This window comes from Setaria viridis, chromosome 9 (assembly GCF_005286985.2).
Source record: "Setaria viridis chromosome 9, Setaria_viridis_v4.0, whole genome shotgun sequence".
Lineage (NCBI taxonomy): Eukaryota > Viridiplantae > Streptophyta > Magnoliopsida > Poales > Poaceae > Setaria > Setaria viridis.
The window spans coordinates 48,362,179-48,493,654 of record NC_048271.2 but is presented as its reverse complement, the minus strand read 5'-3'; the positions used below and the strand labels follow the sequence as shown (position 1 = coordinate 48,493,654).

Genomic DNA, 131,476 nt, shown 5'->3' with positions numbered 1-131,476 from the left:
TCCGCGTGAACGACCGTGTTTTTTTTGTGGTGATGATGTGGTGACATGGCCCATGGGAGCCGGAGGAGGAGGAAGCTTCATTTGGACTCCGGAGGGACGTCAACTCCAAGTTAGGTCGGTTCCTACTCCTCGAGCTTAAGAGTGGTGGTTAGCTAGGAAGTAGTAGGATATAAGGACGGACTGGCTGAGTGAGATGGCTATCTTAACTTAGTTTATGACAGGGTAGGAGGACCGCCATTAAGCTCAAAGTGATATGACAGGTAGGTGTTATATGTTTGGAATGTAGCAATATGCAGGAAAGCTTATATAGGGTGCTCTGCGGCTACGCAATCCTCTTCTCTCTAGAAAAAAATAAATAACAACCAAGCACATTAATTCAGCCGGTCCGAGTTTAACCAATCACCACTTGCCCCACACTTTGTTCTACTTTAGACACGCTATTTCCAGCGGCGGAGCCGGGATTTGAGACATGGGTATTCCTAGCTAAAAGAAATTATACCATCCAAGCTACAGAGGCAAATATATTCGTCTGAAATAGGTTACTTTTGCCCAACTTCATCCCTAACACATGTCTTTCACAACCTAATTATCATGTGTGTTGTTGTCGTCGGAACATGACTCAAATTAGTAATCGAGGAACATCCATCTTACACTGCATGGATTGATATGCTAGGCCGAGGGCTAAGCATGGAACGCGAAAGCTTGGAAACCTTGGTTTCACTCCTCATTAACGCGCTTCTACAACTTGCCGGAGGTGCACCCTTATTCGATCCATCATCATGATGTTGCCTGAGAACGCCAGTGCACTACAACTCCATCTAAAGATGCGTGAAGTTGGAAAGTAACAACAAGGGTTAGGGATTTGAGAAAGGAGAATGTATTTTGGGAGAAATCAAAGAGGGAGAGGTGAGAGCAAGTCTAGCGAAATCCCTCGAACCAAAGCCCCTAAAGATCAAATGGGGTTCTCTCTATTTTGTAAGGGTCACAAAAATATCTCTAACTCTAGCAATAGACCCCATGGATAGAGGGCTCTTTGAAGACCCCAAGGAATGGAGGGTGGAGGGGGATTTTGGAGGCCTCCCCAAAATGGGGAGCCAAGTAGAAGGTCTGCTAGAGTGCTTTTTTTTTTTACTTGACCCTCTAAACTTGAAGTAGGGATTGTTTAGAGGGTCTGCTGGAGTTGTTCTGAGGGCCCGAACTTGGATAATGCTGAAATCCGTTGTGTCTATGACAGTCGGTACTTTTGAGGGGAACATATTAGGCCTTAGCATGGATGACACTAGTTGGTCCAAGCTGCACAGAGAAACAAGAATTGCTGAGTATCTTCCACTTACTAAATATACACATGTATATAGCATGTACATATTTGATTTTTACTGAAAAATCTTGGTATTCCCGGGAATACGTAGACATCAATGTGCCTCCACCCCTGGCTATTTCTAAATTCAAAATTGTAGATATTTTTATTGGCAACTTGTCCAAATGACAATACAAGTATCCAGTGATACGATGGGCTTTGCTACGGTACTCCAAAATAACTGTGAGCCATCGATCTGGATAACTTTTATCACATATTACCTCCTAGGAGGTAATAGTAATATTTGTTTATTTATTTTAGGAAATTAGAAAAATCGGGAAGATATTTTTTCAGTTTGATATATTAGGTGGTGTTTGGGAGCACTCCACTCCTTGCTCCACTCCATCGATTCCGAAAATTTCGCAGCCAAACGCGTCTAGCTCCAGCAACTCCGGCTCCAGGAAAAAGGTGGAGCGGGAGGGTAGATCCACGTTTTTTGTGGAGTACCTCGAGAGGTGCTCCAAAAACCCCCTTTACAGACCTCCTCGTGGAGTTGGTAAGTATTTACCCACCATTGCCACTCGTTACACAGGTTACCGGTTCGCGAAGAAAAAAAGCCTCCCGTCGCGCCGTGCCGTCCTTGCCTTCCACCGCGCCGCTGCCGCGCCGCCCGCCCTGCCGCACCGCCCCTCGCACCGCCCCGGCCGCTCGCCGCGCGCCCACCCCTGCCGCGCGGCCCTGCTCGTGGCCTTCCATTCCCTACCAGCAAAGGAGAAGAAAGGGAGAACTAAAGGAGACTGACAAGTGGGACCCATTCACATGGGTATAATGGACTTTACACAGCAAGACCTTCTGTTTCCGGAGCTGGATATGTGTATTTTGCCAAACATGTGGACAGCTCTGGTATTTTTTTTGAGTTGGTGGAGTGGAGCTGCAATGTGGTGGAGTTGGTGGAGTGGAGCTAAAAAATTTGGAGTGGAGTGCTCCCAAACACCCCCTTAGTTGTAATAACGTGAACACGTGATGGATGACATGCAGAATTAGATCTAATGCGTTTGGCATGTGTTTGCATACGTGAGTGTAACATTTTTTTTTCTTTTTTGGAATGACACGTGATTGGTGCTTTTTTTTTTTGAATCACGTGATTGGTGCCTTTGCATACTTGAGTTTATATCTGTTTTTTTGGCACGTGTTGGAACCAACGTGAGTTTGTAAAGTTCTTTTTCCCAACATTATGTTGCACACAGGAACCCCAGAATTTATTTGTTGTAATTTTTTTAAATAGCACATGATGGATCCCATTGATATTGAATTCCCAGCTATAACGTGCACTCATATGTAACAGGCGTGCACTCATGTGTAACATTTTGTTTCAACGTGATGGATCCCTACGACTTTACGTGATGCACACCTGACATTTCCCAAACAGGATCTAACTTGAGACGTGGGTGACGGACTTGAAAAAAAGAAACCTTCCCCAACAAGAGTGATCTACGTGTAACAAACGTGTCTAGCTACCAGCATGCAACAAACGTGCACACTTGAATCCTACAAAGTAGGGGAGATCGAGATTATCATGCATGTATACATGCAAACATGCGAGTTCCTCCGGGATCCACGGAAGCAGTGTGCGGTAATTAGGATATTTAGCCGGCTGTTTTTTTTCTTTTAATTAATTATTTTGTTTGTCATAATATTCAAGGGCTCAGATTTTTTTTTTGAGACCGGGCTCAGATTTATTTAAACTCTTACCTTCTAAGAGGTAATCGGGGTACCGTAGCAAAGCCCGTGATATGATAGTTAGTATAATGTTGTACTACTATTGCACATGTTTAATTCAAAAAAGTGCATTATTATCAGCTTGCCACCATGTTTATTGTTGGTTTATCAGAAACCATATGTCATTAGGGGAAAAAGTCTTTTGTCAATGTTTAGCTGTAGTGACTATCAAGCAAGGCTTATGTTCCGAGCGAGGAGATGACACGGTGTGCTAAACAAAAAGCATGGTATAGTAATCCATTCATCCATTATTGTAGAGTATATTTTGTTCTGAAAAAAAACTGGTAAAGGATCAACGTCATATCAAAATCACCTTAGAATACGTACGAATCTATTGATATGGATCAAAAATATGTCATATAAAAGTGGACGGAGCGTACTATACTACAGTACTATTTCGAACAAAAGTCGCACGTGTAGAAGAAGACACGCCCGCACGTCATATTCGAACAACCACTGCATTGTTGACCAGCCACGCTCTAGGCACGGACTTTCTCCCCTGTGTCTGCTCGGTGTTTCACGCCGCGCGAGGGAAAAGTTGATGAACATATTCCACTCGGTGTGCGAGTGCAACGGAGGCAGCGGATTGGAAGCAAGCGCAGCGTGCATCCACGAGGCCACAAGCCCACAACCCCACCCGCCTCCACTTGCTCCCATCGGGCATATGACCGAGAGCTGGATTCTGGATTCTCTGCAGCCACATCCCATAGGTCAATCAGATATGAGAGTCAACGGGGATGTCAAGACCCCCATTTATATATGTTCCGTATCATCTAAAATGATCTGAGATATTCTTTCATTCATGCGTGTGTGGCTGCGTGCCCAGCTTAATTACCATGAAAGGCTCATCATGAGGTTCGACGTCGAGCACAGGAAGATCGACGGTGCCAAGCCAGACAATGATGCTGATGTGTATCATCAAAAAATCTCCACTAAACTCCAAGACGCTGCATTAAACTGGCTTTTCGCTTTCAGAAACAGCCACAATGAGCAGAGACCGGATCGTGTCCGTCAGGGCTAGGAGCAACAAACGCCGACCCACGGTGCCGAAGCTCTCTCATCAACAGCAGGAGCGGATAGACCTAGAGAGGAGCACAGGGTTCCAAGTGTCCACCGGATCCGACCCCGTGGACTTTCCCGTGCGTCGCGCGTGAACGAATGGGGTTTGGTTTTCGCTTCACGCCCTTCCCCGGCCTCCCCGCCCCCCCCACCCGCACGACGTCGCGAATGGCCCGTCTCCACTTGTCGGCCGAGCCCACTTGGCCCCGCGCCCAACGCCTCGCCAACACCTGTCCCACCGCCCCGCTATAAAACCCGCGGCGCCGGCCCGAGTCCGGTCACACGGCTGCATAATTGTGCTCGATAGCCGGCGGCCCCCGGGGACGTGACACATCGCACGCACGAAGCCTGCCGCTTTTGGCTCCGCCCGCCGTGCCGCCCGTGAGGCCGGCAGCTTTGCATGAGGAGGCGGAGGATGGGGGCACTGCACATCGTCGGCGAGCCCAGGGTCACCTTCCAGCAGCAGCCCACCGCCGCCGCCGGCGGCGGCGGCAAGAACGGCCACGGCGCCGTCGTCGAGGAGATCCACGGCCTCATACGCGTCTACAAGGACGGCCACGTCGAGCGCCTCCCGGCGATCCCCGACGTGCCCTGCACGTGGGGAGCCACGGCGCCCGGCGCACCGGGCGGCGTCGTGGCGAGGGACGCGGTGGTCGACCGCGCCACGGGCGTGTGGGCGCGGCTGTACGCGCCGATGGCGGCGGCGACGACTGGGGCCAGGCTCCCCGTCGTGGTGTACTTCCACGGCGGCGGGTTCTGCGTCGGCTCCGCGGCCTGGAGCTGCTACCACGAGTTCCTCGCGCAGCTCGCCGCGCGGGCGGGCTGCGCCGTCATGTCCGTGGACTACCGCCTCGCGCCCGAGCACCGCCTGCCCGCCGCGTTCGACGACGGGCTCGCGGCGGTGCGCTGGCTGCGGCACCAGGCGGCCGTGGCCGCCACCCGCGCCGCGGCACCCGACGAGCTCTCCTGGTGGCGGGCCCGCTGCGGCTTCGACCGCGTGTTCCTCATGGGGGACAGCGCGGGCGCCAACGTCGCCTTCCACGTCGCCGCGCGGCTGGGCCAGGGCCACCTCGGCGCGCTGCACCCCGTCACCGTCAGGGGCGCCGTCATCGTCCAGCCCTTCTTCGGCGGTGAGGCCCGCACCGCGTCGGAGAAGACCATGGCCCAGCCGCCGGGTTCCGCCCTGACGCTCCCCACCTCCGACTGCTACTGGCGGCTGGCGCTGCCGGCCGGCGCCGGCCGCGACCACCCCTGGTGCAACCCGCTGTCCCGGGCGGCGCCGCGCCTGGAGACGCTCCCGCTGCCGCCCGTCCTCGTCTGCGTCTCGGAGCAGGACATCCTGCGCGACCGCAACCTGGAGCTGTGCCGGGCGATGCGCAAGGCCGGCAAGAGCGTGGAGCAGGCCACGTACGGCGGCGTTGGGCACGCGTTCCAGGTGCTCCACAACTGCCACCTGTCCCAGCCGCGGACGCAGGAGATGCTCGCGCACATCAAGGCCTTCGTCAGCGCCAGGTAGCAGCAGCAGCAGCAGCCAACCGTCGCCCCCGTTCGCCCGTCGCTAACACTCGCCGTGTTAATCCACCCGCCTCCTAATCCAATCGAAGAGTAGATGCCGTGTAAGCAACCTTGTGAAGTAGTAGTAGTAGTAATACTCCAGTGTATGTGACTTTGAACTACGTGTACTCCAGTTCAGCTGAAAAGCGTCCAATGCCCAACTCCGATTGTTGTAGCGGTGTCGGAAAGCAAAAGGCTTGGCAGAAACCAAACAAACAGAAAAACAGTGTACGACGTGGTCGCTCCATGGATATATGAATATGATTGCTGTGCATTTCTTATTGACACAAGCAAAGCCAAGCTCCCTGATACTGTTTTTAACTCGCCTGCCGCCGTAGTCATCGATCCGTGGTGTCGCGGCAAGGAAACCCACGGAATGTCCAGGGCCAAATCATTGCATCTCCCTTGCCCCCTCCGGTGCTTTCTGCTTTTCCGCGGGCATCATGAAGCGAACAAAACAAGTGTTTCTTTCCCTGTCTCCGTGTTCGGAAAGGCGATCAGGGTAGCTAAATGGAGGCCGGCTCTGTTAGATTATACTGAAATTCTCCAAGCACGATCGATTACTACTGAGCACTGACTACTCCATTTGGCGACAGCATAGAATCTCTCCGGCCGCTTCCCAACGCGGCCGTGCCATGATGGGCAGGTGCCTTGCGCCCTCAGGCCATCACAAGATGCCCGACGAAGCCGCGACCTGCAGGCCCTGCTGCGGAGAGCACGAACAACCAGGGGTAGACCGCTAGTGCCATCAGGGACCAGGCACACCGGGTCGATTGCATGCGCTGCGAGCCTGCGACCGCGGGAGGCCGGGAGCGCGTCGTCCCCCGCTTGCTGCGGATAGCCTATCATTGGCTTGGCCGGGCTCGCCACCAACCGCATCATGCCCGCGGCTGATTTTGCGTGCAGGCAGGCCAAACATCATGTATGATCATGTCCGGGCAAAGGTTCAGGGACGCGTATCTGCAACAGGTAGCGAGAGTGTTGCTTCGTCAGATGCTGCTTGTAAGCGATCGATGGTCATAATTCTTGTCTGTTGACATGTTGTTGTATCAGGTCAAAACGCTTTATCAAAGGATAGCACTTAGTACGAGCATGGGCCCGTGGATGCCAATGAGTCTGTTGTTATCCGTTTCCAAGTGGACTAGACAGGCTGCTGAAAGTTCAGACATGGTTATCTGAAAACTGACACAAGACCACTACTCCTCACCAAACCTAAAAACTCTGAAGTTTTTTTTTCCTCTCCCATTTTCTCATTTCCCGACGAGAAACGGATCAATCAGCTGGCCGGAGCACGTCTCTGTTCAACCTTTTTGTCCTTTCGAAGTGGCCGCTAAAGCTCTCTCGGAATTCCGTTAGGAATCCGCCGCGAGACGCCTTTACGGTCAGCGCGGCGGTGAGCGCATGACACTTGACACCACTGAAATTTTTCTCCCAGCAGATGCAGATCAATATCGGCATGGCACCGGAGCGATCACGATCCGATATGCCGACGGATATTAGAGATCGGCTTGTATCCCCGCCCGAGAATCTCAATCTGCCCGGCAGATCTCCCGAGAATCCTGACCTCACCCCCCCGCCTACTCTCTGGCCACCTTCAACACATTCAGAGTACTGCCCTTCCCTGGTCAGAGAGGCGTTGCGTCGATCGCCCTCTTGTTTCTCGCCAAGACATCGCCGTCGGACGAGGCGGAAAAGGCGTTGTTCCTGAACAACAATATTCCCATATCTCTCGCTGATGGAACTGCACACCCGTGCAGTCTCCTGGACGTATTGACCGGCGTGCCCGCACGCGTGCGGTTCGGTGCGGGCATTTTGTTTGCTTTCTCCCAATCTGTCAAACCGACATGGCGGCGATGTCAAACCGAGATGCTGCAATGCAGCGTGATGGTCGTGGTTACTGATAGGTCGGCTGATCTTATCCCATTTGCTACCACGCTTTGGAACTTCGTCAAGTTGCGCACATGTGTTTGAAGATACATGCATCGAGATCAACGGTACAATATCTTTGAGCAGATCATGTGAAAGAATCAGAATAGCGCAAGAAAGGGGATGGGAAGCAAATGAAGTATTCAGGCACATGTAATGTAACCGAGTTGAGACATATCCTTCTATCTTTCGTTCAAAAGAGAGCTGATCTTGGCTGAGAATGATCACGCTGTGGGCACATTAATTCTTGGGTATCACGCGGCATCAGCAGCAATACTTCAGTACTGTCTCAGGAACTCGAATATATCTGGAAATCTAAGCAAGAACGTCGCCATGCAGGATGGAATCCTTCATGGGAAAACAAAACGGATAGCGCCTATTAAAGACAGGATCAGGTGTGAACTGAAGATCATTGGATCAAGAAGAACAAGGGTGTTGGCGCGGACCAAAGGCGCGCTCTAAAAGCCTGATGACGAAAAGACGGGGGCGCATCAGGAATTCGTCCCCCAATGGCACAGATGCGCCCATGATTATGAGTACTAAAGCGAGGGCACGCACGGGCAAAAGCGGCCGATCTAGATGGCATTCAGCCCCGGCTAAGAATCTCGCGCTTGCCGGATGCCAACTTGACAGGGAATTGGAGCAGCATCGGCCACTACTCCTTTTGGCTCGGAAGGCCTTTGGGGCTTTGACCGCGGCATCTAAGAATGCCATGTCCTCTTCTTCGTCTACGGGATGGATGCATCGATTGGCTCCAATGCTCCATTATGGACACAAGTAGGAGCTTCGCTTTTGGAATTTCTGAGTCCCACTGAACACTGATTGACGGAAGAATCCTTATTCCAAAGAATTTTGCTCGCATTGGGCAGTTGGATATTCGCGTTGCATCGTCCTGATGCGCGGAGTCTTCTTCTTCCAAGGCTGTAGTTTATGCAAGGAGCCATCAAGTGTTTGCACTAGCTAGGTGGTGAATGGAAACAAGTATTTGCCTCTCGATTTTCACCGTCCTATCACAGCACGGAGCTGTTCTAAGTGGACTCGCAAGTTTCTAGTCCCTTCATGAGGAACCTGTTTTAGGTGAATGGAAGTAACCCGCTTTTAGGTGAAGAATATGTGGACACTCTGACCACACTTCAAAAGCAAAACCAGGCCTCAAAGTCCAAGTTTGCTTCAGTATGCTGCTATGCCAAACTTGAACATGAGTAACGTGTTTTAAAGTAGCTGCAGCTGTGGTCAGCCCTTCGCTTTGCTGCAGCTGTGGCTGCACAAGCCGCTCGGCTGCTGTTGGCCGGCTGGCTGCAATTTCTGTAGCTGCTGCTACAGCAGCAGCTCTTTCTTGTGACAGCTTAGCATTTCTAGAACAGAAATAATTTGCCTGCTTTATTGGAAAGCATAAGACCGGTGATATCATCAGATTTACATGACTAACTGTACAAGTCTTCAACAAAACGCAATGTCTAAACATAGCTTATTCTAGTGATTAAGACAAACAAACTGCAATGCCAAACTAATAATCTGCAATCTGGACAACTGTGCTTCAATCCAAAGAATCATTATGGATTTGAGCATTGCAAAACACTCAGATGGAGACCTGAGCCATGATGAACTAGATCACTTGCAGATGAAGCTGTACTGACCGTGCAGCGGTCCGAAGACTGCACCTGTAATTTTGTCTGTTCTCCTTGACCCTGGACAATAATTCTGATCCTCCGCTCCTTCAGCGAATACAATCGTACGTACTGTATATTTGGATAAACGAAACATAGTTTTTCATGAGTCTTCGGGCCGGGGAATCTGCAAAAAGAAGTGTCCATTTCAACCAGAGCACGGAAGATCCGTCCAAGTAGTAAAAGGAGCTTTGCCTGGTCAGAATGAGAAAAGGCTACTGCTTTTCGCCAGAAAGATGAGTTGAAGTAACAACTGAGGAAATCCTCAAAATAATTTTCGGCCCTGAACAAAAAACTGAGAAAAAAAAATTTATTTTTATTTTTTGAATAGGTGAAAAAGCTTTTATTCGTTGTACAACATCTTGACTATTCGTTGAGGTTGATGCTGAGGTCGTCCTTGTCCTACACGAAACAGAAACTATTAGCTATGGTGAAAAATACTACAGCTACATTTGTTACTAGCATATACTCCCTCCGTCCGCAAAAGATTGCAATTCTAGCACAGTGTCATAGTTTTGTATCTTAAATTTGATCAATTATAGATAAAAAAGTATCAATACTTATGATATCAAATAAATAGCATTAGGTTAATTATGAAATGTATTTTTATAATAAATTAATTTGGAGTCATAAATATGAATAGTATTCACTAGAAATGTGGTCAAACGTGAGCTACTTTTGATGGCACGCAACCCATAGTTGCATTCTTTTCCGGACGGAGGGAGTACCATATAGGCCAAATAAAAAAGATAATAATAAAGAAGGTATTCGTTTTGCCAAGGCGAGCGGCGCCGGCGGGAGGTGGGACCTCCTGCAGTGCAGCATCGGCGTGTCGGCGATGCACATGGAGCTCCTGCACAACGACCGCGTCATCATCTTCGACCGCACCAACTTCGGCCGCTCCAACCTCTCCCTCCCCGCCGGCCACTGCCGCGTCAACCCGCGGGACAAGGTGCTCCCCAGGGGGACTGCACCGCGCACTCCGTCGAGTACCACGTCGCCTCCAACTCCTTCCGCCCGCTCTTCATCTTCACCGACACCTGGTGCTCCTCGGGCACCGTCGCGCCCGACGGCACGCTCGTCGAGACCGGCGGCTGGCTGGACGGGTACGGCAACACGCGCACGATGCCCGCGTGCGCCGGCGGCGGCGTGAGCTGCGACTGGTTCGAGAAGCAGGACGCGCTCGCCGCCGGCCGCTGGTACGCTACCAACCAGATCCTCCCCGACGGCCGCGCGTTCATCCTCGGTGGCCTGAACCAGTTCAGCAACGAGTTCTACCCGAAGGCTGACCCTTCTGACAAGTCTGTCATCCACATGCCATTTTTGGAACAGACGAGGGATCCCGAGCTGAACAATCTCTATCCCTTCGTGCTTCTCAACATAGATGGCAACCTTTTCATCTTCGCCAACAACCGCGCCGTTCTCTTGGACTACAAGAGTAACAAGGTCGTGCGGACGTACCCCGTGCTGACCGGCGGCGACCCCAGGAACTACCCCAGCTCGGGCTCGTCGGTTCTGCTCCCGCTGAAACCCAACCCCACCGAGGCCGAGGTGCTGGTCTGCGGCAGCGCGCCAAAGGGCTCCTACCACTCCAGCCGGCGCCGTCCCGTCACCCCAACCTTCGTCCTGGCGCTGGCGACGTGCGGGCGGATCAAGATCACCGACGCCGCGCCGGCGTGGGTCGTCGAGACAATGCCGTCGCCGCGGGTGTGGGCGACATGATCCTGCTGCCGAACGGCGCGGAGGTGGCGATCATCAACGGCGCGACGGACGGCACCGCCGGGTGGGACGCCGCCAAGACCCCGGCGTACGCGCCCGTCATCTACCGGCCCGACCACCCGACGGGGGACCGGTTCGAGCAGCACGCCGCGCCGACGGGCATCGCGCGGATGTATCACTCCTCGGTGGTGCTCCTCCGCGACGGGCGGCTGCTGGTGGGCAGCAGCAACCTGCACATGTACTACAACTTCAGCTAAGTGCGGTTCCCCACCGAGCTCAGCCTGGAGGCCTTCTCGCCGGAGTACCTCGACACGGCCAACGACGTGCTCCGCCCGAGGATCCTGCACCCGTCCCCCACCGGCGCGGCGGCGAGCGTGAGCTACGGGGCGAAGATGAAGCTCAAGTTCTCGGTCCCGGCGGCCTCGGGAACAAGAAGGCGCGGCGGCCTCGGCGAGGCGTCGGTGACGATGGTGGCGCCGTCGTTCACGACGCACTCGTTCGCGATGAACCAGCGGCTGTTGTTCCTAGAGGCGACTAACCGTGTGTTTGTTTACTGGGTCGGAACAGGTCGGACCCCCTTCGTCCCACGTTTGGTTGAAAAGAGGATTGGGTTGGGTCCAACCCATATGTGAATATTCCTATAAGATTCGGATCGAGGTTATTCCTCCAAAATCAAGGGATCACGCCGACCCACATGCACGCCGTGTGTCTCCGTTTCCTCGCTCGCCCGTCTGCCGACGCGCTCGCCGCCTCCCCGCCGGTTCTCCTGCCTCGCTCACTGCTGGAGTCCCTGCCTCCCCGCCGATTTGCCCTCCCTCGGTCGCCGCCGGAGCGTGGGGAGGAGCGAGCGGCTGGGGAGGAGAGAGCGGCCGGGGAGGGGAGCTCCGCCCGCCGGCGGAGGCGGTGGCCGGCGCAAAGGGAGGAGTGGGGTGCGGAGGCGGCCGGCGGTGCGGGAGAAGCTGGGGTGCTGGTGAGGTGCGGCGCGAGGAAGGAGATAAGGAGCGGCGCAGGAAGAAGAAAAAAAGGAACGGCGGAAGGAAAAAATGAGGAGAATAACAGGTGGGGCTCGCGGCTGACAAGTGGGGTCACTACTAACGGTGTTAAAAGGACATCCATCCCAACCCTCTCGATCTCTTCAACCAAACAAAAGACGGGTCAGCTCCAACCCACTCATCCAAACATGGGATGGGTCAGCTCCAACCCACAAAAATGGGTCGTTCCAACCCAACCCACATCGTCCCAAAACCAAACGCATGCTAAGATGGTGGTGGTGTGCGGACCGGCCAGCACGTACCATGCGTCCGTGACGATGCCGGCGACGGCGGTCATGGCACCGCCGGGGTACTACGGGCGTGATTGGTTGCTCCAGGCATGGGGAGCCGGTATGGAGGACCGGTCCAGGCTCACAGGAGGCAGGCTGAAATCGTGCACCGAGCTGTGTTTGGTTGTCTTTGTTGTTGGTCCAATATGAGATGGAATCGTGTTTGGTTGCATGTATGGATAAGAGTTTTGGGTGTATGTCACATGGGCCCTGCGCGCTCACATGCACCATGCCATCCCGGCTCGCGAGGGAAGGTCGTTTTTTGGCGGACGGAGGGATGCGGGATGGGAGGGGTGGAGTGAACGAGAGGGTGCAGCCATATGATACGGGGAGAGCAACCAATCACGTCCAAGTGCACGGGATGATGCCGGATGGTCCTCCGGACGCCACCATCCCGGCTACCAATCACGCCCTACATGGTGTTCATGGTGAACGGGCTCGTCCCCAGCGAGGGGATCTGGGTCCACATACAGTGAGCTAGAGCGGCTAGAAAGATTAATCATAGAACAATTTGTTGAATTTACAGTGATATTAAATTCCAATTTATTGTCCAGCTCCAGCCCCGCGTTGCCGTTGTTAAGACAGAGAACCTGGTAGCGGTAATGTTAGCGTTGACAGTCATTGACTCGCTGCGTTCATATCGGGCCCTAGGTGTTGATACATCATGTAGCGTATGCTGTGATTGTCCTATGATCAGTACGCTAGTACGCACAACACAACAGCCTACATATCATTTGCTAGCTCCAAACTTGAGCAAGAGAAGCCTACAAACCCGAACTCTCATGTTGCTCTGTAAAAACCGGATGACCTATATAGTCTGCTGAACTGCATGATTTGTTTAAAAAAACAGGAAGAACTACGGGGAAAGGTGATGTGGTTGTTTCTAGTCTAACAGTTACTGCTATCGGCACTTGCCAGTGATGAGCCCTGCCCTAGGATCATCACAAGGTTAATTACGTGCAGCTTGACCATCAAGCCAAATGCCAGGCTAGAATTTGACTTTTTTGCTATTGACGATAACTTGCGAAAAGTCCGGTTTACACCTTCAAACTATCACAAAAGTCCGATTTTTCAAACCTCAACTACAGAGCTGGACACCAAGGGCTATTCAACTATTTAAATCTTGCAAATTTGGTCTTTGGATGGTTTCAAAGACGGTTTCCGACATATAAAAATTAAAAGGATTACAATTTAATCTATAAAAAATCATAAATAATTCATTGTAAATCAGAAAAAGATGAAACACGTACCATTTTTTTTTCTAAAAATGTAACGTATACGTTGGCACTCTATTTGAAATTATTTGGACTCATGTTCTTCGTTTTACTTGCTCTATTCAGAATGGGAACAAATAAGATCAAAATGACTCCAAATGGAGCATCAACAGGTAGGTTGCATTTTTAGAAAAAAATATTAGTAACATTTTTATATTTTTATAATTTAGAATAAATTTGTTATAAATATTTTAGATTCCAACAATTTGAAAGGATTTTGATGTCGCCTAGAGGGGGTGAATAGGCGAATTGACAAACTTTAAACCAAATTCAAACACCTTGAGCCTTGTTGCCTGGACAAACCGGTCAGACCGGTTTCCTAGACCGGTCAGACCGGTCTGAGGCAGTGAGGCACACCAAATTGATGCTTGATCCCCTCTTCGACTTTTAGCACCAACAATCTTAAATAGTGTCACTTGTAGATGATATTTGGCAGAATAAACTTGTCCCTGCACATAGGAATGACACACCCAAGTAGATCGCAGCGGAAGCACAAGTCAATGCTAGAAAATAATAAGTAATGCAAACCGTAAAGAGGACACAAGGATTTGTTTATTCGAAGTTCAAATTCAACCAATGAATCCTACGTCTCCGTTGAGGAGCCTATTGAGATATGAGTCTTTTTCAACTCCCTCCCAACAAGCCGGGTCTCTTTCAACCACTTTCCTCGTCTCCACTAGTTGATCTTTTTCCTTGCGGAGGCAAGATCGCAGCCTTCACAAACTTGCCGCTGCTCACCACACGTTGGGAGCTAGCCAGCGACACCTAGCCGTCTAGGAAGCAAACCTCCAAGAGTAACAAATGCTTCAAGGCTTTCTCAACACAAACCACAAGTGCTCAATCTATGGATGGCTCTTCTTAGCTCACAATTGCTCTTAACTCATTCTCTCTTCCACCCAACTCACAAGATTTCACTTAATTCACACAACCTCACAAAGAGGGGTTGGGGAGAGCTTTTGTTGGCTTTGGCCTGGATTAGAATGGTCTAGGATCACTGTTTTTGCCTCAGGAGCAGCAACCTCCAAGAGTGGAGGTCGTGGGGGTATAAATACCCCAAAGAGCAAAAATTAACCGTTGGAACACTGGGCAGACCGGTCAGACCAGTCTACTAGACCGATAAGACCGGTCTAACTCGAAAACTAGCTGTTGGTACTTAGACCGATCAGACCAGTCTGGCTGAGCTAGCCACAATGCTCCTAACACTCACTCTTGTTGACCTAGAGGTTAAACCAACCCTTGTTATGTGTTTTGTAATCTTTTAACTCACTCAAGGGTATCTCTCAGGGTGAAACTCACATGGGTCAACTAAGAGCATTTTTGGTGTTGTCAATAAGCTAATGTTGCATCCCTCTTGATAGTACGGCATACCTATACTCAAGATAAAATATAAAAATCATATCATCCTCTTGAGTTTGTAAGTCTTCATTCTTGCCATACTTTGATCTTTGGATACTTGAGGGCTTCCAACATAATCTTCAACTTGAGCACATCCAACTTGAGCTAGTGACTTAAGGCTTCCTTTTGTCCATAATAAAGTATACTTGAAGTCTTCTTAGTCACTCCATTTTACCAACCATGATAGACTAGATGCATTGCATTGCTTCCCTCGGTAAGGCCTAGAAATGATATCTCGAAACCCCCCGATACTAGCTATTTCACCCTAGCAATATGCCCATGGCACAAGCCGTCGCTTATCCAAAGCTTGATTAGTCCCTCGTCTCTAGTACCTCATTTGATTTCTTCACCCATTCTTGCCACATTGAGTTTAGATTTGCTTTGACACCAATAGTTAAATCCCATTTGAAGTCTTCTTCAAATGCTTGATTTAGGTTGATAAAAGAAACTTCCATGAATTGCAATCTTCCACTTAATAAGACCAATATGTAGATCATAAGCTCGTGTCTTTTAGCATATCCTTATGAAGTCTTGAAATTTTTCTTCTATGAATATTTCGAACTTTTCTTGATGACCCCTTTTCTTTTGGTAACACAAGCTAACAATTTGCTTGGTAAGTTATAGATCAAACTATAAAAACTCATCTCCAAGCATCATTCAACTCTTGCTTGCTGTTGTTCTTTAATTTATCTTTAAGGGATCACATACTTGCTTGCTACCTTCATTATGTGCCATATGATACTCATTCACTTGATAAGTCAATATTGCAATATGAGTATAAGAATAAACTCCTGCTCACAAACTTAGATAAACAAGTTAGTCCTTTAATTGTTTTGTCATCCAATTCACCAAAACCCACTTAGGGGCTTAGATGCACTTTCACAATTTTAATTTTTTTGGAAAATATAAAAAGAATCTAGAAACCACCCAAAGGATGAAATTTGTCTGTTTTTTTTATGATTGGATGGCCTTCCGTATTCGATTTCATTCGCAGTTTAAGTTGAAAATCATACTATCATATTGGTGGGTGGAAACTGAACTTTTTCCTAGTAACTTCTATGGAGGTGGTGAAGAAAAAAAAAGATCAATGGCATCACACAGGACATTAGTGACTTCATACCCATGGGTTTTTCCCACTCACCCATTCATGCCATAATAGACAGTGACCAAACTTTGTTGAGGTCTGCAGCGTTGTGGCAGACTAAGGATTTGGGACTAATTACTCATATCACAACAAAAAAAATTGTGCATATTGATCCTGATATTCTTTTGCCTCACCATAAGGGCACAACTTGCTCCTATGTAAGTTGTTCCTAGTCATGAAAGCTGCTTAAAAGCACAATATACATGAGCTTCACATTCTTGCTTGCTCCATAAAAAGGGAAATTTAGATCCTGTTTGGATCCGTCCTTGATTGTGGAAGATGGCTTGTAGCTTTTGAGACCGTAAGATGAACTAGCTTTAGTTATGCTAAGAGCTCATCCAGACGTTAAACTTCTCTTAGATAATTGGCTGGGTAGTCTCTGAGTTATTGCGTCCCCTCCTTTTCTTTTGGGCTTATAGCTATGTAAAAACTACTTGTAAATAGTCCGCCATTCTTTTTACTAAAAAATAGGTAAGGGCTCCCTGTCTTTCTGTAAATTAGCTAGAGCTTTTAAGCCTCAATGCATAAGTTAGCAAAAGTTAAGGTGTGATAGCATGTAGTATCACAAAAGTTGGCTTATATATTTGGATCAGGTAGAGCTTTTACTTCACAATAATCTGAGTGGATCTAAACGTGCTCTTCCATAATATCTTATGTATTCCATTAAAAAAATCTTATGTAAATACAGAGAGTACAATCTTTTTATAATACATGCAGCCGGTTTTGCTTGTCATCTAAATATTCCGGTTACTCTTTTGATTTTTTTACTTTGTTTTTTAAGCTCAAAATGTTTCATTTCGCAACGTGGAAATCGAGCTCTACTTCTTCCTGTCGTGTAGGTCTGGTCGTCTGGAAATAATCGAGACCACATAGCACTCCTGCCATAGCAATCACGGTGGGTGGTGGCACCCGTTCCCGCCTTTAAAACCAACAGGAGGTGTGATCCGAATTTCCAGCTCGGCGGGCATGGCTAGCCCGCACGGTTTGGTGAGCGCCATAAAACGCCAAGGGCCGGCACGGCGCTCGATCGCCCGTGCTCCACGGCCATCCAATCCGCCCGAGCACATCCACTGTTGGTTTTCGTCACGTTCCGCCGTTTGTTTGTTGCTAGTCCCTGCTTTTTTTTCCCAGCCACGCCGAGAACGAACCCCACGGACGAAGCCCACCATGGCATCATTGCATGCATGTACCCTGAGCACGCTCCGGCCCGAGACCCGGCAGCAGGCCGAGTACTCGACTCGATCTCCCTCTCCGCCGCATGTTGCCACATGCCAACATGCGCCGTCGTCGGGACGCGCCCCCCGGCAGCAAGGCAAGCGAGGCAAGCGACGACGTGATCTGAGCCGCCGCGCGCTTCGCCCAACCCGCGTGGCGCCTAGCTAGCTACTCAGTATATGCATGGCCTGGTGTGATGGTGGTATAGGACAGTCGCCATGGGAGTCTCCGTTTGTCTCGTCCCGTTCCTGTCACGTTGCGGAGCTTGGGGCTAGCACGACCTTTTTCTGCGAGCCTGGCTTCTCCACGGCGTTTTCGCTCGTCCCGCGACGCAAAAGGGGTTGGTTTTGTTGTTATTGTTCAGGGGTGCACGGTTGCTTCACGCATATCTAGATGGCTATAGGAGTACTTGGCTAGATCGACGAAATCCGACGTCGCGGTCTCCGAACAGTCACGCTGCGCCCGGGGGCCACCATGGATAAGGCACCACCACGTCATGCCGTGCTCTTGGATGGTTCAGCCGCGGCAGGGAAGTACGGGTACTTCCATCCGCCCTACCGACCGTCAAGAACAGGGGCGAACGGAACAGCAAAATTACCGGGCCGGCTGTTGGTCAACTCATGAAAAGATGCTGGGAAAACCAAACATCGATCATTCAACTATTCAAGAACCAATGCGCAACTTAATGCTGGGCCATCTTCACCAAATCAAAAACCGTATCAAAGAACCCAATCTGGCCAAAGCTAATCACTGGGTCGTCTGAACGAAATTCCATCCCGAAGACCTGAGCGTGCAGTAGCTGGAAGGTTTATTGTTTAACGTGTGATAATCAGGGGGCGGAAATGGCCATCAAGCCCTGTGCGCGGCTGCGTATATATACACGCTTGCTGCTCACGGCCTAGCTAAACACCAGCGCTTAGCCAAGAAACAGAATCAGAAAAGCCTGTCCCTGATTCGACGCCGCAGCATCGTGGCCATCGTTACATCCACCATGGAGCTTAGATTGGTTGGGGAGACCCGTGCTAGCCGTCGCCACCTCGTTCTCCTCCTGCTCCTAGCCTGCGCCTACGCCAGCGGCATTGCACCGGCGAGCGGCAGCGGCGGGAGGTGGGACCTCCTGCAGCGCAGCATCGGGGTGTCGGCGATGCACATGCAGCTGCTGCACAACGACCGCGTCATCATCTTCGACCGCACCGACTTCGGCCGCTCCAACCTCTCCCTCCCCGGCGGCCGCTGCCGCGTCAACCCGCGGGAGCGCGCGCTCCCCGGCGGGGACTGCACAGCGCACTCCGCCGAGTACGACGTCGCGGCCAACGCGGCGCGACCGCTCTTCGTCTTCACCGACACCTGGTGCTCCTCGGGCACCGTCGCGCCCGACGGCACGCTCGTCCAGACCGGCGGCTGGAACGACGGCTACCGCAACGCGCGCACCATGCCCGTGTGCGGCGGCAGCGACGGCAAGAGCTGCGACTGGTCCGAGAAGCAGGACGCGCTCGCCGCCAACCGGTGGTACGCCACCAACCAGATCCTCCCCGACGGCCGCGCGTTCATCATCGGTGGCCGGAGGCAGTTCAGCTACGAGTTCTACCCCAAGGCTGACCCTTCCGATACGTCTGTCATCCAGATGCCATTTTTGGTACAGACGAGGGATCCCGAGGAGAACAATCTTTATCCGTTCGTACACCTCAACATAGATGGCAACCTTTTTATCTTCGCCAAGAACCGCGCCATCCTCCTGGACTACAAGCGGAATAAGGTCGCGCGGACGTACCCCGTGCTTGCCGACGGCGACCCCAGGAACTACCCCAGCTCGGGCTCGTCGGTGCTTCTCCCGCTGAAACCCAACCCCACCGAGGCAGAGGTCCTGGTCTGCGGCGGCGCGCCATCGGGCTCCTACAACTCCACGAAGGGCAGCGCCCGCACCTTCGTTCCGGCGCTGGCGACGTGCGGGCGGATCAAGATCACCGACCCCTCGCCGGCGTGGGTCATCGAAACAATGCCGTCGCCGCGGGTGATGGGCGACATGATCCTGCTGCCGAACGGCGCGGAGGTGGCGATCATCAACGGCGCCGCGGACGGCACCGCCGGGTGGGAGGCCGCCGGCACCCCGAACTACGCGCCCGTCATCTACCGGCCCGACCGCTCGCCGGGGGACCGGTTCGAGGAGCAGGCCGCGACGGGCGTCGCTCGGCTGTACCACTCCTCGGTGGTGCTCCTCCGCGACGGCCGGCTGCTGGTGGGCGGCAGCAACCCGCACACCTACTACAACTTCAGCGGCGTGGAGTTCCCTACCGAACTCAGCCTGGAGGCCTTCTCGCCGGAGTACCTCGACCAGTCCAACGACATGCTCCGCCCCAGGATCCTTGATCCGTCCCCGGTCGGCGCGGCGTCGAGCGTGTCCTACGGCACGACGCTGAAGCTGCAGTTCTCGGTCCCGGCGTCCGCGAGGAGAAGGCGCGGCGGCGCCGGTGGATTTGGCCTCGGGGAGGTGTCGGTGACGATGTTGGCGCCGTCGTTCACGACGCACTCGTTCGCCATGAACCAGCGGCTGCTGTTCCTGGAGGTTGGCAAGACGGCGGCGGTGCGTGGGCGGGCCGGCACGTACAACGTGTCCGCTACGATGCCGGCGACGGCAGTCCTGGCGCCGCCGGGGTACTACATGGTGTTCGTGGTGAACGGGCACGTCCCCAGCGAGGGGATCTGGGTCCACATACAGTGAGAGCGATGGAGTGAAGGGGGAAAGGGGGATATAGAGAAACTCTATAGAAATTGATTGCTGAATTTCATTTGTTTCGTTCTGCCATTTCGCAGTACAGGTGTAAGACACAAAAAGTCCCTGGTAAAAAAAGGTGCTAATGGTAGCGTTGACAGTCACTGACTCACTGTGTGTTCCGGTCCTTCAGTCCTTATTGACATGAGATGAGATTGGAAAGAAAGGGAGGAGAATGTCTGTAAAGCTGGGCATCAGAGAGAGCTTCACGTGAACACTTGCACACGTGACGCGCCTCGACCGCATCTGCTCTTGGCTCTTCCGGCGTACGCGCCATGCTCCATAGTCCATGGACCGTGCAAGCGTTGGTCTGCCTGCCATGCATTCGTGCGTTCCATACGGATCGATGACCCGCTGGTACAGTAGTAGTAGACAGAGAAGAAGATGGCAGCTACGCGAGCAGGCGATGCGTTCGGTTACAAGCACTCATTCCTACTACTCCTACTGAGCCGGGAGTACGTGCGCCGTTTGCGTGAGCTCGGGCGCCGGCCGGCCGGCGGCCGGTGGGCTCGGGTGCGCGCGGAACGCGTGTGCTGACGGGACGTTGGCGCGACTGTGCGAGGACGGCGGTCGTCACGGAGGCCCCCCCGCGGTGGGCGGATCTGGGCTGAACTCAGTTGGCACAACACGAGTGCTAGGCAGCGACGCCGACAGAAGCAACGGAGTATCGCCGGCGTGCCGAGCGAGACTGGACCGCAGCCACCAGCACAAGAAGATACGCGCGGCCCGCGCCTGCCCAGTTGCATCACGAGCTTGCTGGTCATTTTCGCACGCTGTTCCATTCCAAACACGAATCATGAATCAAGCCTTCACTGACCAGGCTGTCGTTTTTTCCGCCTGTCGGACCTATTGGATGAGCATTTCCATTTGGAATTAGAGAACCGCCATAATAACTGCAGAGAATTAATTTGCGTCTCTGGCTGGCTGTTTGGAGGAGATGCTGCGTGGTCCTGCTACCGGTCCAACTGGCCCAGGCCCAGATATTGCAAATTTGCAAAGCCACATTTAAAACGGTCATTCGGATCGTTGGCACTTGGCAGAAAACACTGCCCGTGTATGATTATTCTGTTGCTAATTGCGTGCGGTTCCTTGCTTACACACATGGACCGGAGCTCAGAGTGTGCATTGATGCTTTTGTGTAGTTGTTAGATTTGTTCGCAGTGCAGAAGCGATCGAGCGAGCTACCGTTCTACGCTTTCTTTGCAACTAACTGGATGCGCCGGTGTCCTTTCTGTGTGTTGAGCAGAATTGCAGTACTAGCAGCGGCACCGCACCGCACCAGCACCACCATGCCACCAACCGATGAATGGCCCGGTAAGGATAATTAGGCCCACGCCACACGCCTCTCGCCACGACCCAATCCTGGGCCTCCTCTAGGATTGGGTATTTGGGCCTTGCACGACCGCTTCGTTCGTAGTCTCTCTATCTCGTAGGACTGAGGCAACCGAAGCAAACCAAGGAATCTGTAGCCAGGAGTCGCGCCAAACACATCCTGCAAATGTTGCGCGGGAGAACAAACAAGATTGAGCACCAAAGGTGCCTTAGGGAGCCTACCAGAGCAAGGCACATGTACACCCCGAAATGGCACGGACACAAACAGCCTAAAAGCTCATGAGGCGGCCGTCAGGGCGGCGCACCAGATAACCACCGTGTTCCAGTCCCGTCGCCAAATTCTCTGAACTGAGCCGCGACCACCTAGTTCCCTGAAACTTCACTGTACTGCGACACTGTCTTAACTTTTAAAAAAAACTGCGACACTGCCGTGCTGAGTGCTGACATCGGCATGACGAACGAAGAAAGCTTGATTGGTTTCGAAGAATCTTCAGCTCTTGGGGTTCCCTTCGTGCAGGACAAGAGAACAGCAATGTCGTCAGAGGCGGCTAAAGCAGCCGCAAGGGCAGAAAATGGCAGCGATGAAGCTACGGGGCTCACGTTCACCGATCCAAAGGTGCCCTGTGGCGTCGAGGCGGATCACGGGCTCCTCGTCCTGTTCCGACGCAATTATGGGGGCGCTCTTGTCGTGCTTCTCGCCCTTAACACTGGCCCAAATCCTGATGAGTACGCCGCGTACAACATTGTTTAGGAAGGGAGGAGAGTCTGGTCTCTGGTGTGTGCTTGAGATCCCGTCCCGTGGCCGTTGAAACGACAATCTTGGTTACATCACATGCTAGTCCAACCTTAGAACATGTCAACTTGGGACCTGAACACTCGTTCACTCAGTGTGTTTTTATCGTCTCAACACTCAATCACGCAGTCCAACCTAAAGTGACTCAAGCCTGAGAAATGAACCATTCGCTTTAGCGCCTAACTTTTTATTTCTTCTTTGGAAGGGCAAGTGGCCAAGTGGGCAACAGCTTGACAAAGTTCAGATACTACCTGAAAGTTAGCCAATGAGTGAAGTTGCCCGTGAAGAATGTTTCAGACATAACACATTACTATATTCTAAATTTCGCATTACGCTAACTAATTAGGGAAGTTGGCCATTTTTCTTCAGAGGAAACAAGTGCAGATTGCCGAGGAACCACTTGCATTTTCACAGTGAATTTGCGCAACTTGCACTGTGCTTGCATTCTCGGGCATTTCACAGTGAATTTTCGGGTATTTCAAGAGATTTTGCCGAATTGCGCTTGCGTGCTTTGACAAAAGCAGCTGGATCAATAGTAAAAGCAACTGATGGAACTCACAGGCTGACATGTAGGCAGCCGCTGTTTATTCATCCTCTGCATGCCTGCATGGCTGCATTGGTCTCTTGAGTTTGTGTCTGAACCCAGGCACATCAATGTTCATGACATACTACGGTGACAACTGAACTGAGCAGCTCGAAAACGATGGCACCTTCCTTGCGAAATGAAAGTATGACAATTTCACAGGCAGTGATTTGTGACGCGGCCAAGTCTGACAAAGACCTGAGTTTGGCCCTTGCCTTTCAGTCCCTACCCGATGAACAAAACAACCTGGCAACACTCGTCAATCCAGTGCACATGTTCGCCGTTTCCCGGTACAGTTTTTTTTTTGGGCGCCTGTGATGACTCCCTATATTTCACCAGTCTAGCTAAAATTGCATGGTCCAGTACAATGGCAGTACTAGTGTCACAAAGATTGCCGGGCATGGGCGTGCTCATGTATGGATGCCGAAAGCCCGTTAAACGATAAGAACAGCGAGTGAGTTATGAATTTTCATGGCTGCATATAGAAGTGGCAGGAACATGAACTGAAAGAAATATTCCTTGCAGGACCATGAACTGAAAGAAGTATTCCTTGAAAGGCTCAGCTCGGTCCCCAGCTTTTGTGAAAGCGCATTCCATGCGCGCCGTGGGGCATTCGGTACAACCACCATCGCATTTTGGGTGTAACCGGAGTAATTTTATCGGACTCTTGATTGGATCCAGGTTGCTGGCTGGCCCTTTCCTCGCTCCTATAAAGAGCAGACGGACTTCTCGCTGGCCTCCACAGCAGCTCAAACTCAAAGCAGCGGCGCAGCTCTCTGCTCCACGTCCTCTTCACCTTCTACTACACAGGCCGCAGGCGCAGATAAACCAACAACGCAGAAGCGAAGCGCCATGGCTCAGGGAAGGTGCAGTGCGGCGTCGAGGTGCCTCGCCCTCGGCGGCCTGCTCGCCGCGTGCCTCCTCCTCGGCGCCGCCGACGCGGCCACGCACAGGGTCGACTGGTCCTTCAACGCGGACAGCTGGTCCAGGGGCAAGAGCTTCCGCGCTGGGGACGTCCTCGGTGAGTGGCCAAGCTAGCCAGACTGCTATCTCATCGTCCGCGGCGAGGTTTGGTGAGATCTCCAAACTCTCATGGCTTTCTTTTTTCCTGCGTGCAGAGTTCAACTACGACCCCTCCCTGCACAACGTGGTGGCCGTGGACGCCGGCGGCTACTACGGCTGCAGCTCCTCCGGCAGGGCCTACGGCTCGGGGAGCGACCGCATCACGCTCGGCCCCGGGACCAACTACTTCATCTGCAGCCTCAACGGGCACTGCGGGATGGGGATGAAGATGGCCGCCAACGCCAGCTGAGGTCCTTAGGCTGGTTGCAGCAGGGGGACACTGAGTGCTGTGGCATGCTGGCATCCGTGGTCCGATCGTGAAGGAACTCAATCGTGTGGCAGCGCACGCCCTGCGTCACTGTGTGGATACGTGCCGATACAAGTTTTCATGCGTTATCTATGTGTGGAGTGGTAGGTGAGGCATGATGTGTGTATGGTTACTGGCCGATACTCAGCTTTATTGTTTGTTCGAAGCAGTAGCCTCTTTTGTTTGTTCATTCATCGTGACTTTGCATGCAAACCCCATTGAAACGGTGGCGCGTGATAAAATGCTGGATTGTGCAGAAATTTTAAACTCAAAGCAAATTGTGCACAGTTCAGAAAGGAAAAAAAAAAGACCCAAATTGTGAATACACAACACGCATCGGTGTCAATTGTCAAACGAGCCAGCCCAAACCACAGTCGGTAGAACTCCATCGGGATTGGGCCCACTTAAGGCCCAAAACGCCCCAGCCAATCACATAGCAGAGACACGTCCCATCTCCACGTCACCGCCAAAAATGTGAATCCAGAAGCCGTCCGCTCGGCTGGCCCACCTGTCAGACACGCGGCTCCCCGCTCCTAATTCCCAACCCAACTCCACTGGACAACGGGGGTGGGATCTCGTCGACTCGTGCCTTCCCCGATGGCTCGCTTCCTCCTCCACCGCCCTCTCCTCCTCCTCGCCGCCATCTCCGTCGCCATCGTCGCATCTCTCGCCCGCCCAGCCGCCGCTGTGCGCCCCTTCGTGCTGGTCCTCTCCGTCGACGACTTCCTCAAGGACTCCTCGGCGCACCCCTCCCTGCCCTCCGCCGACTCCGCCGGCGCCGACGCCGACGCCGACGAGTGGGACGACTTCGCCGACGACTCGCCCGGCGCGGACCCGCTCCTCTCCCCTTCATCCTGGGTTCCCCTCCTCGACCCCGCCAGCTCTCCCCCCTCGGGCGATGAGCCGGACTCGCCGGCCGACTCGCTCTTCGTCGCGGGCGCCCGCGCCATGCTCTCCGCGGCGTCCGAGGGGGATGACGCGGCTTTCATCACGGCCGCCGCGCAGATCGAGGCCGCGGCCACGGCGGGGCACCCGGGCGCCCAGTCCGCGCTCGCGTTCCTCTCTGGCGCCGGGATGACGCGCCCGGCGTCCCGATCGCGCGCGTTCCTGCTGCACAAGTTCGCTGCTGACGCGGGAGATCTTCAGTCTAAGATGGCCATCGCGTACTCCTACTTCCGCCAGGAGGTGAGGCGGTCAGACCCGTTTGCTTCTACTCATTCGTACACACTGCGTATTCTCATGGGGGTGGGGTGTCCGAGTGATCTCAGTTAGGTTAGTTAGCGCACTTGGAGAATTGAGAACGAATTCTCGTCAGATGTTAGCTTTCGTTCGTTGGGGTAGATTAAACTCGCGAAGGTTTAGTTCCTTGGGGTAATTAGGCCCTACTCCCTCCGTTTCAAATCACAAGTCATTCCAACTTGGAGAGTCAAACCATTTTATGTTTGACCAAAATTATAGAGAGGATCATAAAGGTTTATGGCACCGAATAGATATACTATGAAAATATATTTAATAAATTATTTAATGGTACTTATTTGGTATCATGAATAAACAACAACAACAACATAGCCTTTCAGTCCTAAGCAAGTTGGGGTAGGCAATTTGGTATCATGAATGTTAGTACTTTATTATATAAACTTTGTCAAACTTGAGATGCTTTGACTCTCTAAGAAAGTTGGAATGGCTGATAATTTGGAACGGAGGGAGTACTATAGTTGCAAATTGTTTTATTTTCTACACATAGTCATACCTACTGTAATTTGGTGTAGGCTTTACTATTGTTTGGTGGTAGATATTGCAAGTCCACTTCTTCCCCAATGTGTAGTGTGATTTTCATTTTTACTGCAACATATTTTTGCAATTTTGGCACGAAAACACTTGATCATACATAATCAAATTCCCCTCTTTATCCTCCCACTGTTCCAGAGTTTATGCAATGGTAGGGCTACCAACTTTTGTCTGAAAGTAATGCATTCCATGAAACCAAGCCATCTTAGAAGGTGGAGGTTATTTAAGCAGCAATAATCAAGTTTATGATATTATCATTTTTTTTTGTGTTGATACTGTGAGTAGTTTGCTTTTATTTCATGCCTGTAAGGCATGCTGTAATTGCTTATACCTTTCTATCCTGTATCCTGACAGTGGATCTTAATTGTTGTGTTCTCTTTTCATTAAATAGAATCCAAGTAGTCTTCTTTTTTTGCTCTTTTTTAGCAAGTATGGAATTATCCTCTAGAGAATTAGTTATGCTCCCTGACCAAACTTCTAATTCTTTTTGGTTGCTTGCATGTATCGCGCAATCTGCGATAAGCTTAAGTTCATTTACAAAAAGTAGGATTTGCTCAAATTTGATTCAGCTATAATTTGTCAGCAATCCACAAGGCTTACCATTTTCTGATTGTTTCTGCCCTTGTATTGATTGCGTATGGTACACTAGTTATTCTAACCTAATTATCACCATGGAGCTTGTTCTTTTCAGATCATATTCGTGGTGTTTGTTAAACTAGATTCCTGCCAAATCCTAACATTGTTTTTTTCAGATGTATGAAGAAGCTGTTACACTATATGCTGAACTTGCAGAAGCTGCCCTAACAAGCTCCTTGATATCAAAAGAGCCACCAGTGATTGAACCAATCCGCCTCCACAGTGGGACTGAAGAAAACAAAGAGGCCTTGAGGAAGTCCCGGGGTGAGGATGATGAGGATTTTCAAATCACAGAGTACCAGGCACAGCGAGGCAATGCTGGTGCCATGTACAAATTAGGGCTTTTGTATTACTATGGACTCCGAGGGCTCCGACGTGATTATAGAAAAGCATTTCATTGGTTTTCAAAGGCTGTTGAGAAAGGCGACACACGAGCAATGGAGGTTCTGGGTGAGATCTATGCTAGAGGTGCTGGAGTGGAAAGGAACTATACTGAAGCTTACAAGTGGTTGGCACTTGCTGCAAAGCAGCCGCATTACTCAGCCTACAATGGATTGGGTTATCTATATGTCAAAGGATACGGGGTGGAGAAAAAAAACTTGACAAAGGTAATTATGTGGTAGACTTTGGATATAATTGCATATCTGTAGCATAATGTAATTACTGACATTAGAAAGCTTAAAAATGCTGCGGAACTAAATGTTTTACATAATTAAAATTCACTCTAGCTTCTGTCATTTTGTAATGGTTATGGTATTTTCTAGACGGCTAGCTTTATCTATAGCTTATTTTGATAGATAGTGCTGTTGTTCATGGAGGAACTTAAATGAGTGGCTTGGTAATAATAGCAATCTTGATCCCTTGTTCCACAAGTTGGCATGGAGCTTCAAAGATGAAACATGTTAACATCACAATAAATAATTGTTACGAAGTAATTTGAGTAACATTGTATTTTTTTCTTGTTTAATCTACGTGTTATATCCAGCTTCCATAGTTTTCAACCAATCCTAGTGAGGAAGCATGTATTCTTAAGAGAAATGTCATGGTCCACATTTTTGAGCTTGGCAAACAGATTGTCGAGCATCTTCTTCACGTCCACGGCGGAAATTGACTCACCCATGGATCGAGAGCATCTCTGACACCAAAGATGATAGGGTTAGTTGATGGGAACAGGATAGCAAAAGATGGAGCTAGTTTGCCCTTGCTAGAGGCTCTGAACAGCTATTTAGATGGATTGGTGTATTGTTTGAAATTAAATATATTTACGAGATAACTTTTATTGGTTAGTCCTGCCACCACTAATTGTGTACCATTTTTATCATGAGATTTGCCAAATTTGATGGTAATTCGACAAGCAAACACCAATTGCATGGGACATGGTCCACTGCATATTGAATTTTATGGTGTGCAATCTGAAAACAAGATTTGAAGGGAAAGTAGAGAAGTGGGTGGCATCTCTTGTGGATTTTTTCCAAGACAGACATATAACCACTTTTTTTCAAACAAAAGAAAGAACTGCATCATATACTACTATACTATGTCTGACAACGGAGGCGCAGATATAAAAAGTAAAAAAGATATTCTCCAATAATCTAAATACTCATAAACTTTAAGGAACTTACCATTCTTTTTGTTGTTGCAGGCAAGGGAATATTTTAAACTTGCAGCTGACAATAAGGAAGCTGGGGGACATTATAACCTTGGTGTGTTGTATCTTAAAGGTATTGGTGTAAAGAGGGATATTATAGAAGCATGCAATCATTTGCTTCAAGCAGTTAATGCTGGGCAACCAAAAGCTATTTATCAGGTGGCGAAATTGTTCCAGAAAGGCATTGGTCTTAAGAGGAATCTCCATATGGTAAATGACTTAGCTCCTGTGATGTTTTAGTTGGTTAAATGAAGTAGGATGCTCCATGAGCATTATGGGGTCAGATCATCATGATCTCTGTTAAAAGGGCTTTAGGTAGAAATTTGGTTCCTGAGTTTTATGAAACTTAAAATGTGCAATGTTGTGAGCTGACTTCTTCACATTATCTTGTTGGTCTTCTTGATTGATCCTTTTATTCTGACTCAGCGTAGGAACCATTTACTTGCATTTATTTATGTGCAGTGTTATAAGCATGCAGACATGGTTTTCCATAAAACATAGCATCAAGTGACAATTCAGTGGGAACAACATACTGTCTCTAGAGAAAATGTTGAAGTGAATGAATAAAGTAAAACAAAAACAAAATCGGTGTCTAACCATAGGTATAAAACATAAATATAATGTACAAAATTACATGTGTAGCGATGTTATCCATAAAAGCATGGAAAGTTAAAGCCAAACAATAATTGTGTATGTTCGTCCTTTCTCATCCATGAGGAGAATCCAGGTTTGCAGCTCTTTACTTTTTCTTCTTAATAACACAACTCGCCTTGTCTGAACTGTTTGTGTAGATGTCTCAGTCCGGTATAAATAATTCAAAACCTAGACATATTTGCAAGCATCGTTATTTGCTTCCTGCCAAGACTGCAGCAGCCCAGTGACTTCTTGGTGATGCTATAGCTGACGGTCTGACAGATGCAACCTATCTGCTCTATTAACACTAAATGACACTAATCGTTAAAATACCATGGTAGATGTGCAGAATTTTTGTCTCATGCATGCCCATTGGCCATATAGGCACACCCACCCACTTCTGCTGACATGTGCCTTTTTTCCCTAACTATTTCTCTTGAATGAATGTTGATTCTTTCACCAGGCTGCACTAAAACCCTTGCCTGTATTTTCTGTTTTTGTTTTTTATCTTGCTAAATTGAATGTGTCTTTGCATTCATATCGCTATATCGTTATACTATCTCTGTTCCAACATGTAAGGTGTTTTAGTTTTGTCCTAAGTCAAAACATCTCTACCTTTGCCAAAGTTTTTATAAAAGTATATTAATGCCTATAACATTTAGGAAGCATGCAATTATTTAAGAATGGATGGAGTATGCAATGTTTGATTCTTTTGGTACTAATCTTATCAGTGTTTCAAATAGGGGAAATAAAAATTTATTAAATAATAACTCCAGTTGTCTCAGCTACTCATTGTAGGGTCTTTCCTGTTTCAGGCAACGATGCTGTACAAGTCTGTTGCTGAGAGAGGACCCTGGAGTTCACTATCTAGATGGGCTCTGGAATCTTATTTGAAAGGCGATTTGGGGAAAGCGTTGCTCCTATATTCCAGAATGGCAGATCTTGGATACGAGGTTGCACAGAGTAATGCTGCCTGGATTCTGGATAGGTATGGTGATCAAAGTATTTGCATGGGAGAATCTGGTTTCTGCACAGACATGGAAAGACATCTTCGTTCACATGCTTTGTGGTGGCAAGCATCTGAGCAGGGTAATGAGCATGCTGCTTTATTGATTGGTGATGCCTACTACTATGGTCGGGTATGCATTACAGTCCCCTGACTTGCTAAAATACATAAAGTTGGTTCTGGCTTGTGATACAATTTTGAGTCCATATGTTGTCCTATTGGGTTTTTCAGATGATCACAGTTTTCCACCTGGTATCTTAAACAGGTTCACATATTTTTTTAAAATATATATTTCCATAGACACTACTTTTTGTTGAAGGGGTGGTTCTCACTATTGGTTTACCTGTTAACATGACCCTTGTGTATTAATATCACAAACATTATTTGAAATGTGATTAATAATATATCATTTTGACATTACGAATTTTAGAAATAATTTGGAACAATATAAAATACCTTGTTCCTTTGCCAAATTATGCATTTCAACATACATGTTTTGTTAGGACGATTTCAAAAGGAAACTAAACATCAATGCGACATCACGTGTACCTGTATTTCTCTGTTACAGGGCGTAGCAAGGGATTATGAACGTGCAGCAGAAGCATATATGCATGCTCAGTCACAGTCTAATGCTCAGGCCATGTTTAACCTTGGCTACATGCATGAGCATGGTCACGGACTTCCCCTTGATTTGCACTTGGCAAAAAGATATTATGATCAAGCTGTTGCGGTGGATTCAGCTGCTAAGCTCCCTGTCATGCTTGCTCTTACAAGTTTATGGCTAAGGAAGAACTATGCTGACAGTTTTTTGGTAAGACTTTGTCCTCTATAGTATGTGTCATGGAGTTCCTGGTTTCATATACGATATATATATGCCTTTCACTCTTAAGTCTTACTTATATTAAGTTCCATTCTAATTTGAATTTGACTTGGGATACCTTATATTGTGCTTTATGATTGTCCTCGAAGCCTATGAAATCAATGTTTGTGCATAGATTCAGCTCTTTCCTGGATACCTTGATGGTTGTTGACCAGTTCCCAGTGATAATTTGTTTAAATTGTATTAAATGAACTCTGGCCTGAGTCCCTTAAAAAGGTTGGTTGGTAAAGCTGTCTGGGTTCATTTGGAGTTGTCAAATGTCATTATTACAAAAAAAAAAAGGTCGCTTCAAGTTGGACCATCTTTCTGAACATACTGATGTTAAACACACCGATGATAGATATAGTCTTGCCTGGCCTGGATTTGCACAATTACAAGAAGCTGGTTAACACCAGTTTCACATACATACCTGGATATTGTGAATGTGTTTCCCCCCTGTTTGACAGTTTCTTCTGATTTTATTTCGTTTAGCATCTTTGCCTTTGTGCTCCAGTTTCCAGTACTCAAAATGATTCAAGACAGTAACCCTTGAGGCCTGGATTGGGTAGTTAGGACTTTTAGCATAGTCCAAGGGGATTGAGCCTTCTATCCAAACAAACAATAGTGTTGATGCCTTGCAGAGGTGCCTTTTACAGAGTCTTTAATTGATGAACTATGACGATTTTGTGAACAAATAGCTCGTTTGTGTATTGGAGTTGGTGAAAACATATGGATAAGAAAGATGGCTTGTAAGCTAATATGGCAGACCAGAAAAACTTTGATCCCCGTATTTGGAAGGGTCAAAATGCTAGTCTTTGCTAATTCCAAGTACACTATATGTAGCACACCTTATTACTACCTCTGTTGACGTTCGTTAGTTCATTTTTGAGCTAACCATCCTCATATATTAGAGGATGGAGGGAGTAGCAATTTAGATTGTCTGGGAATTTTTTTACACTAGGGTTGGAAGTTATTTCTAAAGCAACCAAGTAAATTTTGGAGAACATTGTGTGTGAACCAGTTGGGCTAGTTGTTCAGGTTTTTTTGCTAGTTTCCCTATTAACCGTGAAGCTGTAAGGTTTTTAGGCCTGGTTTCCCTTGTAAACTTGGTCAACTCTATTTTTCAGTAGTGCAATGCAGGAACTCCCTGCCCTTTGAAAGTTTTTTTAAAGAAAAAACCCAAGAAGCACGAACTCATGAATTTAGTTTTTCTTTTTCAAGTATGGCATATGACATGTTGGATATGTTTAAGCCCAATACACTGCATGGAAAAGGATGCTGGGTGCCTAGTTTCTGATGTGCGTTTGATGTGTTTTGTAGTCTTTTAGTGATGGCATGTGATTGGTTGTAGTATTTGTGCTTGTTAGCATATTGGCAATTGTTTTTTATTCTTGCAGTACTCAGCAAAGAATTTCCAAAATTTCAGGTTCGTTTTATTGATTCACTGCCGGAGATATATCCCGTCGTTGAGGAATGGGTGGAGGATGTTCTCATGGATGAAGGGAATGCAACAATATTGACTCTCTTCGCTTGCCTTGTAACTGTCCTGTACTTGCGAGAGCGTCAACGGCGTCAGGTGGCTGCGGCCAACCCCCAACAACCTGATGGTGCACCTATGTAATGCCGGTTTACATCATGATGCGAGGTTCCTGTTGACGTGATTGCCTGAGGTACATACAACGGTTTCTTCTCATTCAGAGATCTGAAGTTTTGATGAATATCTTAAAGGATTGCGAAACAACAGTGCACATAATGGAGTTGTGGATCACCTCCAACATCTAGTGGCATTTTCCCAGGGATTTCGGGTTGTAAAATGTTAGCTTCTTGACATCACTTTGTGTACACTAGAATTGATTAGGGTAAAGACTGAATCAGACATGAAAGCTGCTGGAAACTACGATGATGATGTGCTTCCAGGCTTCACCTCACAAGACTGACAAAGCTATGCTTGTAAAGGGCGACAATTCCTGAAAACTGTCTTCTTAGAAATATTGCCTTTTGTATATCACAATTGTTCAAAAGTAGGATTAGTTTTTCTCTTGTGCATGGACATCGAATTTCGACATACGCGAGAAAGGTGTGCATATCTGGAACAGGCAACTGTGCCATGATCGGCTAACTTTGGTAGGTCTCAACCGGCTTCATCACCAGCTTCCAGTGAAGCCCTACCAGAAAACGGCTTCATCGGAGAAGCCCCGGATTTTACGGCTTCATCAGAGAAGCCCCGGATTTTGCGGTCACTGGAGCTGATCGATGGAGCAGGAGCCAAAAATATTGGCTTCCCGCGGCTCCGCCCCTTTCGCTGGGCCACTATTCCAAATTTGCCCAGGGAGACGGGCGAGGTGGCCGGCGGGTGAGGCGGGGCTCGAGGTGGATGACGGCGGGGGCGAAGCGGGTGCGGTGGTCGACGGCGGCAGATGCGAGGCGGGGGCGGAGGTCGACGGCGGCGCGGATGAGGAGGGGATGGAGGTCGACGGCGGCGGGGCGACGGCGTGGGCCCCGGGGAGAGGCGGCCAGCAGCAAGCGCGGAGGGCGCGGTGGCGAGGCGCGGCCCGCGGGGGAGAGGCCGGCCGGCGGCAAGCGCAGGGGCGCGGCGTGGAGGCCGCCGCCGGCCGGCGCCAGGGGAGCGGCCTCGTCGGGCAGGAGCCTGCGATGGTAGGAAAGAAAGAAAAAGATAGGAAGGAGACCGGATAAGGTGGAGGAGATAAGGTTGAAAAGGGATGAAAAATTCTGTTAAAAAAGAAAAAAAGAAAAATAATTGGTTAATCTACCTATCAAGCCACTAATTATTTTTATTAATCCTTTTTCCTTTCAGAATATGAAATCATAGTATAAAATAAAAGGAAGACAAGGAGAAAGAAGAAGGAAGAGGAAAGGAGAGTTGTATAGATATTTCGTCTTTTTATCCATGTTACATAGTTAAAGAAGTCGTTTGGTATCTAACTAGACCAGTTGAAGCTAAAAAGCTGCTCCATTAAAAAGTTACGGTCGCACCTATTTTAGCTACAGCTACAACCTCGTTAAACGAGCTCTTAGGATGTAATTGGTTGCAAAGGAGGGAGCCATCCATGATGGATGGGCTGTACCGGATGGTGGGAGGCGGGATAGAGCGATGCAAGGAGGTTTGTTTGGTTGCACTTTACTGCCGTCCTGAATCACGCGAGCTATTGTTTGGTTGCACTGGATGGATCGTTATCGTGTATGACAAGAAACATTCGAGTTTGGTAGGTTGAATGGGAGGAGATCGGAGCACCCTAGTGCTATTTTGGTGAGGTTACCACCAATGTTCATGAACATGAGCTGAAGTTCTGACTTTTATGGATTCATCTACCACTAGAACGAATTGAAATATAAGTTTATGGTTTGAGTCTTGACACCTGATTCCTATCTCAATGAAGACTATAGGTGTCTATAGAATACAGTTCTTTATATACACATACAACAGGGTACATGATTATTGATGAAAACCAAGCTAAATTAAATCTGATCGGGATACTTAATCTGGGCTGACTATCAGCGCAGCTGAAACGTACCACGTCCAACACTCGTTTGCCTTGATCTTCATAGTAGTGAATCGAGGTATGAGTAGTTATAGCGGCGGCCAAACTGAAGTAAGCTGCCGTATATCCTATCTGAGACTCCGACATAAAGTGTGTCCGTGTCGGGGCTGAAAGACATACCAGATACATCACCAAAGAAATCCAGCTCCTGTCTCTTGTTGTAGTCACTTTTGATATCAAAGATGTGGACGAAGTCTGCTGCCTCTGCCATCGACAAGAACTGCCCGTCTGATGTGAAGCGAATAGATCTTATTGCTCCAACGTTGCCTCTCAAGACATGGACAGACTGGGAGAGATTTCTAGCATCCCAAATCCGGCAAGTTTTGTCCTGGTTACCAGTGGCGAATGTCCGGCCATCTGGGTTCCAAGCCGATGCAAAAGAGTAATCCAAGTGACCTTTCATGGAATGAATAGTCTGCTTCCAGATGCAAGACATGTTAACTTATAATCAATGAAATGGCAGATATTCTGAATATGTTCTAAACTTTAAACCTACTTTGCAACAGAACACTTACCTTTCCTGAATTAGCATCAATAAGCAAAGCATCTGTGTCATCACCAACAATAATAACAAGCTTTCCATCAGGGCTCAATGAAGTATGCTGTATCAACAAAAGAAACAAAGGTACTGAATCAAATAGGCAAAAATGCAAAAAATCTCACAAGCACCACATGATCGTTTTTAAGTCACATTTGCACTGAACTCGGAGACAGATGAAATATGTTCTTGTACTATCAGAAACACAAATACAACAAAGAAGTGTTTATAGCTAGCATTGCAAAAACAGAGAGTGCATATCTGAGTTCTAGGTGAATCACCTCTGATTTTATTCCTTGCACACTGGTAAAGAAAAGAAAAGGGACCAAAATGCAACAGAAATTTCATTCAACAAGATAGAATTGCAATACTAAGAATTCTCTAAATGTAGAGAGAGAGTTTGGGAAAACACCACACACCCTAATGAGGTGGGGGGGGGGGTGTTGACCTCTATTATACCAATATGGCTTGGTATACAATGGCTTGGTATACAAGGAATACAATCAGGTATACATGGTAAGCTATAAATCAGCTATATACGGCTATACATTGCCTAATACCCGCCCACAGTCGCAATGGGAGGTTCCCGGATGCAAAGACTGGACCTAAAGTCAGTGAACAGCTGAACTGGAAGGCCTTTCGTCATGATGTCCGCGAACTGATGGGACAAAGGCACATGAAGCACTCGGACCTATCCCAAAGCGACCTTCTCCTGGACGAAGTGGATGTCAATCTCAATATGCTTCGTGCATCGATGATGAACCGGATTGGCTATCATATAGACAGCACTCACATTGTCACAGTAGACAACAGTGGCCGAAGCGAGGGGGCCTGGAGCTCCTGAAGAAGCTGTCAAAGCCAGCAGCACTCTGCAACAGCATGAGCCACAGCCCGGTATTCGGCCTCAGCACTGGACCGAGACATTGTGCTCTGGCGCTTGGAGGACCAAGACACCAAGTTATCCCCAAGATATACGCAGAAGCCGAAGGTGGAGCGTTGAGAGTCCGAGCAACCAGCCCAGTCTGCATCTGAGTAGGCTGTCAGGGACTGGACAAGGCCGGTGCCGATGTGAAGCCTGGAGGACAGGGTGCCCTTCACGTAGCGCAGGATACGCTTGATCAGCACGAGATGAGGCTCGCGGGGATCGTGCATGAAGAGGCACACCTGCTGAACCGCATATGCCAGGTCAGGTCGAGTCAAGGTGAGGTACTGGAGAGCCCGTGCAGGACTACAGCCGTCCTTGAGCTTGTCGCCGTCGGTCGTCTAGAGCTTGGCATGAGTGTCAACAGGAGTCGCCGTAGAGTGACACTCAGCCATGCCGGCATGCTGGAGGAGGTCCAGGGCATACTGTCGCTGGGACAAGAACAAGCCATCGGGGGAGCGCGTGACGGAGATGCCAAGGAAGTGGTGAAGATCACCAAGATCCAACATGGCGAACTCGGAGTGAAGACGAGCCATAATGTGCTGGAGTAGTGTCGAGGACTAGGCGGTGAGGACGATGTTGTCGACGTAGAGCAGCAAGTAGGCGAGGCCCGTACCCTCCTTATAAACAAAGAGGGAGGTGTCCGAGGTCGAGGCGACAAAACCAAGCTATCTGAGGAAGGAGGCGAACCGCTGGTACCAAGCCCGAGGCGCCTGCTTAGGCCATACAATGATTTCTGCAACAGACAGACATGGTCAGGGGCGGCGGGTTCGACGAAGCCAGGAGGCTGTTGGCAGTAGATTGTCTCCTCGAGATGGCCGCGAAGGGAGGTGTTCTTCACGTCCAACTGGTGAATCGGCCAGGCACAGGAAGTGGCGATGCTAAGGACGGTTCGGATCATTACCGGTTTGACAACCGGGCTGAACGTCTCGTCATAGTCGATGCCGTGTCGCTGGGAGAAGCCGCAGACCACCCAACGCGCCTTATGACGAGCAAGAGACCCATCGAAGTTGAACTTATGTTTGAAGATCCAATTGCCCGTCACAATATTGGCGCTAGGGGGGCTGCGGAACGAGACCCCAGGTGTTGTTGTCGAGGAGCGCCTGGAACTCGTCAGCCATGGCCGCACGCCAGTTTGGATCAGCCAAACCGCTGCGGTAGTTCGCCGGAATGGGCGAGGGCGAAGTCGAGGAAGCTGTAGCCGTGAGGTTCCTTAACTGCACTCGCTGGATGGTCACTGTAGCCGAGCGAGTGACCGGGCGATGCAGCACAGGAGGTGGCGACGGTGCTGGCGCAGGAGCTGGTGATGCAGGAGCCGGTGGTGCAGGAGGCGCCGGTGGCACAGGAACCAGCAGCGCAGGAGGCGCCGGTGGCGCAGGGTCCTGCGCAGGGGCAGGAGCCATGGGAGGCTGACGACTGTAGACGAGGTGGAAGTCGCGCCGTAGAGGAGGAAGAATCCGCTGGTGCGCCCCAGCGGATGGAGGTGGCCCGCCGGCTAAGGAGCGGCGCGGCTCGGCCACAGACCCACCCGGTCTGGGCTGAGGCAAAGCGGCCTGGGGCGGCAGATGCACAACAGAGCCGCGAAATAGGATGGCAGGGTCGTCGTTAGGAAGCTCCTGCAAAACAACGGGTGAGGGCTGCGACTGCTCAACGTCCAAGGACGGAGCGACCGAGGTAGCAGCAGGAGGACCAAAGGGTCTCGACAGGAGAAAGTTGAGCTGAGACCAGGGGAGGGATGGGAGGAGAAGGGAAAGAACAACTCATTGAAGACAACGTGTCTAGAGATGATGCGGCAAGTGGTCAGCTCAAGGCAGCGGTACCCCTTGTGTGAGGAAGGGTAGCCGAGAAAGACACAGGCGGTGGAGTGAGGAGCTAGCTTGTGGTGTGCCGTGGCAGCCAGGTTGGGATAGCATAGACACCTGAAGACGCGCAGGTGGGAGTAATCAGGGGGCTGTGCATAGAGTAGGCGAAAAGGAATGTCATTCTGAATGGCAGAGCAAGGACGCCTATTTAGCAAATATGTGGCGCAGGCAAGGGCTTCGGCCCAGTATGTGGCGGCCATGTAGGATTGAATCAGCAAGGTGCAAGTCACATTATTGAGGGTGCGGAGGACACGCTCAGCTTTCCCATTCTGTGGAGACGTGTATGGACATGAAAGGCGCAGTTGAATACCCCGAGAAGTCAAAAAAGATGTGAGGGTCTTATTGACAAACTCGGTCCCGTTGTTAGCTTGGATGCTTCGAACAGGAAGACTGAACTGCGTGTGAGCATAGGCGCAAAAAGTAGTGATATGCGAAGCGACTTCGGACTTGTGAACTAGGGGAAAAGTCCAGCAAAAATGTGAATAATCGTCCAAAACGACTAGGTAGTAGCGATAACCAAAAACGCTAGCTACAAGAGAAGTCCAAACATCACAACGAACTAGCTCAAAAGGTGCAGAACTACGAGAACTAGAATGGGAAAAAGGTAACCGCACATGTTTGCCTAACTGACACGAATGACACAAAGTATGAGTCTCTTTAATACGAGGAATTTTGTCTAAGTGTGTCGATAGCGGCAGGACCAGGATGACCAAGACGAAGATGTCACAAACTGGAGGAGATGGTGAGGCTGGCATGGGGTGCTGCAATGCTAGCGGCTGAAGGTATGGTGTAAAGGTCGCCAGCACTATTACAGCGAAGAATCATGTCTGGTCAGAAAATCCTTGATAGAAAAACCAAAAGCGTCAAACTCTGGTGCAGTTATTATCCCTAGAAAACTGACGAACAGAAATCAGATTACGAATTAGGGAGGGAACGACAAGAACATTGTTAAGGCGAAAGTGGGAGTTGGGAGTGGTAAGGGTGGAGTTGCCACGGCACGTGATAGGTAGGGTTTGACCATTGCCGACTGGAATGAAGGAGTGAGAGGGAGGGAGGCGGGAAAGAAGAATACCATCCGAAGAGGCCATGTGGCTGGAGGCACCAGAGTCGACCACCCAGCCACCGTTCTGCAGCACCATCTGGTTGAGGGCAGCAACCAGCCCAGCCTGGTCCCAAGTTGGTGTCGGGGGGGGGGAGGGGGGCGCCTGGACAGGGGCGTAGGCCGTGTGGGCCTGTGGAGGAGGGCTAAGGAGGCCCGGGGCAGAGGCGCGCCAACCCCACCGCCCGTCGGGTATTGGCCGCCGGCCTGCTGGCCGCCTGGAGCGTCGTAAGAGCCGGCCCCAGGGCCGCCGTCGGGGGAGACGCCTGGAAGCCGCCGCCACCCTTCTTCTGCCACCGTTTCTTGCCGCCGCTGCCAGTCTGGACAGGGCTAAAAGGCGAGCAACACCCACCCGTACAGCCGGAGGACAAAGATGATGAGGAGGTCCCAGCGAGGAGGGCGGTGGAGTTGGAGATCTTCTCTCGTTGGCGAGGCGGAGCTTCTTCAAGGCGAGCATGTCACGAGCCTGGGCGAAGGACGGGAAGCTAACGGTAGAGTTGGCGATGTCGTCGGCGGTGTTGGAGTAGCGCGGGTTGAGGCCGCGGAAGAGATTCAGGACCAGCTTGGGGTCCTGAACGGGGTGACCAATGTCACGGAGAGCGTTGGCGAGGTTCTTCAAGCGCTGGCAGTACTCCGAGATGGAGGAGTCCTCTTGGGTCATGGAGTGGAAGTCGTGGCTGAGGAAGATCGTCCAGGATTGCTTGTTGGCGTGGAAGATGCCTTCAATGGCGAGCCAGGGGGCCCGGGCGGTCTGCTTGTCGTCCTCCATGGCGAGGTCTGGGACGAAGTCGTCGACAGAGCCGAAGATCCAGGAGCGGACGCAGCAGTCCGCTTGATCCCAATCGGGGTCGTCAGGACGGGGCGCCACGGTGCCGTCGATGTGCGACTTGAGGCTGAACTTACCGCACATGGACATGAAGAAGAAAGCTCACTTGGAGTAGCTAGAGGACTTCATCGTCAATGTCATGGGAACGTGAGACTTGAAGGAGATCGTGGCGTAGGGGTGGCTGACAACCGGCGGCGCTTGGTGGAGGAGGAGGACGCCACCAGGGGGCAGCGCTGGGCCATCGTCGGCAGCAGGGAGGGAGCCAGAGCCGCCCGCAGGCTCAGGCCCAGTGGGAGGCGTGGTGGCGTCGCCGGAGGCCGGCAGAGTGTTGTCGCCAGGTGCCGACCTGGAGGCGCCGATGGGCAGGAGGCCGCCGCCGGACAAGGAGGACTCAACAAAGTAGTCGTTAGCCATGGGAGGGAAGGAGGGGGGAGGAGCGCCGGCGCAGGGGAGGTACGCCTAGGGTTAGGCGCGCCGGGGAGTGGTGGAGCGGAAGGAAAGTCCCGGGACAGATTGATCCCGGTCTCGAGATACCATGTAGAGAGATAGAGAGATAGAGTTCGGGAAAACACCACACACCCTAATGAGGGAGGGTGACCTCTATTATATAGCCAATATGGCTTGGTATACAAGGAATACAATCAGGTATAGATGGTAAGCTATAAATCAGCTATATACGGCTATACATTGCCTAATACTAACCTTGTTCATTTTACTACACCATCATCAATTCAGTCTGCATGTTTTCATAGGGATGTCAACAAGACAGTAGCAAGACCTAAAGCAATAAGTATGTTCAACCAAGTTTACCCTATCATGTTATAAGTTGGTCCTAGGAACAATCTCAGCTAAAAACAAAAATACTGGAATGCTATTAGAAATGATGGTGTCGAAAGAATGCTGGAACATGTATCTTTGGCAAAGTCCACTGTAACATGCACCGCTGCAAGAGACTTCTGCTGGCAGATATGTAATAGCTGAAGGAGAGAGCTCTCAGGGGTTCCTGCCACATACTTGGGTGCTGAATGTCTAGATATGCTTTTATTCAATTGTAAGCCAAGTAATGATTCGGCTATTGATTGATATCATTTGTCCTTTTAGCCTCTTGATAGGTTGGTTTCCTGGGTTCTTTGCATCCTTGTATTTTTCACCTTATATACCTTTCGTATATTTGCCATTTTTATTAATCTAAATATTCTGGAAAGGCAGACTGGCCACAGTGGTAGAGTATATCCACTTGTGTCCCGGAGGCCCTGGATTTGAATCGAGCCTCCTTGCAAAATAAGAGACAGTAAAGCTGCTGTGGGAGCTTTCAGTTGACAGGCCATTACACGGGCCCGAATATAGGTACTCTATTAATTCTGAATAGTCTCAGAAGGATCCCTTGTGGAATCATGGTTGGTAGAGACTCCAGTTGACAGGCCACTACCCGGGCACGAATCTAGGTGCTCACAGGTCGTGTGGTATCGGTACTCCCCACTCTTGAGACAAAGCCTAAGGAACTTGTTCTGCCAATGCTTGAGGTTTATTTTTAGGACCCTTCTCTAATGTAAATAAACAAAATTAAAGAAGTCAAAAATTGGGAAAAGTAAACAACTGTACTTACATTCACTGGCCAATCAAATCGGAAATGCTTATACTGCTGGTATCTTTCCATATCATACTCCCTTACACCACAATCATTGTTGGATGCAATGAAGTGAAGAGCTCCACTGAAAAGAAAAGTAAGATTATTATTATTATCATTATTATTATTATCATTATTATTATTATTATTATTTTATTTTTTTTGTGGGGGGGGGGGGGGGGGAGGGCGGGGGGCTAAGGGAAGGGAGATCAGAGATAAATTCGAATTATCAGTTAAAAAATGTAAGCAGAAGTATTGATAGAAGGAGTAGGATTGAGGAAGCAGTAGTTGAAACTAGGATTTGGATCAAATGCTCTAATTTTAGGCTCTAACTTCTACTTTGGAGTAGCTCAAAACAGAGAGTACAAGCCAAAAACCGGAGCCCAAACAGGGGTCAAATGGGCCTTTATTCCTGATGTGTGTTTCACAAGGCTAAATGTCTAACCACACAGGATGATCATCTACCTAGATGTGTTGAATATCTCCAATGCGTTGGTAATTGCATTATCATCAAATGTTGTCCTGCAGCAAAAGCTTATTCCTTCTCGATCTAGGTGCTGCATCATAATTACAAATGATACTATCAATAAATTATCAGTATTACAAGTTCACCAATATTTCATCATTCCCTAACTTAAATGTAAGTAACATGGAAAATTTACTTTGCATATTAGCTCTCCTTGGAGACCGCCAGCTACTAGCAAATTATCCTTCACTGCCATGGTACTGATTTGAGTATGAAAAAAACCTTCTAATAAGCTTCCTGGGTGCTTCTGCAATAAGATAGTGCAATAGGATGAACATATGTGCTAATGATTCAAAGGGAGAATAAGTAAAAAATTGTTTCTCACCTCACTTGGCGCAATATGTCCATGTACATCCATAATTTCTGTGTCCAAACCACTTAAGGCTGACCAATGAAGTACAGAGTAATGCAATAATAGGTAGACATCATGCTTCGATGTGGCCCATACTAAATTTCTCAGCTGTAGGTATAAAAAATAGTTAATTTTCCCCTTATTGAACAAATAATATTTATGCACCGGAAGCAGACTAAAATAGTTAGACTTGCCACAATTAGTCTGTCCCCCTTTGGCCCTGCTTTATATTGAAAGCAAAAGAGAATGCTGGGTTTACCAGCTTTCCAAACGAGTTCAAAGTAGCGACATTCCTTCACCACACCATTACCGCTGATGATTATGGGATACAAAGGAGCTGACATCTCTACCGCTAGTCTTCATAGTTTATTTACCCAAAATGAAAAAATAAAGCTGAATATTGAAACAGACAGATCTTTAAACAGGCTAAGCCTTCAATTCAACTCGCTGTCATGTGGGAACTAATCAGGGTTATGGAGAGTATTTGTGATACAGGCTAGCCCTCAGTAGAGGCTCTGAATAGCCCTTAGACGGATTTATGGTTCAACTTCTGCTTGGATTAAACTCAATTGCTGAAGCCATTGATATAAAGTGAGTGCCTAACAAACTGACTAGCAAATCAACTACTTATCCTCCTAACTAGATATCTTAACTAAGTGAAGACAGCGTAATCTCTAGTCAGCTGTCGATGTTGTGGGTGTTCACCAGCCACTTCACTTTGCATGTTGGGAAGGGGACATGAATCATGGTCAATGTAACCCAGCTGGATCCAGGCTGGGATAGTGGCGCCCCATTCCTAACCAGTTCAGACAAGGTTTGCTCACCGCATACGGTGCTAATAAGTGCAGCCGATTAATGCATACACAACAACTTGACAGTGTTTTTGTATGATACAGAAAAATGAAGATAAAATCCAAGGGCTACGATTTTCTTGATGATGTGTCTTAAGCAGAAGACATTTTCTTATTCAATAATATAGGAGAGAGGGATTCACTAATTGAATTACAATATGCTGGTTATGCTTTTAAAAATAAGTACTGTACTGCAGCATTTGCAGATAAGTGAACTACAGTAGCATTTCAATTAGATTAATGCAATGTTTTAATTGATCCTGCATGTACCCAATACCCTAGGGAAAAAATTTCAGGCATCTGATGTGAAGTATCTCAAACTAATGATGACTCTGGTAATTATTTTGCAGAAATTTCCTTTAACAAACAAAGGCAGGATGCAAATATGCTAGTGTCAATGCACTCACCTGAAAGTGTGAGATAGTAGATTTCACTGATCTAGTATTTTGTCTGAATTCATAATATGTTCCGCCCTTCTCGGTAGATTTGCATGCCTGCTTTAACACCAGAATAACACCCAATGTGATGGGTATTTTTTTCCTATGGAAAGTAAGTTGATTTATAGGGTGTACCTTCATTGCTGCTTCTCCAGAATTAGGTATATTCTCATAGTTTTTGTACTGCTCTACCCGAGCCTGCCTATATGTTTCTCTTGTGATTCCCATCCTTTCCCAGGGTATTCCTTGAATATCTTTGCCATTTCTTGCATCTACTGCTGATATGTCGGGGACCTTATGCTAAATAAAATAAAAATTTCAGAGAATTCTATAGACTGTACAAGTAACTAATGCAAAACTTCAACCAGATACAAGTTTTGGCTCCAGTTAAACTTAATAACACTGTGAATAATAAATTAATAACTCAGTAACCTTTTCTTATGGTCCGACATTGGAATGGACTTCAACATTATGTAAAATTGTAAATATAACAAATTTCCTGAAGATTGAGAAGTAAATACCAGATACACAGAAAACAGTTATAATAAAGAAATTTGGAAAGGGCACAGATGTTGTAGAGGAAATCAGACAACAACACCAATATCCTTTGAAAGATAGTGACACTACTAATCATAGCAGTAGTTCATCATTGCCTGATGTCTATGCATTCTTTCATTGCTTACATTCATTCACAACTCACAGGTTTAAAAGTTAAGTAAAATAGCTCAATCAATTTCCATAGCCTTCAAAAGTTATGTTTGCCAGCAGAACCCACCACAGGAAAACTAAGCATGCACAAAGTACTGCTACTAGACATATCTCCAAAGATATAACAAATACACGATGAAATTAATAGGTACACACCGATTGGTCCTCGTCCTCTTCTTCCTCGGCATCAGAGTCCCTAGCCACGGGCTCTTGGTACTCATCCTCCTCCTCCTCCTCCTCCTCCTCCATGTCATCGACTGGCTCGTTCATGTCGTACTCATCCTCCATCTCCTCAACATCGCCGTAATGGTAATCGGACATGCCTATATCACAGCCAGGGGCGAACCCAGTATAGGACATGGGTGTACACCCGATAATTTTTGCAAAAGAAAAGAATCGAAATGAATAGGCATAATAATTGTATACGCTTGTACTTGGATCAGATCCGAATACAAATAGCTTATATGTTATAATTTGGGTGCTCGGTTCCGCACAGAAGGCAAGGGAAGGGAAGGGGTGGGCGTACCTGCCCGCCACCAGAGAACAGCCCAACGAATACCTGGCGAAGGGCCCGACGAAGACCAGGGCACCTGGCGTAAGGGGGCGGCGGCGCTCGCCCCAGTCGTCGCCGCTAGAAAGAAAGGGCAAGACAGATACAGCGGGGTGAACGGGAGAAGGAAAAGGCAGCGGGGAAGGGGGGAACGGCTGGACGCAGCAGATGGCAAGAATATTGCAGATTCTTTTAATGATTTAATTTCGTAAAACTATGTTTATTTGCAACACTTGTTAGCTAGAACCTGTGACGACCATTTCACAAAACTTCAGTTTCCTGATCCCTATATAGAGAAAAAAATTAGACAACCGGAAATATAAAGCATTTTTTGTTTCGATGGGACCAAGTTTGACTAACAATTACTCAATTATTAGTAAGTAGTTTTTATGCAAAATTGATGTTATCAAATTCATTATTCATAATTAAAAGTACTTATAGATATAGTTTTGTACTTGTGAAATGAGCGTAGCTCCGTTAGTTAGATTCATGTCCACTCATATTCATGTCTGGCTTCTCTACCAGTTTTCTCTATTAGTTTTTGTTGAATCCTATTTATTTTTCTTTTTAAAAATGAACTTTACATAAAAAGCTAAAGCTCCTTCGGAAGTTCGAAAACAGCTAAGAGCCCCTCCAAAAGCATTAAAGAAACAGTTTGTTAGAGTTTCATCTGAATCTGATCTTTGAGATTTTTTGAGAAAAGTGATTCTGCAGCTGAAAGTGATTCTCTCTGATTCTCTAGTATAAACTCTTAAAATTAGGATGGAAAATCACTTCACAGAATCAGAAGAAACTACTTTTTTCAGCTCGCAGCCTCTTAGTTCATTTCAGAGAATCACTTCACAGAATCAGCAGAGAATCACTTATCTCTAAAAAAATTGTTTGGCAAGATTCCTGCTAAATTCAACGGAAATTCAGCTCTGTCAGCTCCGCCAAACAGGGCTAGGGGCCTCCTATATAACTTTCGGAAGTCAGTTAAGCATTCTAACTTTAAAAGCCCGTTGAAGCCCAATTAACCTTTTATATGTATTCAACATTTTCAAACACACAATTCAAACATTTTAGAAAAACTTTCAATATTTTTATATAAAATGTTGAAATAGTGCAATTAAAATGTTTAGATATTGAATTCAAAATGTTGAAACTATGTGTTCGAAATGTTGAATTTTACACAATCTAGAAATTTGATACGCACATTTTGTGATGGTGGCGGGGAACCAGCAGCCCGCACGGGAGGGAGGCGGCGGCCGGCAAGGATTGTTACCACACGGATGGCGGCTCGCACGCGAGCGAGGCACCAAGCTGGCGGTGATGGACGCCCGCGCACGGACGGCAGCGCCACGAGGAGCAGGGTTGGCGAAGGGAGGCAGCAGAGCCGCCAACTCATAGGAGAGGACGAGATGATCGAAGAAGACGAGTGGGAAAGAAAGGGACGAGGCGGCTGAACCGCGGCGAGAGGAGTGATGATGACACTACGTGTCGACCTCGTCGGAGTACATTGCCAAAGGAGGGGGAGATGGTACCTGATCGGAGTACGGCGCCGTTGCCGCCTGGGAGTGAGGGGGAGGCCGGGGACTCATTCACAGTTTTTCCGGCTGCCGGCGAGTAGAGATCGTACTGGTAGTCAAATGAAGAGTACTTCCGGTTAGGGGTGGATCCAGCATGGGGGCTGGAGCCCCCTACCCCGCGTAGCCCATGGAGCCCCTGCTCCCCCCTAAAAATTTCAGCCATGGATGAAAAGGAGGAAGAAGAAGATGAGGAGGAGGAAGAGAAAGAGAGGAGGAAGGAGGAAAAGGGAAAAATAAGCCCCCCTCCTTTCGAATCCTAGATCCGCCAATGCTTCCGGTTCCGGCATCTCAAAAGTTTTGCCTACTAGCAGTAGACAAAATTTGATTCAGTTTGACGGTAGGCTTTGTGCATTGATTCCAAATACGGTGCAAATCAACAGCAACAGATTGCTATCAGCTTTGCATTGGAAGAGAGATGGGAGTCCGTTGATTGGAAGGGAAGAGCGCCATGGGCATCGGTGCCACCATGCTGGAGTGATTTTTGCCTCAGGAGAAGAAGAAGCTCTTTCTCTACCGGGTGGCCAAGATAATCTTCAAATTTTGATCCTCGTGTCGATAGTTAGTGGTGTTTGCTTATTCGCCAGTTAAAAATACAGGCACAATTTGGCACAATCTTGATCGATGGTTCGTTTGCTATGAACAATATCTCAGATATCTCAGTCCTTTACTTGTCCTGAAACTATTCAGCTTGGCAGCCACTTGCTAACAACCCCTCCAAACAAAACCGCGTTACATAGATGATAGTAGCAGGTAATATATGACAGTGGAGAGTGTGCCGAGCATCAGACACCAAATGCATACGAACAGTTACACTGATGGAGTGGTTGAGACGGGCTGGTCTCAGTCTCACCTTCAACTTGAGTACTACACGACACCGGCAGAGTTTTGACGTTTTGCTTAAGAGCGGAATTACGGAAGGCCATGTCAACCCGACTGAAGTCATCGAGCAATATACAGTCTCATCCAAAGCAACCGTATGCAGGAAAGGGTGTGCACGAGGATCAGAGTTTATGTTATTCTCATGGATTAGCTTGCTCTCATCCAAATCAAAATTTTATGTATGCGTCTACATCAAGGAGTGCAACGAGACAATCATGGCACAACAGAGCTGAATGCAAGTAGAATCGCAGTTGGTAAGCAGACTGAATCGCAAGTTGTGCGGGTGAATTTATAATGCCTGAATCATGCATTTGCTGTCCGATGGGTCCAGAAACGGCGCTGCTGGTTGGTGGTAGTGCAAATGACCCACTGCTTCTATGGTCATGCGTACATGCCACTGCAGTGTGCATTAGTGCTGTGGTATGTACGCTAGTTTAAACAGTAAAACCGAACCGATTTTGTTCAGAAGAAGATTTTAAACGTATGACACCATACCCAACTATTTGACGTGCATCTCATTTCTGTTTCTACGTCTCTATTTTGTAAGCAGCTAGTAGTACTAGTATCACTGTCAAGAAGCATAGGACGACGCTCGCCGCCGCCGATCGTCCTGCGAACCTGAGCCGGCATTGACGCAGCGGGGTCGGCCGGGCATGTCCGCCCGCGCCTTTGAACGTCCCCATCATCTCCTGAGTCCTCGGAACCCACCCCCGCGCGCACCCACTCCGGCGGCCTCGTGGAAGAGCACCGCCGCCCACCCTGACATCCAAGCTCTGATGCCGTCGTCGCGGATCTCGAGCGTCCCGCGCCACGCGCAACACGGCACGATCGTGCGCCACCGGCGCGCCACATACTCGTCGCATCAGTGTCTGGCGGCCAAGATCGACCTGAATAGTGGCAGGCACCGAGAAGTCTCCCCGGTCCTCGCGCGTTGGGCCGCCGTTCGCCTCGACGGCGCCGGAACTTCATCCAGTGAGCCATGGCGCCGCCGGCTCCCGGGCTTCGTTGGCAATGCCGGCTCCAGCGCGGTTCGTCGCCACAATATAATGCCCGCGCGCGTGGCAGGCGAACCCGTCTATATGAGAGAGCAGCGCCACAGAGGACAGAGCATGATCTGCCGAACGAACCGCGTGGTCGCCATGGGCGACAGCGCGAGCGCACTCGTCCGTTTGTCCGGTCGCCGAGCACGCAGAACGGGAACTCATTAACTTGCGAGCGCACTCGTCCGTTTGTCCGGGCGGAGACGGCCGCCTCCCTGAGCTGCGCGCGAAAGGCGACCTCGAAGTTGAGCTCGTATGGGTAACCCGCGCGCGGCGGCGAGGTGCGGGAGCACGAAGAGCAGGGAGAGCGCGACGTGGGACGACGGACATAGCGGGAACTCCGAGAGAGCCGGCGTCCGTGGATAGCACGCCGCCGAGCAGGTGTTGGGCAAGGGCTCTAGGAATTCGCGGCGGTCGGAGATGCCGTGAAAGCGCGGAGCGGCGGAGGTCAGCGTGGGCGGGGTTCTCTTCGACGATCCCGCCGGCGACTTCCGAGGTCCGACTCTTGGGGTGGACGGTAAATGAAATACCGTCCACCCCTTAGCCTCTCCGGCCTCCGGGTCGTTGGATCAGCCCCGTGCGGCCATGATCGACGATGCGCTGCGCGGATTGGAACTTGGAAGGCAGGCTGCCGACGCGCGCATGCAGACGGGTTGGACGTACGGCCGCGCACGCGAGCAGCGCCACGGAGCACGCCGCGGGCATGGCCGGGAGGATGCGTTAATAATAATAGCTGCCCACGGGGAGAATGGACGGCACCGTGTCCAGCTCGGGCGACGTGAACCTGCCGAGCCCCTCCGCCGAGGCCTTGTCCACCTTTCGCTCCATAGGCCTCGGCATCGTTGATCTCACCACCTTGCTAGGTCGTAATACATCCGAAATTTCGAATCAAATTGTGACATATATTGCTCATCTAATTTTGGACCGAACATTCAAACTAAAGTGGTAGCATTTCGTATGTATGCTCTTTTCTTAAAAATAAACGTGGCAGGTGCATACCATGGGGTTTTGCCACTGCGGGCTCATCATGAACAGGCTCTACAACTGCATCAGTACCAGCCCGTTCGACGCGGCCGCCATGGACGCCGGCCTGTTCCCCGTGCTCCGGCACCGTTACCCGCCGCACGTGGTGACGCCACAGAACGAGTCGCACGACGCGATCGTGCCCGCGAACTTCGTCGCGCCACTCAGCACCTTCGGCCTCGACAACTCCTCCTGCCCGAGCGTGCCCGCCGGGAGGGCCGTCCTGCAGATCGACAAGGAGCTCACGTCCTCCGGTGTGCCAGCCGGATCGCGGCCATGTTCGCGTCGGGGCCGGGAAATTTCCGGAGGCAGTTCGCCAAGTCCATGGTGAAGCCGGGAAGCGTGGACGTCCGGTTGGGCTGCATGGCCAGTTGGCCACTGATAAAAAGACTCCTTCTATAAGGAAACAGAGTCCTGGGTCTCCAGGGGTGTTTGATTCCTGTTGCTTATTTTTAACACATGTCACATCGAACACATGTCATATCGAATGTTTAGATACTAATTAGGAGTATTAAACATAGACTATTTATAAAACTCATTACACAGATGGAGCTAAACGGCAATACGAATCTATTAAGACTAATTAGTCCATGATTTGACAATGTGCTGCTACAGTAAACATTTGCTAATGATGGATTAATTAGGCTTAATAGATTTGTCTCGTCGTTTAGCCTCCACCTGTGCAATTAGTTTTATAATTAACTCATATTTAGTACTTCTAATTAGTCTTCGAATATTCGATGTGACACGCATCAACAGTAACCAAACGCGGCAAAAAAAAAAGAACGGCTTTTAGGCAAAATGCAAACAGATAGTTCCGTTTGGGCTGACCCATGTCAGGAACCAGTCACGAATTAGGCCCTGTTTGGGCTGGCCATTGTCCATCACGAAATCAGGACCATTACACGAGAAGCTTGCGTTGTTCCCAGGCCGACAGAAAGGAGGGGACGTGCCGCACTGCCGCCTGCCGGTCTTGGAAAACTAAAAATTTGGACGACGGAAATATTGCTGAGAGAATGAGGGAAAGAAAGAGATATATCAGGCGAACGTGGGTCAATCCAGCAGACAAGTATAAAATGTGTAACTTTGTATTATGTGTGTGGGAAAAATAGTCAACAGTGGTAATGTTACAGAGGTGGGGAAAAAGAACTGCTATAAACTCGTCTGGGTGACAATGCCGTTGGGCCCCGGGGCCTTTTCTTGGCTACCTTGAAGAAGAACAGCTCTTTTAGGGTTGGAGAGCAGAAGCTGTTGCATGTCCTTCGGCAGGACGCTAAAAGCTGCTTGGAGGTCTCCCTTCAATTTCTGGCACGCTGCTGCTGAATCAGCACTTCCTCTTCCGGAGTTCTGTAGGATGGAGAATAACAAATAACATTAGGACCTCCACTAAGTAATGTCTATAGAACAGATGACGGAATGGTAGAATAGGGATTTTGAGCAATTAACTGCCCAAGATATTCCTTTGACCTCTAATTCCCCATATGCTAAACTATTAAGAAATCCGATGCCCATATCTGGTGCAATGAACTCTGGTTGCTGGTGTAGTGTAACCAATGACAGCTAAACAGTAAACACAAAATCTCAGATGGTGAAAGCTGTAAACCATCAATGTGAGGTCAGAAATTAACAAAACTAACTTTTCTTCGGAGAAGAAATATTGGGAATGGATTATTCCAAAAAATAAAGTATCTGGGTACAGAATATAGAATTTAATCTATCAACCATAATCCACAAGGAATCTTCATCCTGTTGGTTAGTTCACTAGTTACACCAATGCAGGCAGTTACAAGATTTTTGAAATTAGAGTATTCCATCTAATGGCATTCAATATAGAAAACAGAACTGAAGATTAATATAGTCGCCGTACAGTAGAATAGGCATTGAGACATTAGGCCAACATGTTTGTCGTTCTTCGAATTAGGAGACAGTTAACATTGCACTTATTAGCTCTCAAGTGGTAATTCTGTTGAAATATAATAAAATAATCAAGCTATATCAATTATTGTGGAGAGCCAGATTTCTAGAAGGCAGGGCAGTCCGAAAACAATGAATTGCTTAAATATTGTGTCACTATCCAATATTTAAAGTAAAGATGCCCTGCCAATCTTTAAGTATGGGGGAAGGGCTATTCATGGTCAAACTAATAGAAAGATGGCAGACTAGCACCAAATATGTTTATTCTCTTGATGCTGAAAGATGGTAACTTGAAGTTTCCATTTGATCAGAATTGAGCAAACAAGGTATTCTTATGGCAGCTAGCAAAAAAAATTCTAGTACTTATTTTTCTTCCTAGGAAGCTAATCAAACACTGCTAATGATGCCTGACGGTGATCTGCTCATTCTAAATTTCTAATAACTTCAATCATGCTCATTCTGATATTCTGAGGCAACTCACATGGATAAATGATGCTGAATCTTTTCCTAAAGGGGTTCTGACTTTCTGAGTATTAGGACATTTGAGCCCTATGGTGCTGGTAAGTAAACAGCAAGGTTATTCTCAGTTAATTATCGCAAATTATTATTTCAATAATTTTAATTCCTAGAGTTCACCCGATCATGCCATCAGATATTTGTTAGGAACTAACAGTGCACCTTATCTAGTCAATTAGAGTTTGAATCTAAGTCCAACTTAAGCAGCCCCCAGAAAAGAAAGTCTTGAGATAGACATACGAGTCTTATGTTTTGTGTTAGGATAAGTTTGCAGTCTTAGGTGACAAAATAATAGATACAAACCTATGCGATTTTTTCTTTGTTACTTGTACGTTGGATTATCAGCTGTTCTTGGCTCATGTGTCAGAATACAGAACTTGTACCAATGATCGGATTTAAAGTTCCACACCTAATTGCTGAATAAATGCCTAAATAATGTTATGCTATCATATGTTAAGAAATGGCAAAACTCAGTAGATCATAATTTCTTAAAGAAAAAAAAGAGAAAATGTGTGATTAAATACCTCCATCTCTCTAAGAAGATACCGCTCAACAGCATTAAAAGAATCAATCCTCTCCAATTCGGACATCTTTGACATTAGCTTTTCAGTGTCAACATTCATGCGAGCCTGCCTCCAGAGCCTCTGTTGTTCTTGCTCTGCAGCAGCACGTCTTTGTCGGAACCAAGGCATGAAATTGGGGCCTTCCAGGAATCTCCTGATAAAGATGCGAAATATAAGTCATGCTTTTTTATTATGCCAGTACCTCAAGTAAGAAACCTAGTAAATTTCTTCACAAACAAAAAAAAATCCAGCGTACCTATATAGATCCAACCAATTGGATCTCATCCTTTTGGACAAAAATTTCCCTGGACCTCTAGCTGCCAAACCATTGACAAACTCATCCGCGTGAAATGGTGGTAGCAATGGTGGGTCAACAAAAGGCGAACTCCCTTCTGATGGTGTTGTAGTTCTCAGATACGGCCCAAAAGGTGCAAGGAAGTTTGTTGTCAGCTCCAAGAAATGTCGTCGCAATATCTCATTGTTGACTACTGACATGGACTCTTCAATCCTCGGTGACACCCCAGCGTCAATGAGCCTATTTAGAACAGAAGTATCAGGCTTTGTGGTTGGCCCATACGTGCTCCATAACGCTTCCTTGTGCTCTGTCATGAGAGAAAGAGGACCTTCTCTTCTCAATTTGATGGAATTCAATAGGCTAGTGGGAGAGAACTTATTGATCGAAAGTTTGTCAAGCTTGAGCTTCCCGGGTGTCCCATTAGTTCCATTCCCTGGCAATTGGCCACCCACTGGGAGCACCCTCGTTGAATTCGGATTGGGGCTTCCCACAGCCACAACATTGGGAATGCTCTTAAGACTCTTCAAGAAAAACAGGTTGGTCACTCCAAGCACCATTGGCGGGAAGACCTCACCTTCTGCAAGCGCATTCAGGCGAGCAAAATCCGGATCATGGATAGTGAAATAGGGCCTGAAGTCCACACTATACAAAAGTGGAGCAACAAGGCTAACAAGCCCAGCCACAGCCTCTGAGCACTGAGCTGGAGACGGCGCGACAACCAGGACGGGCTCGCCGACCACCATGAGCTCCCAGAGCGTCCATAAGTGGAGGAGTAGGCCGCGGAACGCGGCAAACAGGTCTGCATCATGAAAGAGCCCGTATGGCACCGAGGGGTTGGCGGGCAGCAGCGCGGGCGGCGGACCAGGGTCGTCAGCCGCAGGCGGTAGGTGCACGCGCAGCGCGGCACTGCCGATCGGGAGCTCCATGGGCCTCCCCGGCGCCGGCGCGGGCCACGCGGCGACGTACGACGCCACCATGGCCAGCGCGCTGGGGCCGACGTCGAAGCAGAGCGGGCCGAGGATCTGCAGCAGCAGGCGGAAGAGCGACGAGTAGGGGGCGTGGGAGAGGATGACGACGGACTTCTGCTCGCCGCCGCGGGGGAGGCGCTCGTCCTGGCGCTGGCGGTTGAAGACGAAGCCGTAGAGGAAGGCGCGGCGCGGGGAGGACGGGTCCGGGATGCGGAAGGAGAAGAGCGAGTCGTGGACGGAGGAGCGGTGGCGCGGGAGGTGGTGGGACATGGAGTCCGGGAAGGAGGAGAAGGCGACGAGGCGGTCGAGGCCGCCGCCGGCCGCCGCCAGCGCGTCGGGCGGGAAGCACGCCTCCACCAGCTGCCCGCGCTCCAGGTCGAACCGGATGACGCAGAAGGCCCGCGCCCACCGCGCCAGCGCCGCGGGGTCGGGGGGCGGCGCCGCCGCCGCCGCGGCGTCCGCGTCCGCCCCGCCCCGCAGTGAGACGGACGGGATCCGGTTCATCCCAGCTGCCTCCGGGGAAAAAAGGATTGGGGATTCGGGGAGCGGCTGCTCCGGCCGAATTGGGATTGGACTCGGGGGGGCGGACGCCGCGGCGGGCGTCACCGCGGAGCCGCGGGCGGAGGCGTGGAACGGGTAAAAGGGAGCGGCCGCGGCCGGATCGGGCGGGCGGGCGGGCGGGCGATGTCGGCCGGGCGGGCGGGTGGTGCGGTGTTTTCTCGGTGGGGTGGAGTGGGGCGGCTGGCTGGCTGGTGCGTGCCTGATGGTGGGTGTGGGCGTTACAGCCGCGCGGGGCTGGATCGGCGTGTGCGCCAGGCCGCCAGCCAGATGGGATCAGCCTGATGGTGATGGATTGATGTCGCTCTGAAAGCAGATCGCTTTTCGTGTTTTGTTGCTTTGTTATTTCGGTTATTATTTCGTGTTTTGAGTGAGCGCCTGTTTTTGTTGGGAAATTGTCCGAGTATGATTCCGATTCGTTAATGTAAACAAGCAACCATGTCGAAGACGGGTGTATGCAATAAGTTGGCATCGTTTCGGCGCAGAGTGTAACCCGGCAAAGAAACACTCCGTAGCCTAGACGTGAATGTTTATCTCCTTTTTGCTCAGGTCATTTTCCTTTATGCATGTCCTAAAGGCTTTCTTTTGTTCGGGCAATTTCACATTCTGCCATCGAATAGCTATAATTCTTATGATATATCATTGATGCGAGGCTGGTTGTATGGTAACCTCATAGTGATATATTTGGTTTCAATAGTTCTTTTTAGGTAGATAAGAGATGTATCATTCTTTTCCACGAATGTATTACGAATTGGTTGACTTCTTAACAATACTTAGCTGTGATTAGTTGAGTTAGAACAGTTTGTCTCGTTTAGACATTTTGTTTTATTGTAGTGGTTATAACGAGATTTTACTCTAGTCAACTAAAAACATGCACCAATGATGAAAGAAGGGATCCTAGTCAACTAAAAAATGTGCATAAGTGGATAAAAAAGGTGACAAAATAGGTATTCTTGTAGCACAAGTTTTAATATATCTTAAAAACTAATATTTATATGTTTACAGTGCTACCCATGGCATGGCGCCTCCACTCAGCAACTGCAATCGCGAGAGAGGGTTGCACAAGAATGACATATCCATCGTTGGTCCATCCTCGGCTTCCAGTCAGCTAGAGGTCTAGATTCTATTCTACAGAGCTAACCCCTCAATGACTTCAAATGTATACTGCCATCCAAAAAAAAGATTACTATAATGATAAATAAAACGGCTTGCCCGTAGTATTGCAAGAATAAGTAGCATTACAACTTCCATGAACTTATGGTGACAGCACAAAATGAAGTAAACACACGCTTTTCATAAAAAGGGTGACTTCCGGAGCTTTCTTGTTTGGAGGCTCGCTGTCCATAAATATCGTGTCAATTCAACTCTTGGACTGACCGAACTCATGTTTGTTTCCAACAACACGAGAAATAAGAAAAAAAACATACTCCTACACCAGACTCGATCCTTTTGCTGTTCAAGTGCTTCGCTGGACCTAATAATCCCCAGCGCTCCCAGCTGGGATGTTGTCTGGTTCCTAACAAACCCCACGGACATATAAACACACGTTTCTTGACCTCTCTCAGCATTCTGGTCACGTCCTTTACGCCCCTTACTTTCCCGTGTCTGCTTCAAGCAAATCCTTTGATCTCACCCCTGCAATGCATCTCCTTGAACTGCGGCTTTCGGAGATGAGCCGATGTGACGGCCTCCATGAGCCGCCTGGCTCATAGTCCACACAGCTCTCGATCGAAGCTGGCAAAAGAAGCCCGGAAAAACGATGTCCGGTGGGGGCGGCCCGGGCGGCGCGCGGCGCGGGCGGCCAAGTGGGAGATGCGGCCGTTAGCCAACGGAAGGACAAGGAGACCCACGCGCTGGCAGCGGCAGGGGATCGGATCGTCAAGCTCATCAAAGGCAGAGGGGCGCTGCCGAAAGCGGGGTCGGGTCGGTGGCGGGCCACGCCGCGGCCGGCCGCGCCATCAGCTGACCAACTCCTCCCCACCTTCCAGCCGCCGGGCCCCGGCCTCCCTCCGTCCTGGCTGGTCCATCCACTCGCCCCCGCCGCCCCGCGCACGGACGCTCCCGCCGCCCGTTTCGCCACCAACGAACGGCACCGCCGTACTACCGCAACGGATCGGAATCGTTCGTTCGCTCGTTCCCACTCTTGGTGCGTCCTCCAGTTCGCCCACCCAACAACATCTCCGTGCTCCGTGGCCTTTACCTCTTGGAATGTCCCAGCACCCGTCCAAGCCACGCAGTTAAGACCTGGAACAGACTGGCGCTCGTGCGTGGATGTGTTCCCGGCTGATCAGAGTCCTAACGTTAGCATGCTCTTTGCAGGGAGGGTAACTGTTACTCCCACTACTGGAAACGCATGTTCCTACCAAATTCCGCGCGACGTGGTACTGGTTCTGGACTTCTGGTGCTCGTAGTGCGGCACGTGCGAGCTATTGAATGTCTGAAGCTGTATGGCAAAGGATGTGGAATTTGTGGATCCCGTCCCAATCCCATGTGGGTGTTTACGGGCTCCATCCAACTTTGCAACCGCATTCATGCAGCCTAGCTGGTGCCTGAAACGGCCGGCCTCCGTCCTCTGCCATAATGTTTCTTCAGTTTTTTTTTCTGTTCAGGGGATGTTTTGGTGAGTTTCCCCTTTATGATCAGACACGGTAACCTAAATAAGCCACGGAATTATAACGTCGATCTCCAGCTGCTTGTGTAGTCTTCTTTGTTTAATTGTACTACAAATCAAGAAACAGCATGCAGGACTGCCTGCCTACAAGTGTACCATTATGACTAACGGGTACCGGATTTTACTACCGCTGCGCTGATGCTGAAATGTATAAGCCATAGCTCTTCCATGATTCCGAACACCTTCTTTTTCCCTGTCGACGATTGTTACCTCCTGGGCAAATCGGATATGCGTTTTTAGAGCAACTCCAAGCTCAAAACATTCTTTCCAAAACTATATATTGAGGGCTCTACTAAATATTTCTTTCCCCAAAATCATATCATCCCACAGCAGATCCCTAATAATAAACTCCCCAATACGTTAAAACTTGCCACGTCAGCATGTGTAGCCCCTCCTCCCCTCTCCAACCACCACCATTTGGACCTTGTTTAGTTCACCACCAAATCCCAACTTTGGGACTATGCAAAAAGAAGATTCCCCATCACATTAAACTTGCGGTACATGCATAAAGTACTAAATGTAGATGAAATTAAAAACTAATTACACAGTTTTGTTGTACTTTGCGAGACGAATCTTTTGAGCCTAATTAGTCAATGTTTGGACAATAATTCACAAATACAAACGAAACGCTACAGTATGCTACAGTGCTAGCACAATGATTTTGGCACTCCAAAATTGGGCAACTAAACATAGCCTTGATTCCTCGCCATCGTGATGGCGGCATTCTGCCGTCGCTGTCACACGCTGCCGCAGAGCTAGCCATCGAGGAAGACGAGGCGCGCCAATGGCCAGGGCGACCTTGTCCGTCACTGGTCGCGCCCGTCGTCGTCGTCCTCGCCACACTTTTCTAGTGCCTCCGCTTGGCGGCTGAGCCGCGCCGCGAACATCTTGGCCGTTGAGGCCACCGTCCAGGACCGCGCGCTCGAACTGCTCCGCGGTGGCGGCGTGAGCCGGCTCGTGGACGTCCCCCTCCCGACGAGCCTCTCCGGCGCGGGCGTCGAGGCCTCGGCACTATGCGTGCACAACAACGCGCTCTGGGCCGATGGCGTCCACGCCACCGCCCGCGCTGGCACGTCCGGGGTCGCGTTCTCCATCCCTCTACGCGTCCTCCCGGCCCCGTTCGTGCGCCACGTCGCCGTCGTCTTCGTGCGTCGGCGCGGCGGCGGCCGCGTTCGCCGCGCCGCTCGGGTACGTGCTAGCGGCGCCCGTGGCCGGCTTACTCGGGCTTGGCGGCGCCGCGTCTCACTCCGGACGCTCGGCGCGCATGTGCATATCAACCATGCAACCACAGTGCTTTGCTCGAGCCCTGCACAATGCCAAATTCAACCTCATTTTTGCCTTCACCGACCAATCCAGCATGTGTGCCTTCTTGATGCACATCCTGCCAAACTGGGCAAACGCAGCACGATAGCATGATCATGTCCGTGGATGGCCAAGGCCTTGTTTACTTCACCCCCACTCCCAACTTTAGCACTATGCAAAAAGAAGATTCCCCATCACATCAAACTTGCGGTACATGCATAGAGTACTAAATGTAGATGAAATTAAAAACTAATTGCACAGTTTTGTTGTACTTTGCGAGACGAATCTTTTGAGCCTAATTAGTCAATATTTGGACAATATTTCACAAATACAAACGAAACGCTACAGTGCTAGCACAGTAATTTGGCACCTCCCAATTTGGCCAACTAAACAAGGCCCAAGCCATTGAGCATCACGTTGTAGCAGCGCGTATCCCTATCTCTGTCCCGACACTGGTGCGCGGACGAACTGGGCCCGCGGGCAAATGGATACGCGCGACGCGCGGCAAAGGAAGCCGGAAGCGCGGGGCGACTTGGGGGAGAAAGGATCTCGCGCAAATATGCGGCGCGCGGGAGTCGCGATTCGCGTCTCCGAAAATATACGGCAGTTTGGAGAGCTGTTGGAGAGCGCTTTTTTTTTCTGTATTCTTCTTAATTAACAGGGTGTTTGGATCTTTAATCCTGACTAAAATTTATATCACATCAAATATTTGAAGGCTAATTAGGAGGACTAAACACGAGCTAATTATAAAACTAATTACACAAATGGAGGCTAATTCACGAGACAAATCTATTAAGCCTAATTAATCCATCATTAGCACATGTTTACTGTAGCACCAGATTGTCAAATCATGAACTAATTAGGCTTAATTCGTCTCGCAAATTAGTCTCCATCTGTGCAATTAGTTTTGTAATTAGTCTATATTTAATGCTCCTAATTAGTATCTAAACATTGGATGTGATAAGGGGATGATTTAAAGGTTCCTCTGAAGTTGCTCTTATTACCTGCAGACAGGGCATCTCATTCATCGCCACGGAAGCCCTGCATGTCAAAAAGAAAAAAAAAGGAATCAGAGCCTCTTCATGCCTGTTGATTTTTGGAGTCGTGAGCACCAGCCTTTACCTCGAGACCAATCCGCCGGACTGCACGGTCGTGCTCACCACTCGCGTGCGGCATACCCAGGACTTGCCAGTTGCCCGTCTCGGCGTCTCGTCACCCCGGGCGACGGCCGGTGCAGCGGTTCCAAATTCCAATTACCCGCCGCCCACAGGCCGCATCAACAGGAAAAATCGTAAGCTAGCCGGCTAGCCCCCGTCCTTCCCCCTGCATTCCGACGTGAAAAAATCAAAGCTTTTTCTTTCGTCCATGGGGTCCAATGGCCCGCCTTTCTCCCTCGAAAGGTGAAGGCCAGAGAAGCTTCAAAACAACTCATCCATCATCCTGCCAACCCGGCAACCCCTCTCCCCTGCCATCTCATCCCCCACTCTGCCTTTGCAGGTCGCCGCTCGCGGCGAGCGTTCCACACAATTTCCATTTCCTCCGGTCTCGATCGGCAGCGAGGTTCTTCCAAGCAAGATCGCGACTGTCCATGCTGCGGCCCTAGGGGTGGTGGTGATCGAGGAGGACATCGCGGCAGCCATGGCGGCGTCGGCGTCGGCAGCGGCGGGCAAGCTGGCGGCCGCGCTCCACCGGAGGACGCACCGGGTCACGTCCGCGCTGGCGCACGCGGCCCTGGAGTGGGTCCTCATCGCGCTGCTCCTGATCAACGGGCTGCTCGCCTACGCCATCGACAGGTTCGCGGACTACTTCGGGCTCGCGCCGCCGTGCCTCCTCTGCTCCCGCGTCGACCGCCTCTTCCAGGCGGACGGCGGCGAGGCCGGCGGCGCGCGGTGGCTGCGGGACGCCCTCTGCGGCGACCACGCCGCGGAGATCTCCGCGCTCGGGTACTGCCTCCGCCACCGCCGGCTCGCCGAGGGCAGGGAGATGTGCGAGGGCTGCCTGTCCTCGACGAAGGAGAAGACAAGAGATGCAGCGGAGAAAAGCGCCAGGGCGTGTGCTTGCTGCAAAGCCGTTGTACGGACTTCTTCGCGCGAGCTGGAGGGTACAAGGGAAGAACACGTCGAGGAGAAGATAACTGAGGAAGTGACAGACGACGACCAAGGCTATGTTCTGCTGGCTCAAGAAGATCATGAAGAGGAAGAGGAGGAGCAGGACGAGGTCGAGAAGCAAGAGCGGCAGAGCGAGGTGGAAGGACAACATCAACAAGAAAAAGACGAGGCGATGGCTGCTGTTCAGGATGAATCCTTGGAAGTCATGGCTCAGGGTCAGGGCGAAGAGATCGCGCTGGAGGACGACCGATTGGTACCCGTTGTGGCGCTTGATGAGATGACGATCGCCGATGATTCGGGTCTGCATCGCGATGTTGAAGAGGCGGATGGAATGAATCAGGTAGCAGAAGATGAGCAGGATTCGAGGGATGTGGATATCGGAGTGGTTCTGGAGGAGAAGAGGATGTTGGATTCCTCGGTTGCAACGCCGGCCGATGTGATCGAGGACTCTGTCGTGCCCATCAGCCCCATCCCTTGTCCAGAGACCGTAGCAAGCCCATCTCATCCTGATCATAACTCCAACTCCCAAGATGATGAAGATGTTCCTGAAGATGCTGTTGAAGTTGGAGATTCCACAGCTGAAGAAGATCACATCTTTGTGCCTCACGGTACTTTCTTCATACTGTTTCTCAACATCGTGCTCCATAGCTTGTCAATCGGTAACCATGACACTTTTTCGGGTTCAGTCTCAGAGACCGTTTCTGAAGATGACAGAACGGCAGAGGTGGACACGAACTGCGAAGTATCAATCGGAAGCGATATATGCGAACGGGAACAAGATGACCATGTCGTTCCATTCCAAGACTTGGCAACGCATGAGGAGCAGGTTGCTCCACTGGCTGGTGCAGATGATCAGCCATCGCCATTGGAGATCCTAGCCTCAACTGAGCAAGGTACTAATAAATGACTGAACACTACTTCACCTACAGTTTCCCCACAGAAATAATGTTGATACTTGATGCCTTTGTGTACTAAATTCTGCTTTAACTTTTGTTGTTTTAGAAGCAGGTGAAGCCGAACAGGAGGAGATGACAACGAACACGGGATCAGATTACCAACCAAACGAACAGAACGAGGTGGAAGAAGACAAAGCACCTGAGACACCGACGAATGGCGTCGCCGCACAGCTCTCGGACAGGATGTTTCTGCTCGAGAGGAAACGGTCACTGTCGCTCTCCCTGGACGGGAGCGTCGCAAGCGAGATGGAAGGCGGCGAGCCCTCCACCGTGGACCAGCTGAAGTCGGCGCTGCAGGCGGAGCGGAAGGCGCTGGGCGCGCTGTACGCGGAGCTGGAGGAAGAGCGGAGCGCCGCGGCGATCGCGGCGAGCCAGACGATGGCGATGATCAACAGGCTGCAGGAGGAGAAGGCGGCGATGCAGATGGAGGCGCTGCAGTACCAGCGGATGATGGAGGAGCAGTCGGAGTACGACCAGGAGGCGCTGCAGCTTCTGAACGAGCTGGTCACCAAGCGGGAGCGGGAGAAGCAGGAGCTGGAGAGGGAGCTCGAGCTGTTCAGGCAGAAGGTGCAGCGCTACGAGGACAAGGAGAGGCGGAGGATGGCGAGCTTCAAGGCCAATGGCGGCAGCCCCAGTGGCAGTGGCAGTGGCACCTCCGTGTCGTCCAGCGGCGAGGACAGCGACGGGCACTCCGACGACTACTGCGAGCTAGGCGAGTCTCCGGACGGCGGCAACATTCAGATGAGCTCGTCAGATGCTGCTCTTAGCTCCATGAGGGATCCGGACAGCACGAAGCACCTAGTGGCTCTGGATGATTCCTTGACGTACTTCGAGATGGAGAGGCTCTCCATCTTGGAGGAGCTCAAGACACTGGAGGAGAGGCTCTTCACATTGGAAGACGACGATGTCACCGCCAATGCCGCTGCTGGCCATTCCTCCGGTGATATGGACTTGTCGGCCGATGTGCTTCATTCACCTGAGGACATCCTCACCGGTGACAAGGCAAGATGCAGAGGCAGGACTTCTATCAGTAGAGGGAAGAGTCTTCTGCCTCTATTCGATGCAGTCGGCAATGAGACTTGTGATCAAATGCCATCTGCAAGAGTAGGAGAGGCAGATCAAGCTGATGATTCGGCGACAAAGCCGGCATCCGTGCTTGCCAAGGAGCAGGAGAGGCTGGCAATCATAGAGGAGGTTGATCATGTGTATGAGCGATTGCAAGCGCTGGAGGCGGACAAGGAATTCCTGAGGCACTGCATCAAATCCCTCAAGAAAGGAGACAAGGGCATGGACCTACTTCAGGAGATCTTGCAGCATCTTCGGGATCTCCGTAATGTGGAACTTCATGTTAAGAATGCTGGTGATGCCATAGCTGCAAATTCAGTGTAGCAAGTTCATCTATACGTGTGGTAAGTTTTGTTAATAAATGTTAAATGAACCCTGGTTACTGAAACAAATCTTATGCTATCTTCCTTAAATGATCAGATAATTGCATTACTTCGGCTGTTACCTGATCTTTCTTTCTTTTTTTTTTTTTGAAAAAAAGGACTTTGACTGTTGCCAGCAATAACTTCTTGATACAATTATCCTTTGCAGATTAGACTAGATTAGTATGTATTCAGTTGATTGGATCGGAAGGATCCAAAGCACTGCATTGGTGATGGTCCCTCTGCAAGGTGATGGCTGATTTTAAGGGAGGCTCTGCTCATTTTGCCTGTGGGCTGGAAGCAAGCCGACCCTTTTTGTGCTGGTCCAGCACTACCAACTTTTTCTGTTGTGGTGGTCGGTGGTAGGAATCATTAGGCCTTCCAAAGCTGCACAAAGCTGAATCATGGTGCCAGCTTCTGGACATGTTGAAAACAAAAGAAAAATGTTATCTAGAGTGAGTGGAGATGTGGAGATTTTTTTTTGGGTTATTGTTGCTTTTTCAGATGTAATCTTTTGTTTAACTTTCAGATTTGTTTTTGTGGTGAGGTAGGCAGTGTTCATGTATTTGCTGTATCCTTTTTTTTGGTGAGGTTGTAGCTTGTCTGGTTGGTACGTGCAGCTTGTTCTTTTGTTTATAGCCAGTAGGAAAGAAAGCTTGTTTATGACGAAATCTTATTGTAGCATGATTGTCTAGTTCTTGGTGTTTCTGCTTCAAAATTTGTTAAATCATAAGCTCCCATCCTTGTAAGGAAGCTGTTGATATATTAATATTATATGTCTTATGATAACCACGGCAGACTGAACCTTCTCATTCTCAATTATGCTGGTTTGGATGGGTGGCCCTGAACTGTCCTGACTCCTGCCTGATGCCAGCTCGTTGAAAACCAGGCACTAGTTATGAAACGATTGACGCAATAATTTGACATCTGGCATCTGGGCTCTGGAGGGCCTACATAGTCTAATCTTGCTGAACTTTGCCCACCGAACTTTTTACCTGGGCTAAAATCAATTCGAGAGCTACACGGTCCATCCCATGAGCCCAGTAGCTACGGGCCTTTTTGGATGGGCCGTCCATCCAAAAGCATTACCTGTCCGAAATAATAAGGCTCCCTTTGGCTCATTTTTGTTTCACCACAAATCACACTATAAATTGATGAAAATCACAATAAGATGGTGAGGGGTACGATGAACATTTGACCTCTTCATCTAATCATGTAAAAATAGGAGAAGTCATTTTGCCAAATATTTTTTAAACCGATTCCAGTTCCATCCCAGAAGCTACTTCACTGGAGGAAGTGGAGGAGCCGTAAACGGCGCTATTTTTTTTAGGAGCGGAGTCTGCTCTAAATCGCAACAGTACCACCAGCAGCTCAACGATCGATTGCAACGGCTACCGATCGCAAATGCTGCATTGGAAAATGCGCTGCACGGGCGCACGGCTGTCCTGTTCCTGCGTCGGAAGCCGGAACAACGGCCTCCTGGCCTACTACTCCCGCAGGCAGCGCTGCTACGATTTCCCATGCGCACTCGCCTCCTGAGCTGGGGAGCGCGCCCCTTCGCCTTCCGGTGGAAACACTCCCTAGCCTCGCTGCTCATATAAGAAGCTGGCCAAAGCCTCTCACACCCGCGCCACGAACTTGTAGTAGTAGCCACACTCCACCGCCACCTCTCCTTCCAACATGTCCAAGAAGCTTCAGATGGGTGCCAAGCAGGCGAACGCTGCTGCCGACACCAAGAGCGCCGCGGCGGACAGCGCCGTGACGGCGAGCGCCATCGTGGCCTCGTATGACGACCAGATCCGCCCGCTCCTCGACGCGGTGGACCGGCTGCGCCACCTCAAGGTGACGCAGGAAGGCATCCAGCTGCCCACCATCGTCGTCGTCGGCGACCAGTCCAGCGGCAAGTCCAGCGTGCTCGAGTCCCTGGCCGGCATCAGCCTCCCCCGCGGCCAGGGCATCTGCACCCGCGTCCCGCTCGTCATGTGGCTCCAGGACGACCCCTCCGTGGACTCCCCCAAGCTCCAGCTCGAGTACGGCAGCGGCCGCGTGGTGGCCACCACTGAGGCCAAGGTCGCGGACGCCATCAACGCCGCCACAGCGGAGATCGTCGGGAGCGGTAAGGGCATCTCCGACGCGCCCATCACCCTCGTCGTGCGGAAGCGGGGCGTCCCGGACCTCACGCTCTTCGACCTCCCCGGCATCACGCGCGTCTCCGTGCAGGGCCAGCCGGAGGACATCTACAACCTGGTCACCAAGATCATTATGGAGTACATCGCCCCCAAGGAGAGCATCATCCTGAACGTACTGTCGGCCACGGTGGATTTCCCAACGTGCGAGTCCATCCGCATGTCGCAGCAGGTGGACCGCACCGGGGAGCGCACGCTCGCCGTCGTCACCAAGGTCGACAAGGCCCCCGAGGGCCTGCTCGAGAAGGTCACCATGGACGATGTGAACATCGGCCTCGGCTACGTCTGCGTCCGCAACCGCATCGGCGACGAGACGTACGACCAGGCCCGTGTCGAGGAGGAGCGGCTCTTCAAGTACCACCCCTTGCTCTCCAAGATCGACAAGTCCATGGTCGGCATCCCAGTCCTTGCGCAGAGGCTTATGCAGACACAAGCCGGCATCATCGCCAAGTGCCTCCCCGACATCGTCAAGCAGATCAAAAACTGCCTCAGCCGCAGCATCGTCGAGCTGGACCAGATGCCGCAGGATCTGAACAACATCGCTGATGCCGTCAGGGTGTTCTTCCACAACGTGAAGCAGGTCTGCAATTCACTGGAGAAGGTGCTGGTGAGAGGCAAGTTCGACAAGTATCTTTATGAACGGGAGTTCCATGGCACGGCGCGCATCGCCGAGATGCTGAGCGGATGCAAAGGGCATCAACCTCCCCAACTTCCTGCCCCGATCAGTGTTCCTAGTCCTGCTCAAGAAGAAGGTCGAGATGATCGATCAGGTTCCTCAAGACCTTGTCAACGGCGTCTGGGAGTACGTCAAGGACCTTGTGATGAACTGCTCAAGCACTCCGACAACTTCCCGCAGATGCAGTCATCGTGCCGCAGCGCCGTGCAGAGCCTGATGGACAAGGTGCGGGTGCGCTCGGCGCAGCACGTCAAGGAGGTCATAGCGATGGAGCTGGTGGGGGACTACACCGCCAACCCTGACTACATGAAAACATGGTAAGAGATAATGGAAGACGAAAGCATGGTAAGAGATAATGGAAGGGTTTGAGAAGTTCATGGAGGCTGTGGAGGACAGGTCGACAGGGCTGGCCTGGGGGGGGGGGGGGGGGGGGGGGGGGGGTGTTGCGGCTGTCCCAGGCCCCAAATCCCAGGGGCTCCACCCTAGGTGTGCTTATTGTCTTGATACGCAGGTCGCATGCAGCATAGCCCAAGGCTGGTGAGCCATAATTATTGCCCTGCTGCGCAAGTCGCATGCAGCATGGCCTAAGGCCGGTGAGCCATAATTATTGCCCTGCTGCACAAGTCGCATGCAACATGGCTCAAGGTCGGTGACTCGGTGAACCGTAATTATTTACGCATGTGGCAGCTCCACAGACGAGTAGACGACGCGATTGAGGTGATCAATAGACTCGATCATCTAATCGCGATTAGATCCAATTTCTGATCCTTTCCTTCGCTCGAGCCTGGTACTTTGTACTCAACCGCCGCTCAGGGGCTAGGGCTGCCGCCGCCCGCTGGTTCTCAGCTTGTTGCTTGCGGTTGGCGCTTGCGTAGGTAGTACTCACTACTCAGCAGGGACTCTGGACTCTCCTCTTATGGCGAATAACCCCTGGGTATAAACGACAGGTCACGCGGAACGACGGATGGGCAGAGATCAGATAGGAGATCGTTAATTCGCTTATGTGATCAGTTGATTCGATTGCTAATTCTCCAGTTCTCCATACCATTAATTATTAATTCACTATCACAAGTTATTTAATCTTAACTGATTTATAACTATTGTATATTTATAATAATTTTAGTATTGTGGGATATCATGCTATCTAGAAAATATGAATCAGGTAACGAGAAAAGGAAAAGAAAAAACGTGTCGATGAGTTGATAGAATCACATAGCGGAGCTATGGATAAATTTTGCAAGAGTAATCAGGGCTCTGATAGGAATACGGGCGCTTTGATGAACCCAGATGGGTTGGCAATAGTTGTTGTGGATGAACCAATTAATGGGAATCAGGAAGAAAATGTTAACATCAACGTCGATGATAACAATGTAAGTGACTCTAAGAATACAGTAAATGCATCAGGTGCACATGCACAATTTGCTAGTGTTGATGAGCAACCAGTTTACACTTTAGATATTTATAATCCAAGAAATTGGGATAATGTTGATAATAAAGGAAGAGACATATTAGTCGAGAAAGGGCCTACAAGAGAAGAAAATATCAAATTTCCTCTAGATGCTGCTTCAAGATATTTTTCATATGCTTATTATTCTAGAAAATTAAGCAATGGAGAGGTACATGATAGAAAATGGTTAGTTTATTCGAAGCATGTTGACAAAGTTTTTTATTTCTACTGTAAGATCTTCAAGTCTAGCATTAGCAAGAGTCCTAGTTCCTTAGCAGGTGATGGGTTTAAAAATTGGAGGCATATCAGTGAGAATCTTAGAGAACATGAAAATAGTGTCGAGCATATTAGTAACACGAACAGTTGGAATGAATTGAGAGCTAGACTGTGGAAAAAGGAAATAATTGACAAAAAATTGCAGTAGCAAATTACAAAGGAGAAAGAACGGTTGAGGCATGTTTTGTTAAGAATAATAGCCATTATGAAATTTTATTAAACGCAATTTGGCTTTTAGAGGAAGTAGTGAGGAGCTTTATAATGATAATAATAATAGTAATTTCTTAGCTTGTGCTGAGAGGATTGCAGAATTTGACTTGGTAATGTAAGACCACCTTAGATGTATTTTGAACAAAGGACGTATTCAGAACAAAGAAATTCATTATCATTATCTCAGTTATAAAATTTAGAATAAGTTGATATCTCTTTTGGCTTCTGATATTACAAGTTCTATCATAAAGGTTGTTAATAGAGCTAAGTATTTCTCCATTATCCTAGATTGTACCCTGATGTCAGTCATCAAGAATAAAGGACTGTATTAGTTCGATGTGTTAATTTGTCTGATAGTAAGATAAAAATCGAGAAGTACTTTTTGGGGTTTTTTAAGGTGGATGACACATCTGGTTTGGAGCTTTTTAATGTATTGCTTGAATCTATGGAGTCATTTGACCTAAATATTAGTGACATAAGGGCTCAAGGCTATGACAATGGTTCTAATATGAAAGGAAAACACCAAGGGGTACAAAAACGATTAATTGATATTAATCAAAGAGCATTGTATATGCCATGTGCGTGCTATAGTCTAAATCTTATTCTTTGTGATATGGCAAAATATAGTGGGAAAGCTGTTTCATTTTTTAAATTGTTCAACGTATATATGTATTATTTGCTAGTTCTACGAAAAGGTGGAATGTTTTGTTTAAACATGTTCCTAGTTTAATTGTGAAACCATTATCCAATACTTGTTGGGAGAGTCGAATCAAAAGTATTACAGTAATAAGATATCAAGCTACTGAATTAAGATTTGCTTTGTTTGAGTTACATCATGCTTATGACATTGAACCTAAGGATAAAAGTTATGCAAAAAATTTATTTGATGCACTTGACAGCTTTGAGTTTCTACTTGGTACGGTTATCTGGCATACTATTTTATTTGCTATAAATAAAGTGAGCAAAAAGTTGCAATCGTCAGCCATGTGCATTGACTCTAGTTTGAAGCAAATACAAGGTGTAACGCAATACTTTGAGAATTACAGAAATAAGGGGTTTTCTTCTAGTTTGATCATCGCCAAAGGTATTGCTACAGAAATGGGTGTAGAGGCATCATTTTCAGAAAAACATCATGCTACGAGGAAGAAATAGTTTGATGAGAGTAATTGCCAAGAAGAAATTTTTGAAGCTGAGAAGCCTTTTGAAGTTAATTTTTATTTTGATTGATATGGTGATCACTTCTGTGAAGAACATATTTGAAGAAGTCATGGTGTTTAAAGATATCTTCAGACTTTTATTGAGCTCAAGCACTTTGAAGTCATTAAATGATAATGAACTTGAAGAATGTTGCACTAAATTTTATAGAAACTTTTTCTTTTGATGGTTCATCTTATGTTGAGGTATATGATCTTATTTTTGAATTAAAGATTATGAAATTCACTTTGCCAGATGGCGTAATGTCCACTATGGAGATTTTTGAGCATGTCAGAAATATGGATTATTATTCTAATGTCTTCATTGCTTACCGACTCTTATTTACTTTGCTTGTGACTGTCGCATCGGCTGAAAGAAACTTTTCAAAGCTAAAGTTATTGAAGAACTATTTGAGATCAATAATGACTCAAAAGAGATTAAATGGTTTGGCAACGTTATGCATCGAGAAGAAATTGTTGGATGAGATTGGCATCAACTCTATCATAAGTGACTTTGCATCGAGGAATGTTAGAAAAAACTTTTAGATAGCATGTATAAATAATTTGATACGAATATTACTTTCGGATACATTTCATATATATTTCATATATATTTGTTATAATATTTATATTAAAGGGCTCCGAGTTTTACTTTCGTCGTGGACCTCCAGGACCGGCCCTGCAGGTCGAAGCCCACCAAGATCATCCTGGAAGGCTTTGGCGAGGTGGACGTGTCCCATCTGAGGGTGCATGCTGACTTGGCAGGGAAGGCGTTCGACCTGAGGGCGCGGCTCACCGCGTACTGGAAGAGCATCGTGCTGAGGCTCGTTGATGGCCTGGCGCTGCACGTACTGCTCAGCGTCAAGCTGCTGGTGGAGAAAGACCTGGAGGAGGAGCTCGGCAACGAGCTCCTGGCTAACAAGCTCGCCGTGGTGGAGAAGATGCTCGCGCCGTCGCCGAGCACTGGGACGAAGAGGGAGCGCCTCAAGAAGAGCATCGTCCTGCTTCGCCAATCCAAGGAAGTGGTGGCGAACAATATGGACAGGATCAGCGCGGCTGGCGAAGTGTAGGCAGGCCGCCGTGGTGTGCTTTTGTGTGGGCTTGCTGTCTTTTGGGTCGTGAGTTTCGTGTGGGCTTTGTTGAGGTGCTTGTTGGAGACCTGGCTATATGCTATCTGCTTTTGTTATGCATTTCCTATCGCTTGTTAAGTAAACTTCATCAGTGTCCATGGCTAGCTTCAGTTTGTAGTAATCTTTGTCATGATGCTTGCTGACAGCCTGCAATTTGTTGATAGAGTTATGCATTTGCTATCAGTAGTTTTTGTTTCGTCAGTTCCAAGACTAGATTAGGACATTTAGTTCCGTATGAACGATATTCTGGTTTGGCTGCCTCTGCCTGCTATTTGCTGTTTAATGTGTGCGCTTGCTGCCTTTGTGGTGGTTCGTTTCGGTGTGAACTTCATTAAGGTGCTTGCTGGATACCTGCTATGTGCCATCTGCTTTCCTTATGCATTTCCTAGCGCTTGTTAAGTCTCTCCTGCTTGCTTAAGTTTGTAGTGATATTTGTCATGGGCTCATAGTGCTTGTTGACAGCCTGCAATTTGCTGATGAGTTATGCATCTGCTATTACTAGTTTTTATTCCGTCAGTGCGAAAGACTGGATTCAGGCATTCGGTGTATGAACAATATTCTGGTGTTTGGCTGCCTCTACCTGCTGTTTGCTGTTTTATGTGTCATTTGCTTTTGTACACTGGTATATGCTTACTATGCAGTTTATGTAATAAATGTTTATGGCTTCTTAGAAAATGAGTGACGTTTTGCCATGGGCCGTGCCGGGCGTTTGACTGGCTGGGCTGTGGACCCAGCATACGAACATAGTACGTCCATTACAAAATCCTAGCAGCAATACATAACCTTGCACCTCCCTACTAGAAATTCTTTTGCCTGCTTCTCCTGCAACCTCTCAGTACCTCTCCTGAATCTGACTCCCTGCATGCATGATCTCCACCAAAATTCTCTCGGTTCGACTGCTCTACTTGTTCCCAAACCCTAGTACCATGCCACCTCGATCTCCCTTGGAAGGAACCTTAAGCTACTCGCGATCGTGTACTCGGTGAAGGGTTTTAAGTGCTTTCTGTGATGGCAGATGTGAGTTAACCTAAGTTCATCTTAGTCAACCCTGTTTTACCTTTGAATTTAAAATTTTATATAAATTGAGAATATAAGATTCATATGACTAGATTTCTTATGAAATATAGTTTTCATAATATATACCACCTTCATTTATCAATGTAACCCATATTTCAAACTTTGTAAATTTTGACAAAGAATTAGTTAAAATATATGATGTTTAGTGTACAAAATTACATTAACAGATTCATATTCGAATTAATTATGGAATAATGTTAATTTTGTAGCAAGTAAGAGAAATTTGTGTCCAAATCTAATCTAACTTCATTGTTTTAGCATACCCCTTACAATAGAGGGAGTAATTATTTTCATCTAAGATAATATGTTTATATATATATATATATATATATATATATATTGCTTGTTAAATGTTATGTTGGAGATCGTGTTGATGTCCAAATAGATTTTATATTTTTTATCAAAGGAATTAGGCCAATCTCAAAAGGAAAGTTTTATCATGTTGTTTCTAGAAACCCCAAATCATCTAGAGTGCTTTGAGCATATGAATGAAACAACCGCCTCCAATGCATAGTGTCATTTTATTGTTTCATATGCTGGCCATATAATTTAATGCATGACTTTTGGGATTGGGGGATTGCTGGATGAACTAAAATTTTTACCCACAATGCCAACGCGGAATACTTTTCATTTTTTGGAAGCAATGTACACACAATTTCAGTATTTCACCTAGATGAAACACCTCTCTCCTCTCTTTATAACTATTGTGACATATCAATATATCATCAATATTAACAATGGGCAATCATTAGCGCATTATTTTTTTTAATCGTCTTGGATTCAAGGTGGGTGTTATGTACTCTTAAAACGACATGCTGTACCCTTGGCCGGCCAGCTGGACCTATCTCCTTGCCTAAATAATTTTGAAAGGCCTTTTACAATTCAACATGCTTTATGCTTGTAACATGCAACTTCATTGCAAACATAGCATGCACATCTAGAAATGAGAATACATTATACATTTAGAGTTACCAATCGTCTCTTTTGCCTAGCTATATATGCTCCCCTTAAATGCTGAACAGATCGCATGTGCAAGCCTGACATAAAAGGATATCATGCCAACTGGTATTACATGCTCAACTTCTTTTTGAATAAGGAATAGGAATAGTCTTTATTTCAGTCTCTGCATGAGTAGTGCACTCAACTATTCATCATTACAAGTTGTAGCCTTCCTGATAAACCATTGCTACCAAATAGCAAATCAAAAGGTAAATACAGCAAACCCAAGCGGCACCAATTAAGCACTCATAAGACATCCACCCATGCTTCTGGGTAAACTTGACACAAGCCTTATCTGTACTCCCTCTTCTTCTAGTTAGACACGGCATTAAGGAGCATACAGAAGCAAGACGAGTTGGAATGACCAAGGTGACTATGATAGGAATGAAGGAGAGAATGGCTATTAATGTTTTCAAGAGAGTAAACACGGAGCACAAACTTGCATGATGACCTGGCAACAGGGATTGAAATGCTGAACATGGTTGCAAAATCCAAATTGAACCTTTGAATTCCCTGATAGGACTCCAGTACAGAACACGTAAATGCAAAGTGATTAATTCAGAATTGATTCAACAAATTTACGTTCATAAAGGGTCCTTCCCTGCTGGGCGTTGCCGTGCTGGTAATTCTACTCGCAGCATATATACTCGATCTCCTCTCCGGCCGCCCGTCTACACAGAACACATATACCGTCTCCACAGAACACAGGCACACAGCATTGTCCTCTCCTCGTTCTGTCCAACAAGCGCGAACTCGCCGACGACGGGCGATTGCATGTCGGATCCCGACGACAAGGAGCTCGCGGCTCAGGCGACCCAGCCGCCGCCGGTCTCTGCCAACTCCGGTACGTCCTGTGCAATGCAACTAGTAGGCAAGCCGCCGTCCCGTCTCTTTCGCCGTGCTTATACAAACCCAAATAGATACAACGATATGTCGATATGCATGTAGAACAAGAGGAGAAACCTAGAAGGTTCTAGAGTGTTCTAGACAGAGAAGGGTGCCAAGGAAGAAGATGAAATCAGTTCTGAGAGATAGGATCTAGCAAGACTGACCTTCGGTCGCTCCAACTCTTTGATCGATGTTCTTTGTTGGGAGTTCTTCATCTATGTTTGTCTTAGGGAATTCTTCGAAGTTTTGATCCCCTGATGTTACTGATTTTTATGAGAGATCATGCGACATTCGAAGTACGCCATCTCTGATACTGTGCTTGAAATGGTGGATGGAGCAGGAGGATGGAAGCCAGCTCTGTGCGTGGTCCTTTCTGAGGTCTTCAACACGGGGACTATACTGCTAAGCAAGGTTGCAATCGACTGGGGCACGTTCGTCTTCTCTTTGCTCTTCTACCGCAGCATTTTGGGCGCCATCTTCACCCTGCCTTTTGCCCTGTTCTTCGAGAGGTCAGGATGTTTCTCCTTCATTTGTACCCGCCTACTATTATTTTTCTTTTATGGAAGCAAGCTACCCTTCCATTGACTCAGATAAATGCCAATTCCGCAGTGGGAAGTGGAAGGACCTGGACAAGAGGGCTCTTGCATGGCTCTTTCTGAATGCACTTGCCGGGTATCTGATGAACTATCCTTTGGACCTTTGCACTAGCAATGTGAAATCGATTTTTCCGAGTCCCTTCGCGATTACTCCCATCGTATACGTACACGATTCTCCTTCCCATCAAAATCGCCACTCATTTTGAATTTGTTACGCCTTTTTTGGACCGACTAGATCGGGAGAGCGCCGGAGCCAGTTCACGTTCCAAAGATGCGGCAACCGCATGCAGCTGGTTCCGTGTTCTTGAGGATCCCCATGGCTTCCATCCTCTCTGAATTTCTGATGTCTTGTCCCTTCTTCCCTGTTGGCCGTCGTCTCCTTCAGAGTGATTTTCATCTGCTGCTTAGCGGAACCCCGAGCTAGCTACCCTTGCTACGCAGGACGACCGAGCTAGAGGTGCCAATGCCTCGATCCGAAGAACTAGATAGAGTACCAAAAGAATGCGACCTTTTTGGCATGAGCCACAAGTGAAATAGACACAATAGCATGATGCAACTTACAACGTTGTTGCTGTGTTTCTGGATCAGATTTTCCCTGAATTCAGTCTTGATCGTTCACCAGAGTTTTTTTTTTGAGGGCATCGTTCACCAGAGGTTGCACCTAAACATTCACGTGAGAAAAATTTATGTCAAGTCTACCATGCATAGCCCCTTAAAAATCAGTGCCCGGACTTGTACTTGGGTGGCATCTTGGGAACAAGAAGCACTTACTGCAAAATTTCTTTACAAACCGAACACTCAAATATGGACTTTATTTGCTCTCACGTGCGCAGAAAACGGCACGAGACAGCCTTAACTGAATAAACCACACATTGTCTACTATAGTCTGGTGGTTTTTATTTGTTGACAGCCTTAACTGAATTAGGATGCTGAGTACCTTTTTTGTGTGTTTGATTCAGAAGAAATGATGGTTATCGTGTATTGACAGTGATTAAGAAGAAATGATGGTTATTGTGTATTTTTTCGAAAGGAGAGAGCTTTATTGATTAAGTGGCATCAATACAAATAAGAGACTCAATATAATTCGGAGTATCCGAGAAGGACACCCTGCACTCTTTTTTACAGATGGCTAAGTGAGCTAGCTCATGCGCAACTTTATTCTGCTCTTTCCTAATCTTGACGAAGCACACACTTGATAAGAGCTTCACATCCTAAGGGCATCACGAACTATGGGCGCCACCAGCGATCTCTCAGTAATCCCCGTTCTAACATCTCCGTATTAGCATGAGAAAATTTGAACTAGATTCGGCATCATACCTGTCCAAGGTTGCAAGGAGCCAATCTGGTCCTGTATTACACAAATCCGGTTCTGCTGGTGAGCCACCTTCTTTCTTAGTTCACCCCTAAGAGCTCGGGCATGTGGGCAGGAGATGACAGCACGAAAAACATCCTCTACCGAATGACCACACAGCTCATAGCTATATTCCTATTTGAGATGTCTGTATTGCTTATTCCTTCTCGTTGGTAGACCATTGTTTACAACCTTCCAGGCAAAAACTCCGACCTTTGATGGTACTTCTGCGCCCCACACCTTTTTCCACGGAGCCCGTTCTCCTTCTGCACTAGAATGACGCCCATCTCATACTTTTCCCGCATAGCCAGCTTGTATGCACTTCTAACCGAGAACATGCCTGTCCTCTCAAAACTCCACGCAATCCAGTCTATGCACGGAGTGGACGGTAGCTTGATCTTCAAAATTTCATCAACATCACAGGGATAGAAAAATCTTCTGACAACAGCTTCATTCCAACTATTGGACGTCTGGTCGATGAGGTGAGAAACACGTCGTAACCTACACATTCTCACACTTTCGATTGGCTTCATACCATACGGCCGGGGAATCCAGTTGTCTCGCCATATACGTATGCAATTGTCATTCCCAACCCGCCAGGTTACACCCTTTTTGAGCAGTTCTAGACCGTACTCGATAGCTCTCCATATCTGCGAGGCCTCCCCAGCCACCACCGTGTCCAAGAGGTTTCCTGTAGGGAAATATTTTGCTCTTAGGATATGGGCACACAGACTTTCTAGGAAGATAAGTAAATGCCAAGCATGTTTAGCAAGAAGAGCCTGATTGAACAACATCCAATCTTTAAAGCCCATCCCACCAAAACCTTTAGGCAGAAGCATGGTCGTCCATGGAACCCACTACACTTTCCTTCTGCCCTTCTCTGATCCCCACCAGTAAGCACGGATAGCTTTCATGAGGTCCTCACACAGGCCACCACTAAGCTTGAACACGCTCATTATATAGTTCGGTAGCGCTTGTGCTATGGATTTGATAAGGATTTCTTTCCCAGCTGCCAACAACTCATTTTCCTTCCAAGCAGTCATGCGCTTCACAAACCTCACCACTAGGGGTTGAAAAATTCCTCTCTTTATGCGTCCCTGGGGTGTAGGCAAGCCCACGTACTTTTCTTCAAAATCCAACCTCTCCATTCCCAGGATGCTACGAACCTGTTGGGCACCATTCCCTTCTCTTCCTTCCCGCACCAGCATGGAGCATTTGCTGGGGCTTAACAGCTGTCCCGTGTTCCTCTCGAAAATAGCTAAAGCAGCCTTGACCTGGTGCGCTTGCTCGGCAGTAGCACGGAAGAAGAGCAGGCTATCGTCAGCGAACAGTAAGTGGGAGATACTCGGAGCTCTCCTACATACTTTGATTCCCTCCAAGCGTCCCATACGCTCATAATGCTTCGGTAAGACAGAGAGGCCATCAGCGACTAAAAGAAAGAGATAGGGTGAAAGCAGATCACCTTGCCGTAGACCATGAGACGGGGCAAAGGGCACCAACAGAGCCCCATTGAAGCGGACTGTGTAGCGAACAGTGGACACACAGGTCATGATCCACTGTACCCACTGACTTTGAAAACCTAGCTTCTCCAACAATTGCTTTAAGTAGCCCCAGTCAACTCGGTCATACGCCTTCGATAAGTCCAGATTATATGCACAAAATTCTTCCCTATCACCGGAACCCTTCTGGATTGCATGTATGCATTCGAACACAATGATGGCGTTGTCTGTAATCATGTGGCCAGGAACAAAGGTGCTCTGCTCCAGCGAGATAATTTCTCCTAAAATTGGCCTCAACCTGTTCACCAAGCACTTTGAGATAACTTTGTAGATAACATTACATAAGCTAATAGGCCGGAAATCCTTTAGTTCCTGTGGGTTATTTCCTTTGGAAATAAGCACAATGGCTGTATTTTCTTGACAGCCCTAGTCACGTCTTCCCGCAATGTGTCCCAATGCCTCTGGAAGAAACACGCCGGGAAGCTGTCGGGCCCTAGGGCCTTGAAGGGACCCATCTGGAATAGAGCGTCCAAAATTTCTTGATCTGTGAACTTGCACAGCTGCTGGTTATTGCTTCTGTAACCTTGGGCTCCGTTAAATCCAAAAGCTCTCCCAGAATAACACCCGGGTCTGCTTCATATGACCTCATAAAGAAATCAGTAGTCATCTGCTTAAGCCCGTGCGCCTTATCACACCAGTTGCCCTCATCATCTTTCAGCTTCTTAATGCGATTCTTACGTGCGCGCCAAGCAGCTTGCCTATGGAAATAACCCGTGTTACTATCTCCTTCCTTTAACCATGCAATGCGCGAGCACTGCAACCACATCATTTCCTCCCGGTACAGTAACTCATCCATGCGATTAGTGACTTTACGGGTCATTCCTCCCAGCTGATGGACTGCCCTTCAATTCCTCAAGCTTTGCACGCAGGGATCTGTCACTGACCCAAAAGTTTAGCTTACTCCAGGAGCGTAGAGCACCTTGCACACGGCGTAATGCCGCGGCAACACCCCCCAAGCCCTCTCTGCACGGCGCTGTGCACCAAGCCTCTTTGATTTCGTGTGCTAGAGACTCCAACCATTCCCACATAATCTCATAGCAAAAGATCCGGGGCTTGTGCCGTTCCCAGCTCTCCTTTTTGATCTCCAACAGTAAAGGGCAATGGTCGGAGCGAGACGACACTAGATGGTGCAGGGTAGCATTTGCAAACAAATTGCGCTAGTTAGTATCCGCAACAGCTCTGTCTAAACGCACCTTCACATTAGTCATCCCCTCCTTCCCATTATCATACGTGAAAGGTAAACCCACAAAACCCAAACCCACTAGATCACAATCATTCAAGGCATCCCTTAACTGGGCCTTCTTGTCTCTCCGGCCTCTCACAGGCAGAGAAGTATTCAAAGCCCCACATCGCCTCATTAAAATCACCCAAAACTAGCCAAGGCAACTCCGAAACCAAGCGCAAGCGTCTAAGACTTTCCCACATGCGATGGCGGTTCTCTGTTATAGGTTCCCCGTACACAAAGTTACCCTGAACCCAGGGCTCATTAGCACTAGCCCGAACAGATACATCAATATAACAAAAGTTCTTCTAAATTAATTTAACTTCAATTGACTCATGCCAAAACAGGGCTAATCCCCCACTTCTACCATCACTATCAACTGCGATACAGTTCTTAACACCTAACCTCCATCTCAAATTTGCTACCCTATTTTCTGAATTACGGTTTCACAAAGAAAACTAAACTTGAGCTTTTAGCTCTCACAAGAGCCACTAATTCTTTAACTGTCCGAGAGAGCCCGGTCCCTTGGCAGTTCCAACACAAGGCATTCATTACGCCTGGTGGGGCTCATCCTGAGCACCCACTCGGTTGTCCGTAGTCGACGGCGACGATCTCTTCAACGAGCCTTGCACCTTCCTTGTTTCCACATCTTATTTGCGCCCACTACTTCCAGATACAGCATTCATGTCCACTTCACCCGGTGGCACATGGAGACCATCCGAGCGCACTCCACCCTGCTGCATCTCTTTCAAGGACTTAGCGATCACCTCCAGCTTCAGAGCGCTCATATGCTTCTTTGGCTTGTTGATGTCTTTAGATGCACCCGGGCTCTTGACAGGCGACCTGCGTTAGCGCGCACCGCTGGCCTTAGCCTTAGCCGTAGCAGCTGTTCATGAAGGCTTAGTGGCGCACCAGCCGTCTTGCTCATCATTAACTCCTCCTGAATAGATAGGGAACCATCACTCGAGCCGTCGTAGGAGTCAATGCCAGAGACCATTTCTGGAAAGCCCATCATAGCATCCTGGCTGCACCCTGCCACCACTGATGGATCAATGTTTCCGTTGGGAACAGCCATATCCACTACCATCTTCTGCACGCCATTTGCTAGGCCATCCGCAACCTCCGGGGTAACAACAAACTTAGAATTAGAGCTCTCCTCCACCCGCCCTTCTGTCGCCAAACCGTCTGCTTCTTTGTCCTCCTTCTCCTACTGCCTTTTTGGGTGCTGTTGCATCCTTCCATGACGTCCACCATTCAGCGACGAGGAGCCAGAGAAGGATATAACCTTATCTTTCTGCGTACCACTGAAGTTGAGATCCCTCTTTGCTGGAGGGACCGTTGCCTGGAAAGAGAGCATCCTAGCTACCTCCCTCTTGAACGGCAAAGCACGCAGTTTTGTACCAAACCTCGCCTTGCCCTCATACAGCTCCTCATCCAGGCAGTCCCTCTCAGCATGGCCAATGCGGCCACAGCAAAAGCAGAAATGGGGAACATTCTCATACTTCACCATAAACTCCATCAGGCCTCTCCCCCTGACTCTGATCTGCACACTATTCTTCGGAGCATCAGCCAGGGCAAAATCAACTCACTCTTTTGAAACCCTTTATTGCTTCTCCCACCTCTAGAACTCTTCCAACTTTTGCACCGAGGGCACTGACAAAGCCTATGGACATCACGCCCACAGGTATATCATACATATGATCCACAGCGGAATAGATTCAATGATCACCTCAGACAATCTGGCCAGACCGTCATAGCGAACCACGATCAGAGCATCCCCCTTGAAGCTCCACGAACCTCCCCTCAGAACGAAGTTGAGCGAGCTCTCTGGTAGGAACTCCAGCAGCTACCTGTTGTCACCCAGGACTCTAGAAGTCACATCGCCCCACACATTGCTTAGCTCCGAGAACAAGATCTTTGATTTGGCAATGCGGCTGGAGTAGTATCTCGCCACCGCAAACCACCTCTTTTTCGCACCACCCACAGGTTCCTCTTCCTCAAAATCATATTCGAACTCTCCTTCCTCCAGGTCTTCTCCCGCTGGACCACCATGAACTATAAGCCTCCTGTCCAGATTAGCCTCTTGGGATGCGGCCCCTAGTCCATCTGTGCCCTGACGACGAGTCTCTGCCTTGCCTGAACCTTCCGGCTGCCCGCCGGCACATCCATCTTCTCGCCCAACTGCTGCTCCCATGGATCCATCTCCCTCCCGGACTTTCTCGTCACCGACTAGATTGTTCCCCAACCTGGGCATATCATCGAACCTTGGCTTCGGGTGGGCAATCTCCTCATCGGAGATCCCTTATCATCCCCACCGCAGATCTTAGATTGAAACCTAGGAGGAGACGAAGAGGTTGCGCGGCGGCGGAACGACCAAAGGAGGTACCAAGACCCGAGAGCCTTCCTCGGTTTAAGTAAACCCTGCACGACAGTATCGCGTAAAGGGCCCGGATTCTGCATAGCACTGTACGACCCGCTTGAGCCGTCATAGGCCTAGACGAACTTGAATAGGGAAATCCACGACGGATGGGTTGAGGCATCCTCCTGGATCAAACACGCAGCCGAATCCGTAAGAGGACTCACCGCACAATGGTGGGCGTCAAGAATGCCTCTCGATCCACCCGCCACGCCGCATGCAGCGCGGGCGGTGGCGCAGAAGACAGACTGCGCCCTCATCACCGGGATGAGGCGCAAGAGCATCGCCATCTCCAATCACATCCCCATCACCCAGCAGACGAATGATGCCAGAGGGTTGCGGATCTTAGCGGCGGCAATGATCTAGTTCGCCGCTGCATCACCTGTCGCCCTCTCCGTCATTTCCGAATCTTGCACAATCCAATGCTACCTGTACATGTTGGCCATCATCGTCATCGATGTGCGATTGTAGGCTGAATTTGCCGCACATCGACTTGAAGAAGGAAGCCCATTTGGAGTAGGTAGAGTTCTTCATCGTCAGGGTCACGGGAACATGGGATTTGACGGAGACGGTGGTGTAGGGGTGGACAACGGCCAGCGGTGTGGAGTAGATGAAGCCGACGCCGCTGCCCTGCGCCGTGTCATCGACGGTGGCAGGGGACGATCCAGAGCCGAGCGAACGTGGAGTGCCTGCGCCCATGGCTGGCGCGGTGCTGGCACCGAGCGCGGGCTGGGTGCCGACGCCCACGACGGGCGGGGTGCCAGCGCCGAGTGCAGGCATGGAGCTGACGCTAAGGGCAGGCACGGTGCCGGACAAAACGGATTCGACAGTGGAGTCCATGATCGTCAGGGAGAGGAAGGCAGGGCACCGCCAGGAGGACAACGCGCGGGGAGGGGAGGACGTGGCACGATGGAGTCATGACACGTTTAGGGTAGAGGGGAGCGGAAGGAAAGTCCCGGGTCAGATTGATTCAGGTCTCGTGATACCATGTAGAGAGATAGGATTGAGGGAAACACCACACAAACTAATGAGGGGGTGGCCTTTAATATATAGCCAATGTAGCTTGGTATGCAAGGAATACAATCAAATATACATGGTAAGCATAAATCAGCTATACAATCTCTAATAGTTATTGTGTATTGACAGTGATATCTTTAAGTTATCAGATATTCATCGCCCATGGCCCTGTACTACTTCGGGCTACGGGACACAGCTGCCTCATATGCTGTGATCTTCGCAAGTATGACTCCCCTCGTTACTTTCGTCCTGTCCATACTGCTTGGGTAAACACCATTCTCCTCTAATATAAAACGCTTACCATACAACCTTGTCCTTGAATAATTTTGAATTAACAGATTTGCCTTTTGTCAGCCAATGAAATATGTGATCACCGTATACTGTTATCTTACAACTTACAAGCTTCACACGCACATGCTTTTTTTCCCCTAAACCTAATAATCATTCTTGTTGAGTTGAAATTATACCACTTTAAGCATCTAGAAATGCACCCCTGTCAAAGTGAATTTCATCAGTATGTATATGCCTTCTGCAGCATGGAGAAACTGCGCCTCAGGTCCAAAGAGGGCAGTTCAAAGGTTACTGGAGTAATGGTTTGCTTTGGTGGGGCTCTACTGATAAGTCTCTACAAAGGAAAAGTTCTGCTGCTCTGGCATGCAATTGTAAGAGCAGGCCATAAGGATTCCAATGGAGCTGCTGGTCAACACCATTTGAGAGGCACCTTGCTTTTGTTGGGTAACTGCATATGCTATGCATGTTGGTACCCCATACAGGTAGGTTTCATTGCAGCTAGTTATTCTCTAGGTCTTCCATTGTAGATGGGTATTCTCTGAACAAAGGCTCATGCTGCTCACCTTCTATTTTTTCCATCAACACGCATACCATAATACTAGTGTTTATTCTAATTCTTCTTGGGTCTTCAATTTCAACATTTGAGATCTGACTGGTAATAACGCATATATACAATGTTTTAGGTGAAAGTTCTAGGCGTATACCCATGGAAACATTGGTCTTCAGTGGTGACCTGTTTTTTCGGAGGTCTGCAAACATTTGCCATAGGAATAATCATGAGAAGGGACAAAGTTGCCTGGCAAATAGGATGGAATTTTCAACTACTCACCATTGTCTACTCAGTAAGTCTTCTCAGAATGTATAAAATGTTTTTTTTCCAGAATACTGTGAGGAATCCTTTGCTATCGTGTAAAATGTCATGACTTTCCACATATTTGTTTACATCTCCGTGATCTTATCATGCCACAACCTACTGCAGGCCGTTATTATTTATCATGCAAAATCAAGCAACACTAGTACTCTAGTAGCCATGTGATTATTAACTGGTGAATTCAGCATTTACTGAAGCTAGCAGATATGGGCATATCATAATATAAGTTAACTGTTAACAGTTCAAATATGCGGAACTTGCCTGTGAGAACCCTATGGTTGAGGACTATCAAAGAATACCACTGGTGACTTGAAATATTCAAAATACTTGCCCCTAGAAATTTTGAACCTAACAGTTTATTTCATTTGGAACTGCAGGCTGCGCTTGGCACAGCAGCCAAGTATTGGCTGAATCTGTATGCTGTGGAAAAACGAGGCCCTGTGTACCCACCAATGTTCAGCACATTATCTGCAGTGTTCATCATAATTCTAGGAACACTATTACTAGGAGAGAGCCTCACTGCTGGGAGGTAAGTAACAATTACATACCAGTTCCTTGAAGTTGCCCTGTTTATACCTTTGCTCATACTCCAGTAGATTTAATAACTTCCTTACTAAAAGGTAGCAGAGTTGTGATATTTTTGTTGAAACAACATCATCTCCAATTTACACAGCTTACAAAACCCTATATGAGTTTTTCTCTAAATTGGTAAGGGTATTTAACTATTAGAATGTTGATATTTTATATCCGTTTTAATTTTTATCTGATGCTTCTGCCTTCTAAGATCCAACAAAGTGCTAACATTATATTATTAATCCAAGAAGCATTACTGGTTTCAAGCTATACATAAAGGTGCAAAAGGAATATTTGGCATAAGCCACCCCAACTAGATATTGAAGAGGACAAAATCCAATTGGATGATGATGCCTTGTAAATGTGCCATACCCACCGTGCACCAAATTCTAGTGCCATCTTGACTTGCTGAAAGACTCTTTCAACTGCCTGAAACTCTTAACTTGAAATTTTTCTCCTGTTCCTTTTGAGCCATGTCTACCAGCATACTAGAATCATTATGGAAAGTAATCCTCTTCTGTATATAATTGCAATGTCAACCAGGGAAGGAAGAGGACTTGCAGATGTGCAGGTTGCATCAGGCGATATATGGGGTTTGGGGTTGAAAACACGGAAGAAATGCACATAAGAATATATCTACTCAATCATTTTTATGCCATAACTGATACATTTTACTGTTTTACGACAGCTTGTTGGGCAGTTTCCTGGTTTTGAGCGGCCTTTATATATACATCTATGGAAAGGCCAAGGAACCACAAGCGAAGACTATGTCAGGATCAAGGGACAAGGAGCTTCAGGTGTAGCCTATGCGTGGTTCAACGAGTGAAGATACAACATCTGGTCCTTGATATGGCGAGACTGACTGTGGGTGTCAGATCTGGTCAATAAGGGGAAAGTATTCTAGAAGACTGATTAAAACCATATGTGCATAGTGGTTTCCTAGCGATGAAGAAATGATGTATGGCAGATCTATATCGTCCAACTATAGCTATGATACAGTACCAACTAATGCAAGCACTAAGGTAACTTGTGCTAAAAATATATGCGCCTACCACTCTACATTCAAAATCCACCACAACTTCCACGCTCATCTGAACTGTCCCCTACAACAGATGTATAATTGATTTCCATGTTCTGAAAGTTGGGTATGGATCTCTAGGGTGTCCTCCATCATGTACCCCCTTAGTTTGGGGCTTTGGGCCAAGCCTGCGTGCTATTCCCTCATAATCATAGCCTACTCTTGGCATGAAAAATACCTAGCCACCAGCTTTCCCCCTGCATCACCCTATCTGACTACCCCATCACTCCCCCACACCGTCCCTCGCCAACCTCTCTGTCCCAGCTGCTGCCCCCCATCTCCTCCTCTACTGCTGACACCAGGATTAGACACGACGACGAGAACTGTTCCCTTTCTTGTGCCACCCATACTATGCTGTTTGCATAAACAACCTTCCTTAGCTATTGAACCCACGCAAAACTTCAGGGAAAACATCAAAGACCGGTAAGGGATATCATTAGATTGATATGAAGGTCCTAGTTATGTGAGTTTGTGACATTCTAACTGAAATTAGCCAGGTACCTTATTAGAAGAACATTAGTTTCTACTTTTTCTTTTCTGCAAATAGTTTGACCACATGGAGATAATCCTAGTTTTGCGATGTGTCACATCCTAATTGAAGTGAATCATAACTTAATGAGTCCAAAATCAGTTACTACTTTTTCTTTGGTAAACTAGCACCCATACAGTAACCATTAAAGGGAAACGTGTACCAGGATTTAGCATACAGCAGCAGCAAGTATTCCAAACGCAAATAAGTTCACTTCAGGAATGCAAAGTGCTGGGTGTTAATCTGCATGTAACTTTGTACAATAGGCAGCAACACCTAATAATAACAGTGGCATCCATGTTAACGGGGGAGACAAGGCTACTGGTACCATTCCATAAGCTGACATTAGCTTTGAACAAAGCTGCAAGAAACACAAATCTATATTATCATCAACACTAATATTTGAAAAACTGCATTGTTAGAAAAATTGAGAGAGACGCACCTTCAAATGTATTGCTGCAGTGATCAAGCATGCAAGTAGAAGAGCCCTCCTTGTCCAGCTACCACAAAACTGGATCATCATGGACACCATATTGTCGGACATTAGTAAAGCCCTTGGGGCAACTGGCAGCAAGCATGCCGACTCAGTATGCATATTTGCTGAGTCAGCAGAGTATTCTATTCTTCTGCTGCGCCGCAAATACGCAATAGCCTTTTCTGCAAACAGGCCATATATAAGGACTATTACAGGGACAAGCACCAGATATAGGAATGGTAGTGTGATGACAAGCACATCTGGGTTGCTCAGTTTGTTGCCTGTGAAGCCCCCGTCATGAAATGGCATGCTCCATCCAAATAAGTACATTTGAGCAATTTCTCCATCTTCAGATGTTGCGCAACCCCAAAACCATGGCATTTCGATGAGCCAGAGAACATATATTACTAGACAAAGCCAGAAAGGCTTACTCCTTGTGCCCTCTATTAAAAACCAGATCAACCAAAAGTAAGCTTTCCTCAGCTGGATTGGGGATGACAGAACAGACACAGCCCACCTTTGATATGATGAACTTCTCCTAACAAAATGATACAATAGTTTGGGGGTGAGTAGCAATACAGTGGTGAAGCCCATATTACTCCACAAAAGGACTTGGTACATGTCTTCCCACTGGACTTCAAAAACCAGATAGTTGAGCCAGGGGCGTGTAGGAATAGCCATCTTACCCTCAACTGAAAACGGCCTCTGCTCGCTTGAAATCTTTACACCATGAGAATCAAGAACAAACACCTGCAACCAGTAGCGAGTAGGGGATGGACTTCTGTAATTTTCAGCATTCCATTTGGCATGGAACAAAGGTCTGTGAGCAGAACTGGCAACAAGCTGCAGAGGTATCTCCTCAACAATCTTAAACTCACTATGAGAGTCAAAGACTCTAGCACTCACATTACGGATAACTTGATGAGAGAAAACAAGGACATTTATATCATTTCTCATCGACCCCTTTTCTGATTCCAACATATTCATACTTCTTGAATCTGTTGGATATGTGACCAAGATGGAAGTTTTGAGTGCATGTTTCAATGTGTGATCTATGAAGGAGACTGCACCACCATCTATTGCTAAAATCCTCATCAATCTGTAGTCCTTCCAGTCTCCAAGTTCCCATTCCCAAAAGCTTGACTTGTGACCTTCTATTGTTCTCATTTCATGATGCCTCCAAAGCTGCTTACTAACTTTTGCATGCAGATGGCCACATAGGTATGCTGAAATTGACTGCCTTGCAAACACACTTTCATATCGCTGGCCTTTTTCAGATGATGCAGTGAATGACATAGGGAAATGTCCGAAAACAACTTTTGTAACTGGAGCATTGGAATGATTGGTCCAGTATTGAAGCTCTGAATTTACTGCTTCTATCCTTTTATCAGTTGGATGACCAAAAAGATTTGCAGGAAAACGGATGCCCACACTCATTGTATCATCAATACCCAAAAACTGGTATCTTCTATCTCCCTACAGTGCCTTTTAGGACAAAATTTAGTTTCAGAACTGCAGGGGTTGTTAACATAATCATGAAAATACAAATGCACAAGTAGTCCCAAAGTATGTTTCATAACTGGCATTGGATATTTCACATTTAGTACACAAAAGGGTGATACTGAAAATGGGATATTGATTTACTAGTTAGCGTCAGATTACTAGTCAATAATGTTCAATATTCATTATATGCCAGTAAATATGTTATAGTTTACACCTTGAGACACGAAATGATAATAAGTTTAGCTGAAATTTGACTATCCATTGGATTTGAGTACAGAATGGTGCTTCACAATACCTTGAATAAATTCAATGATGATAAACAGTAAGAGCTGACACAGGGATAAGTCGTACCTGAAGCAATATACTACTGATGGTGCTTAATCGCTTAAGTTGTGAGTTAATGCTATAAGTTGAGAAGAAGTCCAATTTTACTCCTCTATATGGCACTCCATACGTATCATGATTGCCTCTAATATCAAATATCCTGCTCTTATCAATACCACCTCTTCTAACAATTGCATCAATAGTTTTCTTGTAGGTAACCCATTCGTATTCATCTTGTCTTGAAGTAGTTCTTTGCTGATTCTTGGCATCTTATTAACATGATATGAAGAAGTGAAGTTAGAGTATGCTAATAAAAGGTCCATAAAACTACAATAAAAGCAATACAGGTCAATCAGATTGATCATGTGTGTGCTTGGTGCTTATCCTATTAACTTATTATTCTTGGAGGGCCTTTCTATCTACCATACTTGCATGTACTTGGTGCTATTAAAAGTTCTCTTATGACTGGATACACAAAAATGTAGGTATCAAGAGAGATCTTTTAATATTTTTCTTGAATACACAGGAGAGATGCGTAAGAGATCTTTCAATATGGCAACAATGTAATATCATTTCCGATGTAGTTTATCATCAAAACCAAATTTTGTTTCTATATACAAATGTTCTGCCTTCATACCTTATACTGTAATAAAGGCTTTATTCTATTCTGTTAGTAGATATCCTGTAAGAACAGTAACGATTTGCACTCCAAATCAGAACAGTATGATTTACGTGGTTGTTAGCTCTTAGCAGGAAACAAATTGGACTTGGTTCTCTTAAAAGATGCAGGAGTAATAACTCGAGTTATTAAAGTTTATAATTTTTTAAATATTTTGTACTACAGGTTTCTGGATGCTATGCCAATTCGGTACGTTTTAAATACATTTGGTCCATTTTTACTTTCTGAAATCATTTTTCTCACCATAAACTAATGGAACTGTCAATACACTAGCAAGGAATAACCTATAGTTGCTATAACGTACCATTTGGTCTTGTTAGCCATACATTTTGATGATTAAATGCATAGTATGCCTTTAAGAGCAGTACTGTTACGGAAAGTTTATTATGTTAGCGTTCTGTTAGGGAGAGTTCGCAATGTGATCATAACATAAGTAACTAGGACAGCCGAAGCTACAATCATACCATGTCTATTCAAGCTCCCATCTATTTTTGTTTAATTGAGTATTTGCACAGGTACATTTATATATGTAGTTCCTGCATATAGCCAAACAAGTGATAGCTCCCTGTATAATCCTAGGCCAGAAATGTATTCATATTGCCCAAAGTTACAGAATCCACTTCACGCGGCAAAATTCAGATCCAGAAAGATGAGAGCAGAGGGCTCACCAGTGATGTCACCGGTGACGAGGAGAAGGTGAGGCCGGATGGCGCGCAGGGCGGTGCCGAGCAGCGCGAGGTCAGCGGCACGCTCAGTGCTGTACGCGCTGATGTGGAGGTCGCTGACCTGCACCACCCACGCCACGTCGCCGTCCATGGGGAAGACCGACCTCGACACCGACGCGTCGTCGTCGTCGGCCGGTCGCCACGAGGAGCATAGCGGCGGTAGAGAAACGAGGAAGAGGAGTGCGAGAAGAGAGAGCGGGAGCTTAGAGGCCATCTCCGCGGGGAGGCTGCAGGTGCGAGGGTGGGGGATCGGCGGGGAGCCGTGGTGTCGCTGCCGTGCCGGACTGGCGGTGTCCGATGCCGCCTTGAGGAGGAAGAAGAGTGCCCGGGCCGTGGACCTAAAGAGGAGTGCGAGAAGAGAGAGAGAGGTTTGGCCCAGTCGGGTACTACAGCCCAATTCGAGCAAGACATGGGTCAACTACAGCCCACGATGGCTTAAATCTTCTTCCTCCGCAAGCCGGCACCGGCACGGCATGTCCCGCACGCCGCAGCCTCCTCCCGTCCTCCGCAGCGATGGCCTCCGAGCTCCCGCTCCCTCTCTTCCCTTCTCCTGCTGATCCTTTCCTGGCTCCTGCCGCAGCCGTACGCCTCGTGGCGAGCGGCTGACGACGACGACGCGTCCGTGCTGAGGTCGGTCTTCCCCATGGAACGGAACGTGGCGTGGGTGGTGCGACCTCCACATTACGACCTGAGGGCCGCCCAATCTCGCGCGCCTCCTTGGCACATCCCTGCGCGCCAATCGGGCTAGTTGTGTTTCTCCACATTACGGCCTAATAACAGTCTAAGTTCTGCTCGTTTGAAAACGATAGTTAAATTCCCTTCTCATCCCTAAATTCCATTTAAAAAACTTGTGTGGATTGAGTTGGATCTTTTTAGATTTTATTTGGATCTCATGTTTACTAAATCTAAACATTTATCTAAAAATAAACAAACCTAGCTAACCTACCTAATCTGCTGGCCCGCTAACCCCTTCGGCCTGGCCCGCCAACCACCGCTCGCCGCCACCTTCGCCCCTTCGGCCTAGCCCACGCGCGCTCACACCGTTGCCGTCCCGCGCCAGCCTAGCAGGCCGCACGCCGGCCCATCCCGCGCGCTCCCGCTCTCTCTTTCTCTCTCGCTGCCGCTCGAGCCCGCCTGTCAGCGTGTCCCGCTCCTGTGCTTCTAACTCCCCGTGCCCATACGCTCACGCGCACCACACGTTCGCGCTGATGGGACGCCGCATGCCTCACCGTCCGCGCTGGAGCGCACTACCGCACTCGTCCGCGCGCCCATGACCTCACCCGCACCTTTTCCCTTTTGCGCTGGCGGCCTCGGATAAGCTCCACACTGCTCGCACCGCGCTGCCGCCCATCCCGGCCGTCCACATCGCCGGTGCCGCGCCCTAAACCCTAGCGCACCGTCGCACCTTCCCCAAACCTTAGCCCGCGCTCCGCCGCTGTAAATAGTGCCGCTCGGGGCCTCTCCTCGCCACCTAGTGTTGCCCGGCCTTCGAGCCACTGGCCGTCGTTGCTTGTAGGGGGGGCCGCCGCCTTGCCTCGCCACCGGCCGCCACGGGTTCGGACTACCGGGCCCCCGCGCGCCGCCGCGGCCGGGGTTTGCCCTATGCCCGTGCACGCGTAGCGCCGCGCCGTGCCATGCTCACCACCGCCCACTACCGCCGCGTGCTGGCCTCGCTGCACCACGACGTCGCGGGTCACCACCACGCTGTGCCGCCGCCGCACGCCCTGTGGCTGCCACGAGGGCATCTATGTGGCTCTGCCACGTCAATAAAGCACTCCACGTGGCACTAACGTGTCCTAGGGCCCGAGCCCATATGTGGGGCCCACTAACCCGTGGGACCCACTAATCGGTGGGGCCCACCGCAAACCGGTGGGACCTAGCTGACCATTGACCGGTCAACGCTGACGTTAGCGGACACGTGGCACACCCTCGTGCTGCCACGTGGCCCAATCAGTTGCTAATCAACTCATTCATGCACACATTGTACGTGATATTATGAAGTGCTAATCAACTTATTAAGTGTTTAAATTCATTCATGCACACACATTATATTTAGGTACAATGTGTATGTGTATAGCTACAAATAAGAGATCATGTATGTCTCCCTATAATTTGTGAGCTCAAATATTATCATCTTGCACATTTAATGTCTACATCAGAGGACGAGATCATGTATGTCTCCCTATAATTTGAGAGCTCAAATATTATCATCTTGCACATTTAATGTCTACATCAGAGGAGGTTTTCATCTTTCACATCTAATGAGTCTATAATTTATCCTTGATATATCAAAGAAGGTTACAAGTACTAAAAAACACCATTGTAAACTAGTATACTACCATAAAAATATACTACCATAAAAATATCATTATACAGAAAAATACTTTGTATCCCAAACACATAGAAATTGATATCAAATTCGTACAAACAATATCATTTTACATTTCAATAGTACAACCACAAAAAAGAAAAAAACCATTTAGTTTTATTCTGAGAAAAAAAGAAAATAGTTTTCCAGCTCCCACCTAAGGCTTCTGCCATCGGCGCGCTTCTCGCCTGCATCCCACGCCCAAATTTTGGTGGCTGCGAAGACCCCCTATTGCCCTCCAGCTTGACGGCTCCTGAAACAGTAGACTAGGGACAAAACGGTAACTTTACCGAGGACTATATATTTGTGAATCCCCTCCCATTAGGCCGAGACCTAGCCACAGCCACCTCATTTCGTTTCTGCCCGCTCTATATCCACTCCGCCGCCGCACCTCCTCCTGCATCCCCTCCGCCGCCGCCCTCCTAGAGCCACTCCGCTGCCACCCTCGCATACAACCACTACGTCGCCGCCCAGATCCACTCCTCCACCGCCCAGATCCAGTCAGCCGCAACCCAGAAGCGCGACATTCAATGGAGATGGAGGAGCTGTGACCTACGACGTCCACCCCACTAGAGACGGAGACGTAGGAGCCACACCACTACGTCGAGCCGCACCGGAGACACGATGATGACCACGACGTCCACCCCGCCTAAGGCACCCATCGACAATGCCTAAACGGCCCGCAACACGCCTTTGGCCCCCGAGCCCAAGTTCTGTCGATTGCTTCTCCTTTTAGGGTTTAGGGTTTTGTTCTTCAAATTTACTTCCCCTGTGTAGCACTAAAACACCTTCTAGTTCTCTAGGTAGGCCTTCTACTAGATAGGATTTAGGGTTTAGGGTTTAGGTTTAGGGTTTAGGGATCAATTCAACTAAAATTTGTTTACAAATAGGGTACTAAGAAAGGCTACGAGCCTTGCAAATCGAGGAGAACAACAGGAAGATGGAAGCCCTCGGTATCCATACCATGGCCTCTTCTCTTCGTAATGCAAGTTCTTAGAATCCGAATAAGCAAACACACAAGAATGTTCCTGGTGAGGGGTCAGATTCATCCGAATATCTTCCCGTATCTAAAGAGGGCCAGGAAGACGATGATGAATGTGTTAATACTAGCTTAGAAAAGGTCTCTTCTCATCTTGGTTGGGGTTTTTTACATCACGCTATCCGATATATATTCTAATACTTATTTTCATTCAAGTTCTAATAACAGATTGTCCCTTGTGTGTTAGGAAACTGACAACAATAACAAGTAGGGTCGACCAACCAAGAAGAAAACCAAGATGCCTCTAGGTGGAACGAAAAGGGTGAGGGCAACTCCAGGAAGCTATACAGTTTCTGGAGTTTCAACAAGGTCTGGAAAAAAGTACAGCACCAACTTCCAACAAGACAGTGCTGAGGATCAGTTAAATAAACCTGAGAACAATGGCATAGCCACTGTGGTGCAAGGCAAAGAAGAACATTGTCCCGCAAGTCCTGTTCTGGATTGGTCTGTTTTTTATGACAAAATAATGCAGATGAACATGCAGTCTCTGACCAGTTACAAGTTGTTCCTAAAGGCAAGTAACAGATCATGCACTGTATCTTAAGAGGGCTAGGAAGACGATGATGAATGTGCTAATACTAGCTTAGAAAAGGTCTCTTCTCAATCTTGGTTGGGGTTTTTTACATCACGATATCCGATATATATTCTGATACTTATTTTCATTCAAGTTCTAATAACAGATTGTCCCTTGTGTGTTAGGAAACTGACAACAATAACAAGTAGGGTCGACCAACCAAGAAGAAGACCAAGATACCTCTAGGTGGAACGAAAAGGGTGAGGGCAACTCCAGGAAGCTATACAGTTCCTGGAGTTTCAACGAGGTTTGGAAAAAAGTACGGTACCAACTTCCAACAAAACAGTGCTGAGGATCAGTAAAATCCACAATCCGAGAATAATGGCATAGCCACTGTGGTGCAAGGCAAAGAAGAACATCGTCCCGCAAGTCCTATTCTAGACTGGTCTGTTTTTGACGAGCAAACTAATGCAGATGAACATGCGGTCTCTGACCAGTTAGAAGCTGTTCCTGAAGGGTGGTGCGCAATGTCTTTGTTGTATATGAATTTTCTTTAGCAGAGTATCTCTTTTTCTCTAGGCGTCTGTTATGTGCGTGTTGTGCCAAAATTCGGCAGCGTGATTACTAGCTACCCCAGTGGTGTTATGTCTATGTACGTAACTGTGTAATGTAGTCCCTACGGTCAATTTTAGAGTTTCAGATTTGAACAGGGTACTGTCAGAACCAGAATTCACATTACGAGTTACTGAATGCGTACCAATCAGCAGTAATGGAGAAGAGATCGTCAGCAAATGCATTCCAACGGGACACCTCTGAAGAAGATTGTGCTGGTTATCTGAAAAATAAATTGAATATTGTTAACTCCAAGAACAGGTCCCAATGGAGTGATATGAGCGAATTGATGTTGCATATACACAGGATACCGATCGTTTTTGTTGGTCACATCATGAATCCTTTTCTTTTTCCAAAGTAAACAGTAGGCCGAACACTGTTTTAACTCAACAAAGATATTGCAACTGCATTGCCGATCACATGGCACTTTGTACTTCAGGGCGGTAGCGCAGGCTTGGTCTAATCAACTGCCGCAAGAATCTGCCCATGTAGATGAAGCATCATGTCTCATTCCAATTCGGTCCAGGACCAAAGACAGGGACATGACTAATACATGTACTGTCGGCCTGCTACTGCACCTCGCGACCCGCAATTTAATCCCACAACCCGTGCAAGCACGCGCGCACTCATTGAAAATTTAACACTTTGCTTACCAAGTCCCTTTGCTTGTCCGGCCCAAACTGATTGCCTGAACAGTGATCGCCTACATCGAACGGATAAGGCGATCACGACAGGCATGGCGCGGCGTCCCTCTCGGTGAGCTAGCTTAGCTTAGCAGCAGGGCCCGGCCTGATGGCCCATCAATCGATCGGGACCAACCACGCGAGTCCGTTCATGTCACCCCCCACGTGCCATCTCGTGGCCTCCTCGCGCACTCGAGATGACATGCGCGTGCGCCTACAAAGCACGACCCGCGTTAAGCGCTATCGAGCTCCCTGTTGATCGCGGCACCGCGCTTGCATGCGTTGGGTTGGGCCAGCGACAATGAGCTCTGTCGAGGGGTTCCCACGACGATGCGGCTTTGTGCATTGATCCGGGCATGCCGTCACTGCCACGGCACCATTTCAAGCAGCGGGCTCTCGGCTTAATTTCCAGCTGCCGGTTCCGATCCATGAACAGCGCGCTTGGTGGCACAGTGGCGTGGGGGTTAAGTTCCTGTCGCTGGTCATCGCCTCAAGTTCAATGGGGGAGAAAGTTTGGACCAGCTGTGCAGACAGTGCCGTCATGTCTCGCCTCGCACGGTTGCGTTTTTCCTTTCCGTCGTCCAAGTATATATTGTAGACGAAAGTGACAGACTGCTTGCTTGCAGATAATCGCGAGGACCTGCCCATTCCAGGGCGGCATATCTGACCTCGAAGAGCATGAAACGGATAACGGGGAGGCGCGCCCCGGTTCCCAACGAGACCTAGCTAGGGAGGAGCCGGATGCGGCGGCGGCGTAGCACGGGCGGACGGCAGTCGGCATGGCCGCGCCGGGCAAGGCCATAAAAACGGCGTAGGCTCGCCATGCCGCCGTGGCGACATACGATGATCAGTGCATGCACGCACCCCCGGCGAGGCCATCCCTCGCTATTTGGGACCAACCGAACGAGCAGCAGCAGCAGGCGAGGATAAGGCCGATCCCGCCCGCGGCCGCCGCGGTCACCGCGTGGGCCGCGGGCGGGATTCGGTGACCGACCGACCGGGCAGCCGCGTGCGGCTCTGCGGGGTGGGAAAAGAACCCAAAAGCGAGGAGGGGGCGTCGCGCGGGCGGGCGCATCGGGATGCCCGAGCAACGCACGCACGCACGGGCTGGGGGGGGGGGGGGGGGGGGGGGGGGGGGGGGGGGGGGGGGGGGGGGCAACCAGAGCAGCGACCTGCCGCCGCGGCAGGCCCGTCTACACGAGTCAAAGGCGCCCACGGATCCGAACGGATTCGGAGCCAGAGGTCGCCCAGGACCACGAGCCAGGACGCACTTGAGAACGTGCACGAGATTGCAAGTCGGCAGAGCAAAACGTAAACCATGGCGGTTTCGATGGTAATCCAGCGCTCGAAATCAATCCCTCGTGGGATAGATATCATAACCCTATTTGGATGGGCATGCAATGATGCGTGATACTCATAACAGGGAAATTGTAGCCTACTTTTTCCTTCCTGATGAAAACCCAAGCCTAATCCAGGCCATCGGAGGACTTTCCTTTTTAGACGTTGGTTAGACTGGGATGAAAATAATCAGACGGCGGTGGTTTGTGGGGCTGCCCCAAGAGACATGCGCATTTAATACCCTGCTCGCCTCTGTGGACACGAAGGGAACACGGCAGGGCCCGCCTCCAGGCCCATCTGACTCAGCCCAGATTGGACTGCAAAGCCACCTCACACACACAGTCAAGAACACAAAAATCACAGGCAAGCACGCCTCATCTATAATCCCATCCCCGCCTCTCCATGGGATTTGGGGGCACCATCCTCAATCATGAGGAGAAACAGCAGGCGAGGTGCATGATTACGCGCCGCTGCAGCTAATGGTTGCGCCGTTGAAGGAACACGCGAATGGCTCCAAATGGTACTTGCGCTCTTGAATCTTTGCTTTCTTACGAGGAAATCAGTGATTAGGTTGGAACGCGGTCTTTTTGCAGGGAAAGAAAAAATGATTTGCTTGCATGGTCTCAAGAAAGAATCCAGCCGTACACCCTTGCATTGATTAAACTCACATGGACTCGGTCCGCGAAATCACGAATTGTGACCATTTGGGAATTGCTACTCCTAGCCTTGCACTTGTACACGGCAGTAACTCATGGTAACACGGTAAAATATATGTTGTAATTAAGTTGTTGCACATATTAGGTCTATCTATAATTAAAGTGAATGTATATCGAATTTCCCTAGCACGTAATATAAGTATCTTTCTCATAAAAAAATACACTCTATCTATCTTAAATAAATGATATTTAGAACAAGCAATTAGTATCATCCTAAATGTTACTATATACTTAAGGACGAAGAAAGTATCTCGATGTCCGTGGAGAAATTTTCTAAAGGCAACCCTCCTCTGTTGTACGTGCGCTTATTCCTCTCTATCATTTTACCCACTTCATGTGAACTGTTTTTTTACACGAGCAATAAGGAAAGTATCACCTTCACCATCGTGACAACATAGAGAAATTAATACGCCTTTCATCTAAAAATATAAGTATTTTTAGGTTCCCTAAAAGTCAAAATAACCTTCATTTTATTATCACATCCAGTACTCTTCATCGGTTGATAACATCATTAGCTTGATTTTTTTTCTCTCATCCAATTAGTTTTTTGATACATTATCTTTTAGTCTCTATGATCATCGGATGTTTGGATTCTTTCAAGCTTTTCAGTATGACCCAACATTTTTATAGGCATATTTCAATTTCTTTTTTCCCCAACCATACGCAAGATAATGTTATTTGTATCTACAAACTAAGAGGATTTGAAAAGTAGGATTCTAGTTACAACAAAAGCTAATTAAAGAGTGTCATACAAAACCACACAATTCTAAATAGTGGTGGAAAATTATTGTAGACTACATCATCAAACATGTTGACCAGCTGATAACAAAAAAATTATATTAGGATTATGATATTGATGAAGTGTTGGAATATATCTTCTAGGGAATAGTTTATCTCCATATTCAAAAAAAACTTAACCGTAGAAGAGATGTACATCTTCGTATTAAAAGAGAGTAAAATAAAGAAGAGCAATTGGGATATAGCATCTTAAGATGAGGAATAAAAACACTCAGCTACAACTGAAATCTAACGGGACAAAAGAAGAAGCAATCAACGACAGGATTCACAAATGATTGAAAACTCTCTGACTGGAATTTTGGAAACGGTCATGATGCAAACTGGCTGGAAATCATTTCTGGACCACGCGAAATAAAAACCACCAAATGCATATTGGGATGAGATACAGGTTCGGTGAGCAGCATAGGATTGGCTTTGTAGGAAGGCAGTCCAACTCAACCCTCCGGGTGGATGGGTGCTGCCGCGCTGCAGAAAAACGGTCCAGGTCTCGGTCCATCCCCCCACGCCCTCTCTCCCCCTCCTCCCAGGTCCGTCTCGGTCTCACTCTCCCCCCCGTTATAAATAGTCCGGGGATTCCTCACGCCCCCACACGCCTCCCCTCCTCCACCGCACTCTTCCTCCTCACTCACCCACCTCAGCCTGAGCAGCAGCGGAGCGCACCATCGATCCATGGAGTTCTACGTCGACGAGAAGTGGAAGTTCTCCAAGAAGAGCCGGAACAACGGCAGCCGGCGCGTCCCGGGGGCCGGGGCCGGCGGCGGGGACCATTTCCTGAAGCGGTCGTCCAGCATGAGGGACGGCGTCCAGGCGATCGGCCGGCGCGGGAGCGGCGCCGGCGCCGTGGCGGCGGGCGGGTGCGGTGCGCCGCAGCCTTCGTTCTCGAGCCGGTGCGCGGGGCTGGTCAAGGAGCAGCGGGCGCGCTTCTACATCATGCGCCGCTGCGTCACCATGCTCGTCTGCTGGAAGGACTGCTCGTAGCCGCGAATGGCGGCTCCCCGGCCGGCCGGCGAAGAAGCTCGATCCCCGCCCCCCCCCCCCCCCCCCCCCCCCCCCCCCCCCCCCCCCCCCCCCCCCCCCCCCCCCCCCCCCCCCCCCCCCCGCAGTTTCTCCGCCAAGATCAGAGAGTCACGGGGGCAGAATCAAAGCGAGGGACGCGGGGAAGGAGGCAGATTAGGTGATGTGTGTATAGTCAGTAGTCTTCTTCTTCTTTACCTCCCATTTCTGGGACGTTTTCTTGATTACTAGTGCTCGATTAGGTAGTAGTGAATAGTATAGTACTTAGTGCTGCGATGTAGATGTGGAATCGTGGACGATTTTGGGATCTCCTCCTTCAGGGAGATGGGGATCTGGGTTCTTTACAGCTGCAGATGCTGCAAAGGAGCGCCACAGGCCAGGCAGCTGAATGAAATCTAGTGGATCTTCTGATGTACCACGACCACGGTGAAAAAAAAAAAGTTGTCACTGCCCATGTATAGCTAAAGAAATCAGACGCCACAGCATGTCATGATGTCACTGCGTATTATTCTTCTAACTTCCTTTCCGGTTTGTTGTTTCTCTTGTCACCTCTCTCTGGGTGTGGACGCCGATTAACGAAAGGGAGATGCAAATGTAACAGCCACAAACAGGAGTTGGAGATCAGGGGAGGGAGATGGATGACTGGGTGCTGATAGCGAGGGAGAAGACGACTCGAGGAGAGCTGTGAGCAGAGCAAATGCAAGAGGCATACGGATGAGGAGGAAGAGGAGGGGCAGGCAGCCAGGGCAGTAAATGGGGATGGTGACGGTGATGGCACCCCTTTTTTCCTTTGTCCTCACCCTTTTGGGACTGCCATTTCCGGCGTGGCCATCTGACGACCTCCATTATTGCACTTGCTTGCTGCTCCCCTTCCTCCATCTCCAATCTTCACCTCACCTTGGAGCTCTCTGCCCAGCAAGCACGCAGAGGCGCACATGTAACAGCGAGAGAAGACTGCAGGGGCTGTACTATCCCTCCAGGCCTCCACGCTGATCTGACCCCAAATCACTTGTTAATTGGCGCGGCAATCAGATTACGTCAGCCACCAGCTCCTTGATCCCATTTGTTAATTGCCAGGGATGAGTTGGAACGGTCGATTTGGGGGGAATCAGGGCATCAAACAATGTGCTACTGCCCACGAGAACTGCCTCGGCTTTGGCCGTGGGTGAGTTGGGCCACACCCCCTCCCTCCCAGTCCCTTGTAAAAAGGGAAGGCCCCCGCCTCCCCTGCTGATCAACAGAGCACCCGGATACAGGCAGGCGAAATGATTTGTGTGTGCAGCTGGTGTCTCCACCCACCTGCACGGCGCCGCCGCCATTGGCCGAGGTCCCCTGCGCTCTCCCTGCCGCCGCCTGCGAGCCCGTGTAGCGGCCGGGCCATCTTACCCTGTGGATCCATGGGTGGCGCAGCGCCACACGACGGCCCGTGACCTCACAGGGCGGCAGGGGGAGGGAAGGCGTCTACCGACTGATACACCTGGAACTGCCTACCTGACGAGTGCTAACTGCGCCGTGCGCTCCGCCAAGATACGGGTGCTCTCAGGCTCGCAGCGACCGGTGGATCTCTTTGGTTTGATTTGACGATGTGGTAGCATCTTCTCGCGAAGCGAGGATATGGCAGAATCTGAGTGCACTGGCCTGGAGCAGACGATCAGTGAACGTAGGAGTTCGAATTGTCAAAACTTCTCACAGGCTATCGACTGAAACCGATCGAAATTTTAGCGGAGGCGGCTACGCATGGTGACAGCACCAAAAGCGAAATCTCCCTGTACTCACAGGAGCTGGGAAACATGACAGTGACCTTACGGTGAGCATGTAGGCCCAAATCCTGGGCTCGCATGCAGCAAATCCAGCAGTAGTCGCAAGCAATCAGGGGTTGGTGGCCGGCGAAGCTAGCGTGGGTCTTGGACTCTTGGGGAGCTGTCGTGGCGAGCTGAAAGGTCCGGCACGCACTCTCTACCCCTCTTCTTCGGATCACGCGGAGAGCTTCATTTTCTTGATGCAAAAACCCACGCCGAAACGGAGTATTCTACGATATCTGCTGCTGCCACTGCCCGATCTTCCAAGAGACAGGCCGAATCGCCTTGCGGAATGTAGCAAAGTCGGGTCAAGAAGACGTGCGCTTTTAGGCAGAACCCGGCGCGATCGAGGCTGCCCATCCACGGCGTCTCCTTCTCCATCGATCTGAACATGAGACGGATATTTCAGACCACGCACGGAGATGAGCACGGTAACAGAAACGAGAAATTGAACTGGTCCATGTAAAAATTGCCACAAAGATGCTTTTCGAAATCATCCCTGCGTTCCAAAGGCACGCTAGAAACGTTGTTCGTTGTCCCTACTTTTAGGTTTCAAGGAGTGCTATCAGCGGTAGAGCAAAAGGGCTCAAGTGATTGAACACAGTGCTTCCCAGCTGCCCCTCCGGTAGTCCCGTCTCCTCCTCCTTGCCCCACCCTAGCCAAGAGACACTCCATGTGCCCGCGCCAAACACTGATGCGACGCCCATGCCCGAGCTCCCTGTCCGTGCCCAAGGATAAACACGCCTGGCGTTACGATCCAATTATTATCCATCGATACGGCACCGCTATCCCACAACCGATCACAGCGCTAAAAACAGTGTCACCGTGAAGCTTATCGCAACGACGCTGAGCAAGTCCTGTGCCAATCGATCAGCTCCGGTCAAGCCCGATCACGCGCGCGATACCTCCCATTCATCAGCTGTCGAGTTCGCGGCTGGCTCCACCGCCGTGCAACTTGCTTGCGCATGCAAAGCGGGCGAATTTTCCTCCCGGCACTTTTGGGTCTTGGCTGATGTATCGTGTCTGCTCTTTTGTGTTTGGAGCCTACGATCGCACAAGTGCAGGAGTGCCGAACATTTGTGGGGTACGCGTCGATCGCGGGAAATGAATTGGAGGGGTGATAGGATAGATAAGATAGGCGTAAAAGATGGCTTGGTCTGATACGTTTCGGCATTTTGGTTGATTGCTTATGCGAGCTGATACGAAAACGGGCGGAATATTGGGGGTTGTTTTCTTCTCGGGTGCGCGGTCCGTAAGCGTGTTTAGTTGCTTGGAAAATGGCATCGTTTGCTTTCGGTACTGGGAAATGTTGTCCGCCCTTGGCATCGGAATCTTTATGACCGAGACTTTTCTATCAGCAAGAGCCCGGGCGCCCGGGCTTCACGCCGCCAGGTTCATTTGACCTCGTTAATTAGTGCGGCAGTCTTGCTCTAGCCTCTCCTTACCGGTTTCTTTTGTAATGTTCCTGTTCTTCTCTTGGCTCTTCGGTTACGTTTCAGCATGTGCTGGAATAACTCTAGCAAGCATTCCGCCCGGGAACATTAAACTCTGGCACTCTGCGTCAATAAGACTGACAAGACAAGAAGGAAATAGCACGAGGGCAAAGCCAGCGAAAGTTTGTTAGGTTCTTCCGGACCCCGTTGTGCTCTCCTGCGAGCTCGCCGTCCCGAACAAGAAAGAACGCGTGCCAGAATGGAAGATTGCAAGAAATGGCAAGCAGCGCGGTGACCGGACCTGACAGCTCAAGGATCACCCCGGCCCCGATCGAGCTCTTATGAGAAAGTCCACGATCCACGCGACGCAAAAAAGCGAGACGGCGGAGAACCGCAGGTCCACCGCCGCAAGCCCGCAACCACCCGGCCGGCAAGGCAGCATGGCTCGCCCATCTCGATCGACTCCCGGGCGGATGCAACCTCGAGCCCCATGCTCCCATGATCCCCCCGTGCGCCGGATGGAACGTGCCACCAACAGCCGCAGCCCGTGCGGCCGTCTGAGGTCGTGGAACGTAGAAGCGCGGGGATCATACAAGGCAAACAGGTAGCGGCGGCACCGTTGAGCTCGCAGTCGCAGGGCCGCCGCGCCCGGTCACATGAACGCACGCACCGAACCCGCCTATCCGATCGGCGAGCTCGCCGAGTGCGCGCACGCGTGGAGCGTAGGCAACTCCTGTTCGAGGCGGCCGACGCATCCCGCACGAGGGCGAGCCTTCTCTTCCTCGACCATCTTCACTTGCGTGCGGGGTTCCTCCTCTCGGCCGAACTCAATTCCCACGCTGGCTGTCTTGTCTCGTCACCGACTCGCGCCGCATTAAACTCGCCGGCACGGCCGGTTGCGTTCCACCGCGCGCGCACTCCGATCCGCACGCACCCTCGTGCCGTCATGCCCGCCCGGGCAACCAAGCAAGCAAGTGCCCGGCTCTAGCTGCACTGCACACTTGCACGCGCGCCTTGCGGTCCGGGCAACTTGGTGCCCGCATCCGGTCGCTGCGCCCGCGCGCACGGCACGGCACGGCACGGCCCGCCGCCCCTGTCCAACATGTGCGGACACGTTGGGGGCGGCGGTGGAGCCCGTGCGTCGAGACACCGGCTGCCCGCCCCCGCGCCCCTCCTCACGAGCGAGGCGCACCTCTCGCGGTCACGCCGGTGCACCTGCCGCCGGCCGAAACGAACGTGCGCGCGACAGGAAACAGGATCTGTGCCGGCGACGCTGACCGTTGACCCGCCACGGTCCGGGGCCCACCTGCAGGAGGCCTGTAGCCCGGACGCCGTCGTCGTCGAGAGAGAGCGGCAGCTGAAGAGAAGGGCAGACAACCTCAACATCGCACGTGGGGGATTGTGGGCCCGAGCGGCCCCACTCGCTCCCCCACCAACCGGACCTGGATCAGCCCGGGTGCGACGGACGTGACCGCGACCGGGCCCCACTCCGGCGCCCGGGCTGCTGGCCTGCTGCTGTGCCCGTGGGTCGCGGGTCACGTCGCCGCCCGCCGCGCGGCCCAGTCCGGCCCGCCACGTCGGCGCAGTCCAGGTCGTCGGGGTGCCGGGCCACGTGCGGCGGGACCCGCCGCCCGCGCGGGGCTGTTCGGCTCGCTCGCTGACGCCGGGACGAACCGTGCGGGAGAGACAGGGACGAGGGAGCGGCCGCGCCGGCACGGCAGCAGGCAGCAGCTCACATGAACGGCGACAGGTTTCACACCTCGAATGCTGCTAGCGCTAGCTTCTCGCGGGATCTTTTCTGGGGGCTCTCGCCGGCTGGAAAATCTGCCGGTGGGTGCCCGGGGGGATTCAGGTGCCGGGTGCTGGAGCCGAGCCTGGGATACGCACGTAGCGCTGCCGTTTGGATCCATGTGCGTGCGCGTGTGAATGATGACGCCGCTACGACTACGAGCGACCTCCCCGTGCGGGACGGCAGCGGGGTCACGAACTCATGATTCCGGCGGCGAGCGGCCGCAGAGAGTTGGTGGTTTTGACTATTTTCTGACGACTGACCACGCACGCACCCTTCGCCGCGGTGCTCTGCGAGCAGATGCTGCTAGTGGCCTGACTTCAGGAGGCGTAGATTTTGACGACTGCCTCCTGTTGGTAAGACGTGCACGTGCACGCATATTAAGTAAAATCTTTGCTCAATAATTTAGTCGATGAAATTAAACCTCAGTGATACGATGGCTAATTCACTTTCCAACAAATAGTGTTCGAATACAAACGAAAGCGTAGTAACATATCGAGCTTGTAATTTTTTCATTTGTTTTGTAGATGGGTTAGACGTATGCTTTCTCTTTTACCTTTTCACAAGTTAACCATTCTTACCTGGCGCGTCGTACATAAAGCAAAGCATAGCAAAACCTAGCTCAAAACTTTGTCCGATCAAAATTCATCGTTGTCCAGGCAACAGGTGATACAAATAACACACAGCTCGCAAGCAAAAAGATAAAGCAAACAAAAAGTTAATGTTGATTTGGTCGATCAAGGTTCATTTGCTTGTTCGTCATCACTGATTTTTTGGCGTTTGGTCGAGGGCACATCTTTGAGCCCTTCGGATTCTGGAGCTGCCTTATCTGGCGCTGCTCCATTTCCATCTTCGTGGCTGACAGCTCCATTCAGAGCAGCATTGATAGCCTCAGGGCCCAACAGAGAGACATGTTTGCTCGTGATCTTCCGGCCTGCTCTGACCTTTGGACCCCAGTGCCGTTCTGGGTTTGGAAGGAACCGCTTCACCTTCTTCGCCTGAGCCTTGCTGAGGGCAGCTACTGCCCTAGAGAAGTTCGCCTATGAAAAACATAGAAAGGAAATTTTAAAATACTATTGTCACATGTTGTGGAGAGAAAAAAACCCTACAAGGAACATTATAAGCTCAATGCTTAATAGAGGAACATACTTCTAGTGTTGGTGGCTTTGAAAGGATCGCCGTGCCTGGAGAGTCACGGGGCTGTTCCTTGATAGGATGATTCTTCACCTGTGTTGAAATTTGCAAAAAAGTTTATAAGTTGATCTATGTATAACATCCACTAATTCATACTTGAGGCTAGTTACTGAAAGAAACTTCTGATGTAAGGGAACGATCAAAATTTACCCAGCAGCGCATGATGTCCCAAATTACGTCCCAAGGGGCATCAGACTTTACCCCAAGTGGATTAACATGGGTGCTTGAGATTCGATAGCCTGCATTTAGAACTGCAGACCGAAACATAACCAAAGATGGAGAAGTGCACTTAACAGTGCCAGCTATGTTATGGAGACTGAAAAACAATGGAATGTCATGTAACTCCTGCATCACAAGAATAACTAGAATGAAGTCGACTGTTCAAAGAGTAAACACAATAATTCCTTAATTGCACATAATTTTTCAATTAAAGAGATGTAGCTGGTTGCCGAAAGACAAAAAGCTAAGCTATATAGTCTTAACTTTCAGCAAGTCCTAAAACTTGAAGGCAACCAATGCCAGTAGCAAGCATTCAGTTTTTATCATGCAGAAAGAGGAAGGGAAAAATGTATATATGGTTTATTAGTTGGGGTAACGAATCAACTAGACAACCAAATTCTTGCTTGAATAGCCTACACATCTAGATCATAGTTATGAATATGAAAACCATACATTCTTTCTTTGACTTAAGTGATAAACCATGGATAATAGGTCATCAATACATCAGCCTTGTCTAAAAAAAATCTTCCAAGTGTATGGAAACCTGGTGTTATTAGCAAGACATTAACATAAAAAACTGGCATGCTTGCTTTCAGAGTTGCATCCTCACATATGCATGATAATAAAATATTGGTAAAAGTAACAGAGATAACAGTAATAGTAATACCTCTGATACAGTAGTTAAAACTGAAGTAATTTTATAGTATGCAGGATATCTATCCTTCATTGACTTAACACCTGTCAAAGTAGAAACTACCCAGTCTTGATCATGAATAGGAGCAGACCATATTGGTCCGCCCACATTAAATTTCTTTCCACAATCACTACACTCTTGGGAGACAGCAGGCCCAATAGCAGGTGCATGCTTCACACTGTTATTCTTCAGTTCACACAGAAAAAACAAGGAAAAGGGGCAGTGTCAAGATATAATTGAGGGAACGTGTACAAAGGAGTTAAATGGTATTCAAAACACACCTTAGAAACAGTCCTCCCAAGACACTGAAGATGGAAAGAATCACAGCCAACACATTGATATATATAAGAAAGTTTAAGAGGTGTATTCTTTATTTCACTTGCAGAACTGCACATGGAACCCATATCCAACGCCGTATTAGTAAAATTAAGCACTTCAACCAAACAATGAACAAAAGAAGGAAAAAAGAAATAGCAGAGTAAAAAAACTCACGTGTATACTCGAACAAAAACACGAACATAAAAATCCATGAACACAGAGAGAACAGGCACAATATATCGCTTGTACCGATTTGCATGGCTCTGGTGTAAAAAGAAAGTGTTAAGGACAAAAGGAACTAAGATACCCGAAGGATGAAGCAAGGAAACTGCAGAATTGAATTGACCAATCGTTTAGTAAAAGCCTTCAATGGAAGCGATACATAGTTTATATATTGAAATTTGTAAATCATTTTATGTACCTCAATACTGGCAAGGAGGATTCTCAAAGCCATTTCATGGCAATATTTGCCCTTGGTTGGGTACGAACCATACCTATACAAAACATAAATGATCACTATGCTGCAAACTCCTCATTTTGAACTTTCCTTTGAACAAGTAGTCACAAAGAACCAAATTTGACGTACTTGGAGTAACAAACTTCTCCATTGGTACCACAAAGAACTGCCATATCAGTGGCAGTGCACATCAATAGCCCACCATCTGCAACAGCCTGTACAGCTGAGTCGAGGAATATAGATGGCGACCCATAAGGGTCAAGATCAACCTAAGAACGTGGAGAAAACAAAAATCAAGAGAGGAGCAATTCCACATTAGGTAAAATCTATCTTTAATATATATAGAGATGATCGTTATCAGTCAATGCAAATTTCAATGCCATGTTTACGTGTGACTTTTGAGTCCTTCGACCTATAAGAACAAGGTTTACCCTTTTAATACCACAAACTTCAAATTTTAGAGCCTCAGATATAGTTAATAGTCTTAGCCAGAGATATAACCAGAGAAATGTATCATTCCAATCAAAAGGTAGTGTATACATGACAATGTTGAATTCGCCATGCTTTCATCCTTTATTGCATAAGGCCTCATCTTAGAAAGAATATGGGTAAAAAATGTCAGATTTAAAAATATTGACAGGAAGGGCGGACACCCCCCCCCCCCGGGTTAGATGTTGAGAGGATGCAAGTCTCGAACCGGCTAGCTAACTGAGAGCGCACTCCAATCACCATCAGCCCGTGAGAGTGCTTGATAAAAATATGTAATACTCAAATGCCTTACCACATCAAATTCTTTTGGATGCGTGAGCATATAAACTCGAGCATCAGCCAAGTGAGCTTCCACCTTATTAGTAGCGGAAGCACCATTGAATTTTATGTTTCGCTTGCAAGATTCGACAGAAGCTGAAGAAACAAGAACCAAAATGAAATCAAGCGGGGGATCATCAAATTCTAGGAATGCAAAAGGCAAGTTTAGGAAAATGTGAAATTACCTTTATCATTGTCCAAAGCAACTACCTTTCCTAAGCCATCGACTTCACGGGCATACCGGAGAGATCTCAACCCAGAAGCAGCCAAAGCCTGCAGTTTTTTTAGCAGTGCAAACTAGATATAAGTTAATGTTAACTTGGAGATATATAGATACAGCATTGCCATATTATGAGATGTGTCACCTCAAGAACAAGTGGTGGCTTAAGCTCTCTGGTTACTTTCCAGGAAGGTGTTTTTGTTGCTTCTTTTGGCACATCATCAACTTCACCTTCAGCTTGATTTAGATCCTTTTCAGAAACAACATCCATTTCATCAAGCTGGCTTGTTGAAGCATCCTCTCCATTCTGAACGGATGCTTCACCCTGTTTGTTTTTTTGATGTGATTTATTCCTCTTATTCGCCAGCTCTTCATGTTCTTCCTTGCGCTTGGCAACAAAGGTCCTTAAAACAGCAATGGACATGTCTCGGTTGTGAACCTGATCAAAGCAGTAAACTTAAACTTTTGAATCATATGTAATTTCTCCTCAACATACCAGCTTCGAAACAATAACTAATCTTGACAATCAAAAGCAGTAACTATTTCACTAGAAAAGAAAAATTATTCATAGTCATGTATACTTCACAGTTTGTAACCATTATCTTCTTTAATGAAAACCAAAATAAGCAGTCCGATTTGAACCCATTCGAATACATTTTTTTGTCAATAGTACACAAGAATATCACATATAGAAATTCAATGTACCCTTCGCGGTTCCACCATATATCTAGGAAATTTCAAGCTTACGCTGCATCCCATATACTGTGACACAGTACTATAAGCAAAAACGTTTCATAGATAAATTCCTTCAGCTAGGCACAAACCACCCGGATGGCAGAATTAGGTAAACTCGGAGGCAAATATTTGATCACCCACTGGCTGGCACCCAAACTCGGTTGGCAGAATGACAGAATGTCAAATATACAAATTAAAATAGCTGTTTGGGTTTTTGACATATCTTCAAGAAATTTCAAACTTAAATGCTTCCAGTTTAGAAGAGGTAGTATATGCAAATGAATTGCAATAACTAAATAGATTTAGCTGGGCAAAAAGCACCCAGGTGGTAGAATGAGATAAACTTGAAGCCTACAGAACCAATCGCAGACCAATCACGGAACAGCACCCAATTTTGAATCCTCCAAAATACCGCAAAGCTCTAGAGACCTATCAACTGGAAGTCGGCAGGTCAGCCCAGTAAATTGTACAAGTTAAATTCAAGGGTTCAAGCCTGTATCTCCAATCCACAGCTTGTAAGCCTCAAGCCAACGCAGATAAGAATCGGATAGAACAGCGCCCCCAAATAAAAGTGAAAAAACGAAAAAAGTTAACATGAAAAATGGAAGACGGAGGGACCTGCACGGGATTGAAGAAGACGGCGTTGCTCTTGAGAAAAAGGATCTCAGCTTCGCCCTCCCTCCTGATCTCGTAGTCCTTGAGCTTGTCCTCCACTTCCGCCATGTCTCCGAATCCAAAACCTAGCCCCTGAATCCAACCAAAATAGCACAAGGGGGCCGGGGTAGCCGGGCTCGGAGCGCTGGATCTGACGGAGAGGGTGGAGAAGGAGCGGAGCGGAGGTGGATGGCGTAGAGAGGAAGCGAGAGAGCAGAGCGAGAGGCGGCGGCTGCGGCGGCGTTGGTGTTGTGGCGGCGAAACGTTCGGACGAGGTTTAGTTGAACCCTAACTTTTTTTTTCGGAAAATAAACTGAGGAACTGACGCCAAAATCGGGCTAAGATTTTGTACTGTTTCTTTATTTAAAAAAAAACGTTGTACTTTTTCAATATTATAAACAGAACTTTAACCGGGGGCTGAAGTCCTGAAGGACCTGTGCTTTCAGAATTTAAATATTAAACATCGCTTTGTAATGTACTACCATAATCGATCCAAAGTTCAAAACAAACTGTAATCGGATTTATAGTTTTCCCCCATTCCAAACATTAAACGTTTATGAAAAATATACCATAAAAAATTTAAGGAATAGGTAGGGATTATGAGAAATATTTCTCTGCAAAGTCAACCTTCTTTCCTCATGATCCTCGCCTTGTGTCTATATAAGGCAAACTACATTAATAAACACGCTAGTGGTCAAGATTGTTATATAGGACAAATTTGTAAAATTTGTATTTTTACGATGTGAAGGAGAGAATGAGCTGAGAGAACGATATGGTTATTTCACGAAGCAACTACACTAAAGTTTACATAAATGAGATAATTTTGTCGCTAACGTACGAGGAGTTGTTGCTATGCAAATCATATTATTTATTTTTAAAACACGAATCAAGGGATCACATAATGCCACACAATTTAAAAAGACAACGTCATTATAAGGGTTGTGGTTGAATCATCTCAAGTGACAGTACACGAAACTGCTTATTAAACAGCGCAAATATACTTGCCATAGCGTGTTTTGTGAAGAAAAAAACTTATGAAATCCGATTCATCGTCTTTTGTTTTTCCAACTAGTGAATACCAAATTGATCGTTGTTAGAGGTGATTTTTCGAGCGTATAAGATTGATATGTACTCCCTCCGTTCCAAATTATAGGTCGTTTTAGCTTTTTTAGATTCATAGATATTATTATGCATCTAGGCATACACTATATCTAGATGCATAATAATATCTATGAACCTAGAAAAGCCAAACGACCTACAATTTGGAACGGAGGGAGTACATACTTAATGTCGAATGCCTGTGGCAAGGTGAAGATCGCTTGGTTCAATTTTTAATCGAAGGTGCTCGTAAGAAAAGTGTATATTCGTAGGGTGGGTGTGTATGTATATTTGTTTTGAAAAAAAAGATCTCGTCAACCTCCACAAGTTTCAACTGACAGAAGCACTTGCTACTGCTAGAGGTCCCGTTTGAAATAACGAATTGTACGGAAAAAATATTTCAGAGGAATCCCGATAAACCCTCACATCCTGATTCCTGAATGGGCGCGAATGGTTCAGTACAAGTAGTCCGGAAGCTAGACAATCGCTAAACTAAACATCACTTCACAAGCCCATAAGGACATAACGTCACGTCCCCGGGATGGCGGCTGGAAAATACATGTTTGATTGCCTATTTGTCTTGCCAAGTGCCAACCTTAAAGGCTAGGCAAGGCAAACCTCGTTGGGCGAGGCCAATTTGGCTCTCCCTCAAAAGCAAGGGAATCCATCTTGTTCAAATCCGAACTAAGCAAAGCAACCAAATATGCATTTTTCTTTCCTCTTAACCTTCCTAGGCAAGGCTAGGTAAGGATAGGCAAGAGAACCAAACAAGGAACACACTATTTAGGATAGTCTTTAGGTTAGACATGTTCTTATATCTGCATACATACACATATATGATGCCAACATTTGATGGGCAAACTGAAAAAGGGCCCCATATCAAACATATGTACATTCAGTGACAAGATGTGGCGTACAAACAGACTGATAACTGCAACAGTAAGTAAGGCTTGCACTTTGCTCAGGAAGCAAACCACTTTTACAGGTCCAGAGCAACACATTTTTGTCATGAGATTATCCATTCCATCCTAAAGCATGAGGTTGGAAAAATACTGCTCAAATTCTTGATCAACTGTCAGCTTCTTCTCACCTGATTCATTGCCATCAACACGGCCAACTCCACCATTTAGTATCCAAATCAAGCAAACAAATTCAAAAGAAACATGTGTGGGAGTACTTACCGTGGTAGCCACCTTGGCCTGTTGATAAGATCTGGAAATCGTCAATGCCATTCGAGTAAAGCTTCTCATCCATGATATGAGCAGCAGAACCATAGACATCGTCGCTTGCTAGTTCATCCTTCATTAGGTCATCATACTGTTCAAGTACATTATATATCCTTTCCAGGTCATCATGTGGTTGCAGCATCAGACCTGAATGATCATGCTCCGCATCGTGCATAACCCAGCTGTCAGTCTCTCTGGTGCCACTGCTATGTGAACTGCTATCTGAGCTACTGGATGCAAATGTTCGTATCTCAAACTTTTTTCTCATAGACTGACCCTGAATTCCATTTTTAGAGTCCACTTCAATGCACCCACCAAACAGGCTTAGAGTGTTCTCACAAGAGTCCAATTCTTCAGGTATGCTGACCATGTCCGTGCAAGAGTTTTTGTTCATGAAAATGCCATCATTTCCCAAGCTTTCTGTGGTTGCAGAATCATCCTCCTGGCAAGATAATCGGTTCCGAAACTTGTATTTAAGTGATAACAGCCTTGGATCGACCAGCTCATACTGTGATTTCCTTTTCTTAAGTGGACTGTTGATAGTGTAAACTTTTTCCACGCTGCTGGAACTGTAACAAAAATTGTTAGGCACCTTACAAACTAGAACTTCATTTTGAGATAGACACAGAACAGTAAGCAATCACCTAGAAAACAAAGTTATCACCACCAAGTATCAAAACGAGGTGGCACCTCATATATCTAAAGCTTTTTTTCAATAGATTACGCAATGTTCTTGTCATTATCTGTTCCTGCTAACATCATCATTCAGTATTTCAATATCATTTGTTAATAATTCACATGGCATTCTTATCATCTCTTCTCTCTGGGCTGAGGTGACCCAGTCCAACGCACATAGTGGGACAATTTAGTGTCCTCATACATAGTCTCATACACATTATTTGGTCATTTCATGCACCCTGCCACCCTTAGCAGGCATGGAGGAGCATATGAAAAGGACACGTGTCACTAATTTGGTGGCATTCAGTTAGGACTTGCAAAACTTAAACTTCTCTTTCCATTCTTTCTGGGGCATTAGTTGTTTATTACGCGTTATCACAGCTGGTCACTCGAACGTACCAACACATATGAAGACTGATTTTCAGTTAGTCGTGCCAACACATATATGACTTTGCACAGGTGCAGGTTGCAATTATTGAATTGGTATGCTGTAACTGTACTAGGGCAAATATCAGATAATACTGTGCACATATGGGATCCTCAATGTACTGTTGAGGTTTGTCCTCCAGAGTTGAGAACCACAAACCCAGACTACGCTTAAATGAAGCATTGTCATCATGGCATAGCAAGGTGAAGTACAGCACTGCAGGCCACACTGTAAACTTTGGAGTACCATGTGCCATCCCTTTCAATAAAAATAACATAAAAGGAACAGCAAACCAACAGGCACTCTTTTCTAATGATTCAATAAACTGATGGTTGGCTTCATTTTTCAATACCATGGAAAGTGTCAGCCTGTTCGCTCCAGCTTATAAGCCGGCTGAAAAGCTGAAACGGCTGATTTGTTGTGAGAAGAAAACACTGTTTGGTGGATGATAAACCGGCTTAATAAGCTGAAGCGAACAGGCTGTGCTTTTGATGTGCCCTGATCTAAGTCTACCTAAACTTCATAGACTGGGGGTGGACATTTTTTCTGTTAATGGAAACAAGGGGTGTTTGCACCTCCATTATCCAAAAGAAAAAAACTGCCTAATTACTGTTTCTGATGTCCTTTCTTTTTCCTTATCTTTGCTAGCCATAAACATACCAACACAAATCCTGCTCAACGAAGTTGCAGTACTCTTTTAAGACTACTGTCCAGTTCGTTTCATCGCTTGATAGACCACAAGATTAATTACGTGAAGTGTATAATGTTATGTTTCTTCTCCCCAAAATCCTAGCTCGTAGTTCTTCCGAAACGCGAGACCATGCGAAACCAGAATATATGCACAAAGATGCCAATCCCTTTGGTTCACTTTTAAAGCTTTAGCTCTAGGTGTGTAACCATAAATCCATTGCAAGGACAGCTTGCCGATTCCCCATTTCTGTAAAGAGATCTCACCCGAATCACGCCAGACTACTCATTCGTTCTACCTCAAGCTCTTGCCTAATCACTGCATACATGAACAACAACAGGAGACGAGAACGGAGAACACCCCACGTTCCTAAACGATCAACAATAACTGGTGGCAGGCAAATCAAGAAAACGAATTCCACGTAAGCTTAAACAGCAGCGGGGTGGAGAGGGTGCGGTACTGACCAGCCTTTGAGGCTGAGGGTGCGCTGGTTGGTGGAAGCTGACTCCTCCGCGTCCGCCGCCGCCTCCGCCGCATACTCCATCTCCTCCTTCGCCCCCATGCCGCAACCCCCACCGCGATCCGAGAGAGAGAGAAAGGAGGAACCGAGCAAGTGGTGCCTAATCTAGAGCTGCCACCACCTCGGCCGAACAGTTGCAAGAAATGGGGAGGGAGAGGGGTGTGCATGTGTCATGTTGTGCTGTGTCTGTGTCTGTGCGTGAGAGTGGAGAGGCCCATCCCAATCCCATTCCATGGGCTCTAATGCGACCGGATCCTCTGCGGAGTAGAGAGAGGTAGGCACTTGTGTGGACTGTGGAGTGATGGGGCTTACGGTTTCTTCGTAGAAGACCCCCAGCGAGCCAGCGATGGATACCCGGCCCACACCCCAGCGGATGGATACCCGGCCGCCCGGCCCATGGCGAATCGAAGACCCAACCAAGGAATCGTCGACTTCTCATTGCATACCTCCGAAACTTCGAAAAAACACTTTCGAAGTTATCAAAACAAAGTACACCGAGTGTAATCATGAAAAGAAAAGAACCATGTAACCACTAATCAGTGTCAGCTGCCGATTCTCGAGGAATTTGCATCACATGCATCCACCGCTGTCCGCTCAGACTCTAGCAATTCCGGTACGAATATCCCTATGAACTTTCTGTACCTTGAGCATTTGCTCGGCCAAACATTCTCCCAGAAAGAACAAAGGAAGTTCCAGCAGAAGTAAGAAATAGAGCACAATAAGACCGGGGAAGAAAACATGCCATCAACCTTTTGATGCATAAACATCACAGAGAAGTGAACATTAGTTGTACAAGAACTCAGCACATCGAACAGCTGGTTCCACACTCGGTTTGTTAGGATAAGCAGGGATTAGACCACATCCCCAGATTGGCAGGAAAATCAGTCATCCCTCCACCAATCTGAAGGGGATCGGTCTAACAGCTTTCACCTCCACCTCCCGAAACAGCTTTCACGGGTTTTGTTAGTAGCTACTAGCATTAGCTAAGTCCTGCTCACAGGCAGCTACTTACACCATGTAAGAAGCATCCTCTTCGCCATTTCCTGTGCCATGCCACCCATCACTGACCTGGTGCTTGCAGATTGGGCATGTACCCTGTTGGCGCAGCCATGGGTCGATGCAGTTTACGTGGAACTGTAAAAAACAAGGGGTTAAGTAAGAAATCTTGTGGTGATGCCTTAGGCACATCAACATTAGCAATATGTTGGGTGTATATATTTCAAAACAGTGCGTTTTCATTTATGCACACGCAGCAACATCAACCCTCCATAGACAAGCCTATGTGCATGCAACACAAGCTGACAAGTACCTGCACTGGCATACCAGGATCAAAATCTAAGGCATGCTCAGGGACAAGGCTAACATAGGTCGTGTACAATAACCTCTTAGGTTCTTACCAAACATCACATGTAGGAATCCAGTGGTGCGGCGACATGGAGTAGGGGATTGGGATTCACACCTTTTGGCCATTTGTCCTATTTCATTTGTGATTCCTAACATACATCGTTGTTTTGAGACATCTGATACCTAATATTCTGGCTTTGAGTGTAGGCCAAAAGTATGACAAATCAGAGCTCTATGGGGGAAAAGCGTGACAAAGCAAAAGAGTAAGCCATTGATGTGTCAACTAGCCAATCAAATTCAAGGTCGCTTTGAAAAGCATTCCAGATCTGAGTAGAGTAATTACAATGACATAGTTCGGGTTCACTACTTTCTGTTCTGAATAATAAACAGCACAGCAACTCAGACTGGTACATACTCCTACAGTCACAGATAAGTGACATTTTGGGGCTGTTTTAAGTAAACAAATTCAAACTTCGGTTAAAAATACTTTTATATGTTAAATTTGGATATTTAAAATGATATGAGCAGATTTGTCCCGAAACATAGTTTCATAGAACTATACTTTTTCTATGTTTTATAAATATTTTGTAACAAGAAGCACTAGCCAAAGTTGTGTTTTGGAGACCGTCTCATCTCCAAAGCTTCACTTATGAGTGACTGAAAGGAGTATAAAGCAAGTGGCCAACCAAGTGTGAGATGTACACAGTAAGGTAAGGTGTGAGTCTGGTCCTGCAGGACAAGGGCTCCTAGCTGCCGCTTGTGCCAAGTCTTTTTCTAAGAAGATGACATGCAGTGAGGAGCGTTTAGCAAGTCTAATTAGTAACGAGTGAAGTGATGTGCTGTTTTAGTGTTTTTTGGCTAGTGGCGCGGATGATGTAAAAATTTAAAACAGGGGACATACAAAACTGACACAGATTATGTGCTTAACCCTGGCTTGGGTCCTGTTGCAATGCATATGGACCAGGGGTTTTGCCCTGGAATTTAATGACACATGCATAACAACAGTAGTAACTGTTAAAAAACCTTTCATTATCACTATGTCACTATATCCATCCACAAAATGCATTAAATGCACCAGTCAACCCTGTTGGTACACCAAAATATTGTTTTGGTTTCACAACATGATTTTAGGATGTTGGCAAACAACATGCCAAGTTACCATACCATGCTAGAGCTAACAGGTGTTACCAGGATCATTTCATAACGGGAAACAAAATCAAGTCATCTGCAGGTGCCATCCAAGGAAAACCAATGGTTGGATAATGAACATGGTCACCTGATGCAAACATGGTAGGCTTCTCAACAGATCACCCACAGCGACTTGCTCCAAGCAAACACTGCATGTTAGTTCATCCTCTGATGTTTTGCTGGTTCCATCTGCTGCTTTGAAACCATCCTGCTTTTTCTGCACAGAAGAGATGAATCATGGCCCAAAGTCTTAAGTCTGAACCGTGTATCTGCTACCACACAAAGGCTGATGGTTATCACACTAGCTATTTGATTCTTAACAATAGCTATTACATCGGATAGGAAAGTGTAAACTGGAAAACTATTAACACAGCATATCAATCCCAAAGCTAGCCAGGCAGCAACCAATTACTTCAATAAATAAAGACTGAATAAAAAACCTAAAAATGCATTACCAAGTTATACCAAAACGTAAAATACATATATGTTAGCTTTATAAAGGAATAGGGTAACAATATATTGCAATATATATCTGACTGACAAATATCACATCACAGATAACATGATTTTAACAGCCTGCATAATTGATGTTAGTAATGCACTTTCAAGTAATGACACCTTGAGAAACAGGTCAGTGTTTATCAATTACCTCATTGCCAGACCCAGTGGAGGAAGTTGATAGCTGAGATGGCCCATCACTATTGACAAAAGAAATGGTTAGAAACACATCACAGAGACAATTTACTCCATTTCAGAATTAAATGCTTGGCCACATGTTGATGATGGGAGACATTGCAACCAATTTGATAGGGCCATCTAAACAATGCAACCCTAAGGATAATTCATCTTACCTTTTTCGGGCAGAGGCATTCCCCTTTTGTGCCTGAACTTTGTATTTGAAGACAGGAAGAGCATTTATTTCTTCTTCACTCATAGAAGGAGCATGCGGGCTATTGTCAGCATCCAAAGCTCTCAGAGCATCATAGTCTGAACATAAAGATTTTCCAAGGCGCTAAGTTTGCAGGAAACACTACAAACCATCAAACGAATTGAATGGAGCATATTAGCACACCTAAATCATCAAATTCGCGATCAAGAAGTGCCAGTTGAAGTCTAAGGCTCTGCAACCGGCCTCTTGTCGCAAGGGCTATTGTTGGTGGTACATGCACACGCAGCTCAGTGTGTCCAAGAAAACCATTGGCAGCGGCAGCATGAGCTTGCGCCTGCGCTTGGAGCTGCTGGCATGTGGCGTACATTCTAAGGCTCGTGGCCATTAGGAAGACTCCCAAGACAAGCCAAAGCTACAAGAAAAAGACAATATCGCGCAATCCGACAAATATATGGTAATCAAACTGTTACATACTTGCACATTTCAACACATAAGAGCCCAATTATAAAAGGCTCGCAGACACCATGCATGCAACATGAATAACTTACCAAAAAATTGGGAGACATCTGGTGCGAGTTCAGTACCATGAACAAAAGAAGTACTGCCCAATAAACACCACAATGTTAGCTAAGAGAAACCTAACCTTTTAACAGCTCAGGGCTCAGCAGAATTAGCAATAGACAGGGCGTGCCCACATTACCTGTGACAAGAAAAGCCAAGGAATTGCTATGCACTGGCCTGCCCCCTGCATGAATTCGCTGCGCACAAGCATACATATGAATGGAGTCAGAGATCCAGGACAAGGAATCCGGTTAAGATACACTTCCAGCACTAGCATTTTAGCAAAATGCACCAAGAGGTGCGCAGACAGAAACTCACCATGGCGCGGCGGTCGGGAGCGAACCCCGGGAAACCACCGGCCTCGATGTCCGCCCTGCTCCCCCGGAACACGAAGCTCATGGCGCCGACCAGCCACCGCCACCGCAACGCGGAAAGTTGGCTCCAAAGCCGCAGTCCCCCTTCTGCCCCTCGCAGTCGCAGCAAGGAAACTGCCCCTGGACCAGAAGCAGAGGAGATCACCGACAATATATATGGAGAAGAGCCGGAGAGCGACGCCCCAACCGAACCACAGCTAGAAACTCCGGCAGTCCGAAGCGATCCGGGCGCGGAAATGAAATGCCGGGATAAACCCTGAAGCTTCCAGAAGCTTCGCCTAGCACACGGCTTGGGGGCCGACCGGACCGAATCGGGAGCCGGAAGAGGAGGGCGAGGATGGTTTCGAGAAGGGCGCGCACAGGATCGAAGGCGAGGTGCCTCCCGCCGCGGCGGTGATTCGCTTGCTGGCGGAGAACGAGAGCAGCAGCTGCGAATGGGGAAAACTGGAAAAGAGAAGGGGAGAGCCGGAGAGGAACCAGAACGGCGTGCCGCGTGCGCCGCAGCACCGGGCACAGGCACAGGCCGTAGAGGATGCGTGGGCGACTGGGCGTGGCAATCGGTGCCGTTCGATGGGTGATGGACAGCACGCTGAATGTAGGGGCACTAGTGTAGGGGATCCGTTCAAATTTTATCCCGTAAAAGCGTTTAAAAAAATTGTAGGGGAACTTTGTGTGTTTTGGGGAGGAGAAGATTTCAGTATTTGGGTCTCAATTCACGAGCCTTCCAATATTTGATTCGCATGCCTTGCAAAATTTGACATCGTGGGCGCGAATTCTTTTTCATTTCAGGTGTTTTCTTCTCTTTTCTTTATTTCCCTTCTATTCTTTTTTTTGTTCAATTTCCAGCCCAGATGAAAAGTCGATTTTGCCTGCTTATTCTCATACGCTTCTGCTCCTTCGTTCTGCCGCCGCCGGCAAAGGTCCATTGCGTCGCCGCGGCTGCGCGTGAAGGACTGCTTTGCCTGCGCCTCGCCGCGAGCTCTCAACGGCAAAGCAGCCCAGTGGTGCGTGTGTTGGCCTACGAAAATCCAAAGCCTCTCCCCGCTACCTGCTGCTCCTTTCTTCACCGATCTAGCACCAAAATCCAAGCTCAATCCCAATTAATACTTTTCTTGCTCCATCCATCCTCATGCGATTAGCAAAGCAACACCCAAGCAGCTGCACTTTAAGCATCGCATCCTCACGCGGGCGTACGGGCAAGTGGCCAACTCCGGCCCACACGCAACACTGCAGCGAGCAGGGGAAGGGCATGCGCCGGTGCTAGCGAGTAGGATGGTGAGCGCCTGGACGAGCGCCTTTGCCCTGCAATGATGCTGAGCAGCGAGAGCATGTGGTTCCAATGGGGGCTGCACATGCCGCCGGAGCTCAAGGCCATGCTCACCGACGACGTTTACGGTCGCAAGGACGGGAGGAAGAAAACAGAGGCCGCAGGAGGAAGAAGAGGATAAGGCTGGGGGTAGAATTGTCATTTCACTAGGTCTGAAAGAAAGAAAGAAAAGAAACAAAATGAGAAAATGGGAGAGAAACACCAAACATGAAACAATTCGCGTGTCCGATGTCAAATATTGAAAAACCTACCAATTGAATGATAAGTATTGAAAGGGTCTACGAGACCCATATTTAGAAATATCATATTTTGAAATATCTTGTTGGGGAGGGGGGCTACAGCCTCCACGCTGGATCCACCATCGCTTACCGTTGATGACGTGACAAGGAGGCATAGGAGGATTCAGGCTATGCCATGACTCATCGTTGGCCAAGAGAGGAAAACGGCCATATGGCTGAGCTAATGTCTTAGCGTCACGAAGACTTTGTTAGAGGTCATTGTCTTAGCATCACGAAGACTTTGTTAGAGGTCATTTCGACGTTAAGGTGATAATTTTGCAGTAAACTATCCAGTAAGCACGAACTCAGCACTCCCTCCCTCTCCCTCCATCTCCTATTTGGAATTTTTGTGTTGTGTCATATTACGTCAAATACAATTATCTTGTGCTCAACTTCTGGGGTTTGCGATGAACCCTCTTTTGTTCAAATTCAATCCAGTTTTTAAGTCTTTTGAAACACCTTATTGCCTCTCAATTGAGGCCTTGACTCCTTAATCCCCAAATATTTGAAGTACATCTTTCATAAAAATAGAAGCGGATAAACCTTGCATAAATAGTTTGTTTTTTTACATCAATGACTAATTATATATATATTTTTTAAAATTCGATAATCTTTTGGCTTTAAACTTCCCGCTGTTAATCAAAGCTCATGCAAATTGTCTTACTTAACACTGTTGGTTAATTTCTTAAAGTAACTATTCTGTAACTCACTCCAAACCATATATTATGCATATTCAATACTTAAGAGTTTTCGATGATGTAGGAATAGATGGCATGAGCAAGCAGCAAGTAATATTGTTGAAGTTGCCTAGCTAAAGTTAATTTGTACCAGATTTTTTATTTGATGTGTTTCTACAGCTTCTTTGTGTTGGGATAGATCCCCATTACTCACAAGAAAGAAAGAAGACGGACTCCTACTACAATTCCTCTATAATCCTACTAGGACTCATACATTGTAATCCTACTAGGACTCCTCCTTGTAACCGACTTGTAATCCCACCCTCTGGAGCATATGAAGGAGGGCAGGGGTCCCTAGATCGGTAGGCGAAGACCTCATAGAACTACAATAGAGGACTAAATCCTCAACATCAAACAACATCCAAGCGCAGGGCGCAATATACAACACCCCAAACAGGATGTAGGGTATTACGCTACTCTGGCGGCCCGAACCTGTATAAATCCGTGTCTTGTGTTCTTGCTTTTACCTTCGAGTTCCAAGTTCGGCGATCCCCCACCAACCAATCTACTACCTCGGAATACCCCTCGGTAGGTTGCCGGGTATAAAAACACCGACATCTGACGCGCCAGGTAGGGGTGATCGTCGAGATCATCGGGCGAGCTTGAGGGACCTCATCATCAAGATCAATCTACTCGACAAGAAGCAAGGAGTCGAGTCGGATTTCCGAGCAGACAAATCTACGTCAAGACAAAATCGATGCAAGTAGAAGATTGAGTCGATTTCCGCCGTAGGCTGCTGCATACGGCTCATCGATCAAGATCGAGGCAAATCCGATTTGAGTTGGGAGATCAGGCAGACCGAGGGACCCATACCATAATTCCCAAGATGACAAAGATCTGTTACAGTCACGCGCGGATTGAGGCAAATAATCAGCTCCGACTACTCTCCGTGAAAAGCAATTTTGAGAGATTTGTGCTACACGCACATGGAAGGTTACCACAAGACCTCAAAATCATAGCCTAACGTACATAGAAGATGTACGCGAGCATTGCTACCCCGACATCCAACCGCATCAAGTCGCCGATGACTACTTCGACTACTCGTCTCGACTAGAAAACTAGTCGAAAACGATCTACTTTGACTACTCTTCTCGACTAGAAAACTACTCAAGGGCGGGTTCCACGTGATCAACAACAAGTCGGAATCGACTCCGACTAGTTGGCTTCATCAACAATCGATACGGCTTCGTCGACAATCGTCCACGAATCAATCTAAGTCACCTTTTTATTTATTTTATATAATTTTTTCGGCTTGTTTTCCACATGCAGGGCAACACGCTGAGTACTTATTTGTGTACGCCTCTTGATGGTAATTACCATCTAGAGCTACACTTCGTCAACTATTCTTGGGGCATGTTGACCGACAACCATGAATGTGGTACACCAAATTACGGAGGCTATTGCCACGGTTTTGGTGCACTGAGTTCGAGAAGCTCTGCCATAGGCTTGGTAAACCGAATTAGGAGGCTCTGCCATGAAGTTTGGTACACTAAGTGTTGGAGGCTCGCGGCGGCTACACCTTAAGGAGGCACAAATCCTATGCGCGGCTACACGCGCTCTTCTCGTCAAAAGGCAGAAAATTCTCAATGACTACTTTAAGCGCAATCGTTGTCGGTGTTTAGACCCGACAACCTACTGAGGGGGTACCCAAGGCAGTATTTTATGTGTGGGGCTCGCCAAGATTAGGAACTCGATGGTGAACTCGAACACATGATTTAGACAGGTTCAGGTCGCTTATGTCACGTAATACCCTACGTCTTGTATGTTGGTTGTGTTGTATCGATTGAACTTGTTTGGAGGAGTCCTTGCCTCGCCTTATATTGCTGGGGGCAGGGTTATAGGTTGGTTATTTATAAGAATACTAGTCGGATTGGACTAGAGAGTGCTACTCTAATTGCCACGAGTATTTTCCTAATCCTTGACTAATTCTGATCCTCCACGTAGATCACGCCATCCTGCATTGTAGTCTTCATGTCTGACACGTCTCAGTGAACAGCCCTATATTGTAGGACTGTCCAGACCTCTCGATGGGCCCATAGATGTATGCCGACAAGCCCCCGAGTACTTTTTAGTCAAATGTAGCAGCCCCGAGTAGTTTTGTAGGCTTCTCTGACTAGTTTGTGGTGCTCTTCAAGTACTCCATCGGATCTGAGTCTTCAAACACTCTCAAATACTGCCATGCGGCTAGAATGTGCTCAAACCTCATTTAATTTGGTCTTGAATCTTCAACCTTCAATTTTATATGGAAGTGTAATGAAAATCGCACTTCATATGGAGTATCCTCCGAGCCTTAGATTGAATCGAAGAATCAGGCTGAGGGTCAATCTTGTAATTTCACATCTCTTTTGCCTTGAAATCCAAAGAAAAAATTTTCTAGCTGATGGGCACGTGGCACACAGCCCCCGAGCTGTTACATGACTAGTTTGGGCATAAGGGTCAACCATTGGTCAACGTGACCGTTTGCCAACAGTAACCTTATCTCTTCCGAAAAAATTGAAAACCGTTCCAGCGATAACTGATGGCTTTTAAAAATGGAATATTTCCCGTAATTTTCGCCTCTTAGTTAACTATGCTGCGGTTATAAATAACGGAGGAACGCATTCCTTCCGTTTTCACTCGAGCCATTTTGCCTGTTCGTCTTCCGCACTGTAGCCTTAACATTGCCTCTTGCCATTCTTGAGCTCGAGTGCCATCCTTCCCCACCGCCTAGCCCCCGTGCTTATGCGCAAGAAGATTCTTGTGACAATGGCACCAAAGAAATCATCCTCTAGTAAGGCGGCGGAGAGCAAGAAGCGAAAGGCAACCAAGAAGGAGAAGGAGATCCAGCAGCCGGCCCCGAAGTATGACAAGACCGATCAGACGGCACCGCCGAATCAGGCCTGCGCTTGGAAGAAGTCCTTGATGAAGGAGGTGGACATCTAGGTGTTGGTGGATGCTGATCTTCTCCAAGAGCAAGATTTCATCTACTGGAGGGAGGTCCACAGCAACCCATGGTCCATGGAGAGCTTCAGCAACAAGACAATCATCTTCGCGCATTTCATTGAGCGAGGTTTAGCGCAGCCTTCATCCGACTTCTTTCGGGGTTTGTTCAGGTATTACAATCTGGAACTAGTCCACCTCAACCCCAATTCCATCCTGCACATCGCCATCTTCTTGCATCTCTGCGAAGCATTCCTTGGCATTCAACCACACTTCCAATTATTTAGGAAGTTCTTCAGAGTTAAGCCCCAGCCACGAATGGATCATACTGAAGTAGTCAGGGGGGGTAGGAATCTAACTGTGGAAGCATATTAAGGGACAATACTTGGATTATGAACTCATAGACTTTCATTCTGGCTGGGAGCAATGGTGGTTTTATATTGGAAACCATGAGCCCCATCTTCCCAAGGTGACCGGCCATCGTCCAGTATGGAACAACCATTGGTTGGATGAGCCGAGTACTGCGGATAGCTTCCAACTGCCGGAGCTGATAGCGAAGATCGCCACGCTCAAGATGGATGGATTGACTGGCGCCAGCGTGGATTTCAGCTTCATGCGGAGGCGAGTCTAACCCCTGCAGCTGCATTGCACATGGGGGTACAACTACTCGGGTCCCAATGACCCGTCCCAGATGTCGTCGAAAGCCTTGTCCGTGGACAAGTGATGGCGCAGTTGAGGCACTTGTTCAAGCACGTCAGGGTGATTCTGACGGTCTTACGAGAACACTGCGTCTCCAATCCGCCAAACCAAGTAAGTGCCCGTGGACGACAGCCCCCGAGTACTAATTTTGCACTTGGTAATTGCTGACTTGTCTTCTGTTGGTAGCAAGAAGTTCACCTGTACTGCTCCAACCCTCCTCTTCCTGGACCGGATGGCTCTGACGCTGCTCCTCATGTACGGACCCTTGCGGCCGTACAGGAGGCGATGGAGGAGGAGGAGGAGGAATCAGAGGATTGGTCCTCCTTCAGCAGCTCTGAGTTAGAAGTTGTTGACAAGTTTGTCGTGAAGCCCCGTCTTTTAGACAAGGCAGGGTCTTCTTCCGAGATGGCCAAGCGTGAAGCTGAAGACATCCTGGAATCTGGATTGGCACCACCCCCAAAGAAGGCGCGTACTGGCGTCGTCAAGCGGGTAGTGAAGAACTCATTCACCGATGAAGTCCCCCTCCAATAATCATATTTGAAGAAGGACAAGATCCTGAGGATCGAGTATCCGTAAGATGTTTGCTTTATCACCATGCCTAACTTTAATTCTGACAATAGCGAATTGTAGGTAGTCGAGGAGGAGACAGAGGCGGCAAAAACGACTATGATAGTCGTGCAGCAGAAGCTGCCGGGAATAGAAGAAGCCATTGAGAGCAGGGCCAACCCCTTCCCGACGCAGACCACTCAAGGGGTAAAGACGACAACTAAGGCTGGCCAAGATCCAGCTATGACCCGACGTGCCACGCCGAAAAAGTCATCGCCCACCATTAAGTCCCTGCGTCTGGGAGCCGAGCCCTCCATTAAGATTAAGTTGTCCACAAAGTAAGTAACAAGTACTGATTTTAACTTGATGTCGCTGTGTAGTGTGTCTCTGACACTTGTCTTGTATCAAGAAATCCACCAGTGTGGATATTGGGGGCCCAAGTCCGAAGTCTAGAGCGGATGGTAGTAGCTGCTCAGCCCAGGAAATCATCCCGGAGTCCACAATTCCACCGCTGGAGGAGCAACCCGCGCCCGAAATTGCTCCAGGTGCGGTATCCTTGTCGTAGCCCTTATGCATGATGTCATAGCATCGCTTAACATTGTTGTAGTGCCAACCCCCGAGCTGCCAGTGGTCGAGCCCATTGTGGCGAGTACTTCCGCGATGGTGGAGGAGTTGGTAGAGCTTATGCTAGATCCAGAAGCCGAGGTGGAGGTGGCGGCTACTGGTGAAGTTGAGGCTACACTTGTAGCCCCCAAGCCGGAAGCTGACATTGAGGCTGCTGGGCACTCCAAGTGCTAGCCGTTGTCCCACCGTCCGAGGTAGGGCCATCGACTAGTCATGGCGCTGCCTCCCTCTTGCCTTCAGTGGTTGGTCCATCAACTAGCCGGGTGTGGGTCCCTCTCGGTGCGCCGAATGCTGAGGAGCACGAAGAGCTTGAGGAAGACTAGATTGCTCTTGGGGTAGACCTGGAGAAGATCCAGCTGATAGCTGACCCTCTGGCCACCATTCAGATGGAGGCCATGTTTATGGAGATGCATTGTCGTGTAGGTGAGTATACAACGGTAAGTTTGCCTACTGCATTTGTCTTGACTTGAAATTTGTATTCGTTACTTATACAAGTACCTGCTCTATTTCTGTAGAAACTGAGTGAGCGCTGCCGTCGAAAGTCGTAGATGATCCAAGGTTACGGGGACACCATCATGCGAGCGGAAGCGCTTGAGCAGGAGCTAGCCAAGAAGCGGCAATACTCCTCCCGACTACTTGTGAAGTATGACGGGCAAGCCGTGAGTACCGGAATCTCATTCAGAGAGCCGCGGAGGAGAAGGACTGGCTCCGAAAGTGCAATAAGAACTTGAACCATCGGGTGGAAGGTAACCTATTATCCTCCGCTATCTTCGAGTACTAGTTTGGCCCTGGCGATGCTGAGTTGTTCCTTGCCTTTGTTCTTGCTGAGCTCACCAAAGAGAATAAGGATCTCCAGGGTCGCGTCATGGACTGGCAGAACTCGTACTATCGAGTCACGGATCAACACGACAAGCTGTCCGTCCAGTACGAGACTCTGGAACACAAGCTTGAGAAAGAGAAGAAGTTGCACGTGGACGGAGAATTCCAATTGGTGGATCTGATGATGAAACTCCGAGCGTAGGAGACTAAGTTAGCGGCAACCAAACTTGCTCTGAAGGAGCTGACAGAAGCCACTCAGCCTGTCGCCGACATGGTAGAGCCCCCAGTAGAAGGCGTGGAGGCCCGTCCTTTGACGGAGATACTCAAGGAAGTACCCGTGAAGATCACTGGCTACATTTAGAAGATGGTGAGTCCGTCTCCAAGCAGCTGCTGGCGATGGTGAAGTCTTTCTACCCGCAAGCCGACTTGGCTCCTGTCGTGGAAGGCATCGCAGAAGACTGCTCTGATGAGCAGTTCCAACAGTACCTGTAGGAGATGGCTCCTATTGCCATGTAAGTAGCCGGTAAAATAGACCTTGAGTAGCTGTAATGTAAAAAATAAGTCATGAAATGAAATGTAAATTATTTTGAAGTCTTGTCGCAATTTTTGTTTCTTGTCGACCTATTTAAATTTTGGTTTTAGTGCATCTCCCAAACTACCTTGATAGTTGCTCGTGCGGTAGTCGTGAGTGCCTGCGCACAAGGCTACTCTTGTAAGCCTCTTCAGATAGATGACGTCGAGTACACTTAGGATACATCTCCTTTTGCGGAGTGCAAGTACTCTAGTATCTAGGTAGTCAAACTCTTTGGGCGAGTAGACTCTTCAGGATTTCGTGAACTGGAGCCTACCTTTGCAACCTCTCTGGGTTGTTTGGGTGTTGTGCTCCGAAGGTCTGGAACTACAGACTTGTTATTACAAGCTGTGACTAGACAGAATTGTTTAGATAAGATCTCGGGTAGTATAGGTAACTCCCAAGTTTGCTGACAGTTTCTTTTATGAAGACCATCGATGGACAAGCTTATCCAAAAAGCTGAATAGCTCAAGAATTTTGTGTGCAAGCCTGCTTTTTTTTTTGCAAGTTGCTGCTTTGTCTAACGAGTTGAATAACCCGATAGATATGTGTGCAGACTTGTTACTACAAGCTGCATATGGACAATTTTTGTCCAACGAGTTGAATAACTTTAGAATAATATTTGTGCAGACTTGTAAATACAAGCTGCAAGTTGGGTGATAGTACCCGGGGGAGCTGAATAGCTCAGCGGACTTTGCTTTTGCATGTCGCGATTAGGTAGAGACTAGTTTTTTATGACAAAAAATAACTCTGCTTTATTGAGTTGTAATTATGCAACTGAGGCCGACGGCCGATTTACATGAATATGTAAACTATGGGTAGAATCGACATAAGTGTTCGATGTTCCACGAGTTGTCGACTTCTTCACCAGTGAGAGTTTGGAGCCTATACGACCTAGGTCCAATGACCTTCGAGACGATGAACGGCCGTCCCATGGCGAATTTAGCTTGTGCAACCCCTTGGTGTCTTGAATATGCTTAAGGACCATGTTGCCTATGTTGAACGAACGTTCTTTGATGTTGCGATTATGACAGTGGCGAATCCCTTCAAGGTATCTTGCTATCTGGATGATTGCTGCATAGCGAGCTTTTCCAAGGTTGTCTAAGTCAAGATGCCTTGTTTCTTCTGCCACACCCTCCTCATATTGCTCGACTACTGGAGATTTCCAAATGATGTCGGCGGGAAGGACCGCTTCTAATCCGTAGACCAGGAAGTAGGGTGAGTACCCTATAGGCTTGCACGGCTGTGTGTGAAGCCCCCAAAGGACAATGGGTAGTTCCTTGAGCCACTTGCCCCCTTTGGTGTTGCCAATGTTGTGTAGTCTTTTCTTTAGAGCTTCCAGTAACATCCCATTGGTGCGCTCAACCTGGCCGTTGGCCCGCGGATGAGCGACAGAGACGTACCAGACGTCAATCATGTTGTTCTTATAGTACTTCCAGAACTCGTGGTTGTTGAAATTTGAGTCCAGGTCTGTAATGATGCGATCGAGGAAGCCGTAGCGATTGGGAATCTCGTCGAGGAAGTCGAGTACCTTGTCTGCCTTGGGGCAGGTTAGCCGCTTCACCTCGATCCACTTGGTGAACTTGTCGATCGCCACGAGTACTCGGTTGTACCCTCTAAGCACCATAGGCAACATGCCAATCATGTCTAGCCCCCAGCATGCGAAGGGCCAAGAGGGTTGTATGGTGATCAACTTGTAGGTAGGCATGTGTTGCTGCTTGGTGAAGAATTGACAACCTTGACAATGGCGGACTAGTTCTTCGACGTCAGTGAGAGCTGTAGGCCAATCGAATCCTACTTTGAAAGCTTTGCCCGCGATCGTTCTTGATGATGCGTGGTTGCCGCAGATGCCCTTGTCGATCTCTTCCAATATGTCCTTGACATCTTACCGTGAGACGCACTTCATGAGTATTCCTGATGATGTGCCTCATCTGTAGAGCTTGTCTCCGACTAGAACGTAGTTCTTGCCTCGTCGTGAGACTTGCTTTGCTTCTATCTTATCGGGAGGCAACTTGTGCTCCTTAATATAGTCGATGAAGGGGGTTCTCCAGTCTACATCGACCATCATAAGCTCTCGGTCTGGCACATTGTTGCCTCGATCGGTGGTTTTAGATGGTGCTGGGTCCACTAGGATGGCTTGTGTAGCTCATGGATGAAGACCCCATCTGGGACTTGAGCATGAGTAGATCTGAGCTTGGACAAGACGTCTACGGCCACGTGGTTGTTACGAGCCACGTGATGGAACTCCAGATCAGAGAACTTGTTTTCCAACTTGCGTACTTCAATGCAGTACGCATCCATGTTGTCCTTGTGGCGATCCCACTCGTCATTGACTTGATTGATACTACCAGTGAGTCACCGTAGACCAAAAATCACTTGATTCCCAGCGAGACTGCCAGGCGAAGCCCGTGCAGAAGCGTTTCGTATTCAGCTTCATTGTTGGAGACCTCTGAGAAGATTTGCAACACATATTTGAGTTGTTCGCCTTTGAGATTAGGAGTACTCCTACGTTGCGCCCTCGAGCTTGAGCGATCCATCAAAGTACATGACCCAATACTTTGGGCGTTCTGCCGGTGTGGGTTCTTGATTTTCCCGCCACTCTGCTATGAAATCAACTAGTGCTTGCGACTTGATGGCAATCTTTGACTTGAATTTCAAGGACAAGGCACCGAGTTCTACTGCCCACTTGGAGATTCTTTCTGTTGCATCTCTATTGTGGAGGATGTCTCCCACGGGGAATTCTGTGATGACGGAGATGTTGTGTTCCTAGAAGTAGTGTTGTAGCTTCCGCGAGGTGAGTAGTATTGCGTATAGCAATTTTTGAACTGGTGGGTACCTAGTTTTGGAATTTGACAACACCTCACTAATGAAGTAGATGGGCCTCTGTACTTTGTATACATGGCTTGGTTCTGGTCTTTCGACCACGATCGTCGTGCTGACAAAATTAGTAGTCGCGGCGATGTAGAGCAACAAGTCTTCGTTAGGAGTAGGTGTCGTGAGGACCGGTGGCTTTGATAAGAAGTCCTTCAATTGTTGAAGGGCTTGTTCTGCCTCCTCAGTCCACTGGAATTTATCTTGTCACTTGAGTAGTTTGAAGAAGGGTAGTCCTGTTCTTCAAGTCTTCAGATAAATCTGTTGAGTGCCGCCATGCATCCAGTCAGCTTCTGGATGTTGTTGATGCATAATGGGGCATGTAAATTTGTGATGGAGGTGATCTTCTCAAGGTTAGCCTTGATTCCTTGATGGATGATGATGAACCCAAGTAGTTTTCTGAAGGGTACACCGAACACGCATTTTGCTGAGTTCAGCTTGCACCGAAAGCTTCGCAAGCTTGCAAAGATTTCACCTAGATCTGCAATCAAATCGTCGGGATTTCTGGTCTTTACGACCACATCATCCACGTACGCCTCTACGTTGCGGTATAATTGTTTCTTGAAACACTTCTGGATAGCTCTTTGATATGTGGCAGTTACGTTCTTCAACCCGAAGGACATGTGGTATAGCAGAAAGCTCCGTATGGGGTGATGAACGTGGTCTTAATCTAGTCTTCTTCCTTGAGAGCTATATGGTGATATCCCGAGTAGCAATCAAGGAAATAGAGTAGAACGCATCTAGCCATTGAGTCGATGACTTGATCAATCCTAGGGAGCTTGAAGGGATCCTTTGGATAGTGCTTGTTGAGGTCCGTGTAGTCGACACACATCCACCGCTCGTTGTTGTTCTTTTTGCGCACCAAGATGGGATAGGCCAGCCTGTCTGGATAATAGACTTCTTTTATAAAGCCAGCCGCGAGTAGTTTGGCCAACTCTTTTTTGATTGTTTCTCTTCTATCTTGGGCGAATCAACGTAGTCGTTGTCGATTGTGCATGCTCGATCAACTCCCTGGGCACCCCACCATAGTTGATGACTTCCATGCAAATATGTCTCAGTTGGCCCGGAGGAAGCTGACGAGCACATCTTCCTATTTGGGATCCAGCCCTGAGCCCATCAAAACAGTTTTGGAGCTATCGCCAGTTTCAAGGTCAATGTCTTTGATATCGACTTCACTTGCCGGCTGCACCTTGGTTGCCCCCGACTTTTTCTTTGGTATCTCGAGTTCTGTCTGGGACAGTTTTTTGGAGGCGGCGAAGACTTGCATCATGGAATTTGGAACTTGAGTAGTCGCTGCCAACTCCACGGCTTCTGTGTCGCAGTTATAGGATCTTTTCAAGTCTTTGCGCAGGAAAAGTACTCCCTTTGGTCCCGGCATTTTAGGTACTAGGTACACGTAATGTGGGATGGCCGTAAACTTGGCCAGTGCAGGTCTTTCGAGGATAGCGTGATACGAAGTTTCGAAGTTGGCTACCTCAAATTGGATGTATTTTGTCCGATAGTGTTCCTTGATCCCGAAGGTAACTAGCAAGACTATCTGACCTAGGGGTACAGCTACATTGCCTAGGACGATCTCGTAGAATTGAGTGTTCATCAGGGTAAGCATATCTGTAATGTCGAGGCTCATTTTCCTCAAAGTTTTGTCGAAGAGTATGTTGAGACTACTACCACCATCAATGAGTACTTTGGTGAGTCGAGAACCCGTGACTACTGGGTCCAGGACGAGAGGAGATTGGCAGCTCGGACCACTTGAGGAACGTAGGTGTTGCTGGTTTAATGGACATGATCTCTTAGAGAGCTAGTTTCTGGGACCGCTTGGTAGCAGTACCCGATGAGTACCTGGTGTGCCGCCGAAGATGACGTTGACGGTATTGGACGGGTTCTGGAACTTGTCGTTGTCGTTGTCGTCTTCTTTGGCTTTGCCCTTATCCTTTGCTCCAGAGGGTTCTGATAGATTTTTCATGACTCTGCGAAGATTATAGCAGTCCATCGTAGAGTGCTTGGAGTGTGAGTGCTATGGGCACTGCTTTTTTAGGAGCTCCTTGAACGGAGTCCTTGATTTTCACCACTTTTCTTGGAGAACTGAGACATCACTGCGACAGTATTGTCTGGCTTTCTCCTGCAATTTTGAGCACCCGAGTAGTTGCCTCTATTGTCATTGGTGCGATCATTGCGGTTCTTGTCGTTACGTTGGCCATTGCTTTGGTTGTTGTTGTTTAGGCCTCTGTTACGACTAGACTCAAACTGCTCGATCTCTTTATCTTCTTCGTCTGCCCAGGCTTGTATCATAATCTTGAGAGACTTGATATCTTCTGGGCATCTTCTGCCAAAATCTTGGAACATCCGGCGGTCATTGAGACTGTTCTGAAAGCAACCTATAGTGTCCCGCTCCGTGATGTCCATAATGGTGGCCTTCTTGTCAAAGAAACGGCATAGATAACTACGCAGGGTCTCGCCTTGTTGCTGTTTGATTTGAGATAAGTCGATCCTGTTGCTAGGACATTGCATTGCCCCTGCGAAGTTGTTTGTGAACGCTGCCTTGAGTTGACTCCACGTGTCAATGGAGTTCCCTTCTAGAGATTCGAGCCATGCGAGTGGCCCTACCTCCATGCAGATAGGGAAGTAGATGACTTTGGTGTCATCGTTTCCTCCTACCGCCTGAACTGACAACGAGTAGTACCTCAACCATTGGACTGGGTCTTGCTTGCCGTCGTACTTGGTAATACCTAGAGGTTTAAAGTTGTCGGGTAGAACCGTCTTTCGTACTCATTTGGAGAAGGCGGGAAACCCGTCAGAGTCTTCTTCCGAGTAGTCGACTTCCTACTCGTGTTCACAGCGGCGCCCTTCGATGATGTCACGAGCGTTGCGATTCTTCTTGAGCTTCTAACGGAGGTCGTGCGTTGGTTGTTGAAGCTCTCGATAGGGCCCACGGTGGCCACAACCTCTCGAGGGTCCCACCCGACTACCTTCTGCCCTGTGCTGACTTGGTCTGGGGTTCTCAATTTTGGGAACCTCGTTTTGACTAGGTCTGGCATTCTCGTTGCGACTAGGTCTGGCGCTACTGCCGTGATGAAAAGAAGTGCGTCGAACCGAGTAGATTAGGCTCTGCCGATCGAGTTGCTCGTACGCATGCTCCACCAATAGAGCCAGTTGCTTGGTGTACTTGGTTTATGGCATTGCCCAAGTACTCAGGTCGATACATGCAATGGTGGCGAGAGGGGTATGGTGCTGACGCGATTGAACTGCTTCAACCGCGTGATTCAGGTTTATGATGGGTAGTTTGTTTGCAAGGCGACGTCGACACTCTGCCCATGCAACATTTCTTGCTCGCCGACAATTCCTTTGTCTTTCAGCCTCTTCTCCTTGCATGTTGGCGATGAGTTCATCCTGTGAGACGTCGTCTGGGTGACGTTTGTGTCACGGATTCCTTTCTGGCGGCTGTTCTTTGTCGCCATCTTGAGCAGCGACGATGGCGAGTAGTTCTCGCTCTGGGGAGAAATTACCCAAACTTGACGTGATGACCTCTGTGGAACTATCTTCTTCGTAGATAGGCGATAGAGGGGTCCCTTCCTGGTATGTGAGGTTGTCAAGATAGGCAACAAGGCGTGACTCGTCATGCTTGGCAAGAGTAGGTAGCTTCGTGTTGAGCCAGTAGACGTATCTGCCTTGCGGAGTAGATGTGATTACTCGACCTTGTTGTGGACCCGATAAAGGAGTCCCATCATCCGGATCCAAGTAGTAGTCGACTACTCGGGGTCCTTGATCAAATCCGAGTTGAATTGTGATCTGGACAGGGTGTCTTGATAGACGGCCCCCGATTTTCGGAGTCTGAACGGGAACCGACTTGTGTTGTAGACTGATTCACACGATGACTTAACTCATGGGAACCATTCCGATTGGTGAGAGAAGTCGAGTTGTACTCGGACTCATCCCTCGATCCTCGAAAGAGGTCGAAAATTTCGTTGAATTTTTCAACGAAATCCTCCA

General features: G+C 48.2%; 13 protein-coding genes and 2 pseudogenes across 21 annotated transcripts; 9 read left to right on the top strand and 6 right to left on the bottom strand.

The window, feature by feature from the left end:
* The first annotated feature begins 4,402 nt into the window (after window positions 1-4,402).
* LOC117836431 (probable carboxylesterase 17) lies at window positions 4,403-5,989 on the top strand. Its single transcript, XM_034715856.2, has one exon. It carries the CDS (start codon window positions 4,536-4,538, stop codon window positions 5,649-5,651), a length of 1,116 nt encoding a protein of 371 aa, XP_034571747.1. The 5' UTR covers window positions 4,403-4,535; the 3' UTR covers window positions 5,652-5,989.
* A 3,932-nt stretch (window positions 5,990-9,921) lies between these two features.
* On the top strand, window positions 9,922-12,311 carry LOC117837328 (aldehyde oxidase GLOX-like; annotated as a pseudogene).
* A 4,704-nt stretch (window positions 12,312-17,015) lies between these two features.
* On the top strand, window positions 17,016-20,224 carry LOC117837232 (aldehyde oxidase GLOX). Its single transcript, XM_034716820.2, has one exon. It carries the CDS (start codon window positions 18,342-18,344, stop codon window positions 20,067-20,069), a length of 1,728 nt encoding a protein of 575 aa, XP_034572711.1. The 5' UTR covers window positions 17,016-18,341; the 3' UTR covers window positions 20,070-20,224.
* Window positions 20,225-23,561: 3,337 nt separating this feature from the next.
* LOC117839249 (basic blue protein) lies at window positions 23,562-24,387 on the top strand. The gene is made up of 2 exons (XM_034719544.2): window positions 23,562-23,849; window positions 23,947-24,387. Exons 1-2 carry the CDS (start codon window positions 23,681-23,683, stop codon window positions 24,138-24,140), a joined length of 363 nt encoding a protein of 120 aa, XP_034575435.1. The 5' UTR covers window positions 23,562-23,680; the 3' UTR covers window positions 24,141-24,387.
* A 359-nt stretch (window positions 24,388-24,746) lies between these two features.
* Window positions 24,747-32,770, top strand: LOC117839246 (ERAD-associated E3 ubiquitin-protein ligase component HRD3). The gene is made up of 6 exons (XM_034719537.2): window positions 24,747-25,382; window positions 26,738-27,229; window positions 28,264-28,479; window positions 29,718-30,041; window positions 30,477-30,719; window positions 32,194-32,770. The coding sequence occupies exons 1-6, from the start codon at window positions 24,795-24,797 to the stop codon at window positions 32,386-32,388; spliced, it is 2,058 nt and encodes a 685-aa protein (XP_034575428.1). The 5' UTR covers window positions 24,747-24,794; the 3' UTR covers window positions 32,389-32,770.
* Window positions 32,771-34,063: 1,293 nt separating this feature from the next.
* Window positions 34,064-44,791, bottom strand: LOC117839248 (uncharacterized WD repeat-containing protein C2A9.03). Of its 4 annotated transcripts, none has more exons than XM_034719541.1 (10): window positions 44,635-44,791; window positions 44,232-44,398; window positions 43,503-43,667; window positions 43,338-43,427; window positions 42,053-42,187; window positions 41,864-41,974; window positions 41,667-41,758; window positions 41,181-41,286; window positions 34,843-34,929; window positions 34,064-34,742 (listed from the first exon to the last, which is right to left on the bottom strand). In XM_034719541.1, exons 2-10 carry the CDS (start codon window positions 44,394-44,396, stop codon window positions 34,329-34,331), a joined length of 1,365 nt encoding a protein of 454 aa, XP_034575432.1. In that variant the 5' UTR covers window positions 44,397-44,398; window positions 44,635-44,791; the 3' UTR covers window positions 34,064-34,328. The 4 variants fall into 4 exon arrangements, with proteins under 4 accessions (XP_034575432.1, XP_034575431.1, XP_034575429.1 ...); XM_034719540.2 differs by having other exon boundaries at window positions 44,602-44,785; XM_034719538.2 differs by having other exon boundaries at window positions 44,232-44,785.
* Window positions 44,792-50,205: 5,414 nt separating this feature from the next.
* LOC117839422 (uncharacterized) lies at window positions 50,206-54,053 on the bottom strand. Its single transcript, XM_034719754.2, has 3 exons — window positions 52,385-54,053; window positions 52,090-52,282; window positions 50,206-50,482 (listed from the first exon to the last, which is right to left on the bottom strand). The coding sequence occupies exons 1-3, from the start codon at window positions 53,893-53,895 to the stop codon at window positions 50,288-50,290; spliced, it is 1,899 nt and encodes a 632-aa protein (XP_034575645.1). The 5' UTR covers window positions 53,896-54,053; the 3' UTR covers window positions 50,206-50,287.
* Window positions 54,054-59,273: 5,220 nt separating this feature from the next.
* On the top strand, window positions 59,274-63,107 carry LOC117839220 (myosin-binding protein 3). Of its 4 annotated transcripts, none has more exons than XM_034719498.2 (4): window positions 59,274-60,638; window positions 60,717-60,923; window positions 61,039-62,395; window positions 62,583-63,107. In XM_034719498.2, exons 1-3 carry the CDS (start codon window positions 59,561-59,563, stop codon window positions 62,373-62,375), a joined length of 2,622 nt encoding a protein of 873 aa, XP_034575389.1. In that variant the 5' UTR covers window positions 59,274-59,560; the 3' UTR covers window positions 62,376-62,395; window positions 62,583-63,107. The 4 variants fall into 4 exon arrangements, with proteins under 4 accessions (XP_034575389.1, XP_072146730.1, XP_034575388.1 ...); XM_034719497.2 differs by having other exon boundaries at window positions 59,275-60,638; window positions 61,036-62,395; XM_034719495.2 differs by having other exon boundaries at window positions 59,280-60,638; window positions 61,033-62,395.
* A 577-nt stretch (window positions 63,108-63,684) lies between these two features.
* On the top strand, window positions 63,685-69,502 carry LOC117840134 (dynamin-related protein 4C-like; annotated as a pseudogene).
* An 11,316-nt stretch (window positions 69,503-80,818) lies between these two features.
* LOC117839826 (WAT1-related protein At3g28130) lies at window positions 80,819-83,194 on the top strand. The gene is made up of 4 exons (XM_072290546.1): window positions 80,819-80,922; window positions 81,192-81,249; window positions 82,196-82,347; window positions 83,080-83,194. Exons 1-4 carry the CDS (start codon window positions 80,819-80,821, stop codon window positions 83,192-83,194), a joined length of 429 nt encoding a protein of 142 aa, XP_072146647.1.
* A 949-nt stretch (window positions 83,195-84,143) lies between these two features.
* Window positions 84,144-88,215, bottom strand: LOC117839825 (putative metallophosphoesterase At3g03305). The gene is made up of 4 exons (XM_034720253.2): window positions 87,648-88,215; window positions 86,328-86,569; window positions 84,441-85,949; window positions 84,144-84,359 (listed from the first exon to the last, which is right to left on the bottom strand). Exons 1-4 carry the CDS (start codon window positions 87,916-87,918, stop codon window positions 84,237-84,239), a joined length of 2,145 nt encoding a protein of 714 aa, XP_034576144.1. The 5' UTR covers window positions 87,919-88,215; the 3' UTR covers window positions 84,144-84,236.
* Window positions 88,216-96,328: 8,113 nt separating this feature from the next.
* On the top strand, window positions 96,329-97,284 carry LOC117836325 (small polypeptide DEVIL 11). Its single transcript, XM_034715728.2, has one exon. The coding sequence runs from the start codon at window positions 96,442-96,444 to the stop codon at window positions 96,748-96,750; it is 309 nt and encodes a 102-aa protein (XP_034571619.1). The 5' UTR covers window positions 96,329-96,441; the 3' UTR covers window positions 96,751-97,284.
* A 5,131-nt stretch (window positions 97,285-102,415) lies between these two features.
* Window positions 102,416-107,415, bottom strand: LOC117839515 (tRNA (guanine(26)-N(2))-dimethyltransferase 1). Its single transcript, XM_034719857.2, has 12 exons — window positions 107,070-107,415; window positions 105,862-106,155; window positions 105,682-105,769; window positions 105,471-105,592; window positions 104,819-104,958; window positions 104,654-104,726; window positions 104,407-104,495; window positions 104,196-104,301; window positions 103,888-104,100; window positions 103,152-103,346; window positions 102,957-103,034; window positions 102,416-102,847 (listed from the first exon to the last, which is right to left on the bottom strand). The coding sequence occupies exons 1-12, from the start codon at window positions 107,172-107,174 to the stop codon at window positions 102,545-102,547; spliced, it is 1,806 nt and encodes a 601-aa protein (XP_034575748.1). The 5' UTR covers window positions 107,175-107,415; the 3' UTR covers window positions 102,416-102,544.
* A 1,570-nt stretch (window positions 107,416-108,985) lies between these two features.
* On the bottom strand, window positions 108,986-111,942 carry LOC117838317 (uncharacterized). The gene is made up of 3 exons (XM_034718295.2): window positions 111,687-111,942; window positions 109,385-109,998; window positions 108,986-109,293 (listed from the first exon to the last, which is right to left on the bottom strand). Exons 1-3 carry the CDS (start codon window positions 111,782-111,784, stop codon window positions 109,232-109,234), a joined length of 774 nt encoding a protein of 257 aa, XP_034574186.1. The 5' UTR covers window positions 111,785-111,942; the 3' UTR covers window positions 108,986-109,231.
* A 539-nt stretch (window positions 111,943-112,481) lies between these two features.
* Window positions 112,482-116,664, bottom strand: LOC117838316 (E3 ubiquitin-protein ligase SDIR1). 3 transcript variants are annotated; one of them, XM_034718293.2, is made up of 9 exons: window positions 116,459-116,664; window positions 116,043-116,218; window positions 115,864-115,921; window positions 115,712-115,764; window positions 115,347-115,575; window positions 115,126-115,261; window positions 114,924-114,972; window positions 114,363-114,491; window positions 112,482-112,876 (listed from the first exon to the last, which is right to left on the bottom strand). In XM_034718293.2, the coding sequence occupies exons 2-9, from the start codon at window positions 116,121-116,123 to the stop codon at window positions 112,751-112,753; spliced, it is 861 nt and encodes a 286-aa protein (XP_034574184.1). In that variant the 5' UTR covers window positions 116,124-116,218; window positions 116,459-116,664; the 3' UTR covers window positions 112,482-112,750. The 3 variants fall into 3 exon arrangements, with proteins under 3 accessions (XP_034574184.1, XP_034574185.1, XP_034574183.1); XM_034718294.2 differs by having other exon boundaries at window positions 116,043-116,212; XM_034718292.2 differs by having other exon boundaries at window positions 116,043-116,664.
* Between the last annotated feature and the right edge of the window lie 14,812 nt (window positions 116,665-131,476).

Excerpts from the sequence above, each read along its gene's own strand:
- LOC117839249 (XM_034719544.2), top strand. The coding sequence starts at position 23,681 with ATGGCTCAGGGAAGGTGCAGTGCGGCGTCGAGGTGCCTCGCCCTCGGC. Across the intron at positions 23,850-23,946 it reads CCGCGCTGGGGACGTCCTCG|AGTTCAACTACGACCCCTCC; the intron begins GTGAGTGGCCAA and ends TCCTGCGTGCAG.
- LOC117838317 (XM_034718295.2), bottom strand. The coding sequence starts at position 111,784 with ATGGGGGCGAAGGAGGAGATGGAGTATGCGGCGGAGGCGGCGGCGGAC. Across the intron at positions 109,999-111,686 it reads ACCCTCAGCCTCAAAGGCTG|TTCCAGCAGCGTGGAAAAAG; the intron begins GTCAGTACCGCA and ends TTTTTGTTACAG. Across the intron at positions 109,294-109,384 it reads AGGCCAAGGTGGCTACCACG|GTGAGAAGAAGCTGACAGTT; the intron begins GTAAGTACTCCC and ends GCAATGAATCAG.
- LOC117837232 (XM_034716820.2), top strand. The coding sequence starts at position 18,342 with ATGGAGCTTAGATTGGTTGGGGAGACCCGTGCTAGCCGTCGCCACCTC.
- LOC117839515 (XM_034719857.2), bottom strand. The coding sequence starts at position 107,174 with ATGGCGGAAGTGGAGGACAAGCTCAAGGACTACGAGATCAGGAGGGAG. Across the intron at positions 105,770-105,861 it reads AGCCACCACTTGTTCTTGAG|GCTTTGGCTGCTTCTGGGTT; the intron begins GTGACACATCTC and ends AAAAAACTGCAG. Across the intron at positions 103,347-103,887 it reads TTTTAACTACTGTATCAGAG|GAGTTACATGACATTCCATT; the intron begins GTATTACTATTA and ends CTTGTGATGCAG.
- LOC117836325 (XM_034715728.2), top strand. The coding sequence starts at position 96,442 with ATGGAGTTCTACGTCGACGAGAAGTGGAAGTTCTCCAAGAAGAGCCGG.
- LOC117839826 (XM_072290546.1), top strand. The coding sequence starts at position 80,819 with ATGGCCCTGTACTACTTCGGGCTACGGGACACAGCTGCCTCATATGCT. Across the intron at positions 80,923-81,191 it reads GTCCTGTCCATACTGCTTGG|CATGGAGAAACTGCGCCTCA; the intron begins GTAAACACCATT and ends TGCCTTCTGCAG. Across the intron at positions 82,348-83,079 it reads GAGAGCCTCACTGCTGGGAG|CTTGTTGGGCAGTTTCCTGG; the intron begins GTAAGTAACAAT and ends GTTTTACGACAG.
- LOC117839246 (XM_034719537.2), top strand. The coding sequence starts at position 24,795 with ATGGCTCGCTTCCTCCTCCACCGCCCTCTCCTCCTCCTCGCCGCCATC. Across the intron at positions 27,230-28,263 it reads AGAAAAAAAACTTGACAAAG|GCAAGGGAATATTTTAAACT; the intron begins GTAATTATGTGG and ends TTGTTGTTGCAG. Across the intron at positions 30,720-32,193 it reads ACTATGCTGACAGTTTTTTG|GTTCGTTTTATTGATTCACT; the intron begins GTAAGACTTTGT and ends CCAAAATTTCAG.
- LOC117839220 (XM_072290629.1), top strand. The coding sequence starts at position 59,561 with ATGGCGGCGTCGGCGTCGGCAGCGGCGGGCAAGCTGGCGGCCGCGCTC. Across the intron at positions 60,924-61,032 it reads CCTAGCCTCAACTGAGCAAG|AAGCAGGTGAAGCCGAACAG; the intron begins GTACTAATAAAT and ends TTGTTGTTTTAG.
- LOC117839248 (XM_034719538.2), bottom strand. The coding sequence starts at position 44,435 with ATGTCCTATACTGGGTTCGCCCCTGGCTGTGATATAGGCATGTCCGAT. Across the intron at positions 43,428-43,502 it reads CTGGAGAAGCAGCAATGAAG|CAGGCATGCAAATCTACCGA; the intron begins GTACACCCTATA and ends CTGGTGTTAAAG. Across the intron at positions 41,759-41,863 it reads AAGGAGAGCTAATATGCAAA|CACCTAGATCGAGAAGGAAT; the intron begins GTAAATTTTCCA and ends ATTATGATGCAG.
- LOC117838316 (XM_034718292.2), bottom strand. The coding sequence starts at position 116,123 with ATGAGCTTCGTGTTCCGGGGGAGCAGGGCGGACATCGAGGCCGGTGGT. Across the intron at positions 114,973-115,125 it reads AATGCCTCTGCCCGAAAAAG|TGATGGGCCATCTCAGCTAT; the intron begins GTAAGATGAATT and ends TTTTGTCAATAG. Across the intron at positions 112,877-114,362 it reads GCCTACCATGTTTGCATCAG|TTCCACGTAAACTGCATCGA; the intron begins GTGACCATGTTC and ends TGTTTTTTACAG.
- LOC117836431 (XM_034715856.2), top strand. The coding sequence starts at position 4,536 with ATGAGGAGGCGGAGGATGGGGGCACTGCACATCGTCGGCGAGCCCAGG.
- LOC117839825 (XM_034720253.2), bottom strand. The coding sequence starts at position 87,918 with ATGGCCTCTAAGCTCCCGCTCTCTCTTCTCGCACTCCTCTTCCTCGTT. Across the intron at positions 86,570-87,647 it reads CGTCACCGGTGACATCACTG|ATGCCAAGAATCAGCAAAGA; the intron begins GTGAGCCCTCTG and ends CATGTTAATAAG. Across the intron at positions 85,950-86,327 it reads TCAGTAGTATATTGCTTCAG|GGAGATAGAAGATACCAGTT; the intron begins GTACGACTTATC and ends AAGGCACTGTAG.
- LOC117839422 (XM_034719754.2), bottom strand. The coding sequence starts at position 53,895 with ATGAACCGGATCCCGTCCGTCTCACTGCGGGGCGGGGCGGACGCGGAC. Across the intron at positions 52,283-52,384 it reads AATTGGTTGGATCTATATAG|GAGATTCCTGGAAGGCCCCA; the intron begins GTACGCTGGATT and ends CATCTTTATCAG. Across the intron at positions 50,483-52,089 it reads ATCTTCTTAGAGAGATGGAG|AACTCCGGAAGAGGAAGTGC; the intron begins GTATTTAATCAC and ends TCCATCCTACAG.